Source organism: Bos mutus, chromosome 12 (genome assembly GCF_027580195.1).
Source record: "Bos mutus isolate GX-2022 chromosome 12, NWIPB_WYAK_1.1, whole genome shotgun sequence".
In the NCBI taxonomy this organism is placed as follows: domain Eukaryota; kingdom Metazoa; phylum Chordata; class Mammalia; order Artiodactyla; family Bovidae; genus Bos; species Bos mutus.
Window position 1 is genome coordinate 29,795,469 of NC_091628.1, and position 144,179 is coordinate 29,939,647.

Below are 144,179 nucleotides of genomic sequence, written 5' to 3' on the forward strand. Positions count from 1 at the left end.
ATTTTGAGCATTACTTTACTAGCGTGTGAGATGAGTGCAATTGTGCGGTAGTTTGAGCATTCTTTGGCATTGCCTTTCTTTGGGACTGGAATGAAAACTGACCTTTTCCAGTCCTGTGGCCTCTGCTGAGTTTTCCAAATTTGCTGGCACATTGAGTGCAGCACTTTCACAGCATCTTTCAGGATTTGGAATAGCTCAACTGGAATTCCATCACCTCCACTAGCTTTGTTCGTAGTGATGCTTTCTAAGGCACACTGGCCTTCACATTTCAGGATGTCTGGCTCTAGGTGAGTGATCACACCATCGTGATTATCTGGGTTGTGAAGATCTTTTTTGTACAGTTCTTCTGTGTATTCTTACCATGCACATAGTTTGTAACAAATACTTTTAGAATGAAAACACCCAGAGGGGTGGCTTCCTGAGAGACTAGGACCAGAGACGGAAGTGAAAACAAAAAAGCTCAGGAGGAGGGCAATCACTGCCCGGGCTCAGGCTGCCCACCCGGTTTTCCCGTCGCCACAAAACAGTCCGGGAGAGGCATGCGTCTGCCTGGCCACCACCAGCAGGCAAGGGCCATGGTGGGAGTGAGCCCTCAGGCAGTGCACCAGCTGTCACATGACCACCCCTTGGCCTTGCAGCATTGTGACTCTGCCCAGAGACGCCCAGCTCCTTCCATCAGCCACAGCTGAGTCAGGGAGCCTGTGTTTACATGAAGAGCCTCGGCCCCTGCCCGGGGAACCGCCTTCTCAGCACGGCTCTGTGAGGGACACTGGACCACTGCCGCCTCACATTGCTTGCTTGTTGAGCACCAGTGGTGTGCCGAGCTTTGTGCTGGATGTGGTGGCTTCAGAGCTGAAAGATACCTTACCTGGCTTCATGGCATTTGCTGTCTATTGGGGTTACGCTGAGTCAGCAATGTAGTGCAAAAGATAACTTCTGTGTTACAAGAAACTGCAGACCAATATCAGCTTAAAAGAAGCAGCAGCTACTTCTAGGAAAATTGCTGTTGTTCAGGCGCTCAGTCGTGTCCAACTCTTTGTGATCCCATGAGCTGCAGCACTCCAGGCTTCCCTGTCCTTCACTATCACCCAGAGTTCGCTCAAACTCATGTCCATTGAGTCAGTGATGCCATTCAACCATCTCATCCTCTGTTATCCCCTTCTCCTTCTGCTAGGACATACTCAACTGAGTCCACGATGACCACATTGCCTTAAAGTCATTCATTCATTCAGCAGCATTTATTTGGGCACCTGTACTTGCCAGGCATGGTCCTGAATTCTGGGAATATAAAGAAAAATCAGAAAACAGGATTATTACTCTGGCAAAAAATGGGAGGGAAGCATTCTAGATAAGGAAACAGCACATGGGAAGATACAGAAATAGGAAAATAGAGCATCACTTTCTCTGCTCCCCAAGGCAACCACAGGGCTTGGTGTGAGACCACCATTCCTCTATGCCACCCATATCAGAAATACTCACCCTTCACATCGGGCCCCTGAAAACTCCGCCCGGGGTTCATCTCCTCCAGGAGAACTTCCAAGCTTCCTGCTTTGCTTTAGATGTTCCCACAGCACCCAGACTGAATTCTAGGCCAGCTCTGACCTGCCTGAGGGCAGAGACCACGTCTTGGCTGACTCTGTGTGCCACAGGTAAATACTTATTGAAAGAATGAGTGACTGAGTTAGTGGATGAATCAGAGGAGAAGAGAATGAGATGACTGATTAGGCTGGCAGGCATGCTAAAAATGTAGGTAATCAGACTGCTTTGATTAAAAAGATCTGGGACATTGTTAAAACACCTGATAATTTATATATTTATTTTCAAATTTATATTATTGAAGTATAGTTCATTTACAGTGTGTTAATATCTAAAACACCTGATAAAAATCTATTAAAAACACTCCTCTCTCTATCCAGCAGAAGTTTTTTGTTTAACATTATGCATATGGAGTAGATAATTTTTAAAAGGTAGGTGCTATTCAGAGAAGGCAATGGCACCCCACTCCAGTACTCTTGCCTGGAAAATCCCATGGATGGAGGAGCCGGGAAGGCTGGAGTCCATTGGGTTGCTGAGGGTCGGACACAACTGAGCAACTTCCCTTTCACTTTTCACTTTCATGCATTGGAGAAGGAAATGGCAACCCACTCCAGTGTTCTTGCCTGGAGAATCCCAGGGACGGGGGAGCCTGGTGGGCTGCCGTCTATGGGGTCACACAGAGTCGGACATGACTGAAGCGACTTAGCGGCAGCAGCAGGTGCTATTTAATGATCACTTCACAGCGGATGAAACTCTAAGCACACTTAAACTTCTACTGTAGCCATCAAAACTGGACACTTTGTAACGTAGAAGGGGCGTTGGGGACCTCATCCACTTACAGTTTGACAATGGTGGGGTTTTGTTCAAACTCCAGGGGCAAGACTGTAGAACTTTACCTTGAATTTTTTTTTTTTTTTTTACAGTTTAAGACGCAAGGAAACCTTAGAAAGTAGAGTGTAAGCAGCCTCTCTTGATATAGCCTGTATTTTATCTTATAAATATAGCCTATTCATTGCTATGGTTTGAATGTTTGTGTCCCACTCCAGTTCATATGTTGAAACCCTAATGCCCAGTGAGATGGTATTAGGAGGTGGGACCTTTGGGAGGTTAATGCTTGGGGCATGAACATGGAGCTCTCAAGAATAGGAATTGGATCTTATGCAAGAGACCCCAGAGAGCTCCCTTGCCCCTTCTTCCCTGGGAGGATCCAATGAGAAGTCTGCAACCTTAAAGAGAACCCTCCAGAGACTTTGGGCACCTTGACCTTGTTCCAGCCTCCAGAACTGTGAGAAATAAAGGCTTGTCATTTATAAGCCACTCTTTTTATGGCATTTTTATAGCCTGAACAGACCAAAATATTCAATAAGATTTCATACTCTGGGCCCAAAACCAGGCAACTAAGATGGCAGAGAGAATATTTTAAATCCTAATTCCAGCAGTTTGGGGGTGGGAAAAATGCCCAAACTCTTTGGGAACAACCCATATTCCTGATGGCTCATTGGTAAAGAATCCGCCTACCAATGCAGCAGATGCAGGAGACTCAAGTTTGATCCCTGGATTGGGAAGATCCCCTGGAGGAGGAAATGGCAACCCACTCCAGTATTCCTGCCTAGAAAATCCCATTGACAGAGGAGCGTGGCGGGTTACAGTCCATCGGGTCACAAGGAGTCAAACGACTGAAGCAACTGAGCACATATATACAAAGAACCAGTGATCTAGTAAGAGCCTTTTTCTCCTTTTCCAGAAAAGTCTCTAAGTGTCTTGTTGGCCTAGCGTACTAAGTAATTTAGAAATATTTTCCCATATAAACTGTTCAGTAAGTCAGCTGGATCGTAGCAGAAATCACAGTTCAGAGCTGAGAGCGATTGTGCAGATAGATCATCAAGCCTAATTGGTTCCTACAGTTGAAGTTTTAACTGTGGTTTCAATGATCCAACATTTATAAAACCCATTTACTTTCTTCTGTGACCTCATGCTCTGCTTCATTATGCATTTGAAAGTTTCCATATCCAGCAGCTGTCTTCCTCTCTTCTCATACTCCTAGGAGGGAAAAAGAATAATTAGCTATGAACAAGTTGCATTTTGTTTAGTCTGGGAGCAAGAGTCCAAAGAATGGAACATCTAATTGGACCTGCCTTGAACTCTGTCAATTTTGAACACGCTATCCCTTTTTTTCACTTCTCTGATGCATTCACAATTTGTTTCTAATTCCATTAAGAAGTGACAATTACAGAGAATTTATTCTTCGATGCTATTTTATAGGAATTAAAAGGATTGTACTTTTCACTGAAAAATAAACCATCAAAAAGAGAATCAGAAAGCTCACCTACTCAGTTCCTACCTGAAACAGTGCATTTAAGTGCTGTAGCTCTTCAGGAGTCACTTGATGTTCTATCTCACCAAAACAAAAAGAAAATAAGTTGAAAACATATAATGCGAATAGGAATGCCCATAAAATGCAATTTCTGGAAACCCACGATTCCTCGCTCTATGGGAGGCCAATGGGTAGCTGAGCCTGTGAGTAACACATAGGCTATTCCAACTTTCATTGTTCCAGTCCCTACTCCAATTCAGCTGATTCCCCAGCCCCTAGCTATGGGGCAGGCTTGGCCCAAATGGGCTGGAAGGAAGAGGTGGCAAGGTGGTGGAAGGAAAGAAGAGGACAGGCATTGACTTGGGAGAGAAAAGATCAGGAACTGGACTAATACCAGAAAAGAAAGACTGAAAATATTTTGCCAGATCATATTCCAAAGATGCTCTTTTCCTTCTCAGGAGTCTAGCACATCAGAACTGCCTTGTGTCACATCCTCTGCTCCCCGGCCCATCTCATCTAGGCTGAACCAGGAGGAGACCCTGGGGGAACTGACCCCTTTTTCTGGGGTAAATTCTCTGAAGCTATTGCCAGAGACTCTTGGTACTCTTGGTGTTAGAGAATTTCATTAACCTTAAGTAGGCCATCCTTAGTTCAATAAACAGACTCCCAGAGAATGCCTCTATCTCACCCTCCAGTCTTATAACTATTATCTCAACAGTTTGCCTGGGGTTTTCCTGGTGGCTCAGACAGTAAAGAAGCTGCCTGCAATGCAGGAGACCTGGGTTTGATCCCTGGGTTGGGAAGATCCTCTGGAGAAGGGAATGGAAACCCACTCCAATATTTTGCCTGGAGAATTCCATGGAGAGAGGAGGCTGGTGGGCTACAGTCCATAGGTTCACAAAGAGTTTGGCCTTTATAAATAAAAATGGTTAAACTTCTGGCTTATAAAGAATGAATAAATTGTCATAGTGGATAGAGCCAAACTAAGCTCTGATGTTCTTGCACTGTCTCACGAGGCCAGAGGAAGATAGCAAAGCAGAAAATCAGCATTTCCTTGATAGGATCATCTTCTGAAATTTCTGTGATCACCTCAAGTTTCCAGGGTGGTGGCCTTTACCCTAAAACTCAGGCTGACACCAAAGCTACAGGGAGACCCACCATCTTGTAAAATTGAAGCACCTGCCAAATTCTGTCTTAAATGACTCAATAATTACTTTTGAACTTGCTTTCACTGAGGAACAAAATTGGAAACCATAGCGCTAGAATGGGAAAACACTCCAGCTGTAGTTTCCACTTAAAATTTCCCTGTAAGGCTCTTCTGGCAAGGCCGGAACCTGAGAGGTAATGTTTAAAAAAACTGACCAGGAGAAAGACCCTAACAGTATTCAAATACATGAAAAGGATGATTCCATCAAACTGAGGGGCTATTTCTCCTCCCCAATAAAAGATACTACCCTGAATTAATTCATCGCTTGCTTAGACTAAGCCTTCTCCAGCATCCACAAAAGCAGTGAGTGTACCAGGCTCATACACAAGACCAAACAAGAAGATAGTGCCCTCTAAGAGCATGTGACTTCTAATCTTCCACCTCAGATGGGACTCCCAGAGGGCCAAACATTTTAAATGTGTTTATTTTTAATTGGAGGATAATTGCTTTACAATATTGCTTTGGTTTCTGCCATATATCAACTTGAATCAGCCATAGGTATACCTATATCCCCTCCCTCTTGAACCCCCATCCCATCTCCCACCGCATCTCACCCATCTAGGTTGTTACAGAGCACTGGATATGAGCTCCCTGCGTCATACAGCAATCTCCACTGGCGATGTAATTTTACATATGGTCATGTATATGTTTCAATGCTACTCTCTCAATTCATCCCACCCTCTCCTTCCCTACCTGTGTCCACAAGTCTGTTTTCTATGTCTGCATCTCCATTGCTGCCCTGCAGATAGATTCATCAGTTCCATCTTTCCAGATCCCATATATATGTATTAATATACAATGTTAGTCTTTCTCTTTCTGTCTTCCTTCACTCTGCATAATAGGCTCTAGGTTCATCTACCTCACTAGCACTAACTCGAATGTGTTCCTTTTTATGGCTGAGTAATATTCCATTGTATATATGTACCACAGCTTATTTATACATTCATCTGTTGATAGACATCTAGGTTGCTTCCATGTCCTAGCTATTGAAAATAGTGCTGTGATGAACACTGGGGTACATATGTCTTTTGCGTGAAACAATTTTTAAAGATTTGAAAATTATTCCCCATAAGGTTGGACTATTATGGGAAAAACATTATATTATTTAAAAATTTCATATTGTATTCTCTAAGCCTTTACAATTATATTTAAGATACAATATACTTTATGAGTCTATGTGTTACATAAGACACTTATTCTCAAATTTATAATCTTAAAAACATATTCCTAGAAAGTGGTGGCTCTGGATTTGTACATAGCAATCAGAACATATTGCTATTGTTATCCTTACTGCATAACTTCTGTCTTTCTAGTGCTCCTGGATAATTTTTCTCCTTAGCTTCAAAATTTCCTGAAATCTATACCATAATCATGATCTGTCCACTAACCACCTTATTATGTGAAATTGGCCTTTCGTCTTTTTCTGCCTCCATTACTGAAAAGGAACAAATAACAAAAAATTGCCTCCTTCCCAGGAGGGGGCTGTCCAATCCAGAGAGAGACTAATTCATCTTCTCATCTTAAATTTACTAGAAATCCTTCTGAGAAAATAAAGTGAATGCCATCATTAGTAATAGTAAAGAAGGGTGTGAAATCAAAGCTGGTGACTATATAATTTATAAAAGGTTTTACAGCAATTTTCAATTAAGTATAAAATGTGACTGAAAAGCCTTGCTTTCCCCCTTCATAACTTCTCCCCAGAGCCATCCCTCCATCTCCCCAAATGTCCTACTCACCCTGCCTCCTGCTTACTCTCCTGACACACCTACAGACTCTGGTACCTTCCAAGGTTTGCTCTTTGTTATCCTGGTCATTCCATTCCATCTTTGCTTCCTGGTTACAAATACACCTGCTTCTTGCCTCCCTTCTTCCACTGTCCACAAAAATAAGGAAGTGACTGAACACTCTAACCTCAGAAGATTTTCCAGGGTGGCAGTACCAAACCATGTTCACTGAATTTCCAATGCATTTAAGAAGTCAGTTCTTAAATCTCACAGACCTCATCAAATTTTCATATGTCATGACTGAGAGCAAAGACCCAGTGATCATTAGCCAATTTCTTTTGAAAAGGCAGCAATAGAAATACAGCTACAAAACAGAGCCATTATTGTGTTTTTCCTTGAAAATATAAATCAGGCCTTCACTTAATTGCATGTTTTTAAGGCAGATTTGGAACACAAAGCAGAGAAAACATATGTCCCTTCTGGGTACTCCTGTGCTTGGCAGGGCTTGAAAATTTGTAACTGCCATCGACAGCCAGTCACATTGTATCACTAAAAAGCTTGAATGACTTGTTTTCCTACAAATAAAAACAGAGAAAAGCCGGACTATTTTATTTCCAAACTATCATAGTTATAGTGACAACCATAAATAACTCAGTCCATAATTGTGGAGTCTCGTTTTAAACATATTATCTATTGCCCAGCAATGCATTTTGGTGTGTCCATATGCAATTTCGGAGAGAGCTACCTGGGTAATTCTCTAAGATCCTGTATTGGGGAGGATTCATGGAGCTCTGATTCTGTTTGTCCTTATGCTGCAGTCTCCCCAAAGCAAGCAGTTTTTATGATAACAGTGGCTTTCCCATAAGGACTCGTTTGCCTGCTGGTTGCTTATTTGCAATGCAAATCAGCACTTCTACTGTTCCACCCCAGCAGCTCATTGCTTCTCACTGTAGAGTCTCCTCAGTCTGGATGGTTTAGGGGTAATTTCACATCTACGACAAGGGAATTGACTAATTAATCGAATAAAGTATCCTTTTGAAAATCTGTTCCTTGAGTTGCTGTCTCTATAGCTTCAGAAAACAGACAGTTACAATCCTGTAGTCTTAAGATTCTAAAGGAGATGGTAATTGCAGAAGATTTGAGGAGTTTTCCAGGTTGAAATTTAGGGGCTCCCATGGTAGAAGGTCCTAAGGAAGAGGAAACAGTGGGGCTACAGGGCATTCTCCAGGGAGCCTACATTGTGAAAGCAGCCTTTTTCTTGTGTAACACAAGATCATAACCACGGGAAGAAGAGTTAAAAAAAAAGGCCTGTGTGATTCTGCCAGAAACTTTAAAATCCACAATAAACCGAGGCTTAAAAAAAAGACTGTCTTTTTAGCCATTTAAGGAGCAGGAAATCCACCCTGAATATTCATTGGAAGGACTGATGAAGCTGGAGCGCCAATATTTTGGCCACCTGATGTGAAGAGCCGACTCACTGGAACAGGCCCTGATGCTGGGAAAGATTGAGGGCAGGAGGAGAAGGAGGTGACAGAGGATGAGTTGGTTGGACAGCATCACTCCACTCAGTGGACAAGAGTTAGAGCAAACTCCAGGAGACAGTGGGGGACAGGGAAGCCTGGCTTGCTGCCGTCCATGGGGTTGCAAAGAGTCGGACACGGCTGAACAACTGAACAATTACAAAAAGGAGCAGGAAGATTAGAAAGTGGCTTCCACTTCAATTAATGTAGCCTTAGGCAGCACTGCCACTAACATCTAACCTTCGTTGAGCTTATTACGTGCCAGTTGCTGGGTACTTTACATGCATGCTTTCCATTCATCCTCATAACAACTCTGTGAGGGAGATACTAGTATAGTCCGCATTTTACAGATCAGGAAGCTAAGGCACAGGGAGGTCGATTAACTTTCAGAGCAAACGCTGGCACCAGGGCCTGGTACTGGCTTTCTTTTCTGTTGCCCCCCCTCTGCCCGGGGTCCCTGGCCAGCTCCCAAGAGAACACGGGCAGATGGGTAGACGGGAGGGGCGTGGACTTCCAGACCTCTAATGGCCACCGTCACTCATGTCTCTTCTCCACAGAGTCTAAAAACCAGAGTGAATTGTTTCAACCCAAGTGGCTGGTCCTGTAAAAATGAACTTCGAATTCCTCTTTACTTGGAGTTACTTTTACTTTACTTGGAGGTATTATACGTTATAAGGCTAAAAGTATGGTGCCATTTGAAGAGTCAAACCTCCTCCTTCCTTCAGTGAGTATTAAAGACTTCCTACCACGGGGATATTCTACAGCTTATACAAGCTTTTAAGAGATCCAAATTTGTTGCAAGGAGCAGCCCAAGCATTTCCCAGTTTGCTTCTGTAAATTAATCTAAAATGAATACCTCACTGCTTTTCCAGCTGCTTGGGTAGATTCTATGACCTCTTAGTGGTTAAAAAATAGAGAGAGGAGAAATGCTTCTGCCAGCCTTAGCAAACCAGAGTGGCAAAGCTGACCTTGCACGTGCTCACAGAGCAGATCAGCTGCAGTGGTCGAGTACTGTGTTGAGAAGGATTCTGAGGCTCTCAGCAGGAAAAGTCAGGATGGATTTGCTCTGTTGGCCACGAGCATTGGAGGGAGAGGTGAGAACATAAGAACAAGCAACAAAGCTGTACCAAGAACAAGGCGATGGAGAAAGAGACAGAGAAGGACGGAGCCGGAAAGGTCTTGGAACCCCAACAGTCACCCGTTATCCTTACTGTGGGGAAGCTGAGGATGGGAGAAGACAGTTCACCAAGGAATTCCATGGTAGAGCTGAAAAAGTCTTCATCTCCTGTATCCAAAGCCAGTACTCTATGAGCAGCTCTGGTTCTTTTAGTTTTAACACAAATTAAAAATAGCTGCTGGGTGCCTGTTTTCCCACAACTCATTTAAATATGTGTCATTGAAGCCATGCCTCTTACTTTGAAGTGGCAGCATCCCACATGCTCCTGCATAGCCTGGACTCTGCACCAGCCCACACAGACTTCCTGCCAGGAGCTCCAGAACCTGTCACTATTCCCAGACAGCGACAGGGAGCCTCAGGCCTCAGAGGCAGCTGCCTGGCCACAAGTAGTATGGCCTGGGTCACTGCAGGCTCCAAGCTGGCTATTCCAGTCAGCAAAGGAGCATCAACCCAGCTGGCTGCAGTCAGTGAAAAACTCACCCTTAACCAGGAAATGTCCCACAACCTCTGACAACGCCTGAGACTTCCTCACAGAAGCCTGGAAGACTGAGAAAGGGTTTGGTGGGGCAAAGTGAAGGTGAGAGTGGAACCTTCGTGGCTGAGCAGACTTGAGAGGTGACCAGAAACAGACTGTTCGTGAAGGTCCTCACAAGCTGAGTCTTCTCAAGCCTGCATGCTTAGTCGCTCAGTCATGTCCGACCCTAGTGAAGGTCCTCACAAGCTGAAGGTCTTCTCAAGCCTGCATGCTTAGTCGCTCAGTCATGTCCGACTCTTTGTCACCCTTTGGACTCATAACCCATCAGGCTCCTCTGTCCACGGGGTTTTTCAGGCAAGAATACTGGAGTGGTTGCCATTTTCCTCCTCTGGGAGATCTTCCTGACCCAAGGATCGAGCCTAAGTCTCCTGTGTCTCCTGCACTACAGGTGACATCACATGGGGAAGTCTAATCACACGGGGTCAGCTCGTTTCAGACTTTTCTGATCCATTTGACATCATGACTCAGTGTACACTTAGGTAACAAAAGTTTCACAATGCACGAATTGTGCTTATTCAGAAGATGCTCTCTGATATTACTATCTGTCGTTGTTTCAGATGCCAGCCATATTCCAACAAATCAGCCTCCTAACCCATCAACTACTCTTGCCCTCACTATGATGATCCACACTCTGAGGAAAGCTTCTTTTGATATATTACCTACATAGGTCACAACAGCAAAAAGAACAAAACTGATTTTTTTCCCCAACACCCAGCTTAGGGGATCTTAGTTCCCCAACCAGGTATTGAACTCAGGTCCTTGGCAGTGAGAGTTCAAAGTCTTGACAACTGGATTGCCAGGGAAGTCCCTAATTTTTAACTCCTCATCATCTATTTCCAACCTCACTGTCCAGCATTCATCCCATTCCTGCTCCTCACACCCTGTTTACTTTAATCACTTGTGTGGCTTACTGTGCAGTTTCCTCTTTGTGGGGTGGCCTCCACTTCATATAATCTTAGAAAAACTCTGAGAGATCCTTGAAGGCCCATCTCATATGACACTTCCTCCTTGACGCCTTCCTTATCCCCAAAGCCATAAGTAATTTTCCCCTCCCTTTGGATGGGGTACATACCTTTGGATACACATCTTTCTCTATTATTGAGCTTCTGTTTCCTAACAATTAGTCATGAGTGCATCACCTGCACAGATTCTTGTCATTTCTTTTATTTAATATTTTTCTTTGAATAGACTTGTATATACTACCTTCTTTAGCCTCATCCTAAACAACAGTAATCATGAAATCATTGATTTCCTGTGCTTGTTAGATTTCCAGAGAACATTAACATAAATAAATTATTATTAAAATTTAAAAAATCTCATTTTTCCTTTGAGGAAAAACCGTGCTGGGTGTGTAAAGTCTTGAGGGGCTGTATTTTGTTTAAATTGGAGTTTTTCTCTAGGGCTGGGTATGTGCTATTGCTCCATAAATATTTGCCAAATTAAACTCAAATGAAATGGATTAAATGGAATTTATTCATACTCTTAACATATTAGTATGAATCCGGGGAGGCAATTGTGACCATGGAAGGCAAAGAATGAGACTGGAAAGGAATTGGACCTAAGAAGGAAAACGTTGATAGACACTGAAAGGGCAGGGCAAGAGACATGGAGAGGCTGACCCCAACCGGTTATAGTGAAGCTCCCTGAGGTGTGTGCCCGCCCCAAGGGCCAGCTAAGGCCCAGTGAACAGGGGGCAGGTCCGGATGGGTCTTCCGTGGGAGGAAGCCACAGCATCCCCCATATGGACCCCAACTTTAAACAGGGTCACTGGCCACGGGCCCTAGGGGATTCCAGCCCTGTCCCCAGCCTTGCCCCACAGCCCGCCTGGCCTACCAAGGCCATCCGCTCGCCCCTCCCTCACCTTTTCCGCCTGCAGGCTCCCCTCCAGATCCGCGTGGGGAGGCGGCATCCTCCACTGGGCTGGGTCCTCAGTTCCCACCGAGTAGCTGCGCATCCTCTGCACAGTGAGCCAGGCCCGTAGCAACCAGGACAGGGCATCTGCATTCTGCAGGCCCTGTTCCCCTGAAGGCCGAGGTTCTGTGAGGCAGGTCTGAGCCCAAAGTGTGACTGGCTCCCCCAGGATGGCGGCTTCGGTCAGGATGCTGGTCTGATCCCATCCCCAGACACAGGCCCGTCAGTCCGAGTCTGGTCAGGAGACTGGGTCCCACTCCACCCGTGCTGCCCGGTCACCCTGGGTCTCCTTCCCTTTTGAGAAGCCACATTCTTAGAGGAGGACCCAGAGTGGGGAAAGGACTAGAGGGTGGAGGCAGGGTCTCTGCCTTCATGTGTTACTGAAACACAAGTCTCTGTGCCCCATGGCCCAGGGGGCCAAAAGATACTGAAATGTCTGCTTTTGGTGCAGAGAAGATTTAAATTGTGTAGGGCCCCCAAGGAGACAGGTGGCTCAGCTCCTAAACCCCAGATTTCCCAAAAGCTCTCAGCAGAGCCCTTTTCTAGGAAGGGGGAGGGAGGGACATGATGAGGTATCTAAACTCCTTGGTGTCATGGAGCCTTTCCTGAGGTCAAGTCTTGGTCAGGTAATGATGTTCCTGTAAATCTGCACTAAAACAAATGTTATTCCTGGTTCTGAGGAGAAACGACCAGGCCCTCAGGCATGACAGGCACGACTTTCATTCTCTGAGGTCTCGTCCTGGCTTGAGAGGAGGCAGATCTCAGCTGGCGGCTCCCTCAGGGCCACGTCCCCAGACCCTGACCAAACGGCGTCCATGAAGGAGGGAGACACCTGGGACACAGCCCTCTCACAGGCTCCTCAGGCTGCCCAGAGGCAGGGGTCAATCCCACAGACCGCAGTCTATGCAGACAGTGGTTTCCATGAGGGGGCAGAGGCGGGGATGGGGGACAGGTTCACTGCCACCTCAGGGCCTGGGCCAGGCCAGTGGGTGGCCTTGGTGAGGACTCTGGAGCCCTGCAGAACACCACCTTCGGCCTGTTTCCTGGGCCACCCTGTTCCCCACCTGCCCTAGGCAGGGTGAGCCTCAGGAGAAGCCAGGATCCATCTCTAATCTCACTCCGCCTGAGGACAACCGCTTTGCCTACAGTTGACTGAACAGGCCACTAATGGTTGTTCACTGACAGTTGCTTGTGGGAGGGGCCCACTGTGGTACTGACCAGTGACTGAGCAGGGCCACTAATGGTTGCTGTCTGACAGTTGGTCTCTCGTGGGAGGGGCCACTGTGGCACCAACCAATGGTTGAGCAGGGCCACTAATGCAGAGTATTGGCCAACAGCAATTGCTGCATGCTAAGGGCTGCATCCCACAGGACTCTGTTACAAATTGACCAAGACAGAAGCAGCAAGCCTTTACCACTCTACTTTAAGAAAGAGAGAGAGAGATCCCAATACAGCCCTAGAGCTACTAGTTTCTTAAATGTTTTCAGTTCTGAACAGGCAATATATATAACAAGTAAACAGTAACCTAAGACAAAAACATGGAAGTTAATGATTGTAATTAAATAAAGCTTACAACAAAATGAATCTGTCATAATTTTTATTGTAGCGCATGGTAATTAGATATAAATGACAAGTTGTTTAAGCAATGATTCTAATTGCTATTAATTTGACAACACTGTTTTGGGGCTGCTCAGGAAAGCCCCAAAGATGCCTGGGATGGCTGCTTTTTCCATGTTTCCATCTTAGGGAAACAAAAGCAATAACAGATTTGAAATTAAAAAAAAAAAAAAAAACTACTTTTCCCTTCTGTATTTGTAGAGTAGCACTGGGAGTAGCACTTTCTAGACTCTTGCTTAAATTTCCTTGATTTAAAGATCTTGTTTATTGGATTTTTTTTTTTAATATAGAGGTTAGGGAGAAACTCATCTCTTTGGTTGCCAAATAAGGCAGAAGAAGTTTGTAATCTCAAGATAGAGTCAAGATTTCTGGGAGAAGTATCAATAACCTCAGATACGCAGATGACTCCACCCTTATGGCAGAAAGTGAAGAAGAACTAAAGAGCCTCTTGATGAAAGTGAAAGAGGAGAGTGGAAAAGTTGGCTTAAAACTCAACATTCAGAAAACTAAGATCATGGCATCCAGTCCAAACAATTCATAGCAAATAGATGGGGAAACAGTGGAAACAGTGACAGACTTTATTTTGGGGGGGTTCCAAAATCATTGCAGATGGTGACTGCAGCCATGACATTAAAAGACATTTGCTCCTTGGAAGAAAAGTTATGACCAACCTAGACAGCTTTTTACAAAGCAGAGGTATTTCTTTGCCAACAAGTCCATCTAGTCAAAGCTATGGTTTTTCCAGTAGTCATGTATGGATGTGAGAGTTGGACTATAAAGCTGAGCACTGAAGAATTGATGCTTTTGAACTATGGGGTTGGAGAAGACTCTTGAGAGTCTCTTGGACTAGAAGGAGATCCAACTAGTCCATCCTAAAGGAAATCAATCCTGAATGTTCATTGGAAGGACTGATGTTGAAGTTGAAACTCCAATACTTTGGCCACCTGATGTGAGGAACTGACTCATTTGAAAAGACCCTGGTGCTGGAAAAGATTGAAGGTGGGAGAAGAAGGGGAAGACAGAGGATGAGATGGTTGGATGGCATCACTGGCTCAATGGACATGAGTTTGAATAAACTCTGGGAGTTGGTGATGGACAGGGAGGCCTGGCTTGCTGCAATCCCTGGGGTCACAGACAGTTGAACACAACTGAGCGACTGAGCTGAACTGAACTAAACTTCAATTAATTGGGCTTGTATTTGGGCTCTGGGAAAAGGAACAAAAAGGTAGACTGGCTATCCTCTCAGAGGCCCAGATGTAGGCTCTGGGGAAGACCATGGGTCCTCATCAGGGTTTAGGATTACTGGATGATTAAGAGGGCCCCCTTTTGGCATCCTGGAAGCTGCATGTAGGAATTGAGTCTTCAGAGACTGTGAAACCCTTTGAAGAGTCTCTCACTCTTAATGCCTTGAAATTTTATTCTATTGTGACCAGAAGAACATAAAACCTGTTCTGGAGGAAAGACCCCTCTAATAACGGCAGGCCTTACCCAACAAATGAGACTTTCTGGGGTCAGGTGAAGAGAAGGGCAGGGACCTGGGGGTGAAGTGAGTGGGGCAGGATTTGGGTGAGTGGGGGAGGGGACAAAGAGTAGGGATGGTTTTGTTTGGACCATGGAACATTTAAACAAAGCTCTTTGGATAACTAAAATGAGAGCATAAATCTCTGCAGGATGAGGGGCTGAAGAGGATAGACGAGGTTAGGATATGGAAGCATTGCAGACACAACCTTTCTCGGGGTGGTGGAGCATAGAGAAACAGCTCCACGACTTATAATATTTAATTTCCCCAACTGAAAAAGTTGTGCCCACCTCATAGGGTAAAAAGTAAAGTAAATGTTATAATGTATGCCAAGTATTTAGAGCTGTGTAAGGCACACAGTAGGTACTCCAGACAGGTTAGCTATTATTGTTGTTGTTATTAAGGCTGATCCTGCCTCGTTCTATCCTACAAAACGCTGATCAAATACCCTTGACACTCTTGCACGCAGCTGATTAGATGAAGAGTAAAAGATGTCCATCAACCTAAGGACTGTTGAAAGGATAAGCTGGTCAGTGTGAGTCTCTCTCTCAGTGTTTAAATAGGACTTTTGAAAAGCATTCAGGAAATGATGGGGAAAATGTTCAGAAAATAGAGGCAGGACAGACAAAAGTACAGACAAGTGGAGTGAGCCGAGGTATATGAGCAGGGAGGCTCCAGAGTAGAGCTTTTGAGCTCTTGCTCCTTGGCTCCCAAGGACTCCTCTGAGTCCAAGCCACTCCCGACTCTGCTTCATGAAGGCCCAGTTTAGAGACAGCTTCCCCTTCTAAGATTTCCATGAGATTCCCAGTCATTGCATATGTGTCCCCACCACAAAGCCCCTTGGCTTGACTCACCTTGAGGGGATTTCTGCTTCTTCCAAAAAGCCAAATTGAAAGAACAAATTGTCTTTGAATCGCAAAGAGCTGGACACAGCTTAACGACTGAACAGCTGGACAACGAATGGTGGCATGGTGGTATGAAACACTGTTTCATTTCTTCATCCTTCTCTCACTTTGATCTACTCTTGTTAAGTGCATGACCTATACCAGACATTGAGCTAGATGTTGGGATCATTAACACAAAACAGGGGGCTGACAGGGGAGCCAATAATTTTAATACTCTGATAAGTGTCAAGTCTATTGGAGCCCTGGCATTAAACAGAGAGGAAGCACTTGACTGTGGCTAGTCAGGGTAGGGAGGTGCTTCTCAAAGGAGAAGTCACCAAAAAGATAAGTATTAGTTTTCTTGGCAGACTAGAGGGACAGTGGCTTCCAGGAAAAGACAGAGCAAATAAAACAATGGGTGTCAGCTCCTGACCCCTGTGTATGTAGTGTATGTCATGTTTAGGAGGCTGGATTTCATCTTCAAGGAAACAAAAAGCCATCTCAACAAGCCTTTGAAGAAGAACCATTCTCTCTGCAGCATGAAGGAGAGAGATTGGGAGGGATGGGGACAGTTTGCAGGAGTCTTGAAGAGAACTGCTGAGGCCTGAACCAAGACAGCAGTGGGAATGGAGTTGTGGAGGGGGGTTGGTAACAGACTTCCATGACTCTGGAGGCTGGGGGGAGATGGGACCAGGATTCTGGATGACAAGAATGGGAAGAGGCTATCAGGAAAACAGAAAGGAAAAATGACCCGCAATTTAAGATAAATCATTCCACTGGGGGCATATTGAATTGTAGCTCCTGTTAAGATATCCAGGGAGAGAGGTCCAACCAGCAATTAGAAATGGATATACTAACACATATATATTGAATTTAGAAAGATGGTAATGATAACCCTGTATGCGAGACAGCAAAAGAGACACAGATGTACAGAACAGTCTTTCGGACTCTGTGGGAGAGGGAGAGGGTGGGATGATTTGGGAGAATGGTATTGAAACATGTATAATATCATATAAGAAACGAATTGCCAGTCCAGGTTTGATGCAGGATACAGGATGCTTGGGACTGGTGCACTGGAATGACCCAGAGGGATGGTATGGGGAGGGAGGTGGGAGGTGGGAAGCGGGCTCAGGATGCGGAACATGTATACACCCGTGGCGGATTCATGTTGATGTATGGCAAAACCAATACAATATTGTAATGTAATTAGCTTCCAATTAAATAAATTTAAATTAAAAAAAAAATGGAGGTCAAGGGTACAGAAGAGGTCTGGACACATCACTGCAGGGGCCACTGTCAAATGAGGTCACCACAGGGGTCACTGAGGGTGAGGGGCCCAGGGAAGACCTGGGTGGAGGGTGCCTTGTTCTCATACAGAAATGTGAATGGGCTTCAGTGTCACTGAAGCCCATGTGCACAGCCCATGTTCAGAGGAGATTGTGCACACAGCTTAACAAGGGATCCGAGCTTGGGGCCGATAACAGGAAAGATAAGGCCAGAGGATTTAAGAAGGAAGGCGATCCAAGCAAGGGGCAAACTCTGGAGCCAGACCTCCATTCTCACCCAGTAAGGTTTGGGAGGCGGAGGTGAGAGTCTCTGTTTCTAAAGACCCAGGGCAGCCCTCACTGGCTGCAGAATCTCTCCTCCTGTCTCTGGTTCCAGCCTGCCATACACGGCTCCTGCTTGGTTTCCTCGGAATGACCCCACCCTGAACCAGCCTCAGAGCCTGAGTCCTTTATGATTCTACTCCACTTTCCTGGAAACAAGCACCATTTGACAAACTGTTCGAACTCAGAAGCTCAGTCATTATTTTCCTCTTTCTCCCTCTCCATCCCGAGTCACCAAGTCAATCTGTGCTCCTGTTACTCTCTGTTATCATGACCCCAACCCAGCTGATGTCTGGATCTCCCTGACTTTGCCTGCTCTCATCCCTGACCCTTCTGGATTCCAGATCCACTTTCCTGCAGCCTTCTGTTCTCACCCCGTCCCTTTGCTTGAAGCCCAGTGGCTCCCCACTGCCCCACACCTGCCGCTCTCTGGTTTTCTGACCTTGGACAAATCATTTAACTTCTGTGACTTTAATTTTTGTGTTGGTAAAGTGAGGTAGTCAGTCTTTTTATGATTTCTCTGCTGCGCTTTGAAGACTCTCCTCATCTCACATCTGTTAGGATGTCTATTATCAAAAAGACAAGAGATAACAAGTGCTGGCAAGTATGTGGAGAAAAGGGAACCCTTGTGTTCTCTTGGTGGGAGTGTAAACTGGTGTAGCCACTATGGAAAATAGTATAACGGTTCCCCAAAAAATGAAAAATAGAGTGAACCAGCAATTCCACTTCTGGAATATATATATCCAAAGGAAATAAATCGTTGTCTCAAAGAGATCCTAGTTGACAGCAGCATGGTCACCATAGCCAAGGTATGGAAACAATCTAAGTGTTGATGGATGAATGGATAAAGAAAACATTATATATATATATATAACATATTTATGTACACACATAGATATTATATATCTTTTTAATAGAATATTATTCAGCCTTAAAAAAGAATGAAATCTTGTCATTTGTAACTACATGAATAATGAAACCGGAGAGCATCATGCTAAGTGAAATAAGCCTTACTGAGAAAGATAAATACTGCATGGTGTCAATTTCATGTAGAATCTAAAAACAAAAGTCAAACTCATAGAAATGGAGAGCAGAGTGGTGGTGGTTACCAGGGGCTGGGGGTGAGAAAACAGACAAGATGTTGGTCAAAGGGTGTGAACTTTTCATCATAAGGTGAATAAGATCTGAGGATCTAATGGAAAACCTGGTGATTTCAGTTGTTGACACTGTATTGTAATTAATGTAACTGAAATTTGCTCAGAGAGAATAACTTAAATGTTCTCACCAAAAAAAGGATAAGCAAAAGGTCTCTGCTGGTGGGTTCCCACTCCAATTCACACAAGCCCTGAGGCTTCCAGGTCTCTCCACAGCCCAGGAACATCCGGTGCTAGTCTCATCTAAGAGTTTCAGCTCACACTGTTCATGCCTGAGGCACTTCCCCACTGTGGCAGGCGTGTAAACTTAGGTCTTTTCACAGTGTGAGGAGACGAGAAGTCAGCTGTCCATGGACCAGGAAGAGAACCCTCAGCCAGGACCTACCATACTTGAGCTTCCAGTCTCCACAACTGTGAAAAATGAATGTTTGTTGTTGAAGCTGGCCAGTTGATGGTATTTTGCTACGGCAGCCCAGGCTGACTAAGGCTGCTTTGACAATGAATTTAGGTTTTATGTTGCCATATTTGGGCTTCCCTGGTGGCTCAGATGGTAAAGAATCCACCTGCAATGCGGAAGATCTGGGTTCAATCCCTGGTTTGGGAAGATCCCCTGGAGAAGGGAACAGCTACCCACTCCAGTATTCTGACCTTGAGAATTCCAGGGACTGTATATATAGTCCATGGGGTCACAAAGAGTCGGACATGACTGAGTGACTTTCACTTTCTATTGCCATATTTAAGTAAAATCACCATGGGTCCTTCCCGTGTGCCCGCCCCTCCCCCTAGCCCTTTTAACGGGACCTACCCACCCATCACCCCACTCCCAGTGCTTATATTTGCCCAAGCCACCTTCTCTTTCCTCTTGATGCCTTCCTGTTTCTTGCTTTTTTTCCCCCAACCAACATACATCAACAAGTGGTCAGGCCCTCTTTTGGGGAAGACTAACCCACTGGATTCACTTTCCAGTTGACCAACCAGCTTGCTCCCAGACTCTGACCTGGATACCCCCTTTGCTGACAGTAGATACGGGTGAAGTTTCTTGTTCCTCTAGTTCTGTCATACTCTCCCTGCTCCATCCTCCAGCCTGCTTGAACACAGACACAGAAGGATACCGAAGAGGTCCTGTGCAAATAGAAGTTTTTTAAAACTGCGCAGCTCAGACGAGAACAAATCCAAACTGTCACAGGAGTGCATTTGTGGGGCGGCCAGATCAGAGCCAACACTAACATCCTCTGCTCCCCTGGAGTCTGTCTGCAGAATGTGCTTCCCAGGCTCGGAGACATGGGCCTGTTTCAGATCACGAGCTGGCATGCCCCAGTTGCCCATGGCAACCCAGCTGCACTGGCGCGTTCGCATTTATAAATGCGTGTGGGCTTAAAATTATATTATTGATTCTGTCTGGAAGACAGTCGTCTGATTTGTATATAGCTCTGAATAAATTACTCATTATCCTTTACAGCCATCAGAGTATGAGTCTCTTTCTCCCCCCCCTCCCCTTTTTTTAATTTTAGAGAGACAGCAAATTGTGTCAGCAGATGTGAAATGAAATGCTTCTCATAACAACCATCCTATGAAATCAACATCCAGGGCACCGTCCCGGGAAGTAGTCTGGCTGTTACTGAAGAGATTAAAAGGTGGAATGGATTTGGAAGGGACGGAGCTAATAGTGGGTAGTCCCTTTCAGAGGGGCCATAAGGGATAGTTTGAAGTACACTGAAAAGCAGACAGGAGCAGAGGGAGATGCAACCCCACCCTGGACTTGATCAATTCACGTTGAACCCAAGCTTTCTCTTCTGTTTTCTTTGAAGTGTAGTATATACTCAGGCAGATTAAAGTATTGTTCCAATACGCCTCTCCTCCAAGTAGCCACGCTTTTTGCCCTGTAGCTCTGTAGATCATCCCACAAAAAGCACTGTGTGCTGCCCTTGACTCTTATACCTTGTGTTGACTAATTAGCAAAGTGGCAGTGTGCCAGATTTGAACGTTTGCTTTAAGAAGCTTCAAGAGTTTTCACTTACCCTTCTGTGTTTTCGGTCATCAGTGTGAGGAGAATTTCCCTTGAGTAGCTGCTGCCACTTCAGCTGGGATGCAGAAAGAATACATGTGGAACAGTCACCCCTCCACCATCAAATGCAGCCAGATTGAAGGCTTGAAGCCCTACCCCAGCCATACCCAGCCCAGAGGAGCCACTTCAGCCAAGCTGCAAATGTCTGGGAAATAAATCCTCACTGCCACCAAGATTTTGTAAGTGCTTGTTACGCAGCAGTAGCTGACTGTTACAATCTTCCATCCTTTCAACATCATGGCCATCAGTGTCACTAATGTAGGAAAAGAAAAGAACAACATCCCTCACTCTCTGTTTCAGCTGTCACTGATCACAAGCCTTTAGGGAGAAAATGCACATCATGCATCACAATTTTAATTCACTTTGGTCTCTCATCGTGCATTGTGCCATCAACAATGACATTGTTATCAGGAGTCATGAGGAGACCAGTGCACATGGGAGAAGCTCCAAGTAAATTGGAAGGTTTCATCTCTACTCTTTTAGTGCTTGTGGAAGTCTTGCCAAAAGATCAGTGGGCTTGTGTCTGAATTAGAGAAAAAGAGTGTCTTGATAACTCTCAGAAAGCACTGTCAATGTTCCTTTCAATCTGTCCCTAAATGAACACTTTTATCTTTGATCTTACAGCTTGGGTTGTTATTACCCTCAGGCTCTTTATAAACTTCTACATTTCCACTCTTCAGTCTAGGAATGTACACACAAGCACGCTCAATCATTTTCATAAAACATTTGTGGAGCACCTATTGTGGGCTGGACACCTACTGCGGTAGTGAAGTGCTAGATGCCCTGTTGAATAAAAGAAGCACGGTTGTGATAGGCAGTTAGGGAGGGTAAGAGTCAAGCCTCACTCCTGGACATCTGTTCTGAGACACACGGCAGGTAGAAGTGCTGTTTACTAAGATGGAACAACCTGGGGAAGGACTGGTTTGAGAGAAAATGAAAAGTTCAGTTTTATACTCATATGTTGGAGATGCTTCTGAGACATGTAGAGCTGTCAGGTGGGCAGTTAGATGTCCAACATGGAGCTCAGAGGAGAGAGGTCTGGACAGAGGATATCCATTGGAAGGGTTGCCAGCATGTAGACTGGGGTTTCCCTGGTGGCTCAAGTGGTAAAGAATCAGCCTGCAATTCAGAAGACCTGGGTTTGATCCCTGAGTCACAAAGATCTCCTGGAGAAGGGCATGGCAACCCACTCCAGTATTCTTTATTTTATTTATTTATTTTAATTGGAGGCTAATTACTTTATAATATTGTAGTGGTTTTTGCCATACGTTGACATGAATCAGCCATGGGTGTACATGTGTTCCCCATCCTGAACTCCTCTCCCTCCTCCTTCCCCATCCCATCTGTCAGGGTCATCCCAGTGCACCAGCCCTGAGCACCCTGTCTCATGCATCAAACCTGGACTGGCGATCTATTTGACATATGATAATATACATGTTTCAATGCTATTCTCTCAAATCATCCCATCCTTGTCTTCTCAAACAGAGTCCAGGGCCAAAGAACTAAACAGACATTTCTCCAAAGAAGACATACAGATGGCTAACAAACACATGAAAAGATGCTCAACATCACTCATTATCAGAGAAATGCAAATCAAAACCACAATGAGGTACCATTTCACGCTGGTCAGAATGGCTGCTATCAAAAAGTCTACAAACAATAAATGCTGCAGAGGGTGTGGAAAAAAGAAAACTTCTTACACTGTTGGTGGGAATGCAAACTAGTACAGCCACTATGGAAAACAGTGTGAAGATTTCTTACAAAACTGGAAATAGAACTGCCATACGACCCAGCAATCCCACTGCTGGGCATACACACCGAGGAAACCAGAATTGAAAGAGACACGTGCATCCCAATGTTCATTGCAGCACTGTTTACAATAGCCGGACATGGAAGCAATCTAGATGTCCATCGGCAGATGAATGGATAAGAAAGCTGTGGTACATATACACAATGGGATATTATTCAGCTATTAAAAAGAATGCATTTGAATCAGTTCTAATGATATGGATGAAACTGGAGCCTATTATACAGAATGAAGTAAGTCAGAAAGAAAAACACCAATACAGTATATTAACACATATATATGGAATTTAGAAAGATGGTAACGATGACAGCAAAAGAGACACAGATGTAAAGCCCACTCCAGTATTCTTGCCTGGAGAATTCCATGGACAGAGGAGTGTGGTGGGCTACAGTCCATGGAGTAGCAAAGAGTCAGACACAACTGAGCAGCTAACACTTTCACTTTCTTTTTTTAGCATGTAGATGGCATTTAATACCACAAGACTGAGCAGAAAGCAAACACAGGGAAGAGAAGAGGGTCCAGTTGAGTGATAAGGACCCCAGCATTTCAAGGACAGGCAGAGAGAAGAGGAGTAAGGATGAGGACTGTAATGGTGCAGCTAGGGAGATAGGAAGAAAACCAGAGATGAGGGTGGAAAATGTTGGTGTCTGCTTGTCATTCCCTCCGAGCAGCCATCTCCCCCACCCTTCGCTGCTGATGAAACTCTGCTTTGTTTGGGTCTTGGGGGTCATGCCCTTCATGAGAGGCAGGTCTCCTCCCCAGTTTTGTTGGGGGTGGGGCAGGGGCAAGTGTGAATCGTGAGGCCTAAGACATCCATGGTAATCACTCTCTTTGCTGGTTTGGGTTTAGTCATGAGCATGTGATACAACAATCAGGTGTGAGTGAAAGTCCACTGGGTGGCTTTGGGTAAAGTTCCCATGCTTTTGAAAAGTGAAGGAAAGGAGAAAACAGAGTTCCTCTCCTGCCTCACATGTGGCCTCTGGATGGAGACTCTGCAGCTATCTTGCAACCAGGACAAATGTGAACCCCAAAGCCCAAACAATGAAGATGCAAAGAATATTTGTGTTAAGTGACATCTTTGAATTGTTGGATTGACCAAATTTGGAGCTCTCCTTAGCAACAGATTTATTTTTCAAGATAATCATTTTTCTAAAGGTTTAGGCATGGTGAGTCTTCCATGACCTGTGTGTAGCTCTAAGCATCCTAGATAGTACTCATGGTTTCACACAGCAGAGCAAGGTGACTCATGACCTCTAGTAGTATGATTATGCCAAGAGCTTGAGGGTGATATTCAGATCAGAACTTAATGGTTTCTTTCACCTTATTTGGGGGGAATAGCAATTTGCCAATCTTTTATGTGTATTCTTTGTCACTCAATGCTAATTTAATATTATGCTTACAGTTTATTTCTTTCAACAGTCAAAAACCAAATTCTTCTGCCAAGCTAAAAGCATATTTTATCTCAGTCATCTCAGAAGAAATGGATCACTTTTAATTATGACATGTTATCCACACTTGGTCAGTAGGAAGGATGCTGAGAATAACTGAGCTGAAAATAGTCTAGAGTTTATTTTTCACCTAACTTGGAAAAGATTCAGAATGGGGCAACATAAGGAAGAAAGAAATAGATATCGAAGGGTCAGGACAACAAGAAATGAGATAGAGATTTAAATACAAATAAAGTCCCTGAAGTCAAAATGTTTGATGACACTTAGTACCTTAATTAACCAGATTTTAAGATAATGACTGTATATCTTCAAATGGTTTGGGCTGTCCTTTAAGCTCTTTGAATAGTGTTCTTTTTATTCAATTAATGCTTCTGAAAGAGCTTTAATTTTACATTAATCAAAAGCCCTCATGATATTCTCAGGATTTACTCAAATTAAAGGGTTTTGTTTTTTTTTTAAGTGCAATTAAGTTATCAAGGCAGAGCCTCTGATTGCAGGGACAAAATTCCATAGCAACAGTCAGTTGACTAAGCCTGGGGCACTGCTGCATCCCATGTTCATGCCAGGCCGCAGGGGGGCATGTGGTCAGGCTCCACAATGAATGGGATCAACTTCCCTTTACCTTCCTTCTGAAGAGCAAAACCTGCTTCCTTGACAATGTAATTCAGTTCAGTTCAGTTCAGTCGCTCAGTCGTGTCCGACTCTTTGCGACCCCATGAATCGCAGCACGCCAGGCATCCCTGTCCATCACCAGCTCCCGGAGTTCACTCAGACTCACATCCATCGAGTCGGTGATGCCACCCAGCCATCTCATCCTCTGTCGTCCCCTTCTCCTCCTGCCCCCAATACCCATTTTTACCGCAAACAGCTCTCTGCCTGTACTTCTAAGCAGAATTCTAGAAAATTCTACAATATTTTAAAAAAGAGAAAAGCAAAGAACGAAGAGAATGTTTTCTTACCTGTCAGCATGAGATGTTCCTAACCTTCCCAAAGCAGTACCTGCTCTTCATCTTCTCCAGCTCATGGTATCAGGCGGCCAAACCTGTCAGGGACTCCTGTACTGATTAGAATGATGTCTGCTTGGCCCCCAAGGGCAATTACTGATGATCAGTAGGATGCCAGGTGAAGAAAATCTTGCTACTTTCTTGCTGGGAGCAGCCAGTGCTGATGAGCTGTACCCGCGGTGCTGGCTTGCGCCTCACTGGGCCTGGATTTGTAACTGGAGTACCTGGGTACGTTCCTTCTCTCTCCCCTCCTCCCCGGGTGTGTTAATCCCATCACACGAGAAGGTAATTGATGCTAACATGAAGCTGGGAGGTGGGGTGGGGAGACAATACCAGACAGTGAACAAAGAGGAAAATAACTCCAATATTAAAAATATTGTCTTATCATCTTGCATGCTAAGTCACTTCAGTGATGTCTGACTCTTTGAGACCCCATGGATTGTAGCCTGACAGGCTCTTCTGTCCATGGGATTCTCTAGGCAAGGATACTGGAGTGGGTTCCCATGCCATCCTCCAGGGGATCTTCCCCACCCAGGGCTCAAACCCACATGTTTTATATCTCATGTATTGCAGTGGATTCACCACCACTGAGCCACCTGGGAAGCCCCTTATCATCTTGCCATTAATAGTAATTATATTTGGGTGCATTCCACAGTCCAAAATGGAACCCTTGATTACCCAATCTCACGCCCCCTCCAACTGCTCTATCTCAGATAACAGCTCCATTTTTTCCAGTTGTTTAAGGGAAAAACCCTTGGAGTCATCTCCTCCCCTACCCCTCCCAAACACACGTCCAGTCCACCAACAAATCCTACTGATTCTATGTTTGAAGTGTCTCCAGATTCCAGCTACTCCTCACTTCCTCCACCAACACCTCTAAGTCCAAACCACCATGCTTCTCACCTGGACCTTGGCTATACATCCTGACTGGTCTCCCTGTTTTCATTTCTGCCCCTTTGTTCAGTCGCTAAGTTGTGTCTGACTCTTTGCAACCCCATGGACTGCAGCACACCAGGCTTCCCTGTCTTTCACTATCTCCTGGAGTTAGTTCAAGTGCATGTCCATTGAGTTTGTGATGCCATCCAATCATCTCATCCTCTGTCATCCCCTTCTCCTCCTGCCCTCAGTCTTTCCCAGCATCAGGGTCTTTATCGATGAGTCAGCTCTTTGCATCAGGTGGCCACAGTATTGGAGCTTCAGCTTCAGCATCAGTCCTTCCAATGAATATTCAGGACTGATTTCCTTTAGGATGGACTGGTTTGATCTCCTTGCAGTCCAAAGGACTCCCAAGAGACTTCTCCAGCATCACAGGTCAAAAGCATCAATTCTTCGTCACTCAGCCTACCCAGTACAAAATATTCTATGTAGAGAGTGATCTTTTAAAAACAGAAATTGGACAATGTTAACCCTCGGCTCAAATATCTGTCATGCTTTTCATATCATCCAAAGTAAAATTCATAACCTCAGGCTTCCCTGACCTGCCCTTCTCCCTGTCTGACCTCATCTCCTACTGCTCTCCCCTCGTTCCCCCAGGGACACCTTGGCCTTCTCTTAGAACACGAAGTGTTTCTGCCCTTGCTCCCTCTCACCAAAAGTCCTTTCTCCATACAGCCACAAGCTTCTCCCCTGTTCCCTCACTTCTGTCACGAGCGGGTTCAGTGCAGTGTTGAGGCCTTCCCGACCACCCTCATTAAAACAGCAGCTCTCATGCCTCTCTATCCTCAGCTGGCTGTATTTTTCTTCCTTTTCCTGAATTCAACACCATATTATATATTTACATGGTGTATTGTATATATGGGAGACCAGGGTGGCTTAGATGGTAAAGAATCTGCCTGCAGTGTGGGAGACCCAGCTTCGATCCCTGGTCAGGAAGCTCCTGCAACCCACTCCAGTACTCTTGTCTGGAGAATCCCATGAACAGAGGAGCCTGGCAGGCTGCAGTTCATGGGGTCACAAAGAATCAGACACGACTGAGTGACTTTCACTTTTCATTATACATATATGAAACCCACTCTATTATTTTTAAAGCATTTATTTATTTGGCTGTGCCACGTCTAGTTCCTGGACCAAGGATCAAACTCCTGTCCCCTGGACTGGGAACACAGAATCTTAACCATTGGACAGCCAGGGAAGTCCTGTCTTCAGTTTAAAGTAATATTATTTTTCTACTCTTCTATTTGTGAAAGCATTTTTTTAATGAAACAGAACAAGTTTAAACTTATGTATAGAACAGCTTTTTCAAGAGGTTAAAAACAAAGAATGGATGTTTTGGGAAAGCATGGAAATCTGCTATATATACTTTTTTGGATTGGATGTGTGTGTGTGTGTGTGTGTGTGTGTGTGTGTAGCTGGGGGCGGGTAGTGAGGTTTGCAGGAGGTTAGAAAGAATCAAAAGAGCCATCAGGGGATACCAGAAGAGAAAAAATTTCAGAGTCATTTTCTGTGTTGAAACACCGCTCTCTTTGAAATACAATAGTGAAGGTAATGGTGCTACATAATTAACTCACATCATGTACATTGACTGATCTGTCTTGACAATCTGCTCTGAAAAAAGGAACCATATTAAAGCTCTCTTTCACATCCTTTGGCACATTAGAATAAGCGTGGCCGCTGGCCTCATGAGAACTTTTGTAGTGTTCAAGGTTTAAAATGCCTTCGCAGATTTTAAAATACGAGAGGACCACAACCACTCTCTCCTGTCTTAAAAAAACAATCTCTATTTAAGCACATGTGTCAGTGGTGATCAGATTTAATATTTTTAAGAGGGAAAATGGATTCTACTAAGCTTTTCATTTTGAGGGTTTCAGAGAAGTTTCGTCTAAATAAATACTGTGCCCCTATCAGTTACCTCTGTGTATGTGTGTGTGTCTGTGTGTGCGCGCTCAGTCGTGTCTGACTTTTCATGACCCCAAGAACTGTAGCCCGACAGTCTCCTCTGTCCATGGAATTTTCCAGGCAAGAATACTGGAGTGGGTTGCCTTTTCCTTCTCCATGGGATTTTCCCAACCCAGGGATGGAACTTGAGTCTCTTGCACCTCCTGCATTGGCAGGCAGAATCTTTACCACTAGTGCTGTTAGCCATCGCAATACTAATCTCAGTGGCATGCAACAGAAAGCGCTTATCTCTCGCTTTGTGGGTCACAAGGGTAGATCAGCTAGGGTAACTGTATTAGTCCATTTGGGCTGCTATGACTAAATACCGTAAACTGGGTAGTGCTTAAGCAACAAACATTTGTTTCTCATAGTTCTGGAGGCTGGAAATGCCAAGATCACAGCACGAATAGGTCTGGTGTTTGGTGAGCACTTTCTGCTTCAGATAGCCATCTTTTCTCTGTGTGTCTTGTGTGGCAGAAAGGAGCTCTCTGGGGTCTCTTTTATGAGGGCACTAATCCCAATCATGAGGGCTCTGCCTTAAGATCCAGTCACCTTCAAAGGTCCTACCTCCTAATACCATCACTTTGGGGATTAGGATTTCAACAGAAGAATCTTTGTTATTGTTGTCATTCGGTTGCTCAATAATGTCTGACTCTGTGACCCTGTGGACTACAGCACGCCAGGCTTGCCTGTCCATCACCAACTCCCAGAGCTTGCTCAAACTCATCCATTTTTGAGTCAGTTATGCCATCCAACCATCTCATCCTCTGTTATCCTCTTCTCCTCCTGCCTTCAATCTTTCCCAGCATCAGGGTCTTTTCTAATGAGTCGGCTCTTAGCATCAGGTGGCCAAAGTATTGGAGTTTCAGCTTCAGCATCAGTCCTTCAATGAATATTCAGAATTGATTCCCTTTAGGATTGACTGGTTTGATCTCCTTGCTGTCCAAGGGACTCTCAAGAGTCTTGCCCAACACCACAGTTCAGAAGCATCAATTCTTCAGCACTCAGCCTTCTTTATGGTCCAACTTTCACATGCATACAGGACTACTGGAAAAACTAAAGCTTTGACTACACGGACGTTTGTCGGCAAGGTAACATCTCTGCTTTTTTAATATGCTATGTTTGTCATAGCTCTTCTAAGGAGCAAGTGTCTTTTAATTTTGTGGCTGCAATCATTTTCAGAAGAATCTTGGGAAGATGCAAACTGACCATATCAGCAGCTCTCCTCCCCACACCTCTCATCCTCCTCCTGGGATCAGTGGGCAGCCAGGACTTAGGTCTGCTAACATCTCTTTGGTTAAAGCGAGTCACGTGACTAAATTCACAGTCAAAGTCTGGGGAAACACCTCCCATCTTTAGTAGGAGGGGTTGCAAAGTTACATAGCCAAGAATGCGGAGACAGAGAGACATGAAGAAATGGCGGGTGATACTTCAGTTTACCATGGTGCCCAAAGAAAAAGTCTATCAAATAGTGCATTCCAATGCTGTTCTTAAGTAGCATTTGTGGTTCTAGGGTGGCAGTCACTTACCTGTTCTGCAGTTCTGGAGGTAGGATGCTTTCCTGTCTCCAGCCACATGGATGGCAACCCATCTGGTTGTCGGCCAGCAGGTTGTCTGCTGCAGGCAATGGAGGTGATATAGGCTTTTCTTGCCTGTGCTGCCCTTAGACTACCAAAACTATCTCCGAAGAAGTAAAAGGAGGTTTGGGAGAAGGGTCGATTACGCGCAGATAGGGGATATTCTAGGCTGGCGAAACTATTCTGTATGATACTATAATAAGCACATGATACTATGCTTTTGTAAAAGCCCATAGAATGTCACAGCACAATGAGTCAACTTTAATATCTATAAATTAAAAAAAAATCATTTAAGAAGTCAAGGATCAGGAATTCACTAGCACGCCAGTGGTTAGGACTCTGCACTTTCACTGCTGAGGGCCCAGGTTCAATCCCTGGTTGGGGAACTAAGATTCCATAAGTCAGGCAACCTGGCCAAAAAAATTTAAAAAAGAGGTCAGTGATCCCATTTGGGACTCCCAGAGACTGGAGCCCTCTTCAATCTTTCCCAGCATCAGGGTCTTTTCTAACGAGTCAGCTCTTAGCATCAGGTGGCCAAAATATTGGAGTTTCAGCTTCAGCATCAGTCCTTCAATGAATCTTCAGAATTGATTCCCTTTAGGATTGACTGGTTTGATCTCCTTGCAGTCCAGGGACTCTCAAGAGTCTTCTCCAACACCACAGTTCAGAAGCATCAGTTCTTCAGGACTCAGCCTTCTTTTTTTTTTTTTTTTAATCCAACTTTCACATCCATACATGACTACTGGAAAAACTAAAGCTTTGACTAGATGGACCTTTGTGGAAAGGAGGACAGTGGAAAACTGAAGATACAGCTATAACACGTCTGGAGAGATGAAACCCTCAGCCTCAGGCGAAGCTTTGTTAGCACAGTCTGAGGAAGTGGGTTAACATAAGACCAAACCATGTTCACAGGGATACACAACTTGTACTAGCATAAATTTATTGACTATTCTGGAACACAGAAGCGAGAACAAGAGAGCCCATGCTGTCAAGAGCCAACGACACTCTCTCCATGCAAGATCTGACTCCCCCTCCTTGACCTCTTTTGTCTGACAGACCCTCTGCCCCGTGTCCCCAGCCGACTATGCTTCAGCCACTCTGCCTCTGACTCTTTCCAGAACACTTTGAGAAACACTTCAAGATATTTCTTACTTGGATGACTTGCTGTTCCCCAAGCCTGGAAAGCTATTGCTCATCTTTTGGCATGGCTGGCCCTTCCTCTTCTTAATGGGTCAGCTTAAACCAGGCCTCCTTACAGGAGCCTTGGACTATCACAACGCTGCTTACACTGTGAGTGTGTGTGCATGCGTGCTTAGTCACCCAGTCGTGTGTGACTTTTCTGTGACCCCAGGCTCCTCTGTCCATGGAATTCTCCAGGCAAGATTACTGGAGCTGGTTGCCATTTCCTTCTCCAGGGGATCTTCCTGAGCCAGGACTCGAACCCAGGTCTCCTGCATTGCTGACAGATTCTTTACCATCTGAGTGGCCAGGGAAGCCCTATGCTGTGTGTAGCACTTACACTTTGTAATTCTCCTGTTCATTTTCACTTTTTCTGATCTGTCCCTCTCTCCAGGATGCAAGCTCCATGCATGTCTTTTCACTGCTAGTGTATCCCCAAGACCTACAACACTGCCTGGCACATAAAAGGTGTTCAATAAATATTCATTGAAAAAAGGGCTCTTCAGTGTTTAATATTTGGTTCAAGATCCTGATGGAATATGGGCCATGCTCTGGAGAGTACTGGGAGGACAGGAAGTCCCACTGCACACACTAAACTGAGACAGAATCCATATGAAATTACTCGTGGGCCACAGCTACATCCCCGGTGCTCCAAGAAAGACATAAACAGGAAAAAAAAAAAAGAGAGAGAGAGAGAGAAATTTGGAATTAAGTAAATGCACAGAAAAAACAAACCCAGCATGAATGGCAACATGAATATAAATTAGAACATAATTCAAAGTCAAAACCATTAACATGGTCAAAGAAGAATAACATGTAATAGGAAAATGAAGAAGCTCTGTGTAAGTCATAAGCACTGATAAACAACATAGGAGCCAAAAGTATGTAGCAAAAACCCCAGAAATACTAGGAGACATTGATGAAAACACTTCTATTGCGGAATGTTTTTAATATTTTTGCCTCAGAATATGACAGTTAAAATATACAATTAAGACAAAGAAGTGGCTTAAAAATACAATTAACTATACATTTTTTCTTCTGCTATTCATGTAATACACAAATCATTCTTATACTTGGCATAAAAAATGTTTGCTAATTTTCCAAAAGCAGAGATTTGTTTTTTCAACTTTCAAATTCAAAATCAACAATAATGAATTTTTTCATCCCCTAATTATTGAAAAATTAAGAAACCTCTTCCACATAATTCCTGGTTCAAAGAGGAAACCAGAACTGAAGACACAAAGTAAGTATCCAAAAGAGAATGGCGAAAAAACATTATATCAAAACCTATTGGATGCAGTTAAAATTGGGTGGGAATAGATTGGGAGGCAAGGGATGATTTCCAGCCTTAAATGATTTTATTGTTTAAAAAGAAAACAAACAAAATTACACCAAGTCATGATGAAATTATAATTCAGAACAATTTGGATCTTATTTTTTCTTGATTATTGAGAAAAGAACTCAGTTACTTTCAGATGTTCTTCATTTGAACTACTTTTCTTTTTTATCCGTCCTTTGGCCCACATCACAGTAGGAGCGAATAAAGCGATCAAGAATCTGCCTTTCTGAAAATTATGAAGAAAAACAGGATGAAATTTTCCACTTAACTATTTCAGGGCTAAATAAAGAAATTTCTAAGGTGACAAATACCTGACAATAGTACTCTAAATATGAATTCAATGAGACCAAAAGAATCACGATAATCAAAGCTATTATGTCTAATAGCTAAAAAGACTCTTCAATATTCAACATCTCTTGAATGTAATTATTGACTAAAAAGAGCAAACAATATTCAAGGGATCAGCAAGACTTCCTGGAAAAAGCATGGATTGTGGAATGAAATAGACTTAGGCTTTTGTTCTGTGCAGCCACTCTAGTATTCTTGCCTGGAAACTTCCCTGGACAGAGGAGTCTGGCAGGTTACAGTCCATGGGGTTGCAAAGAATCAGACATGACTGAGCACACATGTGTCATCTCTATTTATTCGTTGCCTCATCTCTGAATCAAGGTACTGATACTTACCTGGCACAGGTGTTGGAACGGATGAAGAATGCTATATGTGAAGCACCTAGACAGTGCTTGTTCTGCGTGATGCGATGAGAAACAAAACAATAGAAACTATTGCTCCAAAAGTTACATGAAAGCCAGGGTTGCTTTTCTGCCTACCAGTACTGGTAGGCTTTGCAGTCTTTGAGTGATAACTGACCATGGGAGGCCCCTCTCTCCCCAGCCTCCATTTCCTCATCTGGAAATTGAAGGAGTCTTGTCTGTTTATGAACATCTATGGTCCCCTAATACTAACTACATATTTTTAAATTGTACATGGTGGAGCTATAAAGCTTTGTCACTCCTAGAAATTACCATCTGTGCAGCCAAAACTAAGAGAAAGAAAGCATGCAAGTGATGTTTGCCTGTCCTTGTGCTCAGTGTGACGAATGCCACCTGAGGGCTAGAGATCAGGGTGTGTGCGTGTGTATGTGTGCACGCAGCTGAGTTACTCTCCACCTAAGTTTGCGTTTGTTTTTGTGATCCCACATTGAACTTTGAATGTTTTACAATGTACATAACATGTTAGTTTGGTGATATAGGAATATGTGTCCTAGAAAGTGACCCAACCAGTCCTGAATGACATTTCTCTCTTTGAGGATGAGTTACATGAAGATTTGCATGTACCCTAAGAAGACTGTCACACACACACACAAAAGCACCAAACAGGAAATAAAGATTACACAAACTAAAACAAAGCTGTGAGAGAGCACAGACTTCCACTGGAGAAATCAATTAACCAAAAGAAAAAGAGAAGTTGCCCTGGAGCAGTTCAACCACAGCAAAGAGAGATCAGAAGTAAGTGAAAAGCTAGATGTTTTCTTTTTAATAAGTGGGGATATATGCACTGGGGCTTCTTCGAATAAAAACTTATTTTCAATGGGATGAGGTTTACACAAAACTATATATGTTGCATGCATGCTCAGTCGTGTCTGGCACTTCGTGACCCCACAGGCTGTAGCTCTCCAGGCTCCTCTGTCCATGGGATTCTCCAGACAAGAATACTGGAGTGGGTTGCCATGCCCTCCTCCAGGGGATCTTTCTGACCAAGGGATCAAACCTGCATCTCTTGCATCTCCTGCAATAGCAGTTGGATTCTTTACCACTGTGCCACCTTTTTGTAGTCACATACATATATATTGAACACCACGGGCTAGAAGTTGGGAAAGTTTCTATTTGGTGGAAAGCCACGTATTATTATGACCTGTAATTTATCGAATAGTAACTTGAGACCTCATCTTACCTTTGTAGGAAACACCCTGAAGGTACTCTGTGACTTGAGAGGGGCTGAATGAGTTGAGAATTGTCAAGAAATCCAGGTAGGCTTTCCCGTAATCACTTTGGTACATGGACTGCTTCTTCGTGCGCTCTTGGCTCCTCATGTGGCTGAACAGCACAGAAGGGACTAGAGAGACGCAAGGGAAGGAAAGACAAGAAGCTGTCACTGGGCAGAGAATCCCAGCCTTTATTTGTGGGACTCGCCAGGTCCCACAAATGTGTTGTGGAATGTATTGAGGAATCTCGGAATAAGAAGAGTCTACAAAATTGTTTTAAAAAGTTACAGGTGTACTCACCTAGACCTTGAGAAGCAATGGGTAGGCTCGAGTAGCATCCATATTTGAAACTAAAATCCTGTAACTCAGGAATTTTAGCTGGAATTTGGTAATTCCGTCGAAATTCTGTGTCTGCTGGTCGGGGAACTAACTTTTTCCATTCTAGAAACATCTGAGAACGCTGTTTATCCTTCTGATCTGGGGCAGAGGTACAAATGGAAGGCAATAATTACTCCTTGTAAGGTATTTCTAAATAGCATCATATTTTCATTCCATTTTGCTTCTGGCAGTAGCTTCCAATTTATCACACTCAGAACCCTCTCTTCTTGCATTTAGAGGTATGGTCAATGTATTTTTTATGGACATTTCAACCAAGAAGTAATTTTCTGCTTTATCAGGCACAGGAAGCATAGGCTAAAATGATCAGAAGTAGTTTCTAATGAATATACTGTTCATCAGTTAGGAGTGTTCTTTGTTTCTGCTTCATGGACTCAGACAGCACACCTCACTCCAGTAGTCCTGCCTAGGCTCTGGGGCTGGGGTTAGGAAGCAGAGTGAGATATTTTAGATAGGGCTATGGTTGCCATATAAAATATAGGAGTTCAGTTAAATTTGTTGTAGTTGCTATTTTGGTTGCTGCACAAGGCCCTTGCAATGGAAATGTGGAGTTAAATTTGAATTTCAGATAATGAATAATTTTTTGTGTCTGTATAAGTACTCATTTTTTACCTGTTATTAGGACTTCCCTGGTAGCTCAGATGGTAAAGAATCTGCCTGCAAATGCAGTATTTTTGCCTGGGAAATCCTATAGACAGAGGAGCCTGGCAGGCTTCAATCCATTGGATCGCAAAGAGTCAGACACAAGTGAGACACTAATGCAATATCATTATTCAGTTTTAATTGAGCATCTTGTGTTTTTATTTGCCCAATCCAGCAACCTTAGATGGGCAGTACACATCATCCCCATTACCTAGAAAAGAACCACTCAAAAAAGACCTTACTGATGGATGGTTAGGCCAGATCATTGTTATTAGTGGGTCATAATAGTATTATTCTTGGAAATAACTGCTAAGAAATATTCACTAATATGATCATTAAAACCTCTGACGCACTAGCTAAAGTCAAGTTCCACAAGCATTACCAGATTAATGAAGTAGAGAATCACATCATCTTACTTAGAATGAGCTCACCCCTAATTCTCGCTACAAAATGTTGGTTCAGAGGCACATCACACAACACCAGCTTTAATCAGAACAAAAATATTAAAAATAGGAGTATCATGAGCAATGTCACAACAGTGCTAATTACTACTGACACTAACCTTGATTCTTCTTCCAAAATAGTTTTTCAATAGGTCTTCTCGAAATAGACTCCAATGTACATTGTATATCAAGCAATATGTGATGTCATCTACTGGCACCCAAGAGCAGTTTAATATTGATTTTTTAAAGAATGATCTCCGTCCAGAACAGCACAGTGGGAAAGGGTTTCACTACATGGTGTCTCTTAATTTAGATGTTGCAGGGAGAGAGGACATGGGTACTCAATGGCCCTCATAATGACCTCATAAACTGCCTGAGGAGAAGACAAGGTTAGAGAGAAGGGAAAACTCTAGGGCTCCAAAATCAGGACACTCCTTAAGATATTTTGGACAACCGTCTGGTATTGTTGCTAGTAAGTACCATCTATATAACTCAGTTTTTGTGAATTACTAATCAGTTCAGTTCAGTCACTCAGTCATGTCCGACTCTTTGCGACCCCATGAATCGCAGCATGCCAGGCCTCCCTGTCCATCACCAACTCCCGGAGTTCACTCAGACTCACATCTCTAATATCTTTATTAATAAACAAATTCCCATTTGTTGCAGATGTCTAGCCCTTTTTCCTAGCTACAACTCAAAAGCAAATGCTTTCAGTTCCTACATGTGTTCTGTGCCAAAGTTAGAGATAATGAAGTCATTGTTCTACCTTAAGACAACCTAAAATGAGTGTGATGAGAAAGAGATAGACAGGAGACATAGATACAGAATGTAATACCTTGCAACTGTAACAAATGGAGATAATACATCAGAATTACTTAGGAAGGTTATGCCAAAATATACCTGCTGAACCTCATCCCAGACATTGAGAATTTCTAGATGTGGGAGGGACCCAGGCACTTATATTATGAACAAGCTTCCCATATGCTTAAGAATCACTGACTCAGAGCTTTGGATAAGGTGCTACAGAAGCCCAGAGGGAGTGGCTTCTCTGGTAGCTCGGTGGTTAAGGCTTTACCTTCCAATTCAGGGAGTGCAGGTTCGATCCCTAGTCAAGAAACTAAGATCCCACATGCCTCCTGGCCAAAAAAACCAAAACATAAAAAACAGAAGCAATATTGTAACAAATTCAACAAAGACTTTTAAAATGGTCTGCATGAAAAATCTTTAAAAAAAGAAAAAGAAAAGAAACCCAGAGGTGGAAGGAAGACAAGAATCAAAAGGCAGATACAGTGGGAGGGGACGTGGGTAAACCTATGGCTGATTCATGTTGATGTTTGGTAAAAACCAACACGATACTGTAAAGCAATTATACTTAAATTAAAAATAAAGAAAGGCAGACACAGCAGAAGGTGTGTTTTGACGAATGGTCAGCACTGAAGCTAAAATGCACGGTGCATTTATCAAATGCAGTCTAGTTGGTGTGAATGTGAAGAATGCAGGGTAGGGAGGAACAGTAGCTGAGGGTGAAGCAGGAGGGGAAGGTTAGGATCCACACTGTGAAGGGTCTTGAGAGACTTGTCCATATAGAGCAACTGGAGATGAAGACCCAGAAATGACAAAAATCAGGCTCTGGATTTACTCTGAGTTCCTTTGAAGAGAAAGAGTAAGTCTTCATTGATCCTTAGTACATATCACCATAATAGACCTCATTAAATATTTACTAAATTGGGTGAACAAAAGAGAAACAAGAAATGTAATTGCTATGTATTAGTAATTAATCTGAACCACACTCTAGTGACTGCCTACATGATATATGCTTACAGTAACTCTTAGTTCTTAATCCTTAACTAATGGTTTATAGTCTTTGTAAAATTTCCTATAAACGAGTTCCTTCAGCACTATTGGGAGAAATTGCTGATACAGAAGGATCTGAGGAACAGCATGTGAGTGCTGAAGTGCAGCCGTAATGTTGTGGAAGTCCCAACAGAGAAGATAACCTGACCCAGTGCCAACCCCACCCCGAGGGACTATCCCTGTGCCTCAGGAGACCAATTCCCACTGGTTTTCTTTTCCAGTTGGTAAAGGTGATAGGGCTTCCCTGGTGGCTCAGTTGGTAAAGAATGCACATGCAATGCAGGAGACCCAGCTGTGATCCATGGGTGAGGAAGTTCTCTGGAGAAGGAAATGAATACCCACTTCAGTATTCCCGCCTGGAAAATTCTATGGACAGAGGAGTCTGGTGGGCTACAGTCCATGGGGTCACAAAGAGTCAGATACGACTGAGCGACTCTTTCACACTTCCACAAAGGTGAGACCAGAGTAGTTATAGCCCAAAGGGAGAAACTGCCCCTTTGAGATAGTCCATGGAATTGCAAAGAGTCAGACATGACTGAGCAACTAAGCACAGCACATGATGTTTGATCCCTAGGTGGGGAAGATCCTCTGGAGAAGGAAATAACTACCCACTTGAGTATTCTTGTCTGGTGAATTCTATGGGCAGAGGAGTCTGGCAGGTTACGGTCCATGCAGTTGCACAGAGTTGGACATGACTGAGGCAACTTACACACACAGCACATGATGGCTGCAGAAAGTCCCCTGTAAATCCACAGCAAGGACTGTTCAAAATGGCTAAGACCAAGGGCACTCAATCTATAGCCAGGTGAAAGCTAGTTCTGTTCTAATTCCTCAAAGCCAAGTTCTCAAGCCTGAGTGTGTAAACAAGCCCCTTTTACTGCTTCTCACTCATTGGCCTTAATTCAATAATGAGGATTCAAAGACAAGACACAGTCTCTGTGTTTCAGAAGCTTAAAGTATTAGAGAAACAGATACATAAAAGGGAATCACAATATTATTTGATAAATGATGTGGAAGAGGAAAGAACAGGAGCTATAAAAACATGGGAGGGGCGCTGATCCAAATCTGGAGGATCAGAGAAGACTCCTGGGAGAGAAATGAAGTTTACATTTAGACTTCAAATACGGACAGAGATAGGGCTTCCCGGGTGGCTCAGTAGTAAAGAAACTTTCTGCCAATGCAAGAGCCGCAGGACACATGGCTTTGATCCCTGGGTCAGGAAGATTCCCTAGAGGAGGAAATGGCAACCCACTCCAGTATTCTTGCCTGGGAAATCCCATGGACAGAGGGGCCTGGGGGGCTACAGTCCATAAGGTTACAAAGAGTCAGACACGAATTGGTGACTGAGCACACATGGACAGATAGGCTAAAAATAAAAGGAGGGAGAAGTCTTCACACAGAAGAGGCAGAGGGCAAAGGGCACAAGGTTACAGGAGGCATTGTAAAACTGGAGGGTAGGGGGCAGTCATAGGGGCTGGAGGACGCTGAGGGGGTGGGCAAGGACCAGATTATATAGCACTCACCTTAAGGCACTTAGCTTTTATCCTGGGGATAACGGTGGGGAGGGGGATATAACTGAAGGGTTTTAAGCTGGAAAGTGATGTCAATTGGCACATCTGGAAACTTACTATGACCCTAGTATGGACATGGACTTGAGGAGACAAAGTTGGAGAGGGGAGTGGATTAGAGGTTATCCAAGAGATAGATGATGATAGCCCGAATTAAGGCAGGGGCCGTGGGGAGGGAAAGAAGCAGATGGAGGCGAGAGATTTAGGAGGGAGTCTCGACAGGTCTGGGGTATTTATCCACACATGGGGAAATGGTAATTTGTGCTTGCAGAGAGCACAACTCTAATTGGAAGCTTAAAGACATCTTTTAAGAAGGCTGACATTTCAGATGTTTTTCCATGACCCTTTATCTGCAAGTATGGAGGTCTTTTGATTCTGTTCCCATCCAGCTTCAGAAAGTATACTTCCCAAAGATTCTCTCCATCACTCAACAAATATTTACAGGGAATGAGGCTACATGCTGTACTAGGCCCTGAGTGAATAAGAGCTTCGGGGGGCGTACTGAGTCATGGAGGAAAGAGCAAAGCACAAACAACAGGAAACAAGAATCAGTCAACAAATGACTGCAGAATGCAAAGGCGACGGGCAAACAAGATGACAGCAGGCCTCTTCAGATAAATCTAGGAAAGGTCTCACAGGCAAGGTGACATTTAAGCTGGAGTCGAGAGAGTGACAAAATGAAACCGCGCCTTTCAGGCAGAGGGGACAGGCTGAGTGCTGACCGAAGGTGGGCAAGAGGTTGCAATCTTAAAGGAACTGAAAAAAGGCGCATGTCGCTGGAGACTAGTGAATGAAAGGGCTGGAGTGAAGAGGAAAGCAAGGGCCAGGCCAGGCTTGCAGGGCCTTGTGAACCAAGAGAACGAAGTGGAACAGGGATTTTATTCAAAGTGCAAAGGAAGACAGTGAAAAGAAGCAGCAGAGGTATTCGATCCAGTTTAGACTGTGAAAGAGCCTCTGGCTGCCATGTGGCGAAGGAATTGCAGGGGTCGGTAGATGATACACAAAGTTCAGTGTTAGGGGAAGAAGAAGGTGATGACTTGGAACCCTAATGAGGCCTCTACTTGATCCCCCAATACACAAAATCAGGGGCCCAAGGAAGGACTTGAGGAAGATGTACAAATGCAGAAATCCTCGGGATGATGGAGAGTTGCTTTTATAAAGGAACCAGGAACCCTAAGGAACTCTGTTAGAGGTCAAGTAGAAAAAAAGACCAAAAAAAAAAAAAAAAGAGAGAGAGAGAGACACACACAAAGAAGTAGGGGAAACCAGGAGAGTATGGTGTCACAGAAGTTCAAAGGCCGTTTCAAGAAGGAGCAAGCAGCCACCGACATTTCATGCTGCCAGATTATTGGGCACGTTGACAAGAGTAGCTTCAATGACCAGATGGGGCAGAGACCAGATTGGAAAGGTTTGGAAGTAAAAGAATTAGCAGTGCTTCCTATGAAACCCAGTGGATGGCAACCATGCAAATGACTCCTCCCTCCCCACACTTGACCAGACTGAGAGCAGATTGGAGAGGTTAACACATTTTTAGAAGATGGAAACCAAATAGAGATGCAGCAATTGAGTTAGCAAAGTAGGGAAAGCTGAAATGAAGGGACTGCAGAAGGGGTTAACAAAATTAACCCACACAGCAAATCCACACAGCAAATCCACATGAGCTAATCCACACAGCAAAACTGCAGCAGGCTCAAAGTCAGAGGGAATTGGTTCAGTGGAAGGCTGGTATGGAGGCTCAGGGCAGAAAATGGGTGATCTTGGTCAAAACTTGGATACAGAGTGGTTAGAATTCCCTGAATCACCTTCTTGACCTCATGGTAGTCACATGATTACCCTTCCTAGACAGGTTCTTGGAGCAAAACTGAACCAAAGAAGGTCTGGATTCAGGGACACCAGGCACAGCAGAAGGTGATGTACTGAGATGTTGGACCAGGTAAAAATGGATTTAGTGAGTGTGACAGGCACATAGAAAACTAAGCATTTTAAAATAATTAATTATTAAATATCAATCACCTCAGATATGCAGATGACACCACCCTTATGGCAGAAAGTGGAGAGGAACTCAAAAGCCTCTTGATGAAAGTGAAAAAGGAGAGTGAAAAAGTTGGCTTAAAGCTCAACATTCAGAAAATGAAGATCATGGCACCTGGTCCCATCACTTCATGGCAAATAGATGGGGAAACAGTGCAAACAGTGTCAGACTGTATTTTGGGGGGCTCTAAAATCACTGCAGATGGTGACTGCAGCCATGAAATTAAAAGACGCTTACTCCTTGGAAGGAAAGTTATGACCAACCTAGATAGCATATTCAAAAGCAGAGACATTACTTTGCCAACAAAGGTCCGTCTAGTCAAGGCTATGGTTTTTCCAGTGGTCATGTATGGATGTGAGAGTTGGACTGTGAAGAAAGCTGAGCGCCGAAGAATTGATGCTCTTGAACTGTAGTGCTGGAGAAGACTCTCGAGAGTCCCTTGGACTGCAAGGAGATCCAATCAGTCCATTCTGAAGGAGATCAGCCCTGGGTGTTCTTTGGAAGGAATGATGCTGAAGCTGAAACTCCAGTACTTTGGCCACCTCATGTGAAGAGTTGATTCATTGGAAAAACCTCTGATGCTGGGAAGGATTGGGGGCAGGAGGAAAAGGGGACGACAGAGGATAAGATGGCTGGATGGCATCACCAACTCGATGGACGTGAGTTTGAGTGAACTCCGGGAGTTGGTGATGGACAGGGAGCCTGGCGTGCTGCGATTCATGGGGTCGCAAAGAGTCGGACACGACTGAGTGACTGAACTGAACTGAACTGAATGGTAAAAAAAGCAAAAGAGAACTAAAAGGAAATATACCCATAAAATATCATTTGGCTCAGCAGTGTTTGTTGTTGCTGCTATTTAGTCTCTAAGTCGTGTCCAACTCTTTGTGACCCCATGGACTATAGTCTGCCAGGCTCCTCTGTCCATGGGATTTCCAGGCAAGGATACTAGAGTGGGCTGCCATTTCCTTCTCCAGGGGATTTTCCTGACTCAGGGATCAAACTCATGCCTCCTGCTTTGGCAGATGGATTCTTTACCACTGAGCCACCAGGGAAGCCCAAGCAGTGTTAACATAATTATAATATATCATATGATCATAATTATAATATAAACACTAGCAATTGCATTAACTCCAAATTTGTAATATACTTATATTGAGAGGATGGATGGAGGGGACATGAGAAAGAATTGTAGGAGGACCACATCCTCAGTTACTATAACTGAAGTCCATCATAATGCCCAAGACTGATGAATCAGAAAGAGTAGTGCGAGGATATGATTTTAAAATACGGAGGATCCCATAAGAATAAATAGTTGAAAGGATGGAAATTGATAGTCAGTGGGAGTAGGACCAAGAGTGGATGGAGGAGGGGTCAGGGAATTGCTATTTCACTGTGAACCTGTAGGTAACTATTAGATTTCACTCTATGCACATATCAGTTTAATAAAAGGAATTTTAACATAAGAGTTTTTAAAATGGTAAACCAGCAGTAAATAATTGAAGACAGAAGGCTTAACTCAACCCCATCATCTTCTCCTGGCTCATCCTTGTCCTTTGGACACAAGAAGCCTTTCCTGACCTCTTCCTCCAGTGTTAGGCTGATGTCCTACTGTGCACCCACAGCACCCTGCATTTCCCACAACATGCACCTTTTTATAGGTGCTCACTAGGTCAACTCTTGTTTGCAAAATTGCCTTTCTCCACGTCTATACTGTGAGTGTCTTGAGGGAAGAGACCACATCTGTGTTGCTCACCATGGAGACTCCGGTGCCTAACATTTTACCAGGGAAAGGAGAAAAATGAACGTTTACCCATCGATCGGTCCACAAAATCTCTCTTTGTGATGGAAATAAACTGATTTCCTATTGCCTTCCGAACTTCTTCCATTGATGCAGCAATTTTCCAAGGAAAGTAGCTCTTTAATGAGGTTGTTGATTGAGGTAGTGTCCAGAGAAAGAAGTCCTATGGATACAAACACAATTTTCAAGAAAATCCACAGGGTTTCACCTTATGGAATGAAGAACACATGTGTTTTTGTATGTATGTGCTAAGTCACTTCAGTTGTGTCCAACTTTTGTGACCCCATGGATTGTAGCCCACCAGGCTCCTCTGTCCATAGGATTCTCCAGGCAAGAATACTGGAGTGGGTTGCCATTTCCTCTTCCAGGGGATCTTCCCAACCCAGGGATTGAACCCAGGTCTCTTACATCTCCTGCATTGGCAGGTGGGTTCTTTACCACTAGTGCCACCTGGGAAGTGTTTTTGTATACACATTCTTTTGAGTTCTTTACACCCAGCTACCACGATGAAGTTGCAGTGTCTTGCAGAGCCATCATCTGACCCAGCTATAACATGGAGCTTTGTCATTTCTTTCATTTTTCATGTGGAAGACAAAAAAATATGGCTGGGAGAAGTGATCATATTCTAAATATATTTTATAGGTATATAAGGTTTCTGGATGCATAGAATGTGGGATGTGAAGCAAAACAATGGGCCAAAAATGCAGAGAGGCCTCAGAAGAGTAAATAATGCAATAGACTCTCAACTTAGGTGATGGGAGAGTCTACAGGCTGGCAAAGGAACACTCATTGGCTTAGACAGCACAGGACCCTCCCACTCTGGCTCTTATTGGTTGAGACAGCACAGGACACCCTGCCACCCTGGCTGCCATTTGTTGAGAGCCTTCAATAACACTTAAAGGGAAAATAAATGCTGTCCAGTATGTATGTGTATGTCATATGTATACATATACAGTGTAATATTGTAACTATTTGGCATTAATTATAAATCTTAAGGAAAATACTCAAGAGGTAAATAGATTATATGTGGGTGCCATGAGGAACCAAATTAAATGGGGCATGTGTGTGTGTTCTAATGACTCCAAAGTCTACATCTAAAGCTCACCTTTTCCATTCGAGTCATAGATTTGTGCATTCAACTGCCTATTGGACATATCCTCACCCAACATGCCTTCAACTGAGCTCACATTTCCCCTAAAACCTTCCCCACCAAACCTGGTCCTCCTGAAAGTTCCAGTTCAGTAAATAGCATCAGCATAGACCCAGCCATGCAAGTAAAAACAGAAACAGCATCCTTCTTTCACTGCCCACCTTGTCTTTTACATCATTTCAGTCATCAAATCCTGACCTTAAATTCTACTGACCTGACCATCAAATTCTACTACCTTATTACCCATTGAACATGTCCAGGTGGCTCCATCCCAGGTGGCACCATGCCATGTGGAAACCCAATAAATGAAATCCTTTGCTACAATTGAGCTTTGCCTTTTATGATTCGAGAAGGGTACACAGTACCTAGAAAACAGAGAGAAGGTCAGCTACTTTCATTTAGTGGAGAAGGAATTCTAGCTGGCTCTTTTTAAACTAAGCCTATGAGTTACCTTGGTGGACAAGAGAAGAGCATTCTGGATAATCAAAATAGTATAAATTGTGATGGTTTGAGAACGCATATACCAAATACAAATACTTGTACATACCTGTTCATAGCAATTTTGTTCATAATAGCCAAAAGGTCAAAGTCACTCAGTCATGTCCAACTCTTTGTGACCCCATGGACTATGTAGTCCATGGAATTCTCCAAGCCAGAATACTGGAGTGGGTAGCTGTTCCCTTCTCCAGGGGATATTCCCAACCTCGGGATCGAACCCAGGTCTCCCACATTCCAGGCAGATTGTTTAGCAGCTGAGCCATCAGGGAAGACCAAGAATACTGGAGTGGGTAGCCTATCCCTTCTCCAGCATATCTTCCTGATTCAAGAATCGAACCGAGGTCTCCTGCAGTGCAGGCGGAGTCTGCAGCCAAAAGGTGGCAACAACCCAAATGTCAATCAATAGATAAATGGATAAACAAATTGTGGTATATACATACAATAGAATATTATTCAACCACAAAAAGGAATGAAGTGCTGATAGATGCGACAATGTGAGTGAACTTTGAAAATGATGTTTTTAAACAATGCTAAGTGTGAAGCCAGACACAAAGGTCATATATGGTACGAGTCCACATATAAAATATCTAGAATATCAGCCATAGAGACAGAAAGCAGATTGATAGTTGCCAGAGACAAGGGGAGAGAGAAATAGGAAGTAATTTCTTAATGGGTACAGGGTTTCCTCTTGGGATTATGAAAATATTTTGAAATGTGATAGAGATGGTGTTTGTATAACATTATGAATAGCAATTGCCAGTGATTTGTTTACATGAAAATGGTTAATTTCATGCTACATGAATTCCACTTTAATTAAAAAATATTTCTTATTTAGGGGGATAAGGGAGAAGTAGATAGAAATAATTGTGAGAAAGTGAGCAAAAAATAGTCTAAGAAGGACCATAGCTGTAGATGATGAAGGATCTTTGGGATATATCCAAACTCTCATTCTTATGGATTATGGATATAATATTAAAGTCAAAAGATATGTAGATAGTATCTTACCTGACTAGGGTAAGATCTGTGGTTCTTGATTCCTCTTGAAGTCCCAACATTGATCGAATCCTCTTTAGAATATGGTTTCCAGACATACTCATCATTGTACTGTGTTTGATTAGGAATAGGATCACCAAGTGAATATGTATATCCTAGCCTTCTGGTACTTTTCTGACTATAAGAAAAGAGTAGAAACCAAACTAAGATTTACATAACAATTTCACAACAGTACACGTGTCAAATAATTTTTCAAAGATTGGCTAGCTTAAGGCTTGATGCCAGAAATAATTCAATATCTAGGTTTCCCTGAACAAAGCAATCCTGTATCTTAGGATGGCCCTTAACAAAAGTATGGGAGTCCTAATATGAAATTTAAAAGAATAATCTGAAATTCATTAAAGTTTTAAATTAATTTTTTTTAAAGAACTGAGTACTCTTCTGTATAAACAAGTAGTTCAGTGTAACCAGATACTTGGTAAAGAAAAGTTTCTATGAAAAGTATTCCAGTTAATAAAAGGAAGAAATATAAGAATTAGGATACCAATGGTTTTCAAGTCCCTACTGAAATAATGAAATGATCAGCAGTTGCCACTGTGAATATACACACAAAAAAAACCTATTAAATATTTTTATTAAAATACCCAACCTGAATCAGATGAAGTCTTTGGAATATCAGATTACAGGAAATATATGAAAAAGAGGATGTTTTTAAATGACATGATGAGGGTGGAGTCATAAAAAATCCAGAAGAATAACTTGCTTCTTTGACAAAGAAATTCTCAAAAAAAAAAAAAAAAAGAAAAGAAAGAAAAGTAGAGAAACCTGTAGATTAAGTGAATAAAGATAATACAATGCATAGACCTTGTCTGGATTCAATTTCTAGCCAACTTTTTTTTTTTTTAATTATGAGACAATTGGGGGAAATTTTATTGCTGATTGGCTATTTGAGATTAAGGAATTGTTTTAGGTGACATAATGGTATTGTTACATATTTTTAAAGAGTCTTTATCTTTCAGAGAGACATAAAAACATATTTAGAATTGTGTGTGTGTTCGTCACTCAGTTGTGTCCAACTATCTGCAAGCCCATGGACTGTAGCTCACCAGGCTCCTCTGTCTTTGGGATTCTCTAGACAAGAATACTGGAGTGTGTTCTTATTCCCTTCTCCAGGGTATCTTCCTGACCCAGGGATCAAACCTGGGTCTCCTGCATTGCAGGCAGACTCTTCACCATCTGAGCTATCAGGGAAGCCCAAATATTTAGAATTAGCATGATATAATGCCTGGATTTTGCTTCAGTATTATTGAGTGGGAAGGCTAAGTGGAGGATATACATTAAAAATGTCCATGTGTTGTTGGTTATTATAGCTGGATGATAATTGGGAATTTATTGTATATTCCTTTTTCTATGTCTAAAATATTTCATGTTGACTTAAGAAAAAAAAAAGAGGAATGGGTTAGATTCAGGTTATGTTTGCAAGAAACCAAACATCTGGAAAGTGGGATCCATCTGGATGCTGGACTGTTTCACTTGTCATTCAGATGAGCAGATGCAAGCATGACTGTGGTCCTAAATCAAAGCGAAGTCATCAAAGGTACATGAAGATTTTTGCAAAGGGAACACAGCACAGATTACTTTAAAGGAATCAATTTGCACATCTGCATTTCTCAGCATACTCTTTCCTAATGTGTCTCCCCAAGTACAAATCTGCATATCTATGTGGGTCTTTCCCGCATCTCCCATCTCTTGCTCCCTGCATTCTTCTTCATCACTATACTTCGGGGTGTAAGCTGCCAACCATGAGAAGGGTGCCTGGCAAAGGGAAACTTCATTATAGTGCTTTCAGGGAACCCTCTTGTAACCCAAATTCCATACACTTACCCAGGACTTGCTGTTCTAGGTCAAGAGTAAAGGGTGGGACTGTAACCAGAGTATTCTGGCCTGTGTGGGGATGTCCTGTATGTAGGTATGCTGTAGATGGTGTGGCTGAGAGTAACAGCTAGTTTTCCCTTTCCTAACAACTATCAAATGTTCATCCCTCTTTAAGGAGAGCTTCTAAGAGAGCAGAGAATATAGATTGCTGAAAATGGCTCTTTCACTCACATCTTTAAATGTAAGCATTTTTCCAGCTTTTAAAAAAGTCCCTAGGATATGTCGATAGCAGGAAAGAAGAGCATCTCTGTGAAGATGAAACAGTACAGGATGTCAATGCTGATTCTTTTCAGTGTAACTGGAATCTTTCTGAGACTATCACATTTTTAAAGATTTACTGTATAAAACTGGTACATGAAAATCTTGTGATCTTTTTTCAGATTTTTTTTATTCGTCATTCAATAAGATGCTTAAATCTACTTTTTTAACCCATATGTATTATAAAACATTTACTTCAATATAGCCAATACTCATTTTATTTTATTATGTAAAATATTTAATACATGAAAGTATATGCTAGCTTGTCATACTATTAATTTTACATGTATGCTGCTGCTGCTGCTAAGTCGCTTCAGTCATGTCTGACTCTGTGCAACCCCATAGACGGCAGCCCACCAGGCTCCCCTGTCCCTGGGATTCTCCAGGCGAGAACACTGGAGTGGGTTGCCATTTCCTTCTCCAATGCATGAAAGTGAAAAGTGAAAGTGAAGTCGCTCAGTTGTGTCTGACTCTTAGCAACCCCATGGACTACAGCCCACCAGGGCCTCCATCCATGGGATTTTCCAGGCAAGAGTACTGGAGTGGGGTGCCATTGCCTTCTCCTTTACAAGTATAACTATATGCTAACCTATATAACTTTTTCTTTCATTAAATGCATAGTAAATATTTGTTTGGTATCTAAAGAAATCAATTAAATTGTTTCTGATTTTTATGCATGGTATTATTTAATTATTTGCCAAAGTCAAGCACCAGAGTTCTGCACACATGAGAACATATTTAACTAAGAAACCTCATTTTTTTTTTCATACTCCTCGCTTCAAAGATAGCTTACATATATAGCTATACATTTCACTGTATTATTTTTATTTCTTGGATATAATTAATCATATTAGACTTAAATCACTTTACACTTCCCCTGTCTACTTTTAATAATCTTCACTAAAATATGCATTCCATAATTTATCAGTAGTTTTCATAATATTTCTCAAAACATATTTTAACATTTATTTGAACTATAAGTGTAGCCAGGTTTTATTTGACAGGAAGTAACCTAATTTCACTTGCTGGTTGGACAATGACTGATTTTACCGGCTAGGTAAGCCTGGTGTAAATTACATGAGTTAAATCTTCAGCTCAAAGTTTTGGATAAAAATAGATTTAAAGTATGTAATGATAAAAAAAATATATCATATTGGAAAACATTTACTGAAATTAATGTTCCTATTTTCCAAGTCCTTTTTGAGTATATAATATGAAATAAGTTTCTTCCAAGTGAAGGAGTAACAGACGTAATTTAATAATCATTTGTTAAGACATGCCTTTTCATGTCTCAGAAAATGAGATAGGGAATAACTCAATAACTGGATGACAAATCATCTAATTATTTGCTTTCAATAAAAGTGAAGGAGTACCCAACCAAGCTGTCAGCCAATCAATCATTAAAAATCACCTGTGATTTTGCCATAAAACCCATTAAGAGTTCAGAGTATTGAATGGCAATGCTTCACTAAAACTCCTTTCATTCACATCTACTTAATTATGAGAACAAGTCTTCTCAATATGAGCATTTATAAATAAAAAAAGTAAGCAGGAAAAATTGATGCTGAGTGTGGTCTTATTCCAAAAATAATAACACTCAAATATGGAGACATAAAGTAATTGAAAACAAAACATCCCCATTTATCTCATTAAGATGCAATTCCAAAAAATTTACTTTTTGTGTTTAGTAATTATCAACAATTTGTAATGTGTTGATTGCTTTCAGCAATTCTGTACTAAAAATAATGTGATAACTCAATACTCGGAGTCATATAACATGTTTAAAAATTAATTTCAATTAATATACTGAAACAGTTGCAAAGAGGCATAATGGAGTGATCAATAAATTGCCTTCAAACACAAAATATATTAGAGCAGGGTAAAATTCTATGGAGGAAGTGGACTGGGAGTAAGAGTTCAAGAAGGAAAGAGAAAGAAATAAATAATCTATTAAAGAAGAGCTTGTTTGTATATATTTTTTAAAGGGTCAGAGAGTATCAATTTGCTAAGATGGTTAGATTACTCACTGGTTATATGTAAAGAAACGATTTAATGGTCTTGTTTTAAAATGTCAATATTCAGGATGGGTTGGAAGTTTTATGTTTTACAGCTATTTTAATTTATGATGAGAACTTTCCTGTGAACTTTAAAAAGACATGAATTTGAAGACCACTAATCTAGACTCCATAAGTACCCATTTGGTTCTGGCTTTCATCCCAAATGTTTCCTCTTCAGACAACCGTTACTGTCAGATGGTAAATCTCCCCGTAGGGGACATAATGTGACTCAGTGGGATAGCAAGCAACTCAGAAATCAAGAGCCTTGCAGCCCTGTGCTTTATGGAAGTCTGTCATAAATATTAGGCTGGGGGAAAATGAACAGAAATCTGGGGGGTAACTTCTTCATGCTAGCCAGGAGACTAGTGTGTTCAGCTTGTCCTCAGAACAAACACGTTAGTCAGGAGTCATCATTCCCACTTTGCCAACCTTAAAACTTTTAGCCGAAGTAAAACTGGGCTTGTTACTTGTCTAAGGTAGCAGAGAAAATAAGGACTAATTAGAACAGGGTGCTGAGGTTCAGCTCAGAACCCATTTCTGCCTGACTGCACTGCTGCAGTCTGGCCAGTATTCCATTGGACTTCTCAACAACGTGCACTTCTAAGGTGAAAAGATCCTCTACATTGGAAGCAATCTACAGAGTAAATACGGGCAAGGGAGGGTCCTCCATGCTGATTTCCCATTAATCACTGATGCAATGAAAGATGGCAGCCCCACCCTTGCTCACCCACCAGCGAGCTTAGAGGGGCAGCTGATGGAGAGAAATTCCCACCACCCTCGGTTCAGGTGGAGCTGGGGAGAAGCTGCAAGGCAATATTGCTTTAGGAACCAATAGTTGGAGGGGTGAAGGTAAAGGTAAGCGGACCTTGACCTTGTTCGACCTTCTGAGACTACAGTTGGCTGGAAGTGCTAACAATTCCTCACTTGTCCAATCATTCAGTTGTTATTGCCTACCTCCTATAAACCAGGTAACGGACTCAATTCATGCTCCATGTTTGGGTAGCACAATTATATTAACTATATACTGACTCTGTTGTAAAGCATGACACACAGTGGCTTTATGAAGGATCCGTGTATTAAATTTCTAAATCTCCCTATAGGGGCTTGGGATACTGTTTTAAGGTGAAAACCCTCTCTGACGCTTGGAGGAGACCTGTGTGTGCATCAGGTCTTATCTGAATGCATTTTCTATAAGCCTTCTCTGACTACTCTTTATCAGTTTTGGACTCTGAATAATAAAAGACAGGTGAACAAGTTCAAGTGTGTACATCAATGTGGCACGAACAGGGAGGTACCGAAACAAAGCAGGTGCTGTTCCTGTCTTAGGTGTGAATGCAGTCCTCATCGTGGTGGCATAAGAATCCCAACTGGTATCACCTGCTAAGAGCACAATAAACTGGTTTTAAATGTGGCAGACAGCATAGTTTGATCAAATGTTATTTCAATACTTAAAGCAATTTTGCAAGAGACAAACATTTTGAGTGGTAATGTAGAGTCTAAAGGAATGAAGGCCAACTTGTGAGCTCCACCAGGGAAGAAGGGAAGCTCAATTTAATCATCTGAGTTTCCCCCCTAAATAAAACTGTGTTCAGCCGTGTCTGATCCTTTGAGACCCCATGGACTGTAGCCCGCCAGACTCCTCTGTCCATAGGATTTCCTGGGCAAGAATACTGGAGTAGTTTGCCATTTCCATCTCCAGGGGATCTTCCCGACCCAGGGATCCAACCCATGTCGCCCACATTGGCAGGCAGATACTTTACCACCGAGCCACCAGGGAAGCCCTCCTTTAAGTTACTCGAATAAGTCTATTGTTTTCCTTGAGAATTCACATTGGCTGTTTTCAAGAATTTGAGCAAGTGAATTAGAAGATAGAATGGTAGAAATAAATGAATCAGAGAGAATAAAAGAAAAACGAATTAAAAGAAATGAGGACAATCTCAGAGACCTCCAGGACAATATTAAACGCTACAACATTTGAATCATAGGGGTTCCAGAAGAAGAAGACAAAAAGAAAGACCATGAGAAAATACTTGAGGAGATAATAGTTGAAAACTTCCCTAAACTGGGGAAGGAAATAATCACCCAAGTCCAAGAAACCCAGAGAATCCCAAACAGGATAAACCCAAGGCGAAACACCCCAAGACACATATTAATCAAATTAACAAAGATCAAACACAAAGAACAAATACTAAAAGCAGCAAGGGAAAAACAACAAATAACACACAAGGGAATTCCCATAAGGATAACAGCTGATCTTTCAATAGAAACTCTTCAAGCCAGGAGGGAATGGCAAGACATACTTAAAATGATGAAAGAAAATAACCTACAGCCCAGATTATTGTACCCAGCAAGGATTTCATTCAAGTATGAAGGAGAAATCAAAAGCTTCTCAGACAAGCAAAAGCTGAGAGAATTTTGCACCACCAAACCAGCTCTCCAACAAATACTAAAGGATATTCTCTAGACAGGAAACACAAAAATGGTGTATAAATTCAACCCCAAACAATAAAGTAAATGGCAACGGATCATACTTATCAGTAATTACCTTAAACGTAAATGGGTTGAATGCCCCAACCAAAAAGACAAAGACTGGCTGAATGGATACAAAAACAAGACCCCTACATATGTTGTCTACAGGAGACCCACCTCAAAACAGGGGACACATACAGACTGAAAGTGAAGGGCTGGAAAAAGATTTTCCATGCAAATAAGGACCAAAAGAAAGCAGGAGTAGCAATACTCATATCAGATAAAATAGACTTTAAAACAAAGGCTGTGAAAAGAGACAAAGAAGGTCACTACATAATGATCAAAGGATCAATCCAAGAAGAAGATATAACAATTATAAATATATATGCACCCAACATGGGAGCACCGCAGTATGTAAGACAAATGCTAACAAGTATGAAAGGAGAAATTAACAATAACACAATAACAGTGGGAGACTTTAATACCCCACTCACACCTAAGGATAGATCAACTAAACAGAAAATTAACAAGGAAACACAAACTTTAAATGATACAATAGACCAGTTAGACCTAATTGATATCTATAGGACATTTCATCCCAAAACAATGAATTTCACCTTTTTCTCAAGCGCATGGAACCTTCTCCAGGATAGATCACATCCTGGGCCATAAAGCTAGCCTTGTAAATTCAAAAAATAGAAATCATTCCAAGCATCTTTTTCTGACCACAACGCAGTAAGATTAGATCTCAATTACAGGAGAAAAACTATTAAAAATTCCAACATATGGAGGACTAACAACACCCTGCTGAATAACCAACAAATCACAGAAAAAATCAAAAAGAAATCAAAATTTGCATAGAAACGAATGAAAATGAAAATACAACAACCCAAAACCTGTGGGACACAGTAAAAGCAGTCCTAAGGGGAAAGTTCATAGCAATACAGGCACACCTCAAGAAACAAGAAAAAAAGTCAAATAAATAACCTAACTCTACACCTAAAGCAACTAGAAAAGGAAGAAATGAAGAACCCCAGGGTTAGTAGAAGGAAAGAAATCTTAAAAATTAGAGCAGAAATAAATGCAAAAGAAACAAAAGAGACCATAGCAAAAATCAACAAAGCCAAAAGCTGGTTCTTTGAAAGGATAAATAAAATTGATAAACCATTAGCCAGACTCATCAAGAAACAAAGGGAGAAAAATCAAATCAATAAAATTAGAAACGAGAGATCACAACAGACAACACAGAAATACAAAGGATCATAAGAGACTATTATCAACAATTATATGCCAATAAAATGGACAATGAGGAAGAAATGGACAAATTCTTAGAAAAGTACAACTTTCCAAAACTCGACCAGGAAGAAATAGAAAACCTTAACAGACCCATCACAAGCACGGAAATTGAAACTGTAATCAAAAATCTTCCAGCAAACAAAAGCCCAGGTCCAGACGGCTTCACAGCTGAATTCTACCAAAAATTTAGAGAAGAGCTAACACCTATCCTGCTCAAACTCTTCCAGAAAATTGCAGAGGAAGGTAAACTTCCAAACTCATTCTATGAGGCCACCATCACCCTAATACCAAAACCTGACAAAGATCCCACAAAAAAGAAAACTACAGGCCAATATCACTGATGAACATAGATGCAAAAATCCTAAACAAAATTCTAGCAATCAGAATCCAACAACATATTAAAAAGATCATACACCATGACCAAGTGGGCTTTATCCCAGGGATGCAAGGATTCTTCAATATCTGCAAATCAATCAATGTAATACACCACATTAACAAATTGAAAAACAAAAACCATATGATTATCTCAATAGATGCAGAGAAAGCCTTTGACAAAATTCAACACCCATTTATGATAAAAACTCTCCAGAAAGCAGGAATAGAAGGAACATACCTCAACATAATAAAACTATATATGACAAACCCACAGCAAACATTATCCTCAATGGTGAAAAATTGAAAGCATTTCCTCTAAAGTCAGGAACAAGACAAGGGTGCCCACTTTCACCATTACTATTCAACATAGTTTTGGAAGTTTTGGCCACAGCAATCAGAGCAGAAAAAGAAATAAAAGGAATCCAAATTGGAAAAGAAGAAGTAAAACTCTCACTATTTGCAGATGACATGATCCTCTACATAGAAAACCCTAAAGACTCCACCAGAAAATTACTAGAATTAATCAATGATTATAGTAAAGTTGCAGGATATAAAATCAACACACAGAAATCCCTTGCATTCCTATACACTAATAATGAGAAAACAGAAAGAGAAATTAAGGAAACAATTCCATTCACCATTGCAACAAAAAAAGAATAAAATACTTAGGAATATATCTACCTAAAGAAACTAAAGACCTATATATAGAAAAACTATAAAACACTGGTGAAAGAAATCAAAGAGGACACTAATAGATGGAGAAATATACCATGTTCATGGATTGGAAGAATCAATATAGTGAAAATGAGTATACTACCCAAAGCAATTTATAGATTCAATGCAATCCCTATCAAGCTACCAACAGTATTCTTCACAGAGCTAGAACAAATAATCACAATTTGTATGGAAATACAAAAAACCTCGAATAGCCAAAGCGATCTTGAGAAAGAAAAATGGAACTGGAGGAATCAACCTACCTGACTTCAGGCTCTACTACAAAGCCACAGTTATCAAGACAGTATGGTACTGGCACAAAGACAGAAATATAGATCAATGGAATAAAATAGAAAGCCCAGAGATAAATCCACGCACATATGGACACCTTATCTTTGACAAAGGAGGCAAGAATATACAATGGATTAAAGACAATCTCTTTAACAAGTGGTGCTGGGAAATCTGGTCAACCACTTGTAAAAGAATGAAACTAGAACACTTTCTAACACCATATACAAAAATAAACTCAAAATGGATTAAAGATCTCAACATAAGACCAGAAACTATAAAACTCCTAGAGGAGAACATAGGCAAAACACTCTCTGACATACATCACAGCAGGATCCTCTATGACCCACCTCCCAGAATATTGGAAATAAAAGCAAAAATAAACAAATGGGACCTAATTAAACTTAAAAGCTTCTGCACATCAAAGGAGACTATTAGCAAGGTGAAAAGACAGCCTTCAGAATGGGAGAAAATAATAGCAAATGAAGCAACCGACAAACAACTAATCTCAAAAATATACAAGCAACTCCTACAGCTCAACTCCAGAAAAATAAATGACCCAATCAAAAAATGGGCCAAAGATCTAAATAGACATTTCTTCAAAGAAGACATACAGATGGCTAACAAACACATGAAAAGATGCTCAACATCATTCATTATCAGAGAAATGCAAATCAAAACCACTATGAGATACCATTTCACACCAGTCAGAATGGCTGCGATCCAAAAGTCTACAAATAATAAATGCTGGAGAGGGTGTGGAGAAAAGGGAACCCTCTTACACTGTTGGTGGGAATGCAAACTAGTACGGCCACTATGGAGAACAGTGTGGGAGATTCCTTAAAAAACTGGAAATAGAACTGCCTTATGATCCAGCAATCCCACTGCTGGGCATACACACTGAGGAAACCAGAAGGGAAAGAGACACGTGTACCCCAATGTTCATCGCAGCACTGTTTATAATAGCCAGGACATAGAAGCAACCTAGATGTCCATCAGCAGATGAATGGATAAGAAAGCTGTGGTACATATACACAATGGAGTATTACTCAGCCATTAAAAAGAATACATTTGAATCAGTTCTAATGAGGTGGATGAAACTGGAGCCTATTATACAGAGTGAAGTAAGCCAGAAGGACAAACACCAATACAGTATACTAACGCATATATATGGAATTTAGAAAGATGGTAACGATAACCCTGTATACGAGACAGCAAAAGAGACACTGATGTATAGAACAGGCTTATGGACTCTGTGGGAGAGGGAGAGGGTGGGAAGATTTGGGAGAATGGCATTGAAACATGTGAAATGTCATGTATGAAACGAGATGCCAGTCCAGGTTCAATGCACGATGCTGGATGCTTGGGACTGGTGCACTGGGACGACCCAGAGGGATGGTATGGGGAGGGAGGAGGGAGGAGGGTTCAGGATGGATTTTCTTTTAAAAATAAAAAAAAAAAAAAGAATTTGAGCAATACATAAAAATATAAAGGGAGTTCACCTGAAATTCTATCATCTTAATGCACTCACTATCACTGTTTTAATGCCTGACTTTTCATGCATCATATTGGATACATCTGTAAAGGCATGAACTGATTTTACACAAAGGGGGTCATAGTTTGCAAGTCAGGTTCTCTCCTGGAGCCCTTCTCCATACTCCTTCCTGCTCATGCTGTCCTCACCCTCCACCCATCCCTCCTCCCAGGTTAACAGTTGTGCCTGTTTCTTTCCAGACTTTCAGACCAGCAGACATAATCATATACAGATTGATATATATGTACATCAATTCGGTAACAAACTGGTTTGTAAAATGTTTTTTAAATTTCCCCTATTCTTTATTTATTTTTAATTTTTTGGCTATATGACATGGCATGTGGAATCTAGTTCCCTGGCCAGGAATCAAACCCATGCCTCCTGCCTTGGAAGTGTGGAGTCTTAACCACTGGACTGCGAGGGAAATCCCAATGTATTGGGCTTTAGTCCTATTTTGTTTTACAAAAACAGGCTCATCCTACACAAAGTAACCTTCATGTATCTCTTCTATCTGTCACTTAATAGCATGATATGAAAATCCCTCGTCTGCTGCAGCTCCAATTCATTCTTTGTAATGACTGCGCAAGATTGTATAGTATGGTGAAGTCACTCAGTTGTGTCCCACTCTTTGCGACCCCATGGACTGTAGCCCACTAGGCTCCTCTGTCCATGGGATTTTCCAGGCAAGAATACTGGAGTGGGTTGCCATTTCCTTCTCCAGGGGATCTTCGTGACCCAGGGATCGAGCTAGGGTCTTCCACATTGCAGGCAGACTCTTTACCAGCTGAGCCACCAGGGAATCCCATTGTATGGTATAGATGTTCTGTAAAGCTGTGAGAGTGGGTGAGCTCAGCAAGGGACGGAGTGTCATTAGAAGAGCTGATGTCCGAAGGCTGAAACCCAGGCCTGTCCAATATCAAGAGGTTTGGGAGATGAGGAGCAGCTGGAGAAGGAGGCTGAGAAGAGTGTAAGATGAGCAGAGAACCAGGAGGCTGTGGATGGCGGAAAAAAAAAGGAGTTTCCAGGAGGAGGGAGGGACCACCTACAAGGCAAATGCCCCTGGCAGACCCAGGAGAGTGTGGACAGAGAATTCACTGCTGTGCTTAGTCACTTAGTCCTGTCTGATTCTTTTCAACCCTATGTACTATAGCCTGTCAGGCTCCTCTGTCCATGGGATTCTCCATGCAAGAATACTAGAGTGGGTTGCCATGCCCTCCTCCAAGAGATCTTCCCAACCCAGATATCAAAGCCAGGTCTCCTGCATTGGCAGACCCTAGAACTGATCTGCCCAACCTCTCATTGCCAACAGAGTACCACCAAATTACTTGGGAATATAGTTTTAAATTTTAATTCAGTGGTCATTTGCTCCTTCATAGCTTGGCAGTTACCTGTGGCTTTTTACATTTCACTAACACCGGGGTGAAATGATCTCTTCACATTTGGTGAGTTTCACCTCCACCTGAGGCTCCCCTAGTCTAATGAAAGGCTTAGCCCCTTCCTGTCATGCTCTGTCCCTCTGCTTGCAGACTCCTGTCTACTCTCTGATCCCGTCATACTAGAAATGACATTATCCTTTGATTCTCCTGCTTCACTTTACACTTGAAAGCATTTTATTCCAATTGCAGAATTAATGCTCTTTGTTGAGAGAATTTCAAGCATAGACAAGTAAGTGGGGAAAAACTGTGAGGTGGTGCTGCTCTCTAAAGAACCATCACTGAGCCTGAAGCTCTGAGTTTGACAGAGAAATCAGGAAGTTTTTTCTAAGCAACACCAGCCTAGGCCCCATCACTCTTGGCAGACGCAAGGAAGGATGTGAGGCGAGGAACATCCTGGATTATCTGTTGGACCCTAAATGCAATTTCAACATCCACATAAGAGAGAGGCAGAGGGAGGTTGAGGAGGCCATTGTGAGCATGCAGGCTGAGACTGGAGTGATGGGGCCACAGGTCAAGAGTGCCGACAGCCACCAGAAGCTGGAAGACGCAAGGCAGGACTCTCCCCGGAAGCCACCAGAGGGGGTGCAGCCATGTCAATAGCTTGATTGGAGGCAGAATCAACGAGACCTGGTGATGACCTTGAGGTGTCAGTGCCCTCCCCTCTACTTTGAGCAGCTGGGATCCTCCTCACTGCACTTCTGTGTCTAGGAGGACAAGGAGTGTAATTTTGTACATGAGTCTGAGGCTCTCCTGTGACATCCAATGGCCTGTGGTAGACAGATGAATATTTTGGTCTGAGATTGAGGAGGAGTTTATGAGCTAAAGATTAGAGAGACATGAATTGGCACTTGAAGCCCTGTGGCAGGATGTGGCCACTCAGAGTATGTAAACCAAGAGGGATACACCTTGGAGGATCGCAACATTCCCAGACAAGAGAGGGGAGAGCAGACAGTGAAAGAAACCAAGACAGCATGGCTAGATAGGGAGATGAGATTCAAGGGGAATGCGAAGGGGGAGATCCTGGTGAGGAGCACCCCCCCCCACACACGCACACAAACATGCACCTTCCTCTGCCTCTCCTGTTTGCCTGGACACCACAGAGAAACTCGGTGTTGTAAATATTTTTGTATTATTTTTTTTTCATCTGCTATTTGTAATTTACAAAGGGATGAATGGGATGAAAGTATACATTTCATTCATTCTCCTGGGACTGCAATCCTAGGGAATTTACAGTTGAACAATCCCCACTGCTCTGGAGCCACCAGGGAACCACAATTACCCAGCTAGAGGGCTGCAGTGGGTTATTATTGCCATGAGAAAGGCCAGGATGGAGCTGACTACACAGTAATCACGCCACTAGCATCACAGCTAGAGTGGCTCTCCCTCCACCGACACAAAAAGCTGAGTTAGTAAACCCGCAGCATTTGCATGCAGAATTAGTATTAAAAGCACTGCCTCTGTTAGATACAAGATCCCTTTGAAAGAAAGGGATGCGAAGATTAGAAGCCAGTACCAAAGGCTCTAGTTCCCAGCCTCTGCTGCCTATGCGCCTGGGGGTCGCGTCTCTGCATTCTTCAGCCCTGCCCCCCTTTCTGGGCTGTTTCTCAGATCCTGCCTGGGGTCAGGGTTCCCCCTGGGTCTGCTCTCTTCAGAGCTCCCCACCACCGTTTCGTCTTTGTCTTTAGCCTTGTTCTCCCAAAGGTGTCAGTCCTCCCTTTCCCTTGTACCCTCCTGGGCATTTCACGGGGCGTTTAAACAACTGAGCGTTTTAGGGAGGGGTTTGGCAGGAGTTAGGGCGAAGGGCTGGGGAGAGGCAAGGTCATGAAGGCCCTTTCATTCTCCCTGAATTCCCAGCCTCTATTTAAATTGAGTTCCATCCATAAGATCGCGGTATCTTGAAGACCTGGGCAGCCTTCGCCCTAGGTACCCCAGCTCCAGGAGAGACCCCGCCCCCGAACCTCGCCGGGCCAGGTGGCAGGGTCCGCAGGCTTACTTGGCCGTCTCTTGTTGCCATATTGAGAAGGGCACGCATCTTCCGGCCCAGGCTCTGCCATTCTTGCTCCAAGAGGCCGTCGTCGCGGGGCGCTTTCCACCAGCTCGACTGGGTGCTGCGGTGGAGGCTGTTTTGTGACGCGTCGCCATGGAGACGCAGGAGGGTCCCGACAGCTCATCTCCGGTGCACCGAGGTGCTGAGCGCTTCACCAGGCCGGCTGAGGACACGCTGTGCGATGGTAAAAGGATGTGTTTCTAGTGCCATGGATACCCTACTTTTGTGTATTTGTGTAATTCATGCAATAAGCTTTCCTGAGCACTGTCATACATTTGGGAAGAGGAGCAAAAGGGGATTAGACTGAAGAAAGTAATATTGTCCGGCTTTAACTGCAGATGTTCATCTTTGCGCAGTTTTCAGCTTAAGCGAATGAAGGCTAAATTGTCAGGGATCTTGCAGGATCTGAGCAAGAGGAAGTAGGAATCAAGCAAGAAGACAAAATCACAAGTCATGTGTGTCAGTGGAACTAGAGCCAGAGTCTCTGAGATAGGTCCATGCTATCAAACGGGCGACCCCAGCACAGGAATTAGGGGACAGTGGGAAGGTGGAAAGTGTGCTTGGAAAGAGGACTGAGCAGCGATGTGCGGGACCCCATTCTCCTCTCCAGGCCATGTTCCTGGCACCAAAAACTGTGTTTTGTACTTGTTGATTTAACTGTTCTTCTGTCCCCACAGATTGGACTGTGTCTCTCTCCCCCAGGTATGTTAGCATTTTCACAGAATGTAGAGGGTTTTATATTATTGGCAGCTACCTGGTAATCTGGTACATACTAGCAGTTTAGTAATATTGAATGTCTCCAAGTTAGGATACAGCTATTACCTACTTCCTTAGCTGATAAAGAATCTGCCTGAAATGAGGGAGATCTGTGTTCTATCCCTGGGTTGGGAAGATCTCCTGGAGAAGGGAAAGACTACCCACTCCAGTATTCTGGCCTGGAGAACTCCGTGGACTGTATAGTCCATGGGGTGGAAAGGAGTCGGACATGACTGAGCAACTTTCTCTATCATTACCCACTTAGGGCTTCCCAGGTGGCGCTAGTGGTAAAGAACCTGACTGCCAATACAGGAGATGCCAAAGACTACCCACTCCAATATTGTCGCCTGGAGGAGTCCATGGATGGAGGAGCCTGGAAGGCTACAATCCAGGGGTCGCAAAGAGTCAGATGTGACTGAAGTGACTTAGCATGGGTTACCCACTTCGGTGCAAAGAGAAAACAGTAAATATGCATTGGATACTGCCAGCTCCACGTTTAAAAAGCAATTTACGACAATCCCTTATTCTTTCAAAGAGTTATTCTAACACAGACCTTAGATAAACATGTTTACATGCAAGTACTAAAAAGTCCTTCATTTTTAGCCTAAAAATGAAGTGCTAAATAAGAATTTTCTGAGAGTAGAGTCCCATCCATGTAATGGAATGAATATAACACATTTAGACTCTGAAATTTGTTGCAATGAATGGTGGGACACACAGACTTCTATGGTATTAGAAGGAATGCATCTAAATTAAGATTTAGTAGTGAAGTCTAAATTAAGCAAGTAACACCCAATAACAGATTACTGTCTGGAAATAGTAGAGCTCATTAGCATAGTATAATTTAAAAGAGGTATATTTTAAAAATAGAGGAGTGAGTATATAGAATTTTAAAAGTGAATTTTTATTAATATCTTATATTTGACTTCTCCAGGCAGGCTGTGAAATGGGCAAGGGGTGGGGTGGGTTGGGTACACACTGAACTGAGAGCCAGAAGATCTGTCAGTTTTTACCTGGGGGCCTTGGGCACAAAGCAGATACAGTTCCAAGTCTCAGCTTTCTTATCTGTAAAGTGAATATACGACTACCCACCTCACTGGGCTGTAGAAACGAATAATTCTAACAATACTTGATAAATCATAAAGCCATACACACCTATGGTATTGCTCTTTTGTCTCATTGCTCTTCTGATCTTCATTCCTTTTTGTAGTCTTTCATTTCTGCTTCAAAATGGATGGTTCTTACAGGTCCATTTCATCGTGAACAGTACAGTGCTCTTCTTGCCTTTGAATTTGGGTTCCTTGAGGCAACTAGAGATTTCCCTGGTGGCTCAGACAGTAAAGCATCTGCCAACAATGCGGGAGACCCTGGTTCAAACCCTGGGTCGGGAAGATCTCCCGGAGAAGGAAATGGTAACCCATTCCAGTATTCTTGCCTGGAAAATCCCATGGACGGAGAAGCCAGGTAGGCTACAGTCCATAGGGTCACAAAGAGTCGGACGCGACTGAGCGACTTCACTTTCACTTTCACTTGAGACAACTCCATTCAAGGATTAAGTAGAAATGTTTCCCTTTCTTCTTTCCCATAACAGATACTAAGCACCAAAAGTGAGCCGTATGATGTATGTTAGAGGCATTAAGGGTTATTACTTGAGCTTTGGGGTAGGGGGGGGGGGGAGGCAGTGAAAGCAACCTAAAAGGATTGACTGAGCTGAGCTCCCTTGGAGAGTAAGATCAAACAAGTCCATCCTAAAGGAAATCAACCCTGAATATTCACTGGAAGGACTGATGCTGAGGCTGAAGCTCCAATACTTTGGCCACCTGATGCAAAGAGCTGACTCACTGGAAAAGACCCTGGTGCTAGGAAAGATTGAAGGCAGGAGGAGAAGGGGCGACAGAGGATGAGATGGTTGGATGGCACCACTGATTCAATGGACATGAGTCTGAGCAAACTCCAGGAGACAGGGAAGCCTGGTGTGCTGCGGTCCATGGTGTTGCAAAGAGTCAGACACAATTGAGCGACTGAACAAGCTTCCAAGGGCACTCAGAAGGCAACCAGGTGAACAGGGAGTGGCGCCCAAAGGCTGAGTGAGGCCCCAGAAGCGGGGACCGGCCTGTGTCCTTCAAAACCCCTGAGAACCTGGTGTTGCCATTCTATGAAAGAGGAGGGAGAGAGCCTAGCAGAAGGCCCAGCAGCCACTCTGGGAAACTTGGGCTCCACCTGAATGTGAGGAGAATGAAGTGGATTAGGCAACAGTGTGAAGGATCAGTTTAAGTAAATCCTCTTTTCCAGGAGTGAGAGAGGCAAGGTTCCATATCCCCTGCCAAAGTGAGTCAATCACACAGAAACTAAGACACTGAGTCTTCCAATACGCCTTTGAAAGAGTTTTGAATTGATCAAAACCAAATGGGGGCTTCCCAAGTGGCTCTAGTGGTAAAGAACCCACCTATCAATGTGGGAGACATGAGAGGCAGGTTCATTCCCTGGGTCAGGAAGATCCCCTGGAGAAGGAAATGGCAACCCACTCCAGTACTCTTCCCTAGAGAATCCCACGGACGGAGGATTCTCCCTGGCTGCAGTCCATGGGGTCACAAAGAGTCAGACACGACTGAAGGGACTTGGCACACACACAAAACCAGTTGAGAGTAGCTGCATTGAATGGGTTAAATGTTAATTGGTTATTCCCAATTTAAATGATTACAATCAATTTCTGTCTGCCATGCACATGGCCAGAAGAAACATGAGATGAAGAAGTAAGGACAGGGGTGGGTGGTGGAGGGAGGAGACAGCAAGGAAAGAACACTTGAATTTTGCCCATGTAAGAGAAGAGAGTCTAGTGGGGGAAGAGGGAATGGGTCAGGTAGAGGGTTATTACCTGAAAGGAGAGAAGAGTAACCAAGTTCATAGGCCAAGGCTAAGGAGCCACGAGAGAGAACTTGACCCTCCAGGGAGGGTGGATGGGGCCCCAGCCTGGAGGAAGTAGATGTGCCAGGAAGTGATCCCCAAACTGAGCATGTCTGCCACAACCTGGGCATCTGGTGAGGACACAGGTTCTGAGTCAGTAAGTCAGGGCAGAGGGTGGGGAGAGGGTAAGATTCTGCTTTTCTAACAAGACCCGCAGGTGATTCACGACATTTGAGATGGATAGATCTAGAACCGTGTCCCGGGACCAGCAGCCTTGGCATCACCTGGGAGCTTGTTAGAAACACAGATGCTCAGGCTCCATCCAGACCTCCTGGATCAGGATCTGCAGCCTCACCCTCAAGAGATTCCAGGGCACATTCCAGCCTGAGGAGCTCTGCTTCGGTTGACACGAGATGCAAGCTTGGAGAGGGAGTGGGAAAGAGTTGGTGGGAGACTCGGCTGGTGGCTGCTTCCAAAAGCCCAGAAAAGGTCACAGATATTCTTCAGCGATGCCAAGTGCTTTGGGTACCAATATGATGAGTGGGGTTTTTCTGACTTGCTTGTTGTATTTGGGCAAAAGACTTCCAGTTACTATGTGGTATGCAGTGCTTTTATTTTTATTCAAGTCTCTTCATGTAAAAAAAAAAAAAAAATACTGCCATTTCTCTTTTAGCTGATTGATTGCCTTGTAAAACATTTCCTCAGTTTCTGTGATGGACTCTGTGTTATTAAGGGTTCTCTAGAGAAACAGAACCAATAGTGTGTGTGTATACAGAGAGAGAGACTTAGTTTAAGGAATTGGCTCCCACACTTGTGGGGCCTGGCAATTCCTAAATCTGCAAAGTAGGCCAGCAAGCCAGAGGCCCAGGATGGCCTGGGGCAGAATGAGGTCCAGGTCTTCCTGAGGTCACCTGGTTCCTATCTGCCACCAACAGGGGTTGTGGTTAAGCAATCCAAGAATGACTGCTATCCTTCCATTGAAAAATCCAGAAAAGAAAATCCCATACTAGTCTCTATTAGGACAGTCCAGTTTAACAGGGTAAATTCTAAGCTCTGCTTCTAACTTGCCACTCACCAAACTCACATTTTATTCAAATAAAGCCGTAACAGCAAGTTCAGACCTTTGATTCTATCAAAACCTTGTCAATAGTACATACATGTCACCTCCCTCCTGGGCCATCTCTCTTGTCTTCTGATTCTTGAGTTTTTGTCTTCTCTGAACTCTTAAGAGTAATTATTCATGCCTTACACTGTTGGTTCTCTCCAGTTTATTCAAGCCATGAGTATCAAGTGTGAACATTCATTTAAAATCTGTTGGGCCAGCATTTATCCTTCCAAATGAATGTTCTCTTCTTCAAAGTAATCATTTATTATACTGACACTGCTATTGCTTAAAGCATCTTTGAAATGCGTTAGAAACTCTGTTCAGAAATTGATGCACATTCTTTTGAATTTCTTAAATATGGGTATAACTTTGCTCTTTGAAGATAGAGTACTTGAAACAGAAGACGTTTGAGCTGATAATTAAGGTAAGCAATCGAGTTAGGCAGTGTTATCCTTTGGCCAAAATTCAAACTCTAACCATGAGGTAATAAGATAAAAATTCCCTCCTGTAGATAATGTCCGGATTTGCATTCTTTTGGAACAAATTAATAGCTTAAAGTGACTCTTTCACTGAGAGCTTCTGTAATCTGTCACTTGGATAAATCAATCATTACATGTTTATTTTAAAACTAAATTTTACACTTACCGTCATTAATTTTATCACCAAAACTGGATCATAAGCATTTTAGATGCTTTCAATTTTGAATGTGTCCCTGAGCACTGATACTATTGTTCTTACTAGCTGAGCACCTGTCTGTTACAAGACTGGACACTCCTTAAAAGCAAGGGCTATGTTTTAGGCACCATTACTCACCAGCCCTCGGCTTCCCTGGTGGCTCAGATGGTAAAGAATCCACCTATAATGTGGGAGACCTGGGTTCAATTCCTAGGACGGGAAGATCCCCTCGAGGAGGGCATGGCAACCCCCTCCAGTATTCTTGCCCAGAGAATTCCATGGACAGAGGAGCCTGGCAGGCTAAGTCCATGGGGTTTCAAAGAGTCAGACACAACTGACCAGCTAAGCACACATACGTATTTCCTTAAAGGCCGTGGATAGACTTTGCTAAGTGAATATCGAATGAGTGAATGCACTTGGTTCCGAGTCAACTGATAACAAATTTTAATGATAAAAGAAAACTTTTAGATCTTTAGTCCATTCCTGGAGTGATGACTGATGGCTTTTCAAAAAATGGACTTTGTCAATTTTTGTGAATAGAGTTTCTATTCCCTTTGGGAAGTATATACTATTGGATATCCACCTAAGGTTTATTTGCTCTGGTATAAAACTTATTTGATTGTTAATATTCTTCATTTTGCACTGAATTTGAATAATAAACATTTATAATTTTCTGTTATTAAGGAAGATTCCCATTTTCTGAAACATCAGTATCACTTTTTTTCCTCCAAATACTTCATAGACTTGTTATTCAAAAAAGGCTCTTCTTTTTAAAAATTTTTGTTTATTTATTTTTGGGTGTGCCCTGCAGCATGCATGATCCTTGTTACCTGACCAGAGATCAAACCTGCGCCCCCTGCATTGGAAGCACAGAGTCTTAACCACTGGACCACTGGGGAAGTCCCCCAAAAGGCTCTTCCTGAGAAAGTAGCTATAAAACCACAATTCTTACTGTAAGTTAGTAAGTTACAAGGCCAACATACCACCTGCATAGCATGATGGAATGGTCACACACCTTGGTCACAAATTTAATCAATTCTATGTTGAATGCTAAGGAAACATTTAATTTCACGAATATGGCACATACCATTTCAAATACAAACGAAAGGACAATTGGTGGTGCTATCAAAATGCATCATACAGGAACATTCTTTAAAAGGATAAGAAAATTATACTTGGGACCCACAAATCTTTCTCATTAGAAGCCTATGTAGCAATTCATTCATGAAGGTTTTTATATGTAGATAGGATGATTTTTTTTTCTTTTTGAAGAACTCCACTGTAGCTATGAGATGAAAAATGTTATTGATGTGACTACAATGTATTATGATAATATATAGCTTTCTTCTATTTTGCTTTTAGTGTTAGGATTGCTAAAAGCTTATAAAATACCCAGCTGACATTATGTGCTTTTATTAGAGAGGACACGGCCGCATACATTATCCTTCTCCCGTCATGTGTGGTATCGCATCACCTGGCCTCTCTCTGCACAGGCCACTCTGTTAAGAGGGAGGCCACAGGAGTTCAGATTTCAGGCAGCGGGGGCAGGCTTGCAATCCTACCAGACTGGCCAGCCCTCCGTCAAGCCTCACCTCCGCTGTTTGTCCTAAGGTTTCATCCCACCAGCAGGATGACAGACTTGACTTCTGGAGAAAGATGTCCTGGACTTTTTGCTGAGCCAGGTTTGCAAGACAGTGGCACTGCTAACCTCACACTTGCTGGGTTTAGGTTCAGACAGGGATGTCCCCAAGCAGAGGGCCAAACCTGGAAATAGGAAGCATCTTGGGGCAAAACCTGGGTAAGATGGCTCCGCCTGGGAAGCCCCCAGGATGCCAGGGTATGTGGTGCCAGGGTATGCCAGGGTATGATGCCTGCTGCTTCCCTCTGGCTCTTTGCAGAAGCGTTCAAAGAAGAGGAACCTTCCAGCCGTGGGGCCAAAGCCTCCCATCCTGAAGTCAGCTGCATCAGACTGCCAAGGCATCACCCTTGGAAATGCAAGGAAGGGGCCTGTCAGAGGAGAGGGTCTGGAGGTACCCGCCTCCCTACTCTCCCACGTCCCCTTAGCCCTTGATGCTGGCACAGGCCTGGGGTGTAGGAGGAACTGCGGAACATCCAGCCCAATCAGATAAATGGGTTTGGTGTCTCCTCAGATTCCACAACGCATGGAAATGGCAATTCTGCCACAAGAGGCTCCATCAGAGATGATCTGGGTGACAGACTGCAGTTAAAAACTTCATCTATTGAACCTGAAAAAAAAGTAAAAAGGGCCTGCATTATTACCATCTCTGGTAAACCAAAACCCAACAGTACTTAAAACCCACACAACATCCAATGTAAACATTTCAATGTGAACAGAGAATCCTGGCTTCCCCAGAAAAACTCAAAAGACAGAAACATGCTACTTGCTGTTCACCAAGAGGACGCGGATGGTCACCTGCCTCTCCGTAAACTGGGCATGCAGGTACCGTTTCTCACTTGATGACAGAAGGCCCACAGGTGGGGACCAGATGCCAAGGACAGAGGTCAGTTTCTGAGAAGGAGACTCTAACTGATCACCAGGGCAGAGCCAGTGGAGATGCCTGCCTGGCCACTGATGTGTTGTGGCTGGACCACCTGAGGTGCATAATTATGGCTCAGATGAGCCTTGAGGAATCCTCCCTCCCCCGTTCTGGAGTGGAAGGGGGCCTCAGGGCTGGGTCAGAGTAAACTTGCAAGGAAGCACTGCCCAACTTCACATGCCCCTCGGTGTCCCCGGGATACCCAGTGGATGCAGCCTGCAGGACAGAGAGTGAGTGATGGTGAAACAGAGAAAGCCTGCCCAGGCTGCCCTGGCCAGGGGGTGAGGCTGGAGGGCGTCCAAGGGAGGACCGGGCATCTGGTGTGGGCACAACCAGACAAGGTAACCTTCCCCAAAAGGATGAGCATATAAACCCTGCTCCCCACCACCACACATGGCTGCGATGGGACAGAACATAAAGGCATCTTTGTAAGGAACACCCAGATAGAGAACATAAAGCAATAAGGAGGGGGAAAAGGGGAGGAGCGGGGAAGGCAGGAGGGAGGGAGGGACACAGAGACAGAGGGAAGCTGCTTCCAGGATAAGAAATAACCAGGAGTAAGCGACTGATCTGATCTGATCTGAAGCTTCCCTGGTGGCTCAAATGGTAAACAATCTGCCTGCAATGCAGGAGACCTGGGTTCGATCCCTGCGTCAGGAAGATCTTGGAGAAAGCAATGGCAACCCACTCCAGTATTCTTGCCTGGAGAATTCCACGGACAGAGGAGCCTGGCAAGCTACAGTCTTCAGGGTTGCAAAGAGTTAGACGTGACTAAACAATTAATACACACTTCAAGCTATTTTGCTAGAAACATTGGAAGAAAGCAACTGTCATGGAAAACAATTAGTGAAGCATCTGTATTCTTTAAAAAAATTTTTAACTGCAGTTCATAGAGACTGGTGGATTTTTTGGCTTGTTGGAGTATTTTTCTTTGTTGGCAATTAGCTGCAAGAGTACTGGTTCAAGGAAGTTGCCTTTCAGCACAGACTAGCCTGGGACAGAGGGCAGGCTCAGCAGAAGACAAATCCAGACAAGACTTGACTGGTGTCACTGCCTTAGCCACACCACCTGAAAAGTCTTGCCAAATCCTGGGGAGGAGCTACTGGATAGAAAATCCAGAACGCACCAGATATGACCTGCAGTTTGTTAAGAGAAGAAGTCTCACGGGTTATTCTTTAGTAGTCTTAGAAACCCTGGAGAACCTTCCAAATATATTTTTTATAATTTTATTGATTTTATTTATTTTCTGGCTGTGCTAAGTCTTTCTTGCTGCATGGGCTTTTCTCTAGTGGTGAGTGCGGGCTACTCTCTAGTTATGATGGGAGGGCTTCTCATTGTAGTGGTTTTTCTTGTTGCCGAGCACAGGCTCAATATTGTGGCGCAAGGGCTTACTCTGAGGTATGTGGGATCTTCCCAGACCAGGAATGGAGCCCATGCCTCCTGCACTGGCAGGCAGATTCTTTACCACTGAGCCACCAGGGAAGCCCTCAAACATTTTTAAAGATGGATGTCTCGACCATGTGTCTTCCTCCCCTAACCAACACGTTTCCCTAACATTCTGTTGCCCTGAATATGCACATCAGGAAAACATCATTCTTCTTTAGTTAAATTATTGTTAAAAATACTTCAATGAGCATTAACATGTATTTATGTTAACAATATATTTTAAAATTATTTTCTGAGTATGCTGCACAGTGAAACCACTGAGAGAAAACCTTAAGAAGCCTGAAAGGAAAAGTCATTATATTCTTTTTTAAAAAATTTATTGGAGTGCAGTTGATTTACAGTGTTGTGTTAGTTTACTATATTTCCTTTTGGTAGTAAATGTTTCTCACTTCTTTCTGAAAAATGTGATATTATATTTCCCCTTTATCAAGAGGCCTTTCCTTTTCCATTAATTGATTCTTTTCTCCCGTGATATTATTCTACCCTTCAACTATCATTCTGGGGGTACTTGAGAACTTTTTTTAAAGGTCAGATTTATTTTTTCATTTAAAAAAATTTTCTGGTCCCTCCACATGGCATGTGGGATCTTAGTCCCCTGATCAGGGACTGAACCTCTCTCCCTGCAGTGGAAGTGCAGAATCTTAACCACTGGACCACCAGAGAAGCCCCTACTTGAGAATTTTTAACATACCTCTAGAAGTTACGCTGAATTTTCGATCAGAAAAACTGCTCCTTCGGATTAAAGGTTCACTCATTTTTTCCAGAAATAATTTAATGGTCTCCTTCTTTTCTGGGCTTGTACTTGACAAATTTAGAACTTTTCCATTCACTTTTACAGTGGAATTGCTGAGCCCAAACCAATAGAAGAAATCAAACAATGCATCGGCTTTGAATTCATACGCAAAGCTCAACTCTTCTCCGTTAACAACCTTGTTTCCTGGAGGGAAAAAATTCTTTACTGCCTCTTGAAAATCAAACTGAAATAGAAAGAAGCATTTAATTAATTACATGAATATAATTATAACATTATATTATAGACATACATTACCATACAATTATACTATAGAATTAACAGCTGTCCAAATGTCCAAAATATCACACCCTTTATTTCTCTTTCTGACATAATTTTAAATAGGTGTCTTTATTTAAAAACAAACAAACAAATCTTTACCTTTGCATAAGTTCCATCAAGTTCAAGGTAAAGACCTTGAACTGCTTGGTCAAACTGATATTTATTCTTACCCCATTTCTCAGAAGTTGCTAGAAACTAAGTTCACCTTATTGGTAGTGATAATGCAGCAACAGAAAATGTCAGTCTGGATTCAGTTAAGTGAGAGTTAAGCTTTAGGGACTCCATCCTGGCTTGCAATGTCCAGACCCCCTTCTGTGTTGGCAGCCGTGGATTAACACAGGCCAACTCACCTGGAGCCGGTAGCTTTCTCCAATCACTGAGGAAATGACCATGTCCATCCCCTGCTCTATCTGTCTTCTTATCTTGGGGTGCCTTGTGTTTACAAGAAATGCGTATGTCCTTTCTAGAAATGAGGAAGCACAAGTCAAAAACAAGGGCTCACTTGTGACCTAGACCTGCTTCTTAGAGAATTGTCGACTTTCTGGTCACCAGCAAGCCAAATGACATCAAGGGCTCAGATGCGCTAACAAGCATTCCTTGTTACACTGTGATCTGTTCCTGGCCCCTCCTGCAGAGAAGGGCATCTTGACTTTGAATTATGAAGTGAGCAGGGGATCTGAATGACTCCGAACAAGATGAGCAGAGAATCAGCTCTATGAATCTGAATGAGGAAGGGCGTGTTTGAGGAAGTCTCTTTGGAATTTGTAGGCCCATTCTTACTCTCTTGGACTCATTTTTAAATAAGAACATTTTAGAAGTAAGTTTAAGAAATTCTAACGCTATCACAGAACTTATGCTCGTGACTCTCCACATACCACTTTGAGCAGGAGGAAGACGGGCAAATAGAGATATTTTCATATAGGAATTTGAGTTAATTTAGTTGCTATCAGTTTGATTTCCTGGAAGAAACAATAAAGGGATATCTTTGAAATTTGAAGGCCACAGCATGAAACATGAAAGCATCTACAAGCATTTTTCTTTTCTTTAAAATTAATTTTTATTTAAGAATAATTGCTTAATAGTGTTATGTTAGTTTCTATTGTACAGCAAAGTCAGTCAACTACACGTATATATATCTCCCCTCTTTTTTGGATTTCCTTCCCATTTAGGGCCACCACAGAGCACTGAGTAGAATTCCCTGAGCTATACAGTAGGTTCTCATTAGTTATCTATTTTATATATAATATCAATAGTATATATACATCCATCCCAATCTCCCAATTCATGCCACCCTCCCTTTCCCCGCTTGGTGTCCAGATGAAGCTTTGCAAATAACATTTATTTCCTTTATCCCAGTTTTCTCATCTGTGAGAGACAGAGAGAGAAAACTAGGATTCTCATCTGTAAGAACCCACCTGCAATGTGGAAGACCTGGCTTCAATTCCTGGGTTGGGAAGATCCCCTGGAGAAGGGAAAGGCTACCCACTCCAGCATCCTGTCCTGGAGAATTCCATGGACTGTATAGTCCATGGAGTCGCAAAGAGTCGGACATGACTGAAGTGACTTAGCAGCAGCAGCAGCAGAGTGACTTTCACTATCACTATCTCATCTATAAAATGGGGATGGTATAAGTACCACATAGGCAGGATGACCAGGCATCCTAGTTATGCCTGAGTCAGTTCTAGTTCATACCTTTGTCCCAGCATAATGATTACAATTCCTGTTTTCAGGTTCAAAAATGTTCTCCTTTGGATGACATGCCCCACAGGGTTTTTGCCCAATTATTGACATTAACTCATTCCTCACATGAGTATTTGATACGGGGTAGGCACCCCACTCCAGTACTTTTGCCTGGAAAATCCCATGGATGGAGAAGCCTGGTAGGCTGCAGTCCATGGGGTTGCTAGAGCTGGACACCACTGAGCGACTTCACTTTCACTTTTCACTTTCATGCATCAGAGAAGGAAATGGCAACCCACTCCAGTGTTCTTGCCTGGAGAATCCCAGGGACGGGGGAGCCTAGTGGGCTGCCGTCTATGGGGTCACACAGAGTCGGACACGACTGAAGTGACTTAGCAGCAGCAGCAGACAGTATGATATATCATCATCATCATCACTCCAGTCATTTTTGCAACCCCTTCAGGCTCAGAGATCACTTCCTGCCAAGACAGGAAGTACAAAAGAAAACTCAGAGACAAATGGCTTCTGCCGCAGGGTCATTTAGAGGTATGCTCTGCAGGCCTCCACTGATGGCCTAACCCATCTAGCTTCCAGCCTTGCACAAGCTGACACCCTCTCTGCTTTCTCCACGTCCAACTTCTGCCTCATCAACAGGCCACAGTCCACAGCCCAGAAAGGCAGAACCAAACCCAAACTTTATACACCTACCTTTCGAGGAGTCTTTTTTGGTCTGTACATGAACAAAGAAGAGCATTGGTTTGCTCAATATAGTTTCCCTGTAGTCTTTATAATCGCAGTAGTTGGTCAGTTCCACATATCTGTGAAAAAAGCAGAGATGATTACAAATGCTATGTAGCCTTCCACTGAAGTCAGGACAGGCATGTACTGGACACGTGTCTGCTATATCCACAGACCCTCCAAGGGAAGTCCTCTAAAATGTATTCTTCGGGAGGCAGTCATATCTTATATCAAATAAGTAATTCCCCCTCCCCTGGTTGACAGACAGATCAACATGCCACCCAAAGGTGGCCTGGGGCTGGGGGAGCCTGGCACCAGCATTCAGCTCTCAGGGGCAGCCTTTACCAAATGATGACCACTACCATCTTTTTGGGCTGTAAGACAGCAGTGTGTGTGTGTGTGTGTGTGTGCACGCGTGCCCACTCAGTCGTGTCTGACTCTCTGTGACCCCATGGATTGTAGCCCACTAGGCTCCTCTACCTGTGGGATTTTTCTAGGCAAAAATACCAGAGTGGGTTGCCATGCCCTTCTCCAGGGTATCTTCCCGATCCAAGGATCAAACCCTCATCTCTTGTGTTGGCAACTGGATTCTTTACCACTAGCCACCTGGGAAGCCCCTAAGATAGTGCTACCAGAGCACTATGTATCCCTGAATTGAGAATGAATTATCCTTCATAAGTGGACTTCTCAAGGTCTTCTCCAGTGCAGTCATCCTAACTGATGGATCTGAAATTTTCCTTTCCTTCTCTTTTTCTCTTCCCTTTTCTAATCCTGAGATAAACCCAGCCCCCTCCAGAGATGCAATATTCACATGAACTACTTCACATCTCCCCCGATTGTGAGCTTGTACAGTTTTAAAAAACTAATGTAGGATTTCTGCCCAGGGCCCTATTCAATTTAGCCTCCTTGGTCTTAGTTCATTATTTCAACCCAGGAAGATCTTTTTGCTTTTTGACTGTGTCTTCCAGCATGTCAGTTTCGTCTCCCTACTCTACACATTTTCCAAGCTGCCTTTCTGTGTCTCTACCTGCATTGTTGATTTAAAAGAAGACAGATGTAAATTGGCTTCTTTCAAGAAGATGGCTAATTTTCTAGCCAAACCCAAGTTCAGAAGCGGCGTGGACACGGGTGGGCTGAGAGGTACCCAGCGGGCTGGGGGATGCATCTGCCCTGAGCCCTCTTCAAGACAGGGTGGCCTCCCCACTGATGGGCATCGCTGTGAGGTCTGCGTGGGGTGAATGGGGGGCTTTTGCTATAGGGCTGTGTGTTGGCTTCTAGTCCCAGGCAGAGACCACTCCTGCATTTCTGGTTTGTGGTCCTTCCAGAACCTGACCTGAAAAATCACCACCTTGGGGACCACCTGCAGCTGGGGGGCTCTGGCCACACAGTCCTCAGCCTCCTTCCCCATCAACCTGCTTAGAGGGGCTGGAGCTGGAGACCCAGACCAAAGCCTGAGTCAAGAGCAGTGGGAGAATTTATCTACCCCCGAGTCAGGAAAACACAGCTTCCGCTCATCCGCCTCCAGCTCCGTCTCTTAGAAATCTGTGTCATCATCTTTTTTTCTGGGATTGTCAGATCCGATATTGAGAGCTTTTAAAACCTGACCCCCGATGGAGCACCTGGAATGCTTCCTGCCTTCTATTTCACCAGGCTTTTAATGTGGCCTCCACCTCCCAACCCTGGGCATGGGGGTGGGGATGGTGGTTAGGGGGGTGCTCCCGTGATGGATGAGGGGGACACAGGCTGGTGCATCCAGGCAACGAGAGGTGGGGGCTGGTGTCCCTGTTCAGGGGTGTGGGTGCGAGGGGGCAGGAGTTGGGGAGAGGAGGGTTGGGGTGGAGAAGTGGGGAGCCATGGAATGGACTGGGTGAGAGAATCCAGATGCAGACTGGGATCTGCATGGCTTTTCCTCCATGCCTCCCTGCCTGCCCCCCACCCTCCACCCCTGCCGCCACCCTTCCTGGGCAGAACAGGGTGGAGAGAGCATGGGGTAAGCGGGCCCCTGAAGGGCAATGTCACCGTTCTTCTTTGTCCCAGCTGACCAACTGCCAAAAGGTCCTGGAGAAAGGAAGCAAAGGAGAAGGAAGGAAGAAGGGAATGCCCCTTGCTGGGTTCCTTCTCTCTCATTCATTAATTCATTCACTAAGCCTGGGTGCTGACCTGTGCCTTACGCAGCTGAGGTGCTCAGGGCCCAGGAAGTGGGGGTGGGGTCGCAGGGCAGCAGTACAGGGGTCCCCCTGTGCTCCCCACCCCCTCTGCCATCCATCTATTTGGCTGTCAAGGACCTAACACAGGCAGGTGAGTGACCAGGGAAGCAGGGGAGGAGAGGCCAGTCAGTGAGGTCTGTGATTTCAGGGGGTGTGAGACAGGGTACAGGGAGAAAGAAGAGGAAAAGCTTATAGCAAAAGAAGCAAAGACCAAATCTGATTGGAGTAAACAGAGAGACAGATGCACGATGCTGGGCCGGGACCCCACCTTGATTATCATGAAGTGAATTCATAGTCAGTTACTGCTACTGCTGCTAAGTCGCTTCAGTTGTGTCCGACTCTGTGCCACCCCATAGACGGCAGCCCACCAAGCTCCCCTGTCCCTGGGATTCTCCAGGCAAGAACACTGGAGTGGGTTGCCATTTCCTTCTCCAATGCATGAAAGTGAAAAGTCAAAGTGAAGTTGCTCAGTCGTGTCCGACTCTTCACGACCCCTTGGACTGCAGCCTACCAGGCTCCTCCGTCCATGGGGTTTTCCAGGCAAGAGTACTGGAGTGGGGTGCCATTGCCTTCTCTGATAGTCAGTTAAGCACTTAATATTTCCCTCAAGGTGATTCCTCTGCTCTCAACAGCCATGGTCTTATGGTCACTCTCTAGGGCATGCGTGCGTGCGTAATACAGTGAGAAAGCCTGCAGTCTGGACTTACCCAAATGACAGTGCTCCACTTGCCTCTGCCTAAAATCGATTGTTTCATTGGAGGTATCGTTGGCAGGGAAAAGATAAAAATCTCAACTTGGAAACAATCACCGGTTGGGAAAATAATTGGTTTCCTCCAGAATTCCGCGGAAGAGGCTTTTTCTGAATGCTACTAACCCTGATCAAAGTCAAGGGACTTGGAGGAGGGAGGGGAAGGGGGGTCTTCTGGAGAGTCACATGTTGAGTTAAATGCATAACTTAAACATGAGTCACTTCTTCTGGAGCCTGAATTTAATAAGATATCCTGAATAATAAGATGACTCTCAACATCATTTAATCTTCCTTTGATGATTTAGAGACACTTTTAGGATCTTACCCGGGCTGTCAACACATCACAGAGCAGTGCCAGTTATCGCTGTACCACAGATGTGAGAAAATGCTGCTCACGCGAGAGCTCTGATAACAGAATTTGCAGACGAGATTGTGGCAAGATCCCTGCTTAACGCTCTATTGAAACCAGGTTGCAAAGAAGAAATATCCCCTTACGTTCATCCATTCCCAGCCTCCCAGACATGGTCCAATTGTTAAACACCTCAGAATCACAGTGGAATAAATAAATGGGAACATCCCTTTTGAATTCAGACATATGCACAGACACTGCCCTTCAGAGGCCTGCTGGTATGAAATTTGGATATGCAAGTCACTAAGATACAAAACAGACTGAGGACCTCATTGTTAAATCTCACAGGTCTTCAAGTACCCGACATTCAACTAACAGTTTTAAGATGAGCCTGACTAAACTACCTTAGTCTGATGAGACTAGCTATCTCATCTTTCATTATGCATATTTCTGAACTGCTAATGCAGATATTGCTCCTGTGTCCTGGATATTTATTATATTTGCTGAAGTTATCCCTAGGGAAGAGAAGCAGTTGACGAGAGCTGCTTTAAACTGATTTCTTCAGTGCTTTTACCCTGGCCCCAGAATGCTCCTAGGTTGGAACTTCCTACACCTGGCTTTCATCCACTGTGATGGGAAAGCATGGTGGTGGTGGTGGTTTAGTCGCCAAGTCATGTCCCACTCTTGCGACACTATGGACTGTATGTAGCCTGCCAGGCTCCTCTGTCCTTGGGATTCTCCAGGCAAGAATACTGGAGTGCGTTGCCATTTCCTTCTCCAGGGGATCCTCCCAACCCAGGGGTTGAACCCAGGTTTCCTGCATTGCAGGCAGATTCTTTACCAACTGATCTATGAGGGAAGCCGCAGTGGAAAGCATAGTGATTCAAAATAAGAAGATTTAATTTGTATCCTGATTAACTGGCTATGTGAACTCAGTCCCAGAGCCACAGCTCATCATGACCTTGAGTGAGTTACTTAACCCATCTGACCCGGTCCCCTCATCTATACAAGGGATATAACAGAATCACCATCCATTTGATGATGTAATGAAGTGCCAGTAACATAGACATACAGACGTGGGCTCATAGTAGATGCTCAACAAACATTATTAGTGTCTTTAATTCTGGCCAACTCCGCTGACCCTAGGGTGAAATTCTGTAAGCTTCTGATGCACAGCCAGGGCTGTGTTCATTCAAGTTACCAGGAAAAGAGGACTATGTATAAGTTTCTGAAAAATAAATAAGTAAGAGTTTCTCCTTCCTTGATCCAATTTCTTTCCTCATCTTTTTAGTTTGGAAAGCTAAAGGGAACTGCTTAATGAAGGCAATATCTGAAAGATGGGACCAAGAAAGAACATAGAATTTTTGCTTCTAGCAAATCAGGGGTAGCTAAGATCACCCACCCCAAAGATACCTATTCTTCTCCAGTTTCCTTCAGATTTTACATCATCTTGGAATGATTCAAAAGTCACTCCAAATTTTCCCGGCCCCTGAATATTTAAACTGGCTTCCCTCATGGCTCAGCAGTAAAGAGTCCACCTGCTAATGTAGGAGACTTGGGTTCAATCCCTGGGTAGGGAAGATCCCCTGGAAAAGGAAACAGCAAACCACTCCAGTGTTCTTGCCTGGTGAATCCCGTGGACAGAGGAGCCTGGTGGGCTACAGTCCATGGGATCACAAAGATTTGGACACAACTTAGCAACTAAACAACAACTGACAATTTGTTGTTAATACTCAAAGACAAATAGAAATTCAAATGCATGCTCACATCTGTGTGTGTGTGTTCATTTCTAAAATATGTAGGAAGGAATAGAGAAAAAGAGGAATATATTGGATAGTCCTTGTGTAAAAGGCCCAGAAATTGCTAATATCTTCCACAATTCTTTGCTGTGACTAAGCAAAAGCTTACAAGGACATTCTTTCCAGTGTCAACTTGTTAGTTTTATGCAAAACCTCCCCTACACACTCAAAACAGTTCCTTTGGTTTATCATCTCACCTTCTTCTTCTGCCCGACTCTTGTGAAATAAACAAAAATTTCCAATTCATCACTCTAATGTCTGTGGCTCTAATCATTGATATGCATGTTCAATCATTCATTTCTGCAATAAACAGTGACTAAGCAAATGTTAGGACAAACCTAGACAGTGTGTTAAAAAGCAAAGACATCACTTTGACAACAAAGGTCCATATAGTCAAGGCTATGGTCTTTCCAGTAGTCATGTACAGATGTGAGAGCTGGACAGTAAAGAAGGCAGAGTGCCAAAGAATTGATGCTTCTGAACTGTGGTGCTGGAGAAGACTCTTGAGAGTCCCTTGGACAGCAAGCAGACTAAAGCAGTCAGTCTTAAAGGAAATCAACCCTGAATACTCTTTGGAAGGACTGATCCTGAGTCTGAAGCTCCGATACTTTTGCTCCTGATGCAAAGAGCTGACTCATTGGAAAAGATCCTGATGCTGGGAAAGATTGACAGCAGAAGAAGAGGGCAACAGATGAGATTGTTGGATGGCATCACCAATTCAATGGACATGAGTTTGAGCAAACTCCAGGAGATGGTGAGGGACAATGAAGCCTGGCATACCGCAGTCCACAGGGTTGAGAAGAGTTGGACACAACTTGGTGACTGAACAACAAAGCACCTACTATGTGCTTGGCACTGGGGCCCTAACAAAGAAAATAGTCTTGCTTTCTAGAAGTATACAGAAGCCCTTAGGAGAGGGCTAAAAAAAGGTACCATTTCAATATGAAAAGATTCACAACTAAGACCTCATTGCTTATAGTCTGATTATTGGACCTACAGCACTGACATCACAGGGGAGCTTGTAAAACTGCAAAATTCTGGGTCCCTCTCCAGTTGTATCTGATCTACAATCTGTTTTAACAAGCTCCTCAGGAGACTTGCAAGCTTATTAAAAGTTTGAGAAGCTTTGGCCTAGGACACAACCCCTGTTATTCAGAGGCTTACAAACTAATTAATCATTCAAACACACACAGACCAGAGGACTGCACAGTGCCCTGCTTATTGTGTCCACAGGGCTATGTCCTAGCGATGTAAATAAGAAGAAGCAAAGCCAAGAGCCTGAAGTTAGAATCATTTACTGAGCTGAGTCAGGTATAGCAGAAGGGTTGTTCTGTCAGGCCAAATAGACTGCCAATGGGTGGGCAGAAGCAGGAGATGGGAGCCCCGGTCGGGGCAGGGAGTCATGGCTTAGCTAAGCCTTGGGGACTGTGGGTGGCTGCATCCAGGCCTGCAGGTGTGTGTTTGCAAGGACTGGAGTGTGGCTGGAAGGACAAAGCTAGGCTCCCAAGGAAGAAAGCAGCAATGGCTCGTGGCTTTTTTTTTTTAATTGCACCCAATCTTAAAAAGTATTGCAGCATGCATGCCCTTAGTTGAGGCACACGGGATCTAGTTCTCTGACCAGGGATCGAACCCAGGCCCCCTGCATTGGGAGCTCAGAGTCTTAGCCACTGGACCACCAGGGAAGTTCTGTGGCTCATGGCTTTTGAATCACCCCATATGGGTTTGATTTCTGCCTCTGTGACTTCAGCAAATATTTTAACCTTGTTGAGATGTATATTCTCACCTATAAAATCTGGCGGACAAGAGGTGCCCCATGAGGAGGCTGAAAGATTAAATAGCATGTGAAGTATTTGGCGTTGGGGTTGCTTGATGAGAACATAAGCTGACATTGGTCCCGTGATGAAGGTGTGCCACTGACTATCTTGAGGGCTTAACAGATTTTAATTCTGAACAACTTATAAAGTTGGTGGCATTATTATTCCCAGTTTACAGCTGAGGAGACTGAGTCACAGAGATGAAGTCACTTTCCCCAGTCACTCGGCTAGTAAGCAGCGGGACCAGGGTACAAACCAAGGCAGCCTGGCCCAGCACTCATGCTTATCCACACTTTGTTGTTGTTGTTCGGTCGCTCAGTTGTGTCTGACTCTTTGTGACACCATGGACTGCAGCACAGCAGGCTTCCCTGTCCTTCACTATCTCCTGGAGTTTGCTGAAACTCACATCCACTGAGTCAGTGATGCCATCCAACCATCTCGTCCTCTATCACCCCCTTCTCCTCCTGCCTTCAATCTTTCCCAGCATCAGGGTCTTTTCTAATGAGCGGGCTCTTTGCATCAGGTGTCCACATTTACCCTAAACTGAATTCCATAAAAACCATAGTTCAACACATGAGAGGTTATTACTTCATCAATACCACTATGCGTCCTGTATAAGGGGCTGCTATCCTGGGCAGGTCATTAAATCCAAGACTCAGACCTGGGGCCAGAGCAGAGGATTGGTCGTGTCAGGAGCCCACTGAGCACAACAGTAAGGGTGGCCAGGCTCCATGCGGAGATGCTTCTGAGAAGTGGGCCTGGGCCGCAGACAGAGCCCAGGCACCTCCCACCCACCGTGGATGGAGCTGACACTCCCCCCAGTGACAATCTAAGTATGATCCAACCCTGACGCATCCTCCCCTGAGTCTTTACCCCCATGAGTCTCCTCCCTGCCTGCCCTGCACTTCCTGCCCCAGGCGGCTCACCTCAAGGGGGTTGAGACCATCACTCAGCTAAGAGATGCTCAGATCTGAGCAGAAGCAGGTCACAGCACTACTTTCAGCGGCTTCCTTCATACCGCTGGACTTACTTTCTCTTTTAGGCTGATTATATGTGTACTGGCTGATGTAATCCCAGTCATTTATTTGAGGTTCAGGAAATCTATGAGCGTGCTGCTGTGTCCCAGAGGAAGTCAGAATTATTCCAGGTTGGAAGCAGCTAGCTGACAGCCTGGGCTGTAGAGTTAGACAACTCTGCTGAGAGGCCTTGGCCCTGCAGTTCACCGGCATCTCACCCAGGGAAATTACTTAATCTGAGTCCTAATTTTCTCATCTGTAAAAATGAGAAACAAACAATGGCACCAACTTTGCCAGCTTTTGTGAGACAATAGCTGTGAAATACTTGGCACCAATGCTGAGACTCAAGTAAACATTAAAGAAAAATGTATTTGCTTTTTTTCCAAGCAGCCTCTTACATGCTAGAGGACTACTGAAAATAAGGGATTAGAGCTCCTCTTTGTCAAACGTTGGCCATTACATCCCACTAACAGGCTGCATTATAGGAAAAAAAAAAGGGAAAGCTGTGTGTATGCGTGTGTGATAGTTAATGGTAATTCACACCTGGTACCCTGAGCAAATTTCATTTGTAACATGGGTGGGAATTCTGAGCTTGATTCTGGGATCTTTAGAAGTGTGCTAGAACTTACTGGGAAAGAGTAAATCATGCAAATTCCTCTTCAGTTAAGTTGGCTAGAGATCACCGAAGGAAAGAAGAAAGGAGGAAGTGAACGATAGCTCAAGAGCAACTATTTTGAGACAGGAAGCTGCATCTATCTTCAAACCAAAGACAACTGGGTAAATCTGTGCCAGTTTGAGAAGCAGCAACTTCAGACACCTGAATTTTGACTGTGCCTCTCACGCCTGATCCATGAGGGCAAAACCTCTCACTGCCGCCCACAACTGTCTTCCCCTTCTTTCTAGAAGGCTCCCTCTGTTCAGACCAGGTTCCCTCCCAGTCCTCTTTCAGGACTGCACATCCACCTGCCACGGTCTGTCCCCCAAGAGGAAGGCAGGTTGTTCCACCTCCCGAATTATTCTCAGATACACCTTGCCATTCCCAGGTACAAAAGCCCTTGTGCTATTGCTTAGCCCATAAGAACCTTGTATTTGCTGATTCTTCTTTGCACCCTGGTCTCTGTTACCTCGTCATTGTTTATTCTGGACTCCAAACTGCCGGGGGAATTTTAATTTTCCCTTATGGAGGAGGTGTTCAAAGCAAGAGTTTAACAACCAGATTTCAATACCAGTTCAAGTTTTGCAGCGCTGTTGGCTGAGATCAGGGGAGTAAGGACTGCCTAAGACCTAACCTGTAGCTTCAATTAACTCTGGACATTTTTATTTTTCACACTCTGTTCTCAAATACAATGCTTATCTTCTTTTTTAAAATCTCTGCAAATCTGATTTCTAGCTCAGTTCCTACCACCATCCCCTGCTTATGGCTTGGAATTTTCAATTCGCTCAGAAAGGGAGAGATTTTTGCTGGGGAATCCTGTATCAGGCGCTCAGTGAAAGCCCTCACTATCTTTTGAGTGGAAAAGCAAGGTGTTCCCCAGCAGCTTTGAAGAAGGCATTTTAAATATCTCCTTTGGTTTGCTGGCCCCTCTTGACTTTATTCCACACATAGGGTGCCCGGGGCTGCTGTCTCTCCCTGGAGCAAAGGCTTTCTAGCTTAATAGATGTCTGCTTACTCATCTCAGAATCAACCTGTCCCGCTTCCTGATACCCAGCTCCACAGCACAAAAGCAAGCTCCCCACCCCGCAGGTGAAACTGGAGCCACCGGGTAACCTCTGGAAGCAAGAGACCCCAGCAGATCCCAGGGTGAAACTCGTCCTCCTTTGCCCTCCCAAAGCCCGCCTCAGATGGGCTTCAATCCTGCTGCTTTCAAGTCCCCTAGGAAGTGCTTCAGGCACTTTGCCACCGCACTTAAACATTCAGTGACCCTCCACCAAGTTGTTTTGGCCCCAGCTCTGCTCCCGGAAGCCACACTGCACTCATCTTCCCAGAATGGAACTGCCCACTCGACAGCCAACTGCCCGCTCAACAGCCCACATGGTCCCTGGGTTGGACTTCACAGGCTTTGGTTCCTTCTCAGACACGGTTTATTAATTTCTTTTTTTGAAAAGGCAGTGAGGCTAAAGATGGGAAACTGTAAACTTCCGCTTGCTCTCACCGGGTCTCCCCTCTGGATCCAGCTGATAGCGCAGAAGAGAACAACCTCTCCCCGCCCCTCCCCCTCAGGCTAAAGCGAGAGTGTGAGTCTCTGCTTAGCAAGGGTGTGCCTCTACTTTGAGCTTATTTGACCGGGTTAAGGAGCCAGAAAGGAAGAATCATCAGCCAGTTCCGCGCTCCCCTCCCTGCCCACCCTCTACCACCCTTATGGGCGGCTTGGACAGCTGTGAAATGTCGGTGCAAAAGGCAGAAAAAGCCAGGGCAGGGGGAGCTCCGCACCTCTGGGTGATGTTAACAATGAGAAAAATCTATAAGTGTGATGGGGGGTGGGGGTCCAGGCTGGATCTCTGGAAGTGAGGCATGGGGATGGGGATGGGGATGGGGGTGGGTAGCGTGGAGGCCTCGGCGGGAACCAGGAGGCGGGCTGGGGTGCGCGGCGAGGCCACCCACCTCCTCATGTAGCTGCTCAGGCGGTAGAGCTGCCCGTCGAGGCGCACGAAACCGTCTCCGAAGACGTTGAAGCCCCCGCGCGCCGAGGCGGGCTCCGCGGGCGCGGGCACCACGAGCTGGTCGCCGCGCAGCTGAAAAGCGCCGGGCTGCAGCCGCAGCAGCTGGCCCAGGGGCAGCAGGGCCAGCTCGCAGTCGCACGTCCACAGGCTGCGCAGCTCCCCCGACGAGATGGATGTCAGGCTCGGCCTGGCCGCGGGGGCGCTCTCCAGCCCCGCCATGGCCGGGCTCGTGCTCTCGCTGCTGATGGCCCCCGGGGAGGCGCTGGTGCCCCGACTCGGTCCGCCAGGGACCCCGGGACGCCGCTCAGGTTCCCGCCGGCGAGGAGCGCAGAGCTGCGGCTACCGTGCCGAGAAAACGGCCCCGGCGCCGCGCGGCCCTTTTATCCCGCGCCGCGCCCCTCCCGGCCCTAGGGCACGACCCCAGACGCTCCGGGCGGGCGCGTCACAGCATCTCAGGACTTGGCACGCTCCCTCCCGGCCGCGCCCGCTCGCGGCCAAGGGTTTACTCATCGCCCTGGGGTCCGCCGCTCCACGCCTGGGGCTGGGCCCGCCCCTGCCTGGACACTGTCGGCGAAGGGGGTGGGGGTAGGGACACACACTGCCAGGGGACACTGCCACGGGGACAGTGCCAGGAGGGAGGGAAACGTCCACCGAGGCTGCGGGGTCAGGCCCAGGATGGGAGCCAGGGCGCGCAGCTCGCCCAAGGCACCACACCTCCGCGCACGGGTTGGAGCGAGGCATGCATCCCTCTCCCGGCTCCCCACCTGGGGCCCTGGGGCCTGGGGCAGTGCCGGATCTCTGATCTCTACTCCCATGTCCGGCCCCCAAGCAGGAGTCAGATGCCAACCACCGTCTCCTATCCTTGCTGTTTTTTCCCTTCTAGATTATTCCGTGAATCTCCCCTGCTCAGCTTTTGCTTCGCCTGGATTCCCTTCTATGTGGAAATCCCACTGGTCATCGTGTCACTTTCCCACAATGGCTTCGTGAATCCCCCGTGGATTCCATCGCTTTGTTCTCCTTGCTTCTCTGGCACGGCAGACCACGGGGAGCAGTGTGTCCAGAGCGGGGGTGGAGGTGGGGAACCGAAGGGACCCAGAGGCCCTCTCTTCCCCTGCCTCCCCAGAGGCTGAGCCCCTCGAGTCCTGGAACATCTCCGGGTGTTCAATGTGGAGATATATTTGAGAGTTAGGTGTGGCTCGTTTTGTGCAAGGCATGAAAGGAGGGCTTTCCCATTCAGTTTAACTGTACAACTATTGCCAAAACATATACTAGCGGACAGGAAGAAAGCTAAATTCTGAGAAAAGTAGAATGAATAAACATAAGCCCCGCGCTTTCCTAGCGTGTGTGTGTCCTTCAGTCGAATCCGACTCTTTGGAACCCTGTGGACTGTAGCCCACCAGGCTCCTCTGTCCATGGGATTCTCCAGGGAAGAATACTGGAGTGGGTTGCCATTTCCTTCTCCAGGGGATCTTCTGGACCCAGGGATCGAACCCTCATCTCTTATGTCTCCTGCATTGGCAGGCAGGTTCTTTACCACTAGCCTCAACTTACTAATAGAGAGGTGGACAAGCAAGCAGTCCAGCAATCCTAGGACACTGAATGAAAATCTCTGTTGAGGATAAGCCTGAATTTATGGGAAGAGAGTCCAGTCTAGTGCTGAGATGCTGGAAGACTTCCTAAGTACTGTAATTTAGGACTGACTCTCAGCCATTTCCCAAAGTTTGAGTAGAACTTAGAAAATATCTTTAACTCGTCTTTATGTGCCCCCACCAGGACCCTGCATAGGTTTAATCATGTGAAATAAGGTCTTTCTGTCACATCTCATTGAATCTTAGAATATAAATAAGCTCCATTCACTCCTTCCTGCAGACAAGAGTCCCTATAATCTGTCCTTATGGCTGTGTCTTCCTGAGCAAATCTAATTTGTCCAGCAGGCATTGATACCGAATCAATCTTCTGCAGGAGGAAGGGGGCATCTGCCTGGGAAACAAGCACCTGAGGGTGTTCTTTCACAGGGTGAAGCCTGGGGATCACTGCGCAGGAGGTAGGTATGGGGAGGCTGAGGCTGTTAGGTGAGACCCAGAGCCTGGGATTGTGTTCACAGACAGGGAGGTGGCACCGGGAGTAGACCCACCACACCCTACTCAGGTGTTCATTCATTCTCACCCCAAACACTGCTGTAGTTACTGCTGCCCACCAGGCACCAAAAAAAAAAGGACTTGATGAAGGTGAGAGCTGTACTAGATGTATGGACCAAGGATGAGGGCAAGATCAAGAGAGGGGTTGATTCTACCTGGCAGGGCCCAGGAAGGGTTCTCAGAGGAGGTGACCAAAGGCCTGGACTCTGAATACAGGATCAGAGCATCATTAATAAGAAGTTAGAAGATCCTGGACCAACCGTATGCAAAGGAGAAATTAGGGGGAGAGTAGAAAATTGTGTGACCAAAGAAGCTGATACCTATTTAGGGTGCTGTTTTTGTTATTCAGTTGTTGTGTCTGACTTTTTGTGACCCCATGGACTGTAGCCCACCCGGCTCCTCTGTCCATGGGGATTTCCAGGCAAGAAAACTGGAGTGGGTTGCCATTTTCGCCTCCAGGATTTAGGGTGAGAAGGTGAGTTTTGTAAGGGATGAGACCAGAAAGGGAAAGTGGAGCCAGATAACAATAGGTTGTCTGAATTGTCTAAGAATTAGGATTCTTAGGGTACTGAGGAGCCTTTGAGTGCTTTGAAGGAGGGAAGTGGCATAATTATGCCTGAGTTTAAATAGATGCTTTCGGTTATGACCACACAGAAGAGGTTTTGAAACAGGAAGATTGGAGGCAAAGAGACCAGGAGATTGATGTAGTAGTCTAGGTAAGATTTAATGAAGGTCTGACATAGCAGCTGTGAGAATAGAAATGCCAGGATGAGTTGGGGACATTTTTTAACTAGAGTCAGCAGGATTTCATGAGCTAATCTACAGAAGACGAAAGTGCGAGGCAAAGGAGTAGAAAGATGCTTTTAGTTTCTCACTTGGGTACCTCGAGGGTGATAACAGTAATGAGGTCAGAGGTTGTGGGAGAAGGAGCAGATTTGGGAGGGAATCCGATCAGTATGTACAGGTGTGAGAGCTGGACAGTAAAAAGGGCGGAGCACCGAAGAATCGATGCCTTCGAACTATGATGCTAGAGAAGACTCCTGAGAGTCCCTTGGACAGCAGGAAGATCAAACCAGTCAATTTTAAGGAAAATCAACCCTGAATACTCTTTGGAAGGACTGATGCTGAAGCTGAAACTCCAGTATATTGGTCATCTAATGCAAACAGCTGTCTCATTGGAAAGTCCTGATGCTGGGAAAGAATGAAGGCAGAAGGAGAAAGGGGCATCAGAGGATGAGATGGCTGGATGGCATCACCGATGCAATGGACCTGAACTTGGGCAAACTTCGGGAGATGGTGAGAAACAGGGAGGCCTGGCGTGCTGCAGACCATGGGGTGGCAAAGAGTCAGACACAACTGGGTAGCTGAACAACAGCAGCAGGAACTGATGAGTACAGGAGGAAACATCCTTATTGGGGCTACTTATGGAACAACCACCTAGACAAGTCCAGTAAGCAGTTAGCAGGGGGATCTGGAGTTTTGGAGAGAAGACATTGTTAATGATTGAAATTTGAAAGCCATTAGCTCAAGGACAGGGATCAAAGCCGGAACAGTGGTTAGGAACATCTACCAGTAAGTGAGAAGGTAGGAATTTGAACCCAAGCCTTTAACTCACTTCCACAAATGTGTGTTGAGCACCTGCTATGTTCCAGGGCCAGCGGTTTGCTGACGATTCCAAGGTGAATAAATAGAGGAGGGCCCTTTCCTCCAGTCATAGAGAAACGTAGGGATCGGCACAGCTCATTTTCTGCCGCCATGTCCAGACTTGTTGCTGAAGCCCAGTTATTTATTTTGCTTGTAGCAGGTCTCTGATGCAGCAACAGCAATAACAACTCCAAAAGTTGCTTTCCCAATTATCAGGTCAATGAGAGCATGTCTAGGGCAGAGCTCCATCCAGCCCCACATGGACCAAGTTCAGTACTACTGATCACCCTTCAACTTTTACTCTCTACGAATGGTTTGGCTTTGTTGAGAGGCGAAGTGTTATGTGTCAGGGTTGTATGCATTTGGTTAAGATGAACATAGCAGCTCTCCCAGCTTCCCAAGTGGCTCAGTGGTAAAGAATCTGCCTGCAATTCAGGACACCTGGGTTCAATCCCTAGGTCAGGAACATCCCCTGGAGAAGGAAATAGCACCCACTCCAGTATTCTTGCCTGGGAAATCCTATGGACAGAGAAGCCTGGCAGGTTACAGCCCAGGGAGTCCATCAAAATGTGTTGCAGTAAAATATCAACAACTTATTACCTGAAAAGAAGAATTCAATGAGATTTTTCTTTGTTTTTCCATAGTTCTCTGATTTTCCAATTTTTTGTATTTTCCAAATGAGTATATATTGTTTTGCACAGAACAATGATGTGGGACACAATAAAAATATTTTAAAGAGACTTTCCTGATGTGTTATCTAGAGGCTTCATTTCATGCATTTTCAAACACCTGCATTTCTTAATGGATAATTTACGCACTATCAGAATGCAGAGAAAGACATCAAAAAGTGAACAGAAAAGAATAGCATTCATTGTAATACCAAACATTGCTAACTAGTGGAGAGTTAGATCTTTTCATGTGTTGTTTCCTTTTCATTAAAAAGTATTAACCAGGCAAACATAATCAAGTCTAGCAAAGATATCTTCAGTCTTTTTTATATTGTTGGCTTGTTTACACAGTTGTGTTCATACAGTAGAGTTTTCATTCTGCTTTTCTTGTTTAAGACCATTTATATGTATATGTGGTGTTGGAGAAGACTTGAGAGTCCCTTGGACTGCAAGGAGATCCAACCAGTCCATTCTAAAGGAGATCAGCCCTGGGTGTTCTTTGGAAGGAATGATGCTAAAGCTGAAACTCCAGTACTTTGGCCACCTCATGCAAAGAGTTGACTCATTGGAAAAGACTCTGATGTTGGGAGGGATTGGGGGCAGGAGGAGAAGGGGATGACAGAGGATGAGATGGCTGGATGGCATCACCGACTTGATGGACGTGAGTTTGAGTGAACTCTGGGAGTTGGTGATGGACAGGGAGGCCTGGCATGCTGCAATTCATGGGGTCGAAAAGAATCGGACACGACTGAGCGATTGAACTGAACTGAACTGAACTGATATGTATATGTGTGTGTGTGTGTATATATATATATATATATATATATATCATGTTTCAGAAATTGTTTTTTTAAGTATTATTTTAAGCCACTGTTTTTTTCATCAAGTGGATATATTATAGTTTGTCTCGACATTTCTTTGCTCTTAATCTCTTATGTTATTTCCAGTTTTTTCTTATTATAAACAATGCTGCAATGAACATCCTTGCACATTAAAATTTTAATCCAAACTCTCAGAAATGGAATTATTGAGATAAGTGATATAACAATACACAAGGCTCTTGAAACATGTACCATTGTTTTCCAAAAGAATTGTACCCAATTGTCTTCTCACCAGCCGTAAATTCTCATGGTTTCCAATATTTGGTCCTAGGGGTTTGATACCTCAGCTATCTATATTTGTAGTTCTTAGATTACAAATGAAGATAAAAGTTTCGATGTGATGTTATCATTCAAATTTAGAAGACTGTTCATAGCAGAACAATAACCCAAGGGTGAGTCTGTGGCTATGTTTGCAGTTCAAGCAAGACAATCAAGATCTTGCCATCCCCATATGCTCCCTTTGGGGTGACGTCACCAGCTCACAGGCTCAGTTCCTAAGGTTTGGAGGTTCAAGTCATCCAGACCCAGAGAGCTTGACTCCAATTAACCAAACTCAGCAGACTGAAAGCCAGTTCTCCACCAGCATAACCCCCATCCTTGGATTTCCTGTCAGCATGCAAAGACATGCAAGTTTTCCCCTCTTAACAAACAAATAATTTTTGAGCATTTTTATCTCTCTCCTTTTAGCTGCTCTCCCATCTCTCACTTTCCCTCTTTAGTCAAACTTCCTGAAAGGACCATCTAAACTCCTGCCTACCATTCACTCTTCAAGACTTTACCACCAGACCTCCACCCTATCACACCACTGTAACTGACCTTCCTGACTCCCCAGTGATCTCCATGCTGCCAAATCTAACAGATGCTTTCTGTCCTAATCTCACTAGACAACACTTTTGCTGAAATTCTTCCCTCCCTTAGCTTGTGAAGAAATTGCACAGACAGTGCATAGTGCTAGGTTTTAGTTTAAAACTCAGTGCTGACCCTTATTGGCCCTGTCATCTTCACCTCTCTGGTGCTTGACTTCCTCATTCTTAAAATCCATGCAAGGTAGGAGAAGGCAGAACAGTCACGTGACTCCTAGCTCAGCTGTTGCCGCCTTATCACCTGGATTCCAGTTCCATGTCCAGCTGTGATCTTGAGCATCTGGCTCCTCTCTGCTCCAGTTTCCTCCTCTGTAAATGGTGGGACTTTGTGAGGGTTTGATGAACTACCGCCAAGTCTTCTCAACAGTGCCTGGCCTTCAATAAGTGCCCTTTAAGAGTTTGCTTTATGCCTATAAGAGGAGACTTCTGTAAGAGTCACATGAGATGCTGTCATCGCATCTGTTAGCAGAGCACGGATGGTCATGCCAGCTCCCTGTCGTCTGCTGGTCTTCCTCCCGCTACTCGGGCCACTTCTTTCCGGAGTCCCAGGGTTCTGTCCCTGGCCACCTTCTCTTTACCTAGGAGACCTGGTTTAAATCCTGGCTCCAGATCCTCAGCCCCAACTTCACTGATGATTCTCTAATCTCTAGCTCCAGACCAGCCTCATTTTCAGATTCTCTGACCAACATCCCCAACTCCTTACTAAACTCTCCCGGGGGGTTTCTACTGGCACTTCTAACTCATCAACTTCCTTCCCCGCTCCAGACCTGCTCTTTCTCCCCTGTTCCTCATTCCAGGAAGCATCACCATCCTTCAGTTCAAGACTTCAGAGTCATCCCACCCTCTTGCTTCCTTCCTTCCCACACACCCTCCCACACTGTCCCTCTGCCCCATCCTCCCCGACAACTGGCTGCCTCCGCCTGCAGGCTCTTCTGCAAATCCCAGGAATCTCCTGTTTTCTCCCCAGGCCTGCTGCAGTTGTTCACTTCACTTTGTATCACTCTCCCCTGGACTAGTTGAGTAACTGCCACGCTGGCCTCAGCCCCCATCCCGCCTCCACCTTATGGCATTCAGATGAATTGTGTTGCTTCCCCTACATTAGGGAGGGGCCCCCATCCAATGGGAATGGTGTCCCCCAGAAGGATGGCTGTGTGAGGACAGAGCAAGAGGGTAACATCTATAAGCCCAAGAGAGAACACAGGAGGTAACTAAACTGTGACACCTTGACCTTGGACTAAAGAACTGTGAGAAAAACCAATGTCTGTTGTTTCAGCTCCCCCGGTCCATGGGATCTTGTAGGGCAACCCGAGCAGACTGAGACCCCACCTCAGCCTCAGGTCTGGGCCCCCTGCTCTAGGCTGGTGGGGTTGAGCTTGCTGCTCCCCAGAGCACAGGCTGGCTTTCCATCAATGCTGAGCTCAGGCTTAAATATCACCTCCTCAGGGCAGGTTACGTGTGCTTCCTCCTCATCCCCAGGACAAATGATACCCACTGTGCGTGCCCCTAGGCCAGGCATCGTGCCACTGATTTCCTTGTCTGTCTCTTCCACTAAACCCATGAGAGAGAGAGAGGAAAAAACCCCAAAAAAACTGTATCCAATGCCTTTTTCATTCCTAGCACAGTGTGGTTTCACAGAACACATCCAATTTATTTTTATTGAATGAATGAATAAGTGAATGAAAGGCAGCGTCATGTCATTATACATAAAGTTCTCAGAATGGTACCTGACTCTGAATACGTGCTATTGAGTGTTTGCTCAATAAATGGACAAAAAATTGCTGAGCATGCTTTGAATCACTTTTTCTTCTATTGTATCTGTTGAAGTCTTATGAGAGCTAAACTAAGAACATACGGGAAAATAAAAGCCCAGATTTGCAAAGAGATTTACTCATGCAAAGCAGTTCAAACTCGTAGTTATTGCACTGATTCTTGACAACTTTAGTCATGGCTGAGCCAGAATGGAAAATTTTACCTCCTTCACTGTGTGCTGACCTCACTGGGCTCTGACTGTGTTCATCTCTGAGCTCACTGTCTGCCCAAATAAACACTCCCTTTCCACGGCAGAGTTCACAGGCAAGCCTACCCAGGCCAGTTGGTTCATCCCGTTACGTTCTTTGGAGCTTTGGTTAAAACCTCTTTAATTGCTGGTGGGGCACTCAGTGATGTGGGCAATGAGGCAAATGTGGGTTAGGATGTGGCAGCCGGAAGCATCTAGCACAGGAGAGAGGCTGGAGGAAGGGAGATGACTGGAGAAGAGCACTGTGTTGATGAGAACCAAGTGTGAGAACAGAGGGCCAATTCAGTTTTACAGACGCTGATTGAAGGCTTGCCTGGGTTAGGTGCTTGGGAGGCAAAGACGCCTAAGACCTGTTCCCTGCTTCCAGGGACCTGGAACCAAGCCAATTCTGAGTATTCAAAGCCTAAAATATTTACATCCGAAGTGGGAATATAATGCTGTACATATGCAGCTTACGTAATGTTGTAAACCAGCATTACCTCAATTAAAAAGAAATATTTATTTTTAGAACATAATAAAATATTTACTGCCTGGCCCTTTACAGAGAACACATGCCAGTCTCTGCTTGGGGTCCAGACTGGGGTCTGGAGTGAGTTTCCCTCACCAGGGCACCTCCCTCTCCTGGAGGCAACTCTCTGCCCCCCACCTCTCCCACAATCTCTCCAGAGCTACCCACCACCCCTCAGCCATGGAAAAGACTCCAGACCACTAGAGAATAAAAGCTAGCCCCCAAACCCAAACCCTCAACCCCCCAAACACTTCTCTCAAATTAAAAAAAGTAACCTGACTTCATGGCCACTTTCGCCTTCTTTGGTAGTTCGGTCCACGCATTCATTCACCCAGTCATTCATTCATCCCATAAACACGGCTTGAGCCCCTTGGCCCTGGTGCTTTCTAGGGTTGAGGGAGAGAGTGAGAAGTAGACCTTCACCCTCCACAGAGTCAATAGTTACCTCCAGTCTTAGACTCTGATCTGAATGGTCAAGGCACAGACTTGGCACTGGGTAGACCTGGGTTAAGACCCTGATTCGGACCCTTGTGAACTCTGCCTGCGTGAAAGTAACTAAATGAGCCAGCCCTGAGATAGTGAAAGAGTGGAGTCACTTTAACCCCTTCTCATTTCTGTGCATAGCCCTTTGCACATGGCAGCAGGAGTGGGAGGTGGGGGATGGCATGGGGTGGGAAGTGGGGTGGGGGAGTGGTGGGGTGGGGTGGGGAGAGGCGCACAAGCCCCACCCCAGAGAACTGTCATCTCCATCTCCAGAGACCGGAGAATCCAGCCAGCCACACCTCCGCGTTGATAAAGCCAACACAGATTTAGAGAAAACAACCCCGGGTGTGTTTTCCCTTTTTAAAAAATTTAATACTGGAAAACACTGCACTATTTCCAGGCCCCTTGGTATTTGTTACAATCTCAAGAGCCAAAATGATTTGAGTCAACAACAAAAAATGAGAATTTTCCTCTCACCACTCACCTCTGGGATTCTGAGAAAATGCGGAGCAGAAATAATAAGGATCTTGGCGATGCCGGGCTGACAGCAGTGGGAAGAGGGACCCAGCTGCCGGTCCCAACGTCAGGCCTCTGGAATGCTGGGCCCTAGTGCAGTAATCCTTTTCAAAGAAGAAGAAAAAAAAAAAAGGCCCAGCACAGTATGTTCAGAAAGAAGTGAAATTTAACAAACAACAACAAAAAAAACAAGATATTTTGTGTCTTTGGGAGGCTTTACAATCAAGGGCTTAGCAGAGGCGGGGGTTAGGAAAACTTGCCCTTCCTTAATCCTGTTTTGACCTATAAATTACCAGAACAGCCCAAGGAGGGGGAGAATGGCTACTTCCTTATCACTTTGGACAACTCCACAGCTTTGAAAAACTTGTAATTCCATTACCAGTAAGCGATGTGTGCTAAACGCGGAAAAATCAGAAGACATTGATCTGATTTTTAAAATTAATACACGGAAGTCTCCCCTCTGGAATTTCCCCCATCCAGAGGTAAGCACTGGTCAATGTGTGACGCCTTTCTTTCTCCTGTGTAAAGGGAGTGTGTAAAACACACTTTTTCACCCAGTGTAGCTGCACGGGTAGTTAAGCTAATGTGCCAAGTGCCAATGAATGCGTGGACCAGGCTCCCTGAGGCCCCACGACCTGGTCTGGAATCAGGCTCTGCCCTCACCAGCTGTGTGGCTTCAGGCATGTGCTCCCCTCTTTCTGCCTCAGTTTCCTCTTTCGTGAAGCAGAGTTCTTTACAGCACCCACTTGACAGGGTTGTACTGAGGACTGCGTGTGGTGTGTGTGCTCAGTCGCTTCAGTCGTTTCCGACTCTTTGCAACACTATGGATTGTATCCCGCCACGCTCCTCTGTCCATGGGATTCTCCAGGCAAGAATACTGGAGTGGGTTGCTATGCCCTCCTCCTGGGGATCTTCTCCACCTAGGGACTGAACCCACATCTTCTGCATCTCCTGATTTGCAGGCAGATTCTTTACCCACTGAGCCACCTGGAAAACCCATAGCAAGGATTAAATGAGTTATTATATGTAAAGAATTAAGACAGGAACTAGCACTGCTGTGTGTGCGCGTATTCATTAATATATACACGCATTTATCTTAAATAAAATTACATCAAACTATTCATGGCATTTGGTAGCCCTTCTTTTTATGGGTTAATTATAATGACGATATTATAATTATTGTCAGTATTTTAAGTTGTTTCTCATTTCTCACTATTATTAAAAAAAAAGGTACTGCCAAGTTTTTGCACTTAAATCTTTGGCAACTTGTCTAATATTGCCTAGAATTCATTGCTTGAAACTGAGTCAGATGCTATGCCTTTTTAAAGGATTTTGATACATAATGCTGAATTATTCTACAACAGGTTTTACCACTTTAAATTTCCAGTAGCATAGTATGAAGGTGACTTTTTTCCTTAAATTCTTGAAAGTACTGGATATTTTCATCCTATTCCATTTTTTTTCCCCCATAAGGTTGGGGAGTTTTATTGTTTTAATTTTTATTTATTTTGTTAACAGGAAGGTTAAACATTTTTGTTTATATTTATTGGCTACTTCATTTTTCCCTTGGAAATTTGCTATTTATGTCCATGTTAACATATGTATTCTTATTGGTTTGTAACCACTCTTCATATATTCAAAATGTTCCTTATATTTTTAAGTTTATTATCTGTCTTTCAGATCAGATCAGATCAGTCGCTCAGTCGTGTCTGACTCTTTGCGACCCCATGAATCACAGCACGCCAGGCCTCCCTGTCCATCACCAACTCCCGGTGTTCACTGAGACTCACGTCCATCGAGTCGGTGATGCCATCCAGCCATCTCATCCTCTGTCATCCCCTTCCCAAAGCATATCCAAGTATATTTTTTATCATTGAGAAGTTTTTTGTGTGCATGTATATTTTAAGTACTCAAATCCAGCAATATTTTCCACTATGATTTTTGTCCTAAAAGTCATTGTTATAAATCCTTCTCTACTATCATCTCTCAAGTTACAACAATCTATTTTCTCCCAAAATACTTACAATTTCATTTTTACATTTGAAAATTAAGTTTATATCAAGCAACTTGCAGCTAATATGTATGGTTTCTCCTGCAGATTCAGTAATTAGAAAGACCGATCATCATCCAACGTGCTTGATTGTTTTGAACATCAGTGTTCTCTTCCAAAAACTGAAAATGATGAAATAGCCTCTGTTTGTGATTGAGATTGTATGTATTTTGAAAAGTATTAAGTGACACAGCGGTGTACATAATTATAACCGAATCCAACTTGAAGATGCGAAAGGCGTGAGACACAGAAGAAAGGTTTGAGAATTCCTCTCAAGACTTTGGGAAGTGAGACATCTTCAAGTCTAAGATTCCCTAATTCTGAATGACCAATAAGCTTACAAAAGCCCAGAGCAGGGAGGCATTTGGGATTTTATAGCATAAATACATGGCTTAAATATGTGAATTGACACTTTATGCCTTTAGATATCACAGAACTGACTTTATATGCTGTCTAAAAGCAAACAAACAAAATTCAAGTTTTATAATTTAAAGAATTAGAAGTAGTTATTATTACATGGGCTTCCGTGGTGGCTCAGATGGTAAAGAATCTGCCTGCAATGCAAGAGACCCAGGTTCTATCCCTTCCATCTTGGGAAGATGCTCCAAGAAGGAAATGGCAGCCCACTCCAGTATCTTGCCTGGAAAATCCCATGGACAGAGGAGCCTGGTGGACTATAGTCCATGGGGTCACAAAGAGTCAGACATGACTGAGTGACTAACACTTTTTACTTTCTTATTATTACATATTTCAGCTAAAACACACACACACACCAAAAAACCCAAAAAACTTCCATTTGATTCTCCATAAACCTCATGGCAAATTTATTAGTGTTATGCAAGACTGTCACTTTTGTTGCTCAATATTTGCAAACTCTCACCTTGCTATTTTCTCTAAATCAGGATATGTATGCTCAGTCGCTCAGCCATGTCTGACTTTTGGCGACCCCACGGACTGCAGCCTGCCAGGCCCCTCTGTCCATGGAATTCTCCAGGCAAGAATATTAGAGTGGGTTGCCATTTCCTTCTCCAAATCAGAATAGTGCAGATAAGGGATAGGTCAGAAGTGGTTGGTGGGGCCATCCCTTTCAGCCTCCATGTTCTGGGCTCTGTTCAGAGCTTCCACCCACACCTGGTAACTTTGCACCAGGATTCATCCCCAGAGAAAGGGGGAGGGAGTAGTGTGGGAGGAGTGGGGGAGGGTGAGCCCACAGCCACCCACCCTTCTGCTTTATCCTTGGTCCTTAACAGGAATACATCATGCCATTGACAGCTGACGTGGACTCAGCTTCAGAGACACATTACCCAAGGGGAAACAGCACAAGTTCATGAATAAATAGTTACAAAACCATTTTCAGCGTTTCTGAAAGGCTTCCGAGAACCCAGTGAATAATCCTCAGTCATTCATCTATTTTATCGTTCGTTTGCTCAGGTTCCTGCAGAACACTACCAGAAACATGAGGCACTTCGGGTGGTTTTCAAGGATGTGAACTAAGGCTCTCTCATTTTCTCAGATGGAGGTAGTAAATTTAGCAATAAGAGGTACACGAGGGCTGTGTTACACCCTCATTATGCAGCTGTGATTGAATTTGGGGTAAGAAATTTTGGTGCTTTGGAAAGTACCACACGTTCTTCATTTGCTTTTTCCTTTCTGTGCTATTGAACACTTTTCTGAAATCTTTTTCTGATAAGAAAAGCAAGAAGTGTGACAACACTTTTTTAATGAGCCCGAGTTTGTCCTCCTTATATAAAAAGTACAAAAAAAAAAAAAACCCAGCTACCATTTCCTGCATGCCTGGTATATACCGGTAAGGAGTCTGACTGCAATGCAGGAGACCGGGGTTTGATCTCTGGGTTAGGAAGATCCCCTAGAGAAGGAAATGGCAACCCACTCCAATATTCTTACCTGGAAAATCCCATGGACAGAGGAGCCTGGCAGGCTACAGTTCATGGGGTTGCAAACAGTCGGACATGACTGAGCGACTTCACTTCACTTCACATCTGACTGCCACACACCCTGTTAAGGTAAATATTATCACTGTTTTCTAGGTGAGGAAAGGAATTTCAGAAGGATTAAGTAACCAGCCTGAATTGTCAGGGGATTTGAACCCAATCTCCCTCTAAAGGGTTTTCTCTTTCCACTCACTACTTAGGGCTGACTTTCCTAAACTTGACCTACGAAATGACATTTAACAGACAGCTTTCTCTTTTCTCCACTCTCATGCAGGACAGGAAAAGGGGAAAAAAACCTTGCTGAGTCTTTAAATCATGAAACGATTTTCATCATCAATTCTGTGATTTAATGCTCTGAGGTTTCTATTAGATATTAAGGAATTACATTTCTTGGTTGTGTCTTTCTTCTGTTCCACATTCTGTCCTTGGGGAATTACAGTTCAGGCTGTTTTCCTGACTACTTGGTGAATGCCTCATTTCCGCAGGGTAATCTTCCTTCTACTTTCTTGTTACTCTAAAATCTAACAGAGTTTCAAATCCATGTATTGCCTTCTCCCATTAAGTATGGACTGCTGATCTACTATGACATACACTAAAATAGGAAAAGTCCATCTTCATGGTTCCCCGGAGAGTTGTATGAACGGACATTCTAACAAACTGTCAGAAAGAAACTCAGACTTTGAGGAGACTGTAATTCAGTATTTGTGAAATCTTCAGCTGCACAGAGCTCTTACAACATACAACCACTGACGTTTCTTTCTACCCAAGAGGTATGTACTCCTGAGTTCAATGAGGCAGAAACCATGGATATGAGCTACAGAAAAGAGATTTTAAAACACAAAGATTCGTCTCTAGCAAATCATTGCAGGCTTTTAAATAATCTCTTAACAATTTGAAATTTTTGAAAAAGAATAAGAAAGACTTCAACGATTTTCTCTTTTTTTCACGTGGGAGATGCTGGCACAAAGAGTATTTCATTTGAACGTGTATCCTCATGACTGGTACATAGTAGGCATTTGATAAATATTTTTTGGGGAAAAGGAATGAATAATTAAGACAAAGATTATTACTCTTTTTTAAAATTTATTTTTAATTGAAGGATAATTGCTTTACAATATTGTGTTGGTTTCTGCTGTACAATCAACATGTTTCAGCCATAGGTATATATGTCCTCTCCCTCTTGAGCCTCCCTCCCACCTCTCCCCATATCACCCTTGAACAAAGATTATTACTCTTTATACTATTTCAGTTTTGTTCTTCAATTTATTTATTCAACATTTATTCTACCCAGTTGACAAGTATGGTAAAAGATGCTGAGAATACAGCACACTGCCTGTCCTAACATACGTTTTTAACTTAACCATCTGTTTAACCTAGGGCAATGCTTTCGTGGTCCTTTCTTCATATAAGATGAGAAGAATTACAGCTTCTCTGAATATGTTGTGAGAATGAAGCAGGATAAGATGATTCGTAAACTGTTTAGTTGTCTATTAATATATTATCAATAAATGCTATCAGAATGCAAGTAACAGAAGATCTCACTCAAAATGGCTTAAACCACCAAGGAAATTTGTTAGCTCAAGTAACTGAAAATATTAGAGGTAATATCAGCTTCACACAAGGTTTGATCCAGTAGCTCAACATTGTCACATCCAGTTTCTTTCCAGTTCTTCACTTTGCCCTTTTTCGTGTCAAATTCTAAGGCTTACTCCCTTGATGGTCTCCCGTAGGTTCCAGGAGCTCTCAGGCATGGTACTTCCTCATTCTGGTTCAAAGAGAAGAGAAAGCATCCCTGCCGAGCCTTTCCAAAAAATAAAAATAAGATTCATTCTGATTGGGCCTCCTTGTGTCACATGACCACTCTGTAAAAATCAGATTCATTCTGATTGGGCCTCCTTATGTCACATGCCCACTCTGTAAAAATCAGATTCATTCTGATTGGGCCTCATGTCACATGCCCACTCTGTAAAAATCAGATTCATTCTGATTGGGCCTCCTTGTGTCACATGCCCACTCTGTGTCCAGAGGGATGGAAGGCACCGATTGGCTAAACTTAGACTGCTCGCCCCAAACCTGAAGCTGGATGTGAAATTGGCTTACTCCAAACTTCATGGATTCCCCCGGTAAAAGAGAGAATGAAAATGGAGGGAAATGGATGATGAATATGCAGCCAACTAACTGCTCTGCTAACTGAATGTGAAGCAAGAGTCAGTCAACAATGCTGCCTGAAATCCATTTTATAGTCCCAGGTGAACTAAAAAAACCCAAAAAAACCCAATATTTGGAAAAAACGAGAGGCATGAATAAAGTGTATGATGTATATAAAGTTATAGAAACATAAATAGGACTCTGATAAGTAAGATAATTAATAGATTCAGTGACATAGTTCACTATTCTACTCCAAATAACAGTCATATAGTTATAAAATCTTTTTTGTTACATGATACACTTTACACAGCGCTTCATACCATTATCCAATTTAACAAAACACTCCAGAGCGAAGCACTTTGCAAAGAATAAAATGCTTAACATATGTAAGGAATTCTTCTCTTTCTTTGAAAACTGCTCTGGGTGGTTCGCCTATTGTTTGGTTAAGAGAATTATACAATTTTGAGACAGGCTTCCTTATCTCGGGTAGACTGAAAGGCAATTAAACAATTATTCAAGTCAAAATCTGAGGTAAGTAGAAGGCTGCTTCAAAGGGTCCACTTGACAAAGTGAAAAGCATTTGAGCAGAAACAGAGAGCTGTATATAATTTCCTTCTGGAATATCCACTCCATATGGCCCAAAGCAAGAATTTTAAACTCCTCCGTGGAGAAAGAGACAGAAATAAAAACATTAACTTTTTTGCTCCGACTTCTTCCAGCCATTTTCTGAAGAGCCTTTGGAAACCATCCATTCTTGTAAACAGAAATCAACTGAGAGACTCCAAGGAGGTTTTTTTTTTTCTCTCTCTCTCTGTGTAGGGCTTGTTCAGTCATGAATCAATGTCTTGTTCTGAGAGGAAGGTGTCAGCAACAAAAATTGGTTGTAAAAATGATATTAAACTTTAGTATGCTCTTCATGGTGCCTCCTATTTCCCGTGGCCAAGGACAGAAACCTCGGAAGACACAGGGAGGGGAAGTTCCCCACCCACAACCCACCAGTCAGGACGCCAGGATTCCAGCTTCACAGCAGAAGCCTGTAAAGTCAGTAGCCAACCCTTCTGAGGAGGGCACGGCAACCCACTCCAGTATTCTTGCCTAGAGAATCCCATGGACAGATGGGATTCTGCCTGTTCATCAGACAGACTACAGTCCACAGGGCTACAGTCCATAGCGTTGCAAAGAGTCGGACATGACTGAAGCAACTTAACACAGCACACACGGGCAGTGCCAGGCAGGGCTAAGTCAGGAGTGTTCGGTGGGCTGAGGGGGTGGAGGCTATGAACGCTGTCTCCACACCGTGATTATACCCGCCTTGAACTCCCTTCATCCCTTGGCCTCCTCCAGGTCATCAACTTGGGAATCATGACAGCCTCAGTGCCTGAGCTATCACTCAGACCGCTGTGTGTTGGGGAGGGTGGGAGGGTGCAGGGTAGGGGGAGATGATAGCACAGAGTAGAGTTTGGTTTGAGAAATCTGGAGAACAAGAATGAAAGTTCTCATTACTGCCTCCTCATTAGAGCAGGACAGGGAAGCCCGGTGTGCTGCAGTCCACGGGGTTGCAAAGAGTTGAACGTGAATGAGCAACTGAACAGCAACTGCTTCCCCACCTCCCACTGCAGCCCCTCCCTATGCTGCCCTTGAAATCTACTTCATCAGAGCAGAAATGATGCTAGGCAGAACTCCCTCAAGAGCTGTAAGCCCATGCCTCTGCCACACTTGCATCAGAGTCTCCACCCTTGTTGGAATTCCCTCTGCATGGAACTGAGACCCACCAGCCTGCTCACCTCTGGAATCTTTCTCGTCACATCCTTGGGGAGGGGAAGGGGCCAGGATTGAAGAGGGATCTGGACCAAGTCGGGACCTCGGTCTTTAACTAAATTTAACCTTGATTCCGAGGACAGATATTTCCATTTGAAAGGATGTCTCAAAGGGAGCATTTGGTGTGCCTAGCAAACCATGGTGTAATTTGTGGCTTTTAACATTAGTCACCTCCCTGCTAGGGAAGAGGTTTGAAGTCCAGAAATAAGGATATTGCAGAAATGGACAAAACCACAGGGGAAAGGGTGGAGGAGCAGCTGCTGCCTTGCTTAAAGGTCACAAAGCTTTATTTGTACTTTAATATCCAGAGTCTAAGTGAGATAGACTGAGAGGTTACGATCCAAGTGAAAATTAGCTGAGGGCAACTGTGCCTTTTGAATTCTCTGAGTTGTGCTTGGCTGTAGAAGAATGCAAACCCTCTTAGCTATCTCTCTGTCCATGAGCATAGATGAGGAAGGAAAAGGCATTTATAAGAATAAACAGAAAAAAAAATGCTAATTATTGGCATGGAATGGCAAGAAAAAATGATGGCCTTCCCTTCCATAGAGATTCTTAGAACAGGACAGATGTATGAGTTAGGTACAGATGCACGTGGAAACGGTTTTCTTCCCAGAGAATGTGATTCTGTGTTGTGCGTAACCCCTAGTTCTCTGGGCCACTAGAGTCTGAGTCAATCTAGGGATGCGGGATGCAGGATGCAGGAACCATGCTAGAGGCAACCCACTGGCTCTCAGCCCCCAACCCAGACACACTGTGGGAGCTCTGACCTCCTTCCTCCTAGCAGAGTCTCTGAGAGGTCACATCTTCTCCTTGTGATTAATTCAGATTTCGTGTCTGTTTCCAGCCTGTGACTTAGCGGCCTTAATCTGTCCCCTCTTGTGTTGCTGATGATCACTCCTGTATCTGTCTCAACCTGATGGCTCTCCAGCCATCGATGTTGGCATCCCTTCAGGGGATGTTCACAGAGGAGGAGGTGCTGAGTGTTTGTAATAAAAAGAGGGGCTCTGCTTTCTCAGTTTCTGGTCAAATTTCTCCTGGTGGAGATACATCCTTCTCCCACGGTTGAAGGATGTATATGAGCACACTTTCTCCTGACACGTCTCCAAACAATAGTCACCTTGAGTTCCAGGACAGATGCTGAGAACAATAACCAGTCTATACCGAGTGCCTTTATGCACTAGATGCCCTGCCAACCGCTTTACATGCATTAACTCAGTTGACCTTTGCTTCAAGCCTGTGAGGTAGGAACTGTCATGTTCCTACTCTACATGTTGGCAGACACCCAGCACCTCAACTCTCTGACCTCAAGGTGACAGGGTAGGAGGTGGCCTGGTCTGCTTTTGCTTCATTGTTGTAACCAACCCTCAGTTTCACTGTTATGTCACATCAGGTGCCCTTGGGTCATTAAGGCCATGATTCTCCAGTGGACATCAGGCTTCATTATATTACATGTGTTGATAGCTTTGATTTTCTTTTAGTTACAATGCAATTAAGAAAATATGAATGAAGACTCAAGAAATAGAAGATGCAATCTGAGCAATAACAAAAGCTGAGATAGTTGTTAGGGAACCGTTGACTGAAACCACTTGCCTTGGCCAGGCATGATGATAACCACGTGCATGAGTTATCTCACAATAGGAGGTCCCGATAAGGAACACAGTGCTGAAACTCACCGGGAGAATGCAGGAGAAGCTGGAAGGAGGGAGGAGGCACCAGCCAATTATATGTCCTACTAACCTCCCAGAATCCTTTGCACCAGTGTCCATCATGATTGAACAGTGCATGTGCCACCAGGAAGGACCCTGAGTCAGATCAATACAGATGAAGCAAGATGATTGGTCAGAGACAACCTGGAAACTAACCCCATCACCATAAAACCTGAGACTGCGAGTCACATGGCAGAGCAGTCCTCCTGGGTTCCCTCACCCTCCTGCAGTCCATTTGGGTGCCCCAATATAGTCTTTTGCTTTGTCAGTATGTGCATTTCCTTGGACAATTCATTTTGAAATGTTAGATAAGAGCCCACTCTCAGGCCCTGGAAAGGGTCCCCCTTCCTGCAACATACTGGGTATTTAATATCATCATTTTCTGTTCTGTGAGGACTCAGTCCTCATTACAGCCCTAGGAAGTAGGAACCATTATTATTCCCATTTTATAGGCACAGAGAGGTTAAGTGACTGGCCCAAGATTGCACAGCTCTTCTTGGAGAAGCCAGCATTCAAATCCAGCAATAATGGGAGTCTATTCCTTGCAAATGCCAAGTTCAACAAAGCTTTCAACCTTCTTGTATGCTTGCTTTTTATCTCACTTTAGAAAAGAATACACCAAAAAGATCAGAATTAAGATGAGAAGCAGCTAAGAGGAGGGACTCAAATCCAGGGAGGGATGCAGAGTTCAGGTTTTCTGATTGGTCCCTCCTTTTGGTTCATCAGAGAATGCTATACTGCACATAAATTGTAACAAAATTGAAGAGACAAGTGTCCTACTGCTACTGCTAAGTCGCTTCAGTCGTGTCTGACTCTGTGCAACCCCATAGACGGCAGCCCAGCAGGCTCCCCCGTCCCTGGGATTCTCCAGGCAAGAACTCTGGAGTGGGTTGCCATTTCCTTTTCCAATGCATGAAAGTGAAAAGTCAAAGTGAAGTCTCTCAGTCGTGTCCGACTCTTTGCAATCCCATGGACTGCAGCCTACCAGGCTCCTCCATCCATGGGATTTTCCAGGCAAGAGTACTGGAGTGGGGTGCCATTGCCGAGAAGGACACAAATACAGCCCTGTGGGGGCTTAGGTAACACAACACTCCCTGCCTGCTTCTGCCCACAGGAGACAACACTGAGTTAGGTCTCAAACAATCACTAGGATCTAGTATCTCTATGGATGGAGACAGGAAAGATGTCTGGGAACACTCTCTGGAGAAGGAGGGCTTCTGGTGCAAGTGTCCTGGGATCCAGAAGTGGTTACTGAGACCCATGGACCAAGGAGGAAGTAATGGATGATTCCAGAAGAGAAGATGCCTGGATTTATGAGAATGACCAGCAGGTGAAGGTTGGCAATGTTTCTAGCCCACACAGGGCCTTCAAAAGCCCTTGGTAGTGACCCAGCGGGGGTCTACTTCAATCTGTCTGCAGGGACCCTGTGTATCTGTTTGTCAGGATGTCCTGGTTTAACCAGCTATCTTGGCATCCCACCTCCCATCCACTTTCATGGACAAAGAATCATATGGCTACTCTGTATCTGGCAAGTTCAAAGAGCCTACAGGTAGGGCCCAACACTTAGGTGCATTGAAAGTGCTCAAGAAACTGTGTTTTTTAAAAACCTGTGTCACAAACACTAGCTAAGCATTGTAAAGAAGATGAGTCTCAGATATCAAACTTGTAAGTGATTGCAACCAAAAATAGTTTTGAAAGCTAGAGTTAGTTTTTCTTCCTACACCTTATTTGGTCTGGGCCCAACTTAATACAAAATAATCTCAGTTGGTATCTATCACAAAGATATACAGGAAAAGCCAGGCTTTGATAAATAAATAGCCTTCTGTCTATCTGCAGCCAGTTAGAGCAAGGAAAAAGCTTACCAAAGGCTTATAACACATATTGGCACAATCTGATAGTGCTAACTTTTATCCAGAAACCTTTGAGCTTAAAACAACTGTATTCCAAGAAGTTAATTGAAACCACATAGAGTTGTCAGGGAGCTTAAAAATCAAACACACAGTAACTTTGAAACAATGAGACTTACTAATTGTGGTAGACAAGTTGGCCAGTTTTTGCAGAGGAGCCAGACTATTTGTAGATGAGCTAAAACACTTTCAGGAAAGAAAGAAAATTGCAGAGTGTTCACAGAGCAGAGGGCAGGACAAGGAGGGGGCAATTCTAATCGTCCTTTCAACTTGGACATGGAATCTGTCTACAGGGATTCCCTTGGGGGTACGTGTGGGCTTTTTTTTTTAGCCTTATTTAGTTGATTGATGCTGTGTTGTTGCTGGGGTTTATTACTATGTGAAGTTGAAAGGCTTGATGTTAATGCATCTTAAACTTCAAGCCTCACCACAAACACTCCTGTTTTAAACTTGACTGTGCTGGGCAGTGTGCTTTGATCGGGTGGCCGTCTGGCTTGTGTGTTTCTGTTGTTCCCCAAGCACGTGATGTGACAACTGAGGCAATGAACCCACTTTCTCTCCGGCTCTCTTCTGATTCTTTGGTTGTTTGTTCATTGAAAGGTGAGTAAATGATAACAAAAATATTAATAAAGCCCCCCTTAAAGTCTTATATTTAAAAGAACGTGTAACCAAAACCACAAATAAAGCAACTTGAACTCATTTACACTATGAGTAGGGAACAATGACTTTGGACCTGCCCTAATTTTGGATTCCAGATTCCAAACATTTCATAAAATATGACCAGCCACGTGAAATCACAGGGTATGTACTGTGGGAATTATATTCATAGGGAGATGTTGTTTTCAACAGTTCCTGCTGGCAAAGCCAGACTTCTCACCGCCAACTTTAACCTTGTCAAATAAAACCATTCCAGGTAGGGAGGTTGGCGAGACGTCAAGGTATATTTGAAACCTAAAATTTGACTCTCCAGGGTAGGGGGAAATCATATATTCATTTATGCTCTGTTATGGCATATATTATGTATTTTTAAGGAAAGAAAAGGCTGATCACTTCCTTTTTATGTGTATTATCTGAACGAACTCAAATATTAGGTGTCAGTGAAATGCCAGATGACCAATGAGATCAGCTACATGAAAATATACAGTTCCACTCTTCTAAATGAGTATCTCTTTTATCCTAATAAATGTTATTAAATATATGCAGAAAAGGTTCTCTCATAAATAAAATCCAACTTATTTTCAGATGCTGAGGATCTGAGAAGACCCTCGGGGAGGAAAAAAAAAGACTTGCAAACTTATTTTATTCCCAGATAATTCCTGTACATGTTAAATGTAGTAGGTGCAAACAATGGCATCAAATACTCTGTCAGAAATCACTCAGGGAAAGCAAGAAAGTATATGCTCTAATTCATTCAGTAGCTATTTTCATAGTCAAGGAAGGCTGAAGACGCTAAGCTTCATCCCAGCACAAACCATCTTTATTCAGGATCAGACAGATAGAATACCTGGGTGCCAAGTTCAATTCCAGACCATCAAACACAAATGCATAGATGCCTGGGCTATGACCATGGGCCAGGTACCGTGAGATCCTGGGTATGTTAATGAACCATACCACAGGGGCTAGAGTGGTGGCCCCAAAGGGATCAGATAGGATCTTTTCTGGAAGAACGGTCTTTGCAAAGGTAATCAGTAATTATGATGGGGATCTTTAGATGAGGTCATCTTGGATTAGCTTGTGCTTGTGCTTAATTGCTTAGTTGTGTCTGACTCCGCAACCCCATGGACTGTAGCCTGCTGGATTAGCTAGGTGTTCCCTAAATCCAGTGGTAAATGATTTTATAAGCAACACACAGGGACTTCCCTGGTGGTCTGGTAGTTAAGAATCCACCTGGCAAGGCAGGGGACTTGGGTTCGATCCCTGGTCAGGAAACTAAGATCCTGAATGCACTGGGGCAGCTAAGCCAGTGCCCTCTGGACCCTGTGTGCCACATCTAGACAATCTGTGCTCTGCGATGATGGATCCCACATGACCCAACCAAGATCCTGCGTGCTGTAGCTAAGAGTAAACACACCCAAATCAATAGATATTTTTAAAAAACTGAAATGATAAACTTTAAAAAGAGAGAGAGAAACACAGAGGAGAGATAGGCAGCAAGAAGGAGAAGGCATGGAAAGATGGAGGCAGAGACTGGAGTCTGGGAACATCTGGAGCCACCAGAAGTTGGAAGAAGAAAGGGATATTCTTTGAAGCCTCCCGCAGGACTGCGACCACGCCAGCTCTTCCATTTTGGACGTCTGCCCTCTGGAACTGTGAGGGGATAAATGTTGTTTCAAGCCATCAAGTTTGTGGTCATTGTTATAGCAGTCCTGGGAGATGGATACAAGCACCCTCCCAACATTTGGAGCTTGAGGACAAATTTCAGGGCAGGGAAAGTGAAAGTGAAGTCACTCAGTCATGTCCGACTCTTTGTGACCCCACAGACTGTAGCCTACCAGGCTTCTCCATCCATGGGATTTTCCAGGCAAGAATACTGGAGTGGGTTGCCATTTCCTTCTCCAGGGGATCTTCCTGACCCAGGGATCGAACCCGGGTCTCCCACATTGTAGGCAGATGCTTTTACCGTCTGAGCCACCAGGGAAGTCCACTCAGGGCAGGGAGAGGATAGAAAAAATTTACTTTAGAAATAGCTTTTTCACTGCAAAGAAAATAACAGGCAGAAAAATAGAAAAATTAATTGTGTGTGTGATTAAAAAAAAAAATCCAAGCCAGTTCAGGACCCACACACGTATCTTTTGGATCCTCCAACCCCAAATGCTGGAGTCCTGGGCTGTTGGGCTTGGCATGCAGCCTGGATTTTCTGCCTTTCCACACAGAGCCAGACTCATCTTTACAAGAGGTCCTGAAGAGTAGGCTTGAGTAGGAAATGCTTTCTTGTACATGCTTATTTATAGACAGCATATGTGGAATAAGGGACTTGGAAATTCATGTGCATGTGTGAAGATCCTCAGCGAAGGCCTGGGTGCACCCACAGCAGGGGTTCAGCTGTACTGGGGGTGTCTGGCACACTGGTGAGTTGGATTGGACCAGAGACCAAAGCAGTGCTATGAAAATTCTTGCTAGAAAATTCCTCCTTCGGCAGGATTTTTACCCAGAGGCCCAGGCATTGACTTCCCACATCTGTAAACTTCAGAGTTTGTCTATGAAACGCTGCATGTGTGCACGCACAGTTCTGAGACAGAGTTCAGGGCTTATTATTGATACTACCCTTTGGAAAGTCTCTGTGACCATGCCTCCCCTCCCCCCAACCCAAAATGTAAGAAACCAGAGGAAGACTTAGTTAGCAAGACCCATGAGAACAGCCTCAATGGTCAGAGAAATTCTAGTTCCAAAGACACAGCTTCTACTCAGCAGGGCTCCTGGAGTCAAGGTTGGGTTCAAAGTGATGGGAGAAGACTGCAAGCAGTGACTGGAAGGCTGGCATGTGGAGGTCCGAGTGGCCTCGCTTCAGGACCCCGTCAGGGGCTGATGCAGCAGGGAAGGCCATTGTCCATCCCCTCCGCCAAGCATCCTACAAAGGTTTGGCATACTGAGCCTTTGGTAACCGCTACAGAAACTGGCTGCACCTACAGAGCAGAGCACACAGGCGATGGCCCTGGAGACCCCAGAGATGGTGGGAGAGCTTCAGGGGGCTGAGTGTCCTGCCACAGCCGAGGGGACGATGGAGGCAGCAGCATTCAGGTGCCCATATTCCGGCGGTCGTGTGCTGCAAACTCATGGCCACCTGCAGATGTGATTGTGTTCAGGTGACATACTGCTATGACACAGGATTTGCACCCCACAAAATTATATAAATATATTTAGGTTGATCAGTGCTCATTACACTGGGGATAAGTTTTAACGCTTAGTCATTTTTGAAAAAAAGAAATCCCCTAGATTCCTGCTAAAATTCTTATGACCAAGATAGTGATGTCCATGCTTATTCCCTAATGGGCCTACAGTACCGTTTGCCCTGAGCATCATGGAAAAAGAACTGGAGGCACATCTCTGGAAACCATGATTGGGTGGTATTTTCAGACTTCTGGTCGACCTCTGCTGTGTGGCCTATGGACTAAGAAGGCATTCTACCCACTGGGACTGATGCTGCTAGCCTCTCTGTTCCAGGTTTGTCCAGAGCCTTTTTTCATTGAGATAAACAGGAAAATCAGACCCTTTCTTAAAACACTAGACAAAAAAAAAAGCAAAAAACCCATAAATGTATAGTTTTTTTTGGTTTTTTTTTTTACGGCCTCAACAAAGGCAGGTAGAGACAAGAATACATATTTATACAGAACGTTTTTTGACAAAATAGAAAAGGACCTTTGAGAGTTCCAATTTTATGATTTGCTTAAGAAACAAAAAAGCTAAAGCCTCAGCCACAGTCTCTATTGAAAAAGAACAGAAAAGAAGAAAAAAAAAATCAGAGAAGAGGAACTAGTTGGAAAGTAGAGTGAATGCTGGCTTCCCTGGGCCCACTCAAGCCTGTCACCATGGAGACTCCTGAAGGTTCCAGGAATGACTCACTCGATTCGCTGGTGGAGACTTTGAAATGGAAGCAACACCGCAGCACAAAGGCAAACAGTCTGCAGCCCTTGAAGAAGGAGCCTTTGACTTCTGACTGATGCCCAGAATGCGGAATTTGGGCTGCAGCGCTGCTGACAAGATGCCCTTTGCTTCTTCTGGGTCCTCATTATGGCGGAGGGTGGGGGAGGGTTCTTGCCTCCAAGAGCAAAGGTCAAGAAAATACTTTCGCCTGGTTGCCTGGGATGGGGCTTTGGCACCACTGTGGGGGGAGCAGGGATGTAAAACCCGAGTGTGTGAATGCTGGGAAGGCAAGGCTGCCGTGCGGGGGGCTGAAGCCAGGGACAGGTGGCCCAGGATGGTGGCAGGGCGCTTTTCAGAAGCTCCAGGTTGGGGACAGGTAGTGCAGGCGCCGTGAGGCTGCTGAAGCTTGGTTCCAGGGCTGCCCCGGTGGCTGTGGGACACTCGATCACGTTAGGTTCTTCAGAACTCAGGGATGCAGGCGCCAGGCTGAGCGGCCTTGGACTTCACCTCCACCTTAGCAAGGATGTAAAGACAAAGAGCCCTGGGAGGAAGCTCAAAGGAAGCTGGTCTATGTGCAGAGTTATGTCTGCTGAACACCCCTGAAATCACCTCGGGGCAACCGTGGCACTGGGAAAACACCAGCCCGGGGTTCTGGGGAACCCACACAGAATGACCTGCATGCGCTCAGAGGCCTTCTCTCTCAAGAGCTTCCTTGCCTGTGTAGCAGATCCTCTTGCAAAAAAAGGCTACCCTGGGGTCACATGAGACGTGTGCGTTCAGTTGTGCCTGACTCTGCGACCCCAAGGACTGTAGCCCGCCAGGATCTTCTTCTTTGGATTCTCCAGGCAAGAATACTAAAGTGGGTTGCCATTTCCTCCTCCAGGGGATCTTCCCAACCCAGGGATCGAACCCACATCTCTGGCATTTCCTGCATTGGCAGGTAGGTTCTTCCCCACTGAGCCACTTGAGAAACCCATCCTGGGGGCCACATCAGTTCCCAAACTGGGGGGTGGGGTGGGACCAGTGTCCCCTTCAAGGGAACATCCAGGGGTCCCAGCCCCTGCAGGCACATTGGTCAGGCTGGCCGTCCCCTCCATCCCACCCTCCTCTCTGGTTACAGCCAAGACCACCAGCCACGGAGGGAAAACTAAGGAGGGAGAAAACCTCCTGGGGTCAGGCCCAGGCCTTGTCTCAGACTGAGCAAAAGCAGTGAGCCTGGGACTCTGGGGTTGCCCCCACCACGGTCATAAACCGTTCACCAGAATTCCAGGGTCTGAGATGCAAGGAAACGGTGCCCCTTTCTTCCCTCGAAGCGGAAAACCACAGGGAAGATGTGTATTTGTCCTCCTCCGCCCTGAATCGCCCTGGCCTGGGGGACCACACCTGCTGAACCAGGAGAATGAGGAAGAAATACAGGTCTGAGCAGAGACTCCTCTCAACGATTTATTCTGATTTCCCGACAAGTGAGTTAATTGGATGGGCCCCCGTGACAGACATTCCATACTCAGATTCATAGCTTTCTGCCAAAACAACATATTGTGTGCTGCTATATTTTCCGAGTCGGAACTGGGAGCTGACGTGGCTCCTGAGCAGTTTCATGTGGGAGAAGGGAGACAGGACGTGCAGAACAAAGACGGCTGCTTCAGACGTGACGGGTGGCCTGGCAAGAAGAGCCGGGGGCCTGTCCCCTGCCCTTTGCAGTGGCACATGCTCCTTTTGCCGTGTCCTTGTGGCTCTGCCTTTGTGGGGTTCAAGTTCAAAGGGAGACACAGAACAGAGGCTGGTTGGGGAGCCTCCCCACCTGGGGCCTCACTGCAGCCTGGGAAGGATGGGGGTTGTCTGGCAGGACCTCCGTGGGTGTGGCCGACACTCAGGGAGGGCAGGTCCCTGCCACGTGGTTCCGGCCTGTGTCTCCATCCAGTGTGCCCATGCAAGGCCCCTAGATTTTCCCAAAAGCACGGTGTCCCCCAGCTGCCACTTCCCCAGGGAGGCAGGGTCCCAGCTGCACAGAGTGAAGGGCCAGGGCAGGCTCAGGGCCGCATCTAGTGGGTTCCTCTCCCTTTCAGCAAAAATGTAACGGCTGCCTCCTGTGACAAGATATTACCTCCCCTCTGAAACATCTCTTCGTTTTCTGGTGTTTTCCATCCCTCCCCGTGTTCCTTCATCCATATGCCGGGGTCCTCAGCTCCCGCCAGTCCTGGCCCCTGCCCCGGCCCCTGCACCATCACGGAGCACCAAGCAGTGACGCCAAGGCCCCGGCTCTCCTCCCAGCGCTCGGGCTCCCCACCACCCTTCAGCCTCCGTGGCAGCTGCTGTCAGTCTTAGACAGGCAGAGAGAGACTGCTGCCTTCCTGGGAGATGGGGGTCTATAGACTTTGTTCACCATTCGGGCCCCAGAGTGCTCATCAGGGAGCAAGCAAATGCCACCCTGGAGTGCCCTTGAGACAGAAGGCACATGCACGACTCCACCCCAAAGAGCCCCCCAGGGCCCCCTCCCAGACCCCCCCCTGACAGTGTGGGCCACTGAGCTGTGTGGACTCCCCAAACTTCTGCTGTCACTGTTCTCACCTCCATGACCTCAGACCGCGCTCAGCCCCCAGGAGCACCTACTGGCGTCGTGTCCGGGCTCTAGTGACACTCCTCTCTGGACCCCCACCGCTCTGGACGCACCATCTTGAAGTCCTTGGGTTGTTGCCAGTGCTTCTTTAGGCTTTTTCATCACACTGGAAACCTCTCGAGGACAGAACCACGTCCTCTGTTTCTCTGATGGCTCCCAGGAAACTCCTTCTGTGGGCTCCTCCCACCACCTCTCTGAGATGCACCCTGTCAGGTCTCTTCCCAGTCCCCCCTTCCACTGGGCCTCTGGTTTGGGGGCTCAGTCCTCTCATGGTCCCTTCTCCCCTCTGAAGCCACGCTCACTCTGGGCTACATCAGCCATGCACAGCCGCCACCGCTGCCTCCAAGTCTCACAGTCCCAACCAAGAATGCTAACCCACATCTCAACTCCCAGCTGCATGGCTCTGCCTCAAAGCTCTGAGGTGACTCTGATTCAGTTTGTCATGAGCTAAGCAAATTATGTGTCTCTCCAACTGATCTTTCTCTGGTCTCACCTGTCTTGATGAATGGCTCCACGACCCACCCAGTCACCCAGAAACTTGGAATCCCCCGAGATTCCCCCACCCCAACCATCACCGTTGCTACTGCACCCAGCTCAACACCTCAGCTGCTCTTTTCAGACTCACCACAGGTCAGGACCAGAGATGGGCGCTAACTTAGACCATTTCCTTTTCTTCTCACCAGAAAGCTATCTATCAAGCACCATTTTCATCCCTATCAAGCACCATTTTCATCCCTATCTTACAGATGAGGACACCAAGATTTAAAGAAGTGAAGAAATCTGCCCCAAGGCACACAAATGGCAAGTAGCGGCTTTGAGACCCAGATGAGCAGAACCCGGCGGAGACATACACATTTTCCTACATTCAGCCAGAACCTGTCCTTCTCGGGAGAGGACCCGCGAGGCAGAGGGCAGTCTTTCTATAAAAGGCAAATGGGGCCTTCCCTGGAGGTCCGGTGGTTAAGACTCCGCCTTCCAATGCAGGAAGAGCAGGTTCCATCCTTGGTCAGGGGACTAAGGTCCCACATGCTGCAGGGTGCAGCCAAAATTTTTTTAACGGGGTAGGGGGTGGGCAAATGGTGCTTCCCAGCACCTGGTGACCAGACCCAGGCTCAGTAGAGCCTTCTCGCTCCCTCACCACACATGCCACCTGCGAGGGAACGGGCTCCAGAGCCACCAACAGTTACCACATTCTGCTAACTGCCCATCGAGTTTAAAATTCTTGTGTGAGTTATGATTATTCTGGCAAGGATGGTCAGTTGTGCTGAATTTCCACTGAGAATAAAAAGACGAGCTTAAAGTTCCAGCATGAAAGATCTAAATTTGAAAAAAAAAAAAAAACCTAGATGCAGAGAGCTGGTGGACTGTGTATTCTCTTGTAAGGGGGCCTATGGGACCCCTCTCTCTCCTTTTAAATCCTTTTAAATGGCTCAGAGGGCTTCCCTGCTGGCTCAGTGGTAAAGAATCCACCTGCCAATGCAAGAGATGCAGGTTCCATTCCTGGGTCAGAAAGATCCCTTAGAGAAGGAAATGGGAACCCACTCCAGTATTCTTGCCTGGGAAGTCTCATGCACAGAGGAGCCTGGCAGGCTACAGTCCATGGGGTCAGTCACAAAGAGTCAGACACGACTTAACAACGAAACAACAACAGCAACAGACAACTCAGAGGCTTGGTATAACTGGAATGAGTTTAGAGGAACCAAAATGAAGATAGCCCTGCCACTAGACATGATCAGTTGTTTTTTTTAAAAAATTCATTTTATTGAACCATAGCTGATTTACAATGCTGTGTTAATTTCTGCTGTACAGCAAAGTGATTTATATATATATATATATACACATACACTCTTTTTCATATTTCTTTCTATTTTAGTTTATTACAGGAAATTGAATATAGTTCCCTGTGCTATACAGTCGGCCCTTGCTGTTTATCCATTCTATATATAATAGCTTACATCTCCTACTGTGCTATACAGTCGGCCCTTGCTGTTTATCCATTCTATTTGTAATAGCTCACATCTCCTAATCTCAAACTCCCAGTCCATTCCTCTTCCACCTCTTCTCCCCCTTGGCAACTTCAGGTCTGATCTCTACATCTCTGAGTCTCTTTCTCTTGCATATGTTCATACTTTAGATTCCACATATAAGTGATATCATATGGTATTTGTCTTTCTCTTTCTGACTTACTTCACTTAGTGTGATAATCTCTAGTTGCATCCATGTTGCTGCAAGTGGCATTATTTCATTCATTTTTATAGCTGAGTAGTATTCCATTTATTGGAGAAGGAAATGGCAGCCCACTCCAGTGTTCTTGCCTGGAGAATCCCAGGGGCGGGGGAGCCTGGTGGGCTGCCGTCTATGGGGTTGCACAGAGTCGGACACGACTGAAGTGACTTAGCAGTATTCCATTTTGTGTATATACCCCATCTTCTTTACCCATGCATCTATTGATGGACATTTAGGTTGCACCTACGTCTTGGCTATTGTGAATAGTGTTGCTATGAACACAGGGGTGCGTGTATCTTTCGAGTCATAGCTTGGCCCAGGTATATGCACGGCGTGGCATTGCTGGACCCGTGTGGCAACTCCGTGTAGTTTTCTGAGTACCCTTCACACTGTTTTCTACAGTGGCTGCAGCGATTTGCATTCCTACTGACAGTGTAGGAGGGTTTCCCTTTTCACCAGAGGTTGCTGTTGGCCTGTAGGCATATTTGCCTTGGCACACATAGTGTTTCATGAAAATCCCGATTTCTGGCTTCTTTTGAAAAATCAGTTGGTATGCCAACCCCAGGCTCTCTGCCTCCATTGGCAAAAGCCTGGCTGGAGCAGGGTCAGCCGGCCTCCCTGGGAGGGTCCTGCACACTGCAGGTGGCCTCGGCCCCCAGCCAGCTTAGCTACTGATGTCATCTTCCTGACCTCCCCAGGGCTGTGAGTAGGTGACCTCAGGCGGCAGTAGGAAGGCCAGACTTTCAAAGGGGCACTTTCCACTTGCCCAAAATCTGAGCTGTGCCAAACTTTGTTAGGTAGAGTGTGGACCGCAAGCCTAATTCCTTTTGCCTTGAAGGGTCTGGTTTCCATACTCCTATTTTTTCCCTCCAGGCTTCCCAGGTGGCTCAGTAGTAAGGAATCCGCCTGCCAATGCATGAGATGAAGGAGACGCAGGTTCAATCTCTGGTTTAGGAAGATGTCCTAGAGAAGGAAATGGCAACTCACTTGCAGTATTCTTGCCTGGAAAATTCCATGGACAGAGGAGCCCAGTGGGCTGCATTCCCTGGGGTTGCAAAGAACCGGACATGACTGAGCAACTGAACACACACACACACACACACACACACACACACACACACACACACACACACACACATTTTATTGCTCCAGAAAAACACAGCTAGATCAAGTGATCTTACCTACCTTCCGGGGAAATCAAAAGATTTCATCAGGTATTAAAGCACAAGCTTCTTTCTCAGAATCACCAACTTGGCTACACAGGATCACTCGATGATTTCTGCCTAATGAAAAATCCAGAGCAGGAGGCTGGGGTCTGACAGAGCCCGTTTGGCTATTTACTCCAGTGCTAATCACAGTCATGTTTACAGGAAAATGCCCTCATCGGCCTCCAGCAGCTCCAGCCACTCAGCCATGTGAGAGCTGTCTTCAAAGTCAATTGCCTGTCATTCTGCTGATTTATGTTGAGCAACTGCAAGGCCCCCTCAAGGTATTTGTAGCGGCTTGATGATTCCCAGCTTATAAAGTGGCAGTGGGCAGAATATTTCGGTTCAAATTCCCATCAGGACAGACTTTTAAATCCCCGGCTCTGCTGCTCGTATTTGCAATGTGAGCACTTTAGATAAGCAGAAACCGCCGAGCCCTAAATGCTGAGGGGAAAGTGCAACCTGGGTGTCTTCAAATAGAGCCTGAACCCAAATCTTCTTTCAGACTTTGGCTGGAAAGGGATTCCAATGGTCTTTTAAAATCGTGATCGCATATGCCTTTTCCCAAGAAATCCTGAAAACAGAGGCTGGTTGAGAGCTATCAGATAAGATTAGAGGAGTCTGAATGCCTTTCCCTTCCCTCCCACCTGCATTCTTATGCTGCAGCCAGCAGAATCTGACTTCTTTGGAATAGCTTGCCCTCTGAAAGAAGCAAAATAAAAATATAACTGAAAAGGGTGACCTAGAGCTTCCCAGGTGGCACTGGTGGTAAAGAATGTGCCTGCCACTTCAGGAGACGAAAGAGACATGAGCTTGATCCCTGGGTTGGGAAGATCCCCCTGGAGGAGGGTATGGGAACCCACTCCAGTATTCTTGCCTGGAGAATCCCATGGACAGAGGATCACAGAGGGCTACAGTCCATATGGTCACAAAGAGTTGGACACATCCAAAGCAACTGAACATATGCACATCAAATGTCTAACTCTTTCATTTCTAGTTTAGCTTCCATTTTAATAGAGTGGAGCCTCCCTTCTGATCCCATTCTCTCTCAACCTCTTTTCCACCCCATAGAAAGTGCTAGAAGGATCCAGATCCCAGGAAGCCAGCCTTCCTCTGCTAATGCTGGGAGGTGAGACAGTAGGTTCTTACTGAAACTCACCCAGCGTCCTACAGGGAAACCTTCCAAGCTTTGTCCCAGCAGGGAGTCATCGAGAGGTGAAAATGGATTCATCTTTTATGTTCTCCCATCTTGCATTTGGAAGTCAGACACCCATGATTTATGGATTGCCTACGGCTTATATTGCCTGTATTTCTGCATTGCTAGTTCGCTGGGATAATAAAGTTTCACAATGTTAGGGCTGCAGGGAGATTTAGAGATCTTGTTCTCTGGGTAAAGAAACAAGTCTGGTGATGTCCCCTAAATCAGTAGAGCCCAAGGATCCTTAAAAACCCACACATGTGAGAGACTGAGTCATCTGAATTGAGGCTGACTCCAAAGGATGCTCCATTGATTCATCTCCCTGTCATCCTTCTCCAGCTCCCACTTAGAGAAAGTGTGTATTTCTTCCATTTGGAAAAAGACAGCTCAGCCACGCCACGTCTTTACCCTCATTCTTCTCTTTATATCCCAAGTGTCTCTTCCCATGTTTCCATCACCTGCCCAATGTGGCCAGTTCCAAACTAGCTCCCTGCTTTTGTGCCTAGATGGATGCTTTTCTGAAGCTTGTTCTAGACCAGTTTTCACAGCCTCCTCTCGGTTGGGTCCTTCAGCTCCTGAAACCCGGTTCCCTGCTGCCTGGCTGTAAATTGTTATGCCTTGGAAGTGCCACTGGGTGGCAATATTTCAGAGTATTCCTGAGCCGGCGACGTGGCTCTGGGCTGGGCTGGTGGTTTGTCTTGAGCAGAACAAACCCAGCCAGTCTGGCTGTGTGAACAGGCAGAGCAAAGAGGCTTACCCTGATGCTCGAGAAATTGAGGATGAGATATTCCAGAGTTGAGGGCACAGGTCTGACTGCTGTTTGTATTTTCAGAGCTTGCTCGAGCCACAAAACTGACTCCTGCCCTCCTTCTAACAAAGGACCTTCAAATCCCAAGGCTATTAGGGAGGTGTCCTCGAAAAGAATGACCATAACCCTCTGCCCTCCCTGTTATGATTTTTCAACCAATCATCAGGCCCTGATTCATCCATGAAAACAACAACCGAAGGGGAAAAGGCGGCCCTTGTGAGCGTTGTGTGTTTGCTGGACAGGAGGGTAATGGCTTAATCCTTCTAATGGCCTTGGTCGCTGCAGGATATTAGCTATTAGAAGAGTCTGCTGCAAGGGGGGCCCTGGGGAAGGTAGGGCCGGCCATCTGCTGATTACAACACACCCGAGGAACAGAAAGAACGTTTAAAGAGACACTGTCTGTCTCCTCAGACACACATAATTGCTTTGTCATTTAAAAGGTCCATGTAGGGCTTGAGTTTTAGCATCCAAATTATTTGCATGGCTCAGACTAAATGCAAGGGCGCTGACTGGAGACACTCCCAGGAACTGTTTGTTTCCACCCCTCTCGCTTTCTGAACAGAACTTCTCTGGGGACGACAAGGAATGTGGGCTAACACGCTTAAGCATTTACATCATAGGCTGGATTCTGTGGAAGTCAAACCAAATGTTTTTATTATAAACAAGTCAGCCTGAGACTGAACTGTGAAGGACCCATTTGATTTCCAGGCCTCCCGCCCCAGCCCCGGGCTCCTCGCAGGAAAGAGTCCCTGCATGCCTGGCCTCCTTCAGTTCCTCTCTAGTTCCTCTAGTTCCTTTCTCATTTATTTTAGTTACATTTCACTTTCCCTCCCAGGCCCGAGAGGAAACAAAAGGAAAGGAGCTCACCTGGAGTGTCAGAAAGTCACAGGAGAAGGCAGGTCTTCTCTGGGAAAGCTGGGAGCAGGCAGCCTCACCACCCAGGTGGTCGAGGCCAGGATGGAGAGGTGAACAGGTAGATCTCTGGCTTCTCCTCCCAGCCAGACCCTGCTCAATACAGCGACACCTGTTGTCACATCCAGGAATTTTATACCTCAACTCAGTGAGAAGGCGGAGAAGGCAATGGAACCCCACTCCAGTACTCTTGCCTGGAAAATCCCATGGACGGAGAAGCCTGGTAGGCTGCAGTTCATGGGGTTGCTAGGAGTCGGACACGACTGAGCGACTTCACTTTCACTTTCCACTTTCATGCATTGGAGAAGGAAATGGCAACCCACTCCAGTGTTCTTGCCTGGAGAATCCCAGGGACAGGGGAGCCTGGTGGGCTGCTGTCTCTGGGGTTGCACAGAGTCGGACATGACTGAAGCAACTTAGCAGCAGCAGCAGCAGTGAGAAGGAAGATGTGGAGGATGGAAGTGCTGATGGTGGTGTTTAGTCGTGAAGTCGTGTCCGACTCTCTTGCAACCCCGTGGACTGTAGCCCACCAGGCTCCTCTGTCCATGGGATTCTCCAGGCAAGAATACTGGAGTGGGTTGCCATGCCCTCCTCCAGGGGGGTCTGCCCAACTAGGGATCAAACCCACCTCTCTTGCTTGGAGGATGTAGTTATTATCAAATGCATCCTGTCATTGCACAGAATCAAGCATCTGCTCTCTGCATCCAGAGAATGTAGAACCTTAGGGAGACATAGCTCCAGAACACTGAGGGGCAAGTGCTGCCCGTGTGAGGGGCATGGGCGGCATGGGCTGTCCTATAAATGTCCCAGGCAGTAGGGGGTGCAGGTGTCCAAGGAAATGATGAAGTCAAGGAAATCTCAAAGGAGAGGTGAGACTGGAGTTGGACCTTGAAGGAAGAGTAGACTTAGCCAACAGAGGGGAGGAGGAGGGTATTCCTAATGGAGACCTTGCACGAACACAGTGTAGAAAGCAGGAACGTTCAAGAATAAGAAAGCACCCTGTGTGGCTGCCGCTGAAGGGTCTGAGAAGCACACTAGGAGAAAGCGCAGAAGAAGCAGGCACAGGTCAGATCTGGAATCTCTGCAGTTGGTATTTTTAGACTGCAAGGAACAGTCACTTAATTCACCTGAAGTGACGGAGTTGAATCTAAGATGTGACGGGTAAGGACAGGAGGGCAGGACACAGTCCTGTCTCCAAGGAGAGCAGGACAGCCACGGTGCTGAGCTCCACAAGACAGGAGAAGGGTGTGGGAACAGAGTGTTTGAAGGTCCAGATTATTCACAGAAAAATTGAGGGATAGTGTGTCCAACAGGGGCTCCCAGGTGGTGCTGGTGGAAACAAACCCGCCTGTCAGTGCAGGAGATACAGGAAACATGGGTTCAGTCCTTGGGTCAGGAAGAGCCCTGGCAACCCACTCCAGTATTCTTGCCTGGAGAATCTCATGGACAGAGGAGCCTGGTGGGCTACAGTTCATAGTGTCACAATGAGTTGGACACGACTGAAGTGACTTAGCACACACACAAGTGCAACAGATCAGAAGATGATTTCCACTGAAAGGATAGGTTATTACTCACAGTTCCTAAGAGGACGGGCACACCACAGCACACAGGGCCTCACGGGGAAGCACCAGGGCTGGAGGGGTTGCAACAGGGAGCAGGGACAGGAGCCTGTACTGTGGTGTATGCAGAAGGAGCAGGTGAGGAGGGCTGAGTGGGTTTGGGATTGGCTGGTTTGAATCATTTCAGCAGCCCCTGGGCTGTAGAGTTGTCCCGAGGTGTGTGGTCCGTGGGTGTCCTGGGGTGGTTGGGACAGGGAACTAGTGGCCGGGGCAGAGTGTGAGAGCCATAAAGAATTGGCGGGGCATGGGCTCTGGGTTTGTTGGTTTGCATTCAGAAAGCATGTTCTTGGATGGGTCGTTTGGCAGCTCTAGGTCTTGGCTAAGCCTAGCAGAGGCATTCCCTGCAGGGCCCGCAAAGCCCCAGACATCAAAGCATCAGGATATAGAAAATTAGACATGCATGGTTATGACACCAGGGGATCATTCAGGACCTCATGTGGCTTGAGCAGTTTGGTCATCCACCCCTGTGGCTGCCACTGCAGTTCCAGGTTGCCTGACTCAGGCTCAGCCCCTTATTGACTCTCCTCCACTGCCCTGTCTGGAGTCAGACTCCCAGGAAAGGACCAGATTGGTGCAGTGACCTCTGTCCAGCATAACTGTTCCCATTGGGCAGGTCTTTCTGCCAGGCCACACATGCTGGCTGCTCACCAGTCTAGTACCCATTCACAGGCTAACCAAATTTACTACGGGGTCTCATGTCTTGGCAAGCTGTGCTTAGAGCCCACTGATGGCAGGGGGGTGGAGCTCAGGGTGGACAGGGACACCCTAAGGGGTCCCAGAAGAAAATACACTCAGCCAGCACCTCACTCGGCTTTTACTGTTTAAAACTTCTGAAAGGCCAGGTGTGAATCTGAGCTACCACCTCAGAAGCATCCGAGGATTTAAAACATGGTGATGACAAGCGAGAGTAGTGTTTTTATAAAGATGACACTGGCAAAAAAAAAAAAAAAAAAGGGAATGGATTGGAGAGAGAAGAAGCTGAAAAGTGGAAGAATCAGGAGAATCTTCACATAATCTTCAGAGATTTAGGCACCTGGAGTGGGTGGTGAGTGTGGGAACAGAGGAAGGAGCAGTTCCCAAAGTCAAGGCTGAAGGAAGCACTGATGGAACTGAGTAACCGACAAGCCAAGGAAGAGGAGGGAGAAGGACCACTCAAGGGCCACATCGGGACTTAGAACCTGGAGGATGGAGAGAAAATGCCTCCCTGACAAAAATAGCAACGATGGGAAGGGAAGAGATACAGGGAGACTTGTTTAGGTCTATGAACCGGTGATGGACACTGATAATCCCCAGTGACTCCTGAGTAGGACGCAGTGCAAGGACTTCCCTGGTGGTCTGGTGGCTGAGACTCCACGCTCCCCACTCAGGGGACCCAGGTTCCAGCCCTGGTCAGGGAACTGGATCCCACATGCTATAGCTACGAGTTCATAGGCCACAGTGAAAGATCTTGCATGCTGTAATGAAGAGCAAAGATCCTGTGTGCCACATGTAAGCCAAATAAGCACATAATAAGCATATAAAAAAAGAAACAATGGGCCCTTCACAGTGAGACACCTCGCTGAGTAGACAACCTAGTTATGTTCTTATTTGCTCCTGAGTCCAGAAATTCCATAAGCCCAATGACCACATCCCTAGATCCCCCCAAGTTTTCTCAGAGTCCAGGTTTTTGGTCCCCAGTAGATAAATACAAACCAGACTTCTCTGATATCCTCCACCCACCTCTGACCAAGTAGGTTTTAAAAGTCATTCAAAGCATGATTCTCATACAAATATATACTGAGCACCTGCTAAAGGGGCCTCAGGTCACCCAGTGGCTCAGTGGCAAAGAATCCACCTGCCAATGCAGGAGACACGGGTTTGATCCCTGACCCAGCACAGCTGGGAGAATAAATAAATAAAGATAAATAAAAGAATAAATAATAAATAAAGATAAATAAGAATAAAGAGAGAATAAAGAAGTAACAAAGATAAATAAATAATAAGTAAATAAAATTATTTTTTAAAATTATAGAGAAGACTTATTCTGGACTATTGCAATAGATGTTGAGACTATTGCAATAGAAGAGAGACCAGGCTCAGCTCCCAACATGAAGACAAGTCGGGGGTTATAGGCAACAAGAAGAGTGATGGGGTAAGTGGATGGAAGACTAATAGAAGACATCAAGGAAAGGGCTTTTTGCTAAACTGGCTTGCAGGATTCTAGCTGAAGATAGGCGAGCATGGTCAGGTATCAAGGGTGGGAGATGAGGAATTCAATGGTATATCTTGGATCAGTTATCAAGGACAGGGGGAGTCTCACTATACTAACTTAACAGGATTCTTGTTAAGACAGGGCAAGGGAAGCCCAGCAAGGACAGGACAGGGGCCAAGGTTGAGGTCTGGTTGAGAAGAAGGTTCTGGATGGCCAGCTAATACTAGAACGAGGAGAGTTTTTGTCAGTTACCACTCTAATGCTTATGAAACTGTGTGCCCAGAACTTAGAGGTCTGCAAAGATGCTAAGTTTGCAATCCAGAATGCTGTCTGGTGAGAGGGAGACAGTGCAGGATGGGAATGGGAGAGAGAATGAGGGTGGAGGCCCCAGGGCTTTGCAACAAGTCAGCAAGGACTTCGGACATCCACACTGTCTGAGCAGAGCTTCAAGGCAATCCTGACTCAAAATCCAGGGAGGCCCCTGATAACCATTACCCTAACAGTGAAATCAAGGCCTTGAGGGTTCAAGAATTTGCCCAGATCATCAAAATCCCAAGTCAATGCTCTTTTTTTGCCCAGTAGCACGATTTTACATGTTACACCAGATCACTTGACTCTGAGAATTCGCCAGCCGGCTCTAGGTGACAGCCTGCCAGTCCTGTGACAAACACCCAGCTCTCCCCACCCCCATCTGGCCCAGCCCACTCCATCCTGAGGTCCAGTCTCTGCCTGTCTTGCGGATGTTTACTGAGTCTAAGGGAATGCTCATTTTCTACAGCTTTGCCCTTGTTACATATGCGTTGACAGGCCTTTCCAAATCCGTCTCTCGTTTATTGACTCTGACAGCGCACTCCACCGGAGGTGCAGCAGGTGTGGGTTTCTTAGGTGATGACCACCCAGGTTGGTTTCTCTGGAGTCTCTGCCTTCCTGGCCAGTGGAAGCCCCAGGCAAGGTCTTCACCTAGAATGGGCAGCGGCAGGCTGCTTGTTCATCACTGGCAGCTTGTCCCACTGCTGAAATCTGAGACCTGCTCCCATCACAACTTCAGGTCACAGGGCTATTGGCCCCTTTTCAGCAGTTTCCTGGAAATGGATGATGGAGACAAGTTCCAATCCCCCTGCAGAGTGGGAACATTCACAGCAGCCATTTACCACTTCAACACTGCTTACAGGGGAGCAGTTCGTGCTGAGCACTGAGCCACATGCCTGGGGCTCCCTGGTGAGTGAAATGAACACATGGTCCTTCCCTTGAGACAGAAATATTGGGGGGATGGGCCAGACAGCAGTCACCCTGCAGTGGGGAACCGGTGTGCTGAGGCCAGGCCCAGGTGGTCACAGAAAGGCAGGTAGACCAGCTGGCCAGAACACACACACACACACACACACACACACACACACACACACACACACACACACATACACGGTAAGGTGCGGCCAAAAGAGCTGAGGGCACCAAGCAGCAGCCAGAATTGGTTTGTTCGCAACGTCAAGGTCGTGACAGAACTGGCACTCTGAGAATCAAGAGTTGTCTTCAACGCAAATTGCTGGGACACCTCCAGGAATAACTACAGAGCTGACATATACACTCCAGCACACATCTCTCCAGGCTTCCCCGGTGGCTCAGCAGTAAAGAATCGCCTGCCAATGCAGGAGACGTGGATCAGGAACACCTGGATCAGGAAGATCCCCTGGAGGAGGAAACAGCATCCTACTCCAGCATTCTTGCCTGGAAAATCCCCTGGCCAGAGGAGCCTGGCAGGCTACAGTCCACGGGGGTGTTGCAAAGAGTCAGACACAACTGACTGACTAAACAAAACAACAACTCATTCTCTAGGACTCCCTGGCTGGACTTCTTTTATTCCAGCCACCCTGGTGAGGCCTTGGAATATGGTGCTTAAACCACAGATTTTGGAAACAGACCCAGCTCTGCCTCTTACCGCCTGTGTGTGCGTGCATGCTAAGTCACTTCAGTCATCTGAAGTTGGACAGCTTCAGACTGTCCAACTCTTTGGGACTCTATGGACATGTAGCCTGCCAGGCTCCTCGGATTCTCCAGGCAAGAATACTGGAGTGGGTTTTTATGTTCTTCTCCAGGGTATCTTCCTGATCCAGGGATTAAACCTGAGTCTCTTAAATGCCTGCATTGGCAGGAGAGTTGCCACCTGGGAAGCGCTACTAACTTTGACTTGGAGTAAATACCCTAACTCGACCTGAGACTCAGATTCCTCAACTGTAAAATGGAGCTAACCATAGAGTTGTTAAAGGATGGATCAGGGTTCTCCAGAGAAGGAGACTATCTCTATCTCTATTTATAGATGCATCCTTTGTATATATTGAGATTTATTTTAAGGAATTGGTTCACATGATTATGGGGGATGGCAAGTCAGAAGCCATGAGTCAGGCTGGGAATTCAGGCAGGAGCTGATACTCTGAAGAATATCTTCTTCTCTAGGAAATCTCAATTTTTACTCATAAGGCCTTTCAACTTATTGGATGGGGCTCACCCATCTTACGATGGGTAATTTCCTTTTCTTAAAATCAACGGATAGGAGATCTTAGCCCCATCTACAAAATTCCTTCACAGCAAAACCCAGACTGTTTTGTTTGTTTAGTCAGAGAGGACCACTTTGAGGACTTTGCTATTTTTCTTGAGTAAGAAGGTCTGGTGCCATGGGCGTTCTCTGAACACTGGAGGATCCAGATCTGACTTATGTTTTAACAGGGTCACCCTGGACTGGAGGTGTGAAGAAAATAAGCTGAAGGGGACAAAAGTGGAAACCAGGAGATGAGTTAGAAGTCTTCACCAGCAGGCAAGAGGTCATGACACCAAGATGCAGAGTCAGGCATAAGAAGAGATCAGATTTGCTCCTACAACTCAGTAGGAAAAACAAAAATCACCCAAAACAAAACAGAACAAATCTCCCCAGAACAACAACAAAAAAATCCTCATTGGAAAATGAGCAAAGGGTTTGAATAGACATTTCTCCAAAGCAGACATGCAAACGGCCAATAGGTACATGAAAAGATGCTCAATATCACTAACCATCAGGGAAGGGCAAATGCAAATCACAGTGAGATATCACGTCACACCTGTGTGGATGACTATTATTTTTTAAAAAGGAAGATAGCAAATGTTGGTGAGGATGCAGGACTCTTAGTGTATAGATACACTGTGCTGGGAATACAGAATGGCACAGTCACTGCGGCCACCAGTATGGAGTTTCCTCAAAAAATAGCAAATAGAGTTGCAATCTCACTTCTGGGTGTTTATCCAAAAGAGTTGAAATCAGGATCTCAAAGAGATAACTGCACACTGATGTTCACCATTGTTCACAAGGGCCAAGATATGGAAATAACATAAAGGTTCGTTGAGAGATGAATGATAAGAGAAAATGTGGTACACATGTACAATATATTCAGCTTAACAAAAGGAGGACTTTGGTCCTTTCTATCTGGGCAAGGGGCTTCATCTCTGTGCGTCTCAACTCCTCTTCTGTAAAATGGGTCTAGTTATAGCACTACTACAGGTTTAGGTAAGATACTGAAGCTGAAGCAATGTGCTAAGGCTGTTTTTCTATTTTCAAGCGGCTTCAGGGCCAGAAACATTGTAATCACAAGGAATGCAGAAGGAGATGTGTTCTGATTACATTTTGACTCTTTCTTTCAGATTCATGCCATCTATGCCCAACAGCCTTAGATCCTAAGGAAACAGGCGCTGGTCTCCTTGGCAAAAAAGCCACAGTGTTTAGGAATCTTTCTGAGTTCAGCCCAGGTCCCCTTGTTCGGTGTTTTGTAGCTCACACCAGTTATAATTGGATGTGGCAGAGCTTTCTTAGGTCAAGATCTGAGGAAGGTCTGAGATTTCACCTGCCCTTCAAGCTAAGACATTTCACAGACACAAGATGCCAGGATCAGAGATGAAACACCACTACGGGCGGCAGTCTCACTTCACCACGTGTCCCTTCAGTCGCCCTGGTTCCCCTGCCCCAAGTCCACAGCGCTCGCACGACCAGCCCAGACAGGAGCCGCTACCCCACAGCTCGGGATCCCAGGGCCCAGGTCCAAGCTGAGTGAACAGGAAACCTTGCAGCTGGGAGCTGGCAAGAACCCCCACCCGCCACTCCTGGGGAGAGAGCGGTCCCAGGGCAGTCACTGTGGGCACCTCGACCCACTCAGGCGTCTGTGTGATGAGCCGTGCCGTGGGCATACACGGCGGAGACATGCCAGGCCGTCACACCCAGGCTGCCGCCTCTTTTCCATCACTCCATTGTCCGAGAACATCTTAAAGAATGTCCGTGTTACTCTGCAGACAGCTGAAATCCCGGCCTGAGAACCGTATCTCCCAGGCAACCCATTTCTCTCACAAAAACACACCACTTCTCAGAAGAGCAAATTAGAATTAAATAGAAAAGCAAGCTTTTTCCATCTTTCTCCCTGTGTTTGAGCTATGCTGACTTCATTTACAGAGTCACAGAGGCCAGGAAAGGTATTAGTTTGGTTGGGAGTTGGGGGATATATACATACATACTGTGGTTCTATGGAGCTCTGAGCCTAAACGGCTAACAAATGTGTCAGTGGTATGTTAGAATAACGACAATAATAAAGAGCGTCACAAACGCTCTTTAAAACGCCATTGAACAGTCCTCCTCTAAGCCTGGCTGAACCTGAGGTCCTCTTGGGGGCCACAGTGTGGGGATCTGTTCCACAGGATGACCATCACCCAACTCCATCAATTCAACCCCAAGTTTTCTCTCAATTACACTGCTTCTCTCCACCCTGCTCTTAGCCATTATCATTTCTAGCCTGGACTATTTCAAAGGCCACTTCATTCATTTCTCCATACAATAACCGAAACCATCTTTTTAAAACAATAAATCATACACTCCTTGCTTTAAAGCCTTCCGTTGTATGTAATAGAACAGGACAGGATGGGGTAGAACGCACACCCTTCCTCTATGGGACCTGAGCCCTGACCACCTCTTTAATCAACTCTCACCACTTCACCTCTGCTCTCTACCCTCCATCCACCCATCCCACCCCACCCGCATTTCTGAGCTCCTTCCCCCCAGAACGCCTTTCTCCCCAATCCTGGTAGATGTTACTATCACTCACCAAGATTTCTCATTGTCTCTCCTGGGCTCGCATCCCCTTGAGATGAGGCCTGACTGTGCTATTTGCTGTGGCCAGTCATATGTGTCACACACACCACCCCCCACTCCCGCCCCAGCAAACGCCTTAAGGGAGGAGCGCATTCCTCCACGCTCCGCTCCGCGTGCGATGCTCACAGGAGACAAGTTAACAGGGCGATGCCGTCAGATCAAAGCCTCCTAAACCCTGAGCCACATGTGGAGGACAGCTGCCAGAAAGCCGCCCAGAACCTCAGCTGATTTAATGTGAGAGAGAAGTCAGACTTTAATGGGCTGCGCCATAGAAATTTGGGGATTGGCTGTTATCACCTCTTTTGCTCAGGGCAGCCTGGCTGAGAGATTGTCAACTTTCCATGAAGAAGTCTTCCTGGACTTTGCTTACACAACCGCACACATGCACACACACGCACACACACACACACACACACAGCACCGCTTTGGTATTCTCTCAGCTTTCTTAACTCTTCCTTCATCATCCTTATCACAGCCTGTAGTTACGTATTTTAATTTGTGTGTGTTTGCCCGTCGCCCTTGTGAGCCCTCCTGGGCACAGCTTCATGTGGGTAGGAGTTTGGGGTGGGAAGAAACTGGAGGAGAGGACAGAGGGGTGGGGAGGTGACATGAGGGCAGACCACAGCAGGAGCTGGCGGCGATGACCAAGAGGGTTTTCAAGGACAGAAAGCCTAGTATTCGTGTTGTAGCAATCTGATGCGTGGTGCTGGCATGTGGACCTTTTTGCCTCTAAGCCTCTTTCCTGTAGAAAGTTTTTCTGTATCTTATAATGGGGAGAGGGTGCTGCACGGACGTTGAGGGGGATGGGTCTGACCTGTGCTAGGGCTGAACCTGGGGCAGAGACCAAGGAGTCTCTGCAAGATGCCAAGAGGAAAATGAAAATTCAAAGGCAAATTGGGTCCCAGGGTCTGAGTGGGAGTGGGTGAACACCCCGTAGGGACATGCATCCTGGGTGCCTCTCCCCGCACCACGTTCTGCCCTCACCTTCTGAATGAGTCCTGTTCTGTGTCGAGGACAGGTGAGCTCAGGAAGGAAAAGAACAAAAGGGATAAATGCATATGCTTCGTTCTTTCCTTCCTTCCTCATTCATTCAGCAAGTATACGCTGCATGCTGGGCGCTGTGCTAAGGCTAGGGGTTCCGTGGGGGTTCTTCATGCCGGTTGTTCACGAGGGTTGCTCTGGGGGTGTCTGTGCTCCCGCACGTCTCCCGGTTGCGTATGCAGAGCTCCCTAAACCCCCTCTCTGGGCCTTTGTGGGGCGGGGATGTCGGCCACACTGCAGGAGGAACCTCCCCCTTGCCCTTTTGGGTCTTTTGGATAGTGTGCTTGATTCCTTTGGGAGTTCTTTAATGCTAATTCCACCAGGTCACATGACCTCATCACTGCTTTCATCCTTTTATGATTACACGGGGTAGGTGTGAGAAGAGAGAACTGGTGATTAGTGGGTGATGTGAGCTCCATCTTCCCCCAACCCCATTCTGTCTGGAGGCTGTGTGTTCTCGTGTTCGCCTTATGCCCACACATTGTATCGATGTTGGCTATGGGACAGCATTGCATGGACCTAAGTGCTAAGAATGTTGGTGTCCCCTCAATCCACTGGGGCCTATTTGGGGGCTAAATACAAGAGCTACACATCCAGGGCCTCCGAGAAGAGAAGAAACCCCATGAAGAAACACCTAGAGCACCCTCCTCCCAGTTCTGTTAATCATGGCTCTCTCTCCACTTATTCTGGGATACAGGTTGTTATGGAGACAAGGGAGAACCGAACTGGAATGATTCTGGGGGAGATGTTGCAACCTGGAGGGAGGCACTGGGGGCATAAGCTTCTCTGAAGATTCATGGCTTCGACCTGGGTTTGCAGGATCTGCTGCTGGCTGTAGTCTTAGTCTAAAATTTCTTAAGACTCTGAAAATTGGATTAGTTGCCTTCTTGCCCTTAAGGTCCCAGGAGCTTGGGGGGGACACAGCCCGCTGGTGGGGCCTCAATGCTGGATGAAGTGTCTGTGATTGGAGGATGAACAGATGCAGCATGGAGAAGTCATGTGCTTTCTCACCCCGGAGCCCAGGCTCGGCAGGAAGAGACAGGTCACCATTCAGCCAAGACCAGAGGGTCTTGGCCGTGACAGTTCTCTAAGTGGCAGAAGTACACCTGCAGGGACCTTAACACCGCTGAAGCGGGGTAGTGTGCCCCTTCAAAGGCACCCTGATCAGGAGGAGACCAGTAGGACCCTCAGCCCAGCAGCCTCCATGTGGTCACTGTGGCTTCATTCCCAAGGGTCTTTAGTGGAACCTGCATCAGCAGAGGTGGCTCGGGGGTCACCTAGCTGCTGGAGTCCCAGGGAGGCCCTTGGACACGTGACCCTCCGTGAGATGCTCACTTTTCAGACACGTGTGCTTCCAGCCCTGGGACACAGCACTGCTGCCTGCCTTCCCAGGGTGTGTAGGGACCCCAGGGGTGCCTGGAGGTCCCTGGAGGAATGGGTCTGTTTCCTGCACAGGGTCTGCTGGGAAAGACGAGCACAACCTGAAAAAGATGCCAGGCTTTCGTTCTAGCTGCTGGAACCACTCTTGTGGCAGGATGTAAAACACTAGATTCTCCTCGCCTTTGGAAGTAAACAGGAAAACAGAAAAGAACAGAAATGTCTAATACGTTGCACTATTGATTTTTTTTTTTTTTTTTGCTTTGAGGTCCTGTCAAAGCCTTTTGCTGTATCAAAACCAGCTGTTTCATTGAATGAATACCTGTGCTGTGTGTGTGTGTGTGTTGGGGTGGGTGTCACTGCTTGGAGCCTCGGGAGATACAAAGGTGCATCAAATCTGTGTGTGCCCTCAAGAAGCTGAAAGCCCAGTAGGACAAAGTGGGGTCACAGTTATTACAACACTAGGCAGACGTGATAAACAGATGCTATGTAGTTTAGAGGAAAGAGGTTTATACAGAGGGTTGCCAGATAAAACACTAAAAGCCCAATTTAATTTGCATGTCAAGGACTTCCAAGGTGGTCCAGTGGTTAAGACTCTACCGTCCAATGCAGGGGGCACAGGTTCAATCCCAGATCAGGATGCTAAATTCCTACATGCCACAGGGTGCCTGTAAAAAAAAGGTTTTTTTTAATTAAAAAAAATAAAGAAGATTTGAAAAAAAATTTGCATGTCAGGTAAACAATGCATCATTTTGTTAGTGTAAGTATGTCACAAATACTGCTTGGGACATACCTATACTAGCAAAACGATGCATTGTTTAGCATTGTTTGTCTGGCATGCAAATTTAACTGTGCATCCTGGGTTTTTATGTGCTAAACCTGTCTACCCTATTTATGGAAGACTTCATGGAGTAAACAGTATTTCATCTAAGTTTTCAGAGAAGAGGGTGAGCGGGTGCATGGAGGGCCACAGCTGCCACACTCTCACATGCCCTCTGACGCCTGCAGAGATGTCTGTCCATGTGCTCAGGAGGAGAAACTGCGGGCTCACAAGGGGACAGGAACTGTGCTGTCTCCTGCCTGTCCCCACAGCGGCCAAGGTAGGGGCAGGTCAGTGCCGCGGTCCCTGCGGGCTGGGTCACACTGAGATGTCACACGAACCCTATGCCAGCCACTCATGTCCTCACTCCAGGACCCAGTCTGGGAGGGGGAGCAGGAGGGAGAGACCAGGATCTAGGACATCGCCAGTTGCCATGGCAAAGGGAGAGGGTGCTGCACAGCCTAGGCTTTTAAAACTCATCCTCAGAAGCAACACAGCCACTTGCACGCAAATGCCCGAGTTCAGCGAGATGAGAAAATGCCATCCTCCCATGTGCCCAGGGAGCGGGGGGAGAGAAAAGCACAAAGCTCCTTGAACAGCCAGAAAGACCACCTCCGTCAGCACGCTCCAATTTTCAGTTGTACCAACAACTGGCTTCAAATCTTACCCAACCCCAGGCTTACCTCACCAACCCCAGGGGCCAAGGCTGGGTTTACCCTGGGGTCCACCCCCTGCCAACCACCACCAGTGCTAGACCTCAGGATTTCTGGAGGACGAGCCCACGTGGTTCAGGGCTGTCTCAAACCCAGGTGCTGAGCAGTTTGATTGTCACCCCCCGACTTCCAAAGGCAAACATGGTTCCTGTTTCCACCCTATGGAAGCCTAGGGGTGGAAAGAAAGCCAGTCATCCTCAGAGAAGGGCCAGTGATGGGGCAGCACCTGCCCTGGGCACAAAGGAGCCAACATCAAGCTGACTGTCCTAAGTGGCAGGGGACCCAGGGATCCAACTCACGTTGGAGCCTATGGAGGGGAGGTGTGGCAGTGAGAGCTCACTGCCCAGCTCCAGCTGGGAGCCATGTGGTTCCCCGCACCCTGGAGCCAGAGCAGCAGGGAGGTGACCCCAGACTGACCCCAGTGGATCCAGAGTGCCCGCAACAGCTAACACAGGGCCTGCCCCAGATGTCATCTGCGGGCTGCTACTGGCATCGTGCTAGAGAATAACCTGTCTGCGGCAACTTCACGAGCAGAATTGTTTTCAAGCCGGGGACTAACAGGTTGTTCCCAAGACAAGGTAGGTTGACCATGCCCAGCAGAGGCACTTCTAGCACAACCTGGTTGGGCCTCAGCTCTCAGAATTTTCAGGAAGCCTAAAGACAGGAACAAACCCACAGTCTGGACGCATAACCTTAAGGATCATAAACCGATACTGGACTCTAAGCTGTGGTGTGAGGACACTGTGCAGAATTGCCCAAAACCTAGGGAGACTGTGAGCAAACATGTGCTAGAAAAATGATGACAGATGATGGACAGACGACAGATAGATGGATATATGCATATATAGATACATAGATGGGTGGATGATTGATGGGTTAGATAAAGAAGATTAGCTAGATAAGGTAAGATACGCATATAGGTGACTGCTAGATTAGATAGATAAGATATAGATAGGTAATTGATAGATGATATGTAGTTTAGATTTAGGTCATATCTGAAGGATCTAGTGGTTTTCCCTACTTTCTTCAATTTAAGTCTGAATTTGGCAATAAGGAGTTCATGATCTGAGCCACAGTCAGCTCCCGGTCTTGTTTTTGCTGACTATATAGAGCTTCTCCATCTTTGGCTGCAAAGAATATAATCAGTCTGATTTCGGTGTTGATCATCTGGTGATGTCCACGTGTAGAGTCTTCTCTTGTGTTGTTGGAACAGGGTGTTTGCTATGACCAGTGCATTCTCTTGGCAAAACTCTATTAGCCTTTGCCCTGCTTCATTCCGTATTCCAAGGCCAAATTTGCCTGTTACCCCAGGTGTTTCTTGACTTCCTACTTTTGCATTCCAGTCCCCTATAATGAAAAGGACATTTTTGGGGGGTATTAGTTCTAAAAGGTCTTGTAGGTCTTCATAGAACCATTCAACTTCAGCTTCTTCAGCATTACTGGTTGGGGCAGAGGCTTGGATTACTGTGATATTGAATGGTTTGCCTTGGAAACAGAGATCATTCTATCATTTTTGAGATTGCATCCAAGTACTGCATTTCGGACTCTTTTGTTGACCATGATGGCTACTCCATTTCTTCTAAGGGGTTCCTGCCCACAGTAGTAGAACTGAACATGGAACAACAGACTGGTTCCAAATAGGAAAAGGAGTACATCAAGGCTGTATATTGCTTATTTAACTTATATGCAGAGTACATCATGAGAAACGCTGGGCTAGAAGAAGCACAAGCTGGGATCAAGATCTCCAGGAGAAATATCAACAACCTCAGATATGCAGATGACACTACCCTTATGGCAGAAAGTGAAGAAGAACTACAGAGCCTCTTGATGAAAGTTAGAGTGAAAAAGTTGGCTTAAAGGTCAACATTCAGAAAACGAAGATCATGGCATCTTCCCCATCACTTCATGGGAAATAGATGGGGAAACAGTGGAAACGGTGTCAGACTTCATTTTTTTTGGCTCCAAAATCACTGCAGATGGTGATTGCAGCCATGAAATTAAAAGATGCTTACTCCTTGGAAGGAAAGTTATGACCAACCTAGATAGCATATTCAAAAGCAGAGACATTACTTTGCCAACAAAGGTCCGTCTAGTCAAGGCTATGGTTTTTCCAGTGGTCATGTATGGATGTGAGAGTTGGACTGTGAAGAAAGCTGAGCACCGAAGAATTGATGCTTTTGAACTGTGGTGTTGAAGACTCTTGAGAGTCCCTTGGACTGCAAGGAGATCCAACCAGTCCATTCTAAGGGAGATCAGTCCTGGGTCTTCATTGGAAGGGCTGATGCTAAAGCTGAAACTCCAATACTTTGGCCACCTCATGCAAAGAGTTGACTCATTGGAAAATACTCTGATGCTGGGAGAGATTGGGGGCAGGAGGAGAAGGGGATGACAGAGGATGAGATGGCTGGATGGCATCACCGACTCGATGGACATGAGCCTGGGTGAACTCTGCGAGTTGGTGATGGACAGAGAGGCCTGGCATGCTGCAATTCATGGGGTCGCAAAGAGTCAGACACGACTGAGTGACTGAATTGAACTGTTATAGTTTAGATAGATAAGATATAGCTATAGATAGGTGGTTGATAGATTAGATAGATAGCCAGCCAAGGTGGGCATATGTAGCTCAAGATTTCTGGGTCTGTCAGAGTGACCAGTTTTTAAAGCAAAAATTTCTGCACAGACTGCCATCATTTTATTTTTCTGATTTGTTTTCTCATTTTGTGGACGTGCTAAGTCGCTCGGTCATGTCTGACTCTTTGCGACCCTATGGACTGTGACTGGCCAGGCTCCTCTGTCCCTGGGGATTCTCCAGGCACGAATCCTGGAGTGGGTTGCCATTCCCTTCTCCAGGAGATCTTCCCAACCCAGGAATTGAACCTGTGTGTCTTATGTCTCCTGTATAGGCAAGCGGGTTCTTTGCCATTAGCACCACCTGGGAAACCTGTTTCATCATCAGGTTTTACAAAAGTTTCCAAATGAAATCTTGTTTATTTTGTCATTTAATAATTGCTCTTAACAGAAATTACTTAAAGTCATCAAAGCAAGAAGTCCAGAAATCAAAATAATATCAAATCAGAAATCCACTCTGGACTCCCATGGACAGGTCTGACTCCTGCCTTGGTGGAATACAACAGCACCTCTACTCAAGGAAACCAGAAAACTGATATATCCAAAGGTATTTTGAGCATGGTAGGAGAACACAAGGTATTTTCCTGCCTCTCTGAGCCTGTCTTCCATCCTACATCATGAGATAGACCATCCATTGAAACCGAATCCATCGTACTGATGCCACAAAGTAATGACCAAATCTTCAGCAACCTACATTTGCTGGGAAAAATGACTTGGAGTCCAGAGAAAGGAATGAGATGAAGCACCAGGTGCCCCATTATAGGAAGTCACCTGCCGGGGGCTCAGGGGCAGCCTGGGGGCAAACAGCTCCCAACCTGGGGAAGCTGACTGGAGACACACCGGTGCTGTTATTTGCACAGAAACTTGCCTTCCCATGGGTCAATCATCTTTTATACAGAGACAGCTGCAGGGTCAAAACAGCTCATTGATCCTTTAAGTGAATACCATGGCTGTCTCCTTTGATAAATGGAAAACTGCTCTAGCCTAGCCTGTTTCTTTTTCTCTCCACCTCTCCTCCTCATCCCTGTCTGCATGGATTTCTCTCCCTCTGTTTTCTCACTCACGTTTCCATCCCTTCCTCTCTTTCTCTGATGTTCATTCCTACTTGAAAAGATATGGGACTTCAGATCAAGTGCCCACCGCGATGTTTGTAAAATACTATTCCCCAAAGTGACACTAATGGTCTGTGGAACTTCTCTGGTCCTAATTGCTTGGTGGTAGAAATCTCTGTGGGCTGCTCCTGCTGCTATCAGTTCGTTCAGTAATTACCTTGAGCCCGAGAGGAGGAAGGGGCGGCGGGTCAGGCTGAGTTGCTGGGGCTGCTGACGCCGGCGTGTACACAAAAGATGACACTTACAGGGGACCGTAAAGAAGGCTGAGTGCTGAGGAATGGATGCTTTTGAACTGTGGTGCTGGGGACGGCTCTTGAGAGTCCCTTGGACAGCAAGGAGATCAAACCAGTCAATCCTAAAGGAAATCAACCCTGAATATTCTTTGGAGGGACTGATGCTGAAGCTCGAATACTTTCGCCAGATCGAAGGCAGGAGGAGAAGGGGGCAACAGAGAATGAAATGGTTGGATGGCATCACCAACTCAACGGACATGAGTTTGAGCAAACTCTGGGAGATAGCAAAGGCAAGAAAGCCTGGTGTTCTGCAGTCCATGGGGTGGCAAAGAGCCAGACATGACTCAACAACTGAACAACAGGGCAAACACAGAACAGGAGGGATGGACAGATTCACCACGTTTTAAAAAACAAAGTCACCTTGCATAGAAAAAGAGAATGTGTTTCTGCAAGACAAACACCTTTTTCCCTTGAGACCCAAATCACCAAGTCTAGGATGGCTTCAGATCAACTTTTCCAGAGTGAAGTCTTGACATACTGGCTCTAGAATTCTGTCACACGAAGAGACGGCATTAGAGGACACCAACGACCAATGGGCGAGACAAGACCCTGTTCTGTTCATGCTGCTAATGAGCAGAACTTTCAATGTGAAATATACCAGACCTAAAACGAGCAGCAATGCCTGTGTTGTAGAGGTCTTGCTCACTCTGAAAAAGTGATCAGAAGGGCTTTGAAAGGGAAGAGATTCAGTGGTCATTGGGCTACTTTGAACAATAATACTGCGAAACCCAATTACAGGCACTGGATTGTCCTACGTTTCTTAGAGATATGATTCTCTCTTTTTTTTCTTACTTCTTTAAAAAAATTTTTTTTAATTGAAAGATAATTGCTTACCAAGTTTGTTGGTTTCTGCCATACATTAACATGAATCAGCCATAGGTATACATACGTTCTCTCCCTCTGGGCCCTCCATCCCACCTTCTACCCCATCCCACTGCTCTAGGTTGTCACAGAGACCTGGTTTGAGATCCCTGAGTCATACAGCAAATTCCCACTGGCTATCAACTTACATATGGTGGTGTATATGTTTCCACGCTACTCTCTTATCCCATCCTGGGAGATATGATTTTTAATGAACTGGTCTGTGTCCTGTTTTTCATAGTTTCCAGGACTGTAAGAGCAATTTCAAGAGCTTTAAGTTTATTCTCCTTTAAAACTTAGCACTTGGTGCACCGCGAGGGATGTTCATTGCTGTATCCCCAGCACCTAGGACAGAACAGGAGGCAGTGGGCACATGTCTGCTAAATGCTGATTGAATGGGACAGAATGGAGCATGTTACAGGTGATTTGCTTTATGGCTGTGGTTTTCTTACTGAATGTTCCAAAAAGCATTCCATCAGCAAATTCCTTAATTCAACAGATATTCCTGGAATGCTAACTCCAGGCCAGTCTGGAGCTCTGAGGCCACCACGGTGAGCCAGCCTTGTTAAAGACATTATGAGGAAGCATGGTCTCCAGCCCTGAGCTGCTTATAATAGGGTGAGGGAACAGAATAGATCAGAAGCAATTAGAAAACAACCAAGTGTTAAATTTTATGCCTCCAACTAGCCCAGGGGGTACTCAGAGGGAGAAGAAGCTAATGTAGTCATTGCTGCTTTCACGGAAGAGGTGGATCTCTGGCTGGGCCTTGGAAAACTCTGGATTGGGGAAAGCAGTGCAAGAGAACAGAGCAGAATGATCCTTCCAGGAGGCAGCTACCCAGAGCCACTCAAGTAAAACTGGCACACCCTGGACCAAGACCGCTTCCAAGTAAAGGGCCTGGAAATGCTCTCAGGACTTAGGAGGGTCTGAGTTGGACTTAGAGACATAACTGAGCTGCACTTAGAGATATAACTCAGCTGCAGCCACAGAGGCTACTGTCCTTCCTCTAAAACTCGACCCTATGATTATTTTCTTCCTTCCCTTGGGATAGAAGCTGGAGCTTCTCCTGATTGTTGGCCCAGGTTGACTGCAGTCAAATCTCCCAAGGAACCTCTGCTCCTGGCCCCACCACCCCTCTCTGATTCAGTGGATCTGGGATGGGATCCAGGAATCTGTACGTTTTTTAAGTTCCCCAGGGGATTCTATTAATCAGCTTGGTTTGAGAACTACCCACTTGGATTTATTTCAAAGACATTCCCTTTGTGAGATTAGGATGAAAGGGTAGGCATATAATAACCAGGGAAGTAGATGTGATTTGTGGCTAAAAATCCCTCTAAGAGGTGACCTGAGGAATTCACAGGAGAAAGGAATCAACCCAGTATTTTCTACTTCCTTGACTTCCTAAATGAGTCAAAATGGTCAAAATCTGGCCAAAATGAATTGAATTTTGCCTTTATGGCGTCAGCAGAGCCTGGTGAATGAACATGAGAAAGTTTCTTTTTGTTTAGATGAGTGGGGAGCTGAAGCTTTCAGTGAAGTGAAGCTAAACGAGATGCATGTACTGACTTCCCTTGTTTAGCTATGTCAGTTGGTATGTCCAATTCCTGAAAAATGCCCATTTGTTTATAAGATGTTCTGAGCGTGAAAACCAGGAACGGTGTATTTCCTTGGTCACACACACTGCTCGCAGAGGAATGCCATATCTGTCAGCATTAGGAGGACTGAGAGGATGGTTTGGGACCGGTTTTTAATAGGTGAGGCTTATTAATGTTTCAAGATGTTTTCCTCCTCTTAGACTCACCTATGAATCCCTGGTTCCATTTTCTTTTATGTGGCTAATTTACACCCTGCCCTGGGGATTGGTTTACATTTTGCTTTCTTGGTCTGGATGTTCAATTCCTATTACTGTCAGTGGGAGTTACGTGCTCAAACCGAAGGCTGCAAATTCTTCCCTGGCCAGCCCACATACACGTATAAGACATGTGCTCCACGTCAACCCACTGTCTTCTTGACCCTTGCTTAATCCAGGATACCAGAGTTCAATTTATTTGTGATATTTCTAAAATCTGCCAGAGGTTCCCTGAGGTCATCACAGTATGTGGAAATGAACTAGTTCCTCCCATTCAGAAGCAGTATGGGTTTCCAAGGTCTTAATGGCTCAGAGGAGGTACTTATTCTCCGTAGACCTAATTCTCTGACCTAGTTTGGTATTCATTCAGGATTAGTTCTGAATTGCTGGGAGCAAATCTCAGCGTTTTCATCATCCTCTGCTTAGAGCATGTTATCACACAATGGCCCTGAATTCTTCTCTGAAGTGCATGTTTGTGTTTTTTTAACAAATAACCAGCCCAACAATTATCATGGAAACACAGTAACACCGAGCAGAAGAGACATCACAACAGCACACACCAAAGAGCTCTGTCCTAAATATCCCACATTATCACCGAGATGTCTTTGCAATTTCAGCATCCATTTCAATGACAGCTTAGGAGCCAAGATTTACTTCCAAGAAAACTGATGGGTGCAAAAGGTAAGGCCCAAACACCAGGGCTAATCACACTTATAGTCAAGTTACAGTAGTCACAATCCTACAGGAAAGCAAACGTCAGACTCATTGTTAAACAAGACCCTGTCTCCCGAGTATATTCAGCTTGGAAGGTTCAGACCATTCTTTTCTGTTAGTATTCTACTTTGTAGCATCAAATGTATACTTTTTTCCAGAGCTGGGTATTTTAAATTTTCCTGGTGAGTTTCACAGACATCAGAAGCCCTTCCTGGAGGCGCTTCAGTCTCTTTATTCACCCAATGAGCATAGATCTGGCAGGCATGTTGTGCCAGATACAACAGTGCAAATGTCTAAGGGTCCGATGGTAAAAAAAGACACAGTTCCTGTCTCATGAAGCCCTGGGCTAGTGAGGGAGACACAGGGGGTTGGGTGATGACATAACACGATGGATAATCCTGAGCTGCACAGATGGAATGGCTCTCTGAGAGCAAGTGACCATACACCTGGTCTAAGCTGAGGCTCAGGGAAGGTGTGGCTGAGAAAGGGACCTACCTGAGTTGAGATGTGAGGGATGCTTGGAGTCAGGAAAGCCACTGGAGTGGCAAGTGCACAGAGCAGAGACATGTAGACACATGGCCCTGTGATGTGATGGGAAGGACACAGGTGTGACCCGAGAGGGAAGGGCCAAGGGAGCTGCAGACAGTGCAAGGCGGGAGGATGGAAAAGTCCTGCGTGCAGCCCAGGTGAGGAGTGCTCCCATGAGAGTGGAGGGCCTGGAGTGTGAAGCCCTACAGGGAATCCCCAGGCCAAGCCATGGTAAGTGAGCATGTGGCTGGACCATGGAGAAGTGGCTCCTCCCTGAATCAAGCAGCCTCCATTCAGCTCGACGATTCTGAGCAAAGGCCTCACGGGTCACATGACCTTTGCAGAGGCATCAAGACCATCAAGGCCACCTCGGCAACTGCACTGGCATTGTCAGCAGGCTTCCCTGGTGGCTCAGGCAGTACAGAATCTGTTTGCAATGCAGGAGACGCAAGTTCACTCCCTGGGTTGGGAGGATCCCCTGGAGAAGGAAATGGGAACCCACTCCATTATTCCTGCCTGGAGAACTCCATGTACAGAGGAGCCTGGCAGGCTACAGTTCATGGGGTCACAAAGAGTCAGACATGACTGAGCGACTAATACACACACACTCCGATACCTAGAACATCCTGTGTCCAATGGCCCTCTTCCACACACTGAGGGAAGACCGCAGCATCAGGAGCAAACGTCTTCTAAACCAAGGAATGCTGAGGTTAGCCCAGGGCCAAGACTGCTTCCCTCCCTGCTCTGCACCAGGGATGGTCCAAATTCAGACAAAACTCATACAAAGCAATAGTCTGGGGTTGTTACCAGGATAAAAGAAAATATGTTGTAAGAGTACACTTAACACATCCTGACATGCTTTATAAATGTAAGGGCTGAACCTTTAAGATGGGCAGTCAGGTTCTTTTTGCCAGTAAAATGTAAAACGGTACACCCCTGCTGAGGGGAATTTGGCAGTATCCAGCAAAATTACATATGTATTTGCCCTTTGAAGCAGCAATTCCAGCTCTAAGAATTCATTCCAAAGATAAACTGGCAGAAATATGAAAAGATAAGTGGGCGTAACAATTTTTAAATGCCTAAATTTTTCAAAAGCAGCTTCAAATTGAAACAAATAAACTTCACTCCGTGACTTCTTGGTGGCATAACCACACAAACAGAAATGATACCAGGAAATTTTAAACCACCATATTTTGTTGTATATCTCTAACGGGATATACCCTAAGGACGTGGGCCAGAAATGAAGAAAAAAACCAACTAAACTGTTTTCAATAAATGTATTGTCAGTGGTAACAGTGGAATTATGTTCTGAGACCATCGTATGTGTACTGTGGAATAAAGCAATTACAGCATGCAAGGAAGCAAAACGCTACAAAACCAATGGTATCGAGTGAAAACCTCACTGTTCTAAATTGAATGTATCAGCATAAACTCATGATATACTTTATCTTAAACAAATGAAATGCACAGTTGCCAGCTCCCACCACTGAAAAGACTGGCATGTATTTCAGTGGCTTCTAAGCACCATTTCCTACTAAAAAGGACCTGGGCTCTTTGGAGAAATGGCTGGTTATAGATCAGAGGAAGGACGTGTATAAGATGAGCCTGGGCCACCTTGTCATAGAAGGAAAGAAAGACACCATCAGAGGCCACAGGTCAAGTCAGATATCAATTGAAAAGGCCCCCAGCGCTAAGGGAGCAGGAAAATCTCATGGACAGAGGGGCCTGGCGGGCCACAGTCCACAGAGTCGCAAAGGGTCAGACACGACTGAGGGACTTAGTATGTGAGCACACAAGGATACTAAATGTGATAGGTTCAAACATATAAAATAATCTTCATAATGATAGTTACAGTATCACATAAAAATATGTCCTTTCCCGAAGGACCCATTCCTCTGAATACCCAGAGTTGGGGTATTTTTAAATATAGGGGTATTTTTTAATATAGAAGTTGGTCAGCTAATGAAGAAAAGATGAAATAGCATATCATCATTTGGTGACTTCTAAAAAATGAATGGATCAGCACCAGCATGAAGGATTGAGTTTGAAATTAAAAACACAATACCATTTAATTTGCATCCAAAAATGTGATGCTTAGGTATAAATCTTAGCACAATATTATAAGGATCTAGTAAGAGGAAAGCTACAAAATGTGATGAGAGAAATCAAAGAAAATCCAAATAAATGCATAAGACAATATTATTAAGTCAATTCTTCCCAACTTGATCTATAGATTCAATGCTATCTCAATCAAAATTCTATCAAATGTTTTGTGAGTATCAAAAAACTGATTTTTTAAAAACTCAAGTTTTTACAGGGAGGCAACAGATCCAAAACAGCCAAGAAAATACTGAAGGAGAACAAGGTTAGAAGGTTGATGCTACCTGACGTCCGTACTTACCATAAAGCCACAGTAATCAAGACAATGTAGTATTGGTAAGAAAGTAAACAGGCCAATGGAATAGAATAGAGAGTCTAGAGGTAAACCCGCACAGTTCAGTTCAGTTCAGTCACTCAGTTGTGTCCGACGTTTTGCGACCCCATGAATCTCAGCACGCCAGGCCTCCCTGTCCATCACCAATTCCCGGAGCTTACTCAAACTCACGTCCACCAAGTCAGTGATGCCATCCAGCCACCTCATCCTCTGTCTTCCCCTTCTCCTCCTGCCCCCAATCCCTCCCAGCATCAGAGGTTTTTCCAATGAGTCAACTCTTCGCATGAGGTGGCCAAAGTATTGGAGTTTCAGCTTCAGCATCACTCCTTCCAATGAAGACCCAGAACTGATCTCCTTTAGAATGGACTGGTTGGATCTCCTTGCAGTCCAAGGGACTCTCAAGAGTCTTCTCCAACACCACAGTTCAAAAGCATCAATTCTTCGGTGCTCAGCTTTCTTCACAGTCCAACTCTCGCATCCATACATGACCACTGGAAAAACCATAGCCTTGACTAGACGAACCTTTGTTGGCGAAGTAATGTCTCTGCTTTTGAATATGCTATCTAGGTTGGTCATAACTTTCCTTCCAAGGAGTAAGCATCTTTTAATTTCATGGCTGAAATCACCATCTGCAGTGATTTTGGAGCCCCCAAAAATAAAGTCTGACACTGTTTCCACTGTTTCTCCATCTATTTCCCATGAAGTGATGGGACCAGATGCCATGATCTTCGTTTTCTGAATGTTGAGCTTTAAGCCAACTTTTTCACTCTCCTCTTTCACTTTCATCGAGTCTTTTTAGTTCTTCTTCACTTTCTGCCATAAGGGTGGGGTCATCTGCATATCTGAGGTTATTGATATTTCTCCCGGCAATCTTGATTTCAGCTTGTGCTTCCTCCAGCCCAGCGTTTCTCATGATGTACTCTGCATAGAAGTTAAATAAGCAGGGTGACAATATACAGCCTGGACGTACTCCTTTTCCTATTTGGAACCAGTCTGTTGTTCCATGTCCAGTTCTAACTGTTGCTTCCTGACCTGCATATAGGTTTCTCAAGAGGTAGGTCAGGTGGTCTGGTATTCCCATCTCTTTCAGAATTTTCCACAGTTTATTATGATCCACACAAAGGCTTTGGCATAGTTAATAAAGCAGAAATAGATGTTTTTCTGGAACTCTCTTGCTTTTTCCATGATCCAGCGGATGTTGGCAATTTGATCTCTGGTTCCTCTGCCTTTTCTAAAACCAGCTTGAACATCTGGAAGTTCACGGTTCACATATTGCTGAAGTCTGGCTTGGAGATTTTTGAGCATTAATTTACTAGCGTGTGAGATGAGTGCAATTGTGCGGTAGTTTGAGCATTCTTTGGCATTGCCTTTCTTTGGGATTGGAATGAAAACTGACCTTTTCCAGTCCTGTGGCCACTGCTGAGTTTTCCAAATTTGCTGGCATATTGAGTGCAGCACTTTCACAGCATCATATTTCAGGTTTTGAAATAGCTCAACTGGAATTCCATCACCTCCACTAGCTTTGTTCGTAGTGATGCTTTCTAAGGCCCACTTGACTTCACATTCCAGGATGTCTGGCTCTAGGTCAGTGATCACACCATTGTGATTATCTGGGTCGTGAAGATCTTTTTTGTACAGTCCTTCTGTGTATTCTTACCACCTCTTCTTAATATCTTCTGCTTCTGTTAGGTCCATACCATTTCTGTCCTTTATCAAGCCCATCTTTGCATGAAATGTTCCCTTGGTATCTCTAATTTTCTTGAAGAGATCTCTAGTTTTTCCCATTCTGTTGTTTTCCTCTATTTCTTTGCGTTGATCGCTGAGGAAGGCTTTCTTATCTCTCTTTGCTATTCTTTACAGTCAATTGAACTTTGACAAAGGAGCAAAACAATGCAATGGAGAAGAAATCTAAGTCCTTTCAGTCATGTCTGACTCTGTGCAACCATATGAACCGTAGCCTGCTAGCCTCCTCTGTCCATGGGGATTCTCCAGGCAAGAATACTAAAGTGGGTTGCCATTTCCTCCTCCAGGGGATCTTCCCAACTCAGGGATCGAATCCGCATCTCTTATGTCTCCTGCTTTGGCAGGTGGGCTTTTTACCACTAGTGCCACCTGGGAAGCAGAAGTCACCCCCTGTCTCATCTATGCCCTTGGATCCCTCCTACTCTCTAACTCAGAAAGTGTCTACTATTTTGTGAAATTGTATTTTTTTACTGAATTAATCTTGACCTGAAGTCCAGAGTGGAAATTGCAATATTAGTACATATCTAGCTTGGCAGTCCTGGCTGAATAGACTCTCATATGAAATTCTCCAGCCCAAGCCAGTCTTTGACGATCCACACCCAGGCTGCTAGTCAAGCAAATAAAACTGTATTTTCAAGCTACGTACATTTTACATGACCCGTGACAGCTGTGCCCTTGAAGGCTGGGTGGAAGGCGGGGGAGGGGGGCTTTCATGAAAGCCTGTCAATTTAGACCCATTACTTGTGCTTCTGAAATCTGCAGTGTGGGTGCCGGAGCAGGGCTGGGCCTCTGCTGTGGCTTTCTGCTGAAGTCAGGCGACAAGCAATGGACAGGGCAGCGGCCTTGCCAGGAAAGAGCGCCCGGGTTTCCAGCCTCGTCTTCAGGCAGCCAGTCTACAGAACTTTGATGAATCAGTCCTCAAGATGGATTTCTGGGGTGGGAAGAAGGATGGTGGAAGGAGC

At 45.0% G+C, this 144,179-nt stretch overlaps 2 protein-coding genes across 2 annotated transcripts; both read right to left on the reverse strand.

Moving 5' to 3' along the window:
• Nucleotides 1-31,625: 31,625 nt before the first annotated feature.
• On the reverse strand, nt 31,626-59,987 carry TEX26 (testis expressed 26). Its single transcript, XM_070380839.1, has 6 exons — nt 59,709-59,987; nt 45,366-45,531; nt 42,725-42,875; nt 34,280-34,456; nt 33,949-34,110; nt 31,626-32,224 (listed from the first exon to the last, which is right to left on the reverse strand). The coding sequence occupies exons 1-6, from the start codon at nt 59,855-59,857 to the stop codon at nt 32,151-32,153; spliced, it is 879 nt and encodes a 292-aa protein (XP_070236940.1). The 5' UTR covers nt 59,858-59,987; the 3' UTR covers nt 31,626-32,150.
• Nucleotides 59,988-66,599: 6,612 nt separating this feature from the next.
• Nucleotides 66,600-83,724, reverse strand: MEDAG (mesenteric estrogen dependent adipogenesis). Its single transcript, XM_005902161.2, has 5 exons — nt 83,232-83,724; nt 72,667-72,776; nt 70,629-70,741; nt 69,898-70,183; nt 66,600-67,448 (listed from the first exon to the last, which is right to left on the reverse strand). Exons 1-5 carry the CDS (start codon nt 83,507-83,509, stop codon nt 67,324-67,326), a joined length of 912 nt encoding a protein of 303 aa, XP_005902223.2. The 5' UTR covers nt 83,510-83,724; the 3' UTR covers nt 66,600-67,323.
• Between the last annotated feature and the right edge of the window lie 60,455 nt (nt 83,725-144,179).

Coding starts and splice junctions, on each gene's coding strand:
- TEX26 (XM_070380839.1), bottom strand. CDS start 59,857: ATGGCGACGCGTCACAAAACAGCCTCCACCGCAGCACCCAGTCGAGCT. Junction 45,532..59,708: donor TGGCAACAAGAGACGGCCAA/GTAAGCCTGCGG, acceptor CTTTTCTTATAG/TCAGAAAAGTACCAGAAGGC. Junction 32,225..33,948: donor TCAGGGTGTTTCCTACAAAG/GTAAGATGAGGT, acceptor CATAATTTTCAG/AAAGGCAGATTCTTGATCGC.
- MEDAG (XM_005902161.2), bottom strand. CDS start 83,509: ATGGCGGGGCTGGAGAGCGCCCCCGCGGCCAGGCCGAGCCTGACATCC. Junction 70,742..72,666: donor CAAAAAAGACTCCTCGAAAG/GTAGGTGTATAA, acceptor CCTCATTTCTAG/AAAGGACATACGCATTTCTT. Junction 70,184..70,628: donor GAGAAAGCTACCGGCTCCAG/GTGAGTTGGCCT, acceptor TTTCTATTTCAG/TTTGATTTTCAAGAGGCAGT.